The sequence below is a fragment of the Salminus brasiliensis genome, chromosome 17 (genome assembly GCF_030463535.1).
Source record: "Salminus brasiliensis chromosome 17, fSalBra1.hap2, whole genome shotgun sequence".
Classification (NCBI taxonomy): Eukaryota; Metazoa; Chordata; class Actinopteri; order Characiformes; family Bryconidae; genus Salminus; species Salminus brasiliensis.
Window position 1 is genome coordinate 7,955,286 of NC_132894.1, and position 143,340 is coordinate 8,098,625.

General features: G+C 41.3%; 7 protein-coding genes across 9 annotated transcripts in view; 5 read left to right on the top strand and 2 right to left on the bottom strand.

Annotated features, from left to right (window-relative positions):
• Positions 1-2,922: 2,922 nt before the first annotated feature.
• Positions 2,923-13,250, top strand: chaf1a (chromatin assembly factor 1, subunit A (p150)). Its single transcript, XM_072660335.1, has 16 exons — positions 2,923-3,206; positions 4,458-4,508; positions 5,471-6,084; positions 6,621-6,671; positions 6,839-7,083; positions 7,179-7,239; positions 7,418-7,486; positions 7,614-7,828; positions 8,023-8,194; positions 8,332-8,412; positions 9,038-9,136; positions 9,986-10,229; positions 10,516-10,654; positions 11,890-12,205; positions 12,360-12,453; positions 12,561-13,250. Exons 1-16 carry the CDS (start codon positions 3,137-3,139, stop codon positions 12,671-12,673), a joined length of 2,634 nt encoding a protein of 877 aa, XP_072516436.1. The 5' UTR covers positions 2,923-3,136; the 3' UTR covers positions 12,674-13,250.
• A 478-nt stretch (positions 13,251-13,728) lies between these two features.
• On the bottom strand, positions 13,729-21,302 carry ubxn6 (UBX domain protein 6). The gene is made up of 11 exons (XM_072660336.1): positions 21,132-21,302; positions 20,009-20,163; positions 19,423-19,487; positions 19,192-19,311; positions 19,017-19,114; positions 18,866-18,941; positions 18,363-18,447; positions 17,936-18,155; positions 17,113-17,243; positions 16,042-16,190; positions 13,729-14,790 (listed from the first exon to the last, which is right to left on the bottom strand). The coding sequence occupies exons 1-11, from the start codon at positions 21,212-21,214 to the stop codon at positions 14,665-14,667; spliced, it is 1,308 nt and encodes a 435-aa protein (XP_072516437.1). The 5' UTR covers positions 21,215-21,302; the 3' UTR covers positions 13,729-14,664.
• Positions 21,303-23,346: 2,044 nt separating this feature from the next.
• Positions 23,347-34,893, top strand: hdgfl2 (HDGF like 2). Its single transcript, XM_072660871.1, has 16 exons — positions 23,347-23,537; positions 24,378-24,454; positions 24,782-24,923; positions 26,097-26,270; positions 26,877-26,999; positions 27,612-27,680; positions 27,809-27,989; positions 28,153-28,234; positions 29,246-29,537; positions 29,632-29,750; positions 29,849-29,919; positions 30,410-30,480; positions 30,694-30,795; positions 31,040-31,190; positions 31,690-31,813; positions 33,928-34,893. The coding sequence occupies exons 1-16, from the start codon at positions 23,466-23,468 to the stop codon at positions 34,019-34,021; spliced, it is 1,944 nt and encodes a 647-aa protein (XP_072516972.1). The 5' UTR covers positions 23,347-23,465; the 3' UTR covers positions 34,022-34,893.
• A 1,412-nt stretch (positions 34,894-36,305) lies between these two features.
• Positions 36,306-62,717, top strand: ap3d1 (adaptor related protein complex 3 subunit delta 1). Of its 3 annotated transcripts, XM_072660070.1 has the most exons (34): positions 36,306-36,612; positions 43,567-43,662; positions 43,857-43,937; positions 44,087-44,167; positions 44,788-44,895; positions 45,147-45,276; positions 45,776-45,915; positions 46,008-46,081; positions 46,186-46,235; positions 46,334-46,383; positions 46,813-46,861; positions 49,120-49,265; positions 49,542-49,690; positions 49,895-50,125; positions 50,383-50,614; positions 50,738-50,883; positions 51,072-51,213; positions 51,815-51,886; positions 52,018-52,093; positions 52,237-52,433; positions 52,555-52,628; positions 53,518-53,680; positions 54,463-54,606; positions 55,829-55,882; positions 56,589-56,696; positions 57,478-57,639; positions 57,839-57,886; positions 58,255-58,275; positions 58,662-58,851; positions 59,007-59,095; positions 59,193-59,278; positions 59,381-59,502; positions 59,720-59,799; positions 59,921-62,717. In XM_072660070.1, the coding sequence occupies exons 1-34, from the start codon at positions 36,517-36,519 to the stop codon at positions 60,014-60,016; spliced, it is 3,783 nt and encodes a 1,260-aa protein (XP_072516171.1). In that variant the 5' UTR covers positions 36,306-36,516; the 3' UTR covers positions 60,017-62,717. The 3 variants fall into 3 exon arrangements, with proteins under 3 accessions (XP_072516171.1, XP_072516172.1, XP_072516173.1); XM_072660071.1 differs by lacking the exon at positions 58,255-58,275; XM_072660072.1 differs by lacking the exon at positions 55,829-55,882.
• Positions 62,718-65,310: 2,593 nt separating this feature from the next.
• cdc34a (cell division cycle 34 homolog (S. cerevisiae) a) lies at positions 65,311-78,587 on the top strand. Its single transcript, XM_072660773.1, has 5 exons — positions 65,311-66,007; positions 74,207-74,293; positions 74,399-74,496; positions 76,198-76,332; positions 76,705-78,587. The coding sequence occupies exons 1-5, from the start codon at positions 65,822-65,824 to the stop codon at positions 76,922-76,924; spliced, it is 726 nt and encodes a 241-aa protein (XP_072516874.1). The 5' UTR covers positions 65,311-65,821; the 3' UTR covers positions 76,925-78,587.
• Positions 78,588-83,975: 5,388 nt separating this feature from the next.
• Positions 83,976-89,378, top strand: LOC140538432 (C2 calcium-dependent domain-containing protein 4C). The gene is made up of 2 exons (XM_072660940.1): positions 83,976-84,140; positions 85,556-89,378. Exon 2 carries the CDS (start codon positions 85,601-85,603, stop codon positions 86,861-86,863), a length of 1,263 nt encoding a protein of 420 aa, XP_072517041.1. The 5' UTR covers positions 83,976-84,140; positions 85,556-85,600; the 3' UTR covers positions 86,864-89,378.
• A 41,279-nt stretch (positions 89,379-130,657) lies between these two features.
• The window catches only part of LOC140538561 (guanine nucleotide-binding protein subunit alpha-14-like), a 15,501-nt gene continuing 2,818 nt past the window's right edge, over positions 130,658-143,340 (bottom strand). The window contains exons 3-8 of the mRNA XM_072661170.1: positions 140,079-140,263; positions 138,935-139,089; positions 136,194-136,322; positions 134,613-134,742; positions 133,657-133,810; positions 130,658-132,590 (exon numbers count right to left, since the gene is read on the bottom strand). Of these exons, the coding sequence (XP_072517271.1) occupies positions 132,391-132,590; positions 133,657-133,810; positions 134,613-134,742; positions 136,194-136,322; positions 138,935-139,089; positions 140,079-140,263 (953 nt within the window). The 3' untranslated portion in view covers positions 130,658-132,390. The remainder of the gene's footprint in view (positions 132,591-133,656; positions 133,811-134,612; positions 134,743-136,193; positions 136,323-138,934; positions 139,090-140,078; positions 140,264-143,340) is intronic.

Consider the following 143,340-nt stretch of genomic DNA (forward strand, 5'->3'; position numbering starts at 1 on the left):
GGTGGGATGTAGAAACACTTCATATATATATATATATATACTTATTTATTATTATTTTTAAATCGATATATACATATTTTATACTTATTCTATACAATTTTAGCTTGTCTGCTATTTTTTTCTATAAACAGACAGTCGTTGAATAATTTTTGTACCATGCACAGAATTGCGTAGGGACGATAGGACCATGTCCCTACCAATAACATGTCCCCTAGAAGTAATTTTGTTCATCAATAAAAGTGCAGTGGTTTATCAGTGCTTAGTCAGTGTATTTGGCACACAAACAGTTAACAGGTCTCTTTCCCTACCACGCGTCCCGCCTCCCTGACCCACAACGCTAACAGGACTGGCTTTGCCAGGTCTTGCTAACGTGTGAGAGGCTGCGGTTGTAAGAAGCGCCAAAGCTCTGTCAACTAGACGTGCACACAGGCTGAGTGAAAGACAGCATCCACCAATTGGACCCCTCGTATTGATCCATTAAGGGACAGATTCTGTAGGCATTACAGCTACAGAACTGGTGGCTAGCCTAAACGTTAGTGTGTGGGTTGGTGGGTGTGTGTGTGTTTGTTTGGTAATTAGCCTAATTTGGTGATAGGCTCAGTCAGGATGGCAGCCACCAGGTCAAAGTCTGCAGTAAGGATGATAATATTCAACAAAGCCATAAATACTTTGCTCACTGTTCATATGGGTGCATCAGTGTGTTATTTGGTCAGGTGACATGTAGACCACTTTTATGTTCCCACTAATGTCCAAATCTTTGATTTAATTTGATTAGATTCAATTAGATATTTGTCACCTGACACAATACCTGTAAAAGGAGAAAGACTGTCAGAGGTTTGAGGTTTATATTGTTAGTGTGGGTTACAACAGCAACAGTTACATTAAGCAGAGTAAATAAATAGAGATAATAAGAGATAAGTCATATTTCACCACTCATTTTTAAACATGGATTAACAAACCTGAGATTAAAACCTTCATTTCTGAATATTATTATATTATTTATTATATATATATATATATATATATATATATATATATATATAATATATTTATATAATATAATATTATATTATTTTAGAATAATTCTACTATGATGGATTTGCCAGAATAATTAAATATTCATTAATAAACATCTTACATCACTTTCTAGAAAATTCTAATAAATGAAAATACCAATTTTCACATAAGGTAAAGGTGCACATATTTGTCACTGTACAGAGAAATGTGTCCTCTGCAGAGAGGGTAAAGGGCCCAACAGTGGCTACTTGCCAAGCCCAGGAATCAAACCCACAACCTTGTTATCGATAGCCCGGCCCTCTAACCGCTGAGCCACCACTGCCCCTACTACACACTACTACCCTACTACCACCACTGCCCCTACTACACACTACTACCCTACACACTACTTTTTAAGTGTGCATCAATACTTGTTTTCTTGATGCACACTACTTTTTAAGTGAGCATCACTGTTTTTTCCTGATGCACACTAGTTTTTAAGTGTGCATCAATAATTGTTTTCTTGGTGCACACTACTTTTTAGGTCTGTGCACACTACTTTTTAAATGTGCATCACCAATTATTTTTTCTTGATGCACAGTACATTTTAAGTGTGCATCAATAATTGTTTTCTTGGTGCACACTACTTTTTAGGTGTGTGCACACTACTTTTTAAGTGTGCATCACTCTTTTTTTCTTGGTGCACACTACTTTTTAAGTGAGCATCAGCTATTTTTTCTTGATGCACTCTACTTTTTAAGTGTGCATCACTTTTTTTTCTTGATGCACACTACTTTTTAAATGTGCATCACTCTTTTTTTGCATCAATAATTGTTTTCTTGGTGCACACTACTTTTTAGGTCTGTGCACACTACTTTTTAAATGTGCATCACCAATTATTTTTTCTTGATGCACAGTACATTTTAAGTGTGCATCAATATTTGTTTTCTTGATGCACACTACTTTTTAGGTGTGTGCACACTACTTGTTAAGTGTGCATCAATAATTGCTTTCTTGGTGCACACTACTTTTTATGTGTGTGCACACTACTTTTTAAGTGTGCATCACTCTTTTTTCCTGGTGCACCCTACTTTTTAAGTGAGCATCAGCTTATTTTTCCTGGTGCACACTACTTTTTAAGTGTGCATCACTCTTTTTTCCTGGTGCACACTACTTTTTAAGGGAGCATCAATAATTGCTTTCTTGGTGCACACTACTTTTTAGGTGTGTGCACACTACTTTTTAAGTGTGCATCAATAATTGCTTTCTTGGTGCACACTATTTAGGTGTGTGCACACTACTTTTTAAGTGTGCATCAATAATTGCTTTCTTGGTGCACACTACTTTTTAGGTGTGTGCTCACTACTTTTTAGGTGTGCATCACTCTTTTTTCCTGGTGCACACTACTTTTTAAGTGTGCATCAGCTCATTTTTCTTGATGCACACTACTTTTTAGGTGTGCATCACTCTTTTTTCCTGGTGCACACTACTTTTTAGGTGTGCATCACTCTTTTTTCCTGGTGCACACTACTTTTTAAGTGTGCATCAGCTCATTTTTCCTGGTGCACACTACTTTTTAGGTGTGCATCACTCTTTTTTCCTGGTGCACACTACTTTTTAAGTGAGCATCACTTTTTTTCCTGGTGCACACTACTTTTTAAGTGAGCATCAGCTAGTTTTTATTTGTGCACACTAACATTAGGAAAGCACATCTAACTAACGTTTCTTTTGTGAACCTGGACACTGATTTTGCCACCTCTGGCCGTTACCATAGAAACGCTGAGGGGGGGGGGCTCCTTGAGAAAGAGCCAATCGCTTGTTTTTGTGTCTGCGGTGACGAATCGCGCCAGTAACCAATCAGCGGCGGCTAGGGAAGCTCACGAAGAGCTCCCGCCAATTCTGAGTGAAGCGCGAGGGGAGCAGCGGGGAAGCGGGCAGAAGGGAAAAGCAAACAGTTGAAACCCCGAGCAGCGAGAAGAGCACCGCGCGCGCTGCAGTCACCTAGTTCACACTGTCGTCCAATTACAGAGTCAATGAGACCGCGGACTTTTTATTTTGGAGTAAGATAGACCTTCCTCGGGACGTTTTTGCTACTTTGCGGGTTTCTGTAAGCTATCAAGGTGCTAAGTTGAGGAGACGGATGGTGGTGGTGATGCTTGCGGCCGAAGACCCTTCCGCGGACGGGCCTTTAGCCTCCACTCCACGCAGAGGTGCGAGTCTAAGATATCGGTTATGATATTTATTGGCTCTTTTCTGTGTCTTATTTTTGATAAGTCTTGTTCAGACTGAAATATTCTTGGCTGCCAACCGTGACATTCATCCGTTTCGCTGAATTGCTAGCCGAGCTGCTAGCTACGTTACTGTTAGCCAGGGGAGCTATAGCTAGCTAGCACTAGCTAAGTTCATTTAAGCTTCAGTTTGTTGTGAAATGTTTTAGCCATGGCGATTGTTTGTCATCTTGGTGCACCATAAAACAACCAAACACAGTAAATGCTCATTATTTGTGTCCATGAGTGCAGTTTTGCTTTATTTCTACCTGGAGGAACTAATGCTAGCTAATGGCATTTAGCCTGTCTGATTTGCGAGCTAAGCTAGCGCTTATTTTTGTTATGTCGACCTGCCATTTTTGAGTCTCACCTGCGCTTTTCACGCTGTAGGCTTTGTGCTTTTAAAGGAAATATCAATGCATTCATGTGCTTAAACATATTAAGACAGACAGGACACTGTGGCCTCTGTTTTGTGAGTTCAGGTGCTAGCCAAGGCAGTGCCTGCTCTCAGTAGTGAAGTGCGGACCAGGGCCTGCTGCATAATGGATGCACTGAATGGCGGGAGAGGGGAAAAAAAGCAAACATTATTCAGACGATAGGGGCTGTTAAGCTCAGTCTGCCTGTAGGTTTTGGGATCACTAAAGACAGTTTAGTGTAGGTAAGGGCTTTGGGAAGGTCAGTAGCTAGCTAAGTAGTTTATTAATTCTGGTCAAAGTAAGTTTCCTCAAAGGATCTCTTACTTACTCTCACTCTTCTGAAAATGCACCGAAATACAAGTGTAGTCAAAACATTAAACAGTCTTTGTATAGTTGAGGTACTTAATTGAGCTTGAAATGTCTAACACCACCCCTTACAACTGTAGCTTGAGACAGAGATGACACTCCACTGTACATCCTGTACATCTGCACCCCTGGACACGATTTGACATAAATACTTATGTACATAAATACCAATATATGCACATGTGTTTATTCAGTATTGTTTCTTTGATCTGCAGAGACCTGCTCCTCCTGCACATTGTGCATTCATATTTTTGTTACTGCCCTGCCTTTAATCGCTGGTTAGGTTGAAATGCATTTGAAAAAAGGTTATTCGATGCATTATTATTGTATTGTGTAACTGCTACTGGCTGCTAAGTTTCCTTTGGGGTCAGTATTTATTAAAATCTGGTAATTTAAAAATGTTTTAATGCAGGTATGGACTGTGCGGACAAAGCAAGCGCTGCCACCAAGAAGCTTGTGCAAGGTAAGAAATCCTCAACTCAAGGACTGAACTATCAGACTGAAAGACTGCATGTGGTCCAGTTTTAGTGCACTCTAAAATGTGTGGATATTATGTATAGTTTATAATTGAGGTGTTAATGTAGAACTAGGCAATAGGGTGATATTGCATCTTATCGTAATGCACAACAGACTTTTTTAAAGCATATTGGATATTGTTAGTGCTTAATAAACACTGAAGCTGCATGTTTCACTATGTTAACGTTATGTTGATTTATTTTTATTTATTTATTTGTTACATACACACATGGAGTGTTTATCTGCATAACATCGCTGTCACACAAAAACAAGCCAACCAAAAAGTGAACCAACAAAACACAATTTGAATCTGGCAGTTGTTCTTCACATGTTGATTTCTTGATGAATGAACCAATAGAAATGATTTGGGGCGGAAATTGTTTTATGTTGACTTTTTTTTTTCTCCCCTCCATGCTCCTGTAGGGTTGTAATTTTGGCGATACATGAGCTGTGTCCAAAACTGTGCCCTGTTCTCTATATAGTGCACTTCTTTGGAGGTTCTGCCATGTTTATAGTTGTACCCCAAAAAATTGCTAAGATTTTAGTGCACTACAAAATTCCCACAATATTCTGCCTTGCGTAGTTTACAAATGATGTACCTAATCAGACATGGGTGAGCCAAAGTTCATTGCATACAGTTTCTCTGAGAACCAACATCTTTATGACGTTGTCTTTGTCCTGAATTTTCATATGTAGGGGATAGTGAAAAGAGGATGGTTCTGAATGTTTTTTTTTTTGTGTGTGTATGACATCACTTATAATTCATCACTTGAACGTTGTGTAACTTGCATAAATAGAAAGTTTAGGTGCTCTTGACTTAGCTGGTTCCAGCTATTACAGAAATGTTAACTTAATTGTGTCAGTGTAAAAGCAGCTATAATGTTTTAATGTGTGGCACTTCTTTTGCAGCCCGTCTTCCCTTCAAACGACTTAACACAGAACCCAAGGAAGGCAGAGAGAACAAAAGAACAAGAACTGTACCTTCTGCTCCACCTACCCAAGAATCCAGTGCTTTGGATAGAGAGAATGAAGTAGATGCCTCCTCCCTCCCACTGCAACGTAGACCTGCTTTGGTTAATGGACGTGGACCTCTTGATAGTTTTATGAGTCGGAGAAAGCGTCCCCCAGTTAGCTGTACTACTTCGGTCACAATTGACCTAACAGAGGACTCTAACTCAATTGATGCAGTCAGAGAGCAGCCTTCTGCGCCTGTGGATGCTTTGTGCCCCCTTACAGGCAGTGCTGCACCAAGCATTCAGAATGCAGTGCAGGAAAAAGAACCAGAAACAGACCCTGCTGTCCCCCAGTCATCAGACGACAATATGGAAACAGATGAAGCAGAGGACAGTGTTACACTCCCTCAGATGGACCTCACTCTGGACTCTGAGACTGAGCATGAGAAGCAGCAGGAGACTGAAGTGAGTCAGAATGAGTCTCTGTTGTCTCCCGTGTCCACCAGCTCTGTATCTCTTGTTGAGAGCTCACCGGAACCCAGCAAAAGCACACCAACCACTCCTGCCTCAGTGAGTAAAAGGATGATCTTTGAGCCAGCCACAATGCTTTATAAAGATTGATTGAAGTTGACAAACAAGAGTATTGTCCTATTTAAAAGAAAAAAAAAAGTCCATTTTCATTTGGATTCAAGGCAATTAGAAATATTAGACTATTTCCAGAGCTATTTATGAAGTGTGTACATAGACCAACATTTGCATTTTAAGATTGCCCTGCCCTATTGGTAAGGCACTGAATGTGTTCCTCCCAAATGATTAAAAAAGCTGAATATAGACCAAACTGAAGGACTTAATGTTTGCTTAGTAATTAAACCAGTGTAATAATTTTCGTAAAACAGTGGATGATGATTAAGCGAGACCTTTTTCAAACTTATAGCATGACAATATTACCTCAAAAGTCAAGTTTTCATTTATTTCATTACAAATGGTTTTAAGGTGACTGGGGATCTTTATGTCCAGTTGTGCAACGTTGTCCTATTTCTGATAATTATACATTTAGTAAATACTCATGATTAGAAATACATTTTATATATTATTCTGTTTCTAAGGTGCCAAGGACAGATGCTGAGCAGAAAAAAGTAAAACGGCGCTCACTCAAGGTTTGTCTGGATAGCTTAAAGTATATTTAATTTAAAGAATTGAACTACTTGCAAACAACTCAAATACTCCTTAGCTGTGGTGCTTTTAGGAAGTTGCATTTTAATGTTTTGATCATCACACAAGCTAATTTATTCAGTAATATTCATATTCTGTCCTCATCCCACAGAGTGCTCAGGAAATGGAAGAAAAGCAACGACAGCGGGAGGAGAAAGAGCGGCAGAAACAGGAGGCTAGAGCTGCCAAAGAGAAGAAGAGGGAGGAAGCGCGCAGACTTAAAGAGGAGAAAGAGAAGGAGAAAAAAGAAAAAAAAGAGAAGGAGGAAAAGGAACGACGAGAGAAAAAGGAAAGGGATGATAAAGAGAAAGCAGAGAAACTGCGTGCGAAAGAGGAGCAGCGTAAAGTGAAGATAGAGTTAGTGGCCCCATTAAGTTTTGTGTTTTTATATTTTGACTTTTCCTGTTTAATGCTTATTGATGTGGTCTTTTTTGTTTTTTCTTCCCTTCAAGGGCGAGACTTGAAGAGAAAAGAAAGAAGGAGGAGGAAAAACGGTTGAAAGAAGAGAAAGAGGTGAACGTTTTGTTTGTGAAACGAGTGTTTAGACTGTAGTGCTTCTAATTCAGTGGTTTCAACCCACTATATAATGGTCTTTTTCTTGATTGGTTTTAATTCATTATTTCTATTTTTTTTTTAAATATACTGAACTTAAAGGTTGCATTTCAGTAACCCTGTCCTGATCTATTTCTAGAGAATCAAAGCTGGTAAAGCTGAGATCACCAGATTCCTACAGAAATCCAAGACACAGTTAGCACCAAAGGTAGGGTACAGACTGCACTTCACAAGCTTATCTTTATTCTTTGTGATGCTTTTATCTACCCAACTTATTTATCTGAAATGTTTTGTCCATGTTCAACCCTAATTTTAAACGACTTACTGTGTTTCAGACACTGGCATCTGTCTGTGGAAAATTTGCGCCATTTGAGATCAAAGAGCACATGATACTGGCACCACTGACCCGAATTCAGTGTGATGATTCGGTACTGGAAGAGCTAGATCAGTACCTGGCTGAACCAGGTGCTACCCTAAACGGCTTGAAGGATTGGTTATCCCACAAACCCCGCAAGTCAGGCCCAACCAAATTCAGGCGCACAAACATGAGGTCAGTCAATAAATGGTTTTAGAAAGAATGAATTACCTATTAGTTAAAGAGAAGCTAGTACTGTAAAGGTAAAGGTGCACGTATTTGTCACTGTACAGTGTACACTGTACAGCGAAATGTGTATCAGTGTTCGTATTGTTTACTCAATGAACTGGTGCCTGTTTCTTCTATTAAAACTACTGTTTCGTCATCAGTGATTGTTTAGTGGTCACAGAGGGCCTGAAACCAGATGATGTTCCTGACCGCAAACGCTATGGACGCATGAAGCTTTTGCAGTTTCATGAAAACTATCGTCCTGCTTACTGGGGAACCTGTAGCAAAAAAAGCACCTACATATCGCCTCGGTGCCCTTTGAGGCAGGATAAGGTAAAAGAAACCTTGAAATTCTCACACGCTTCTGGATTAGACACTTACATTCTTATTACTGTTAGCTTGTACATGTTAGAAGTAAATAAGTTAACATCTAATATAATATTATATAATATAATTTGTGCATATTTTAGGAGTTGTTGGACTATGAGGTGGACAGTGATGAAGAATGGGAGGAAGAAGAGCCAGGAGAATCTTTATCCCACAGTGAGGGGGTAAGTTGTATTTCTTTTTACAAATACATTGAATTGAGCAAGAAATTAAGCGATAGTGCTAAAGTTTATGCTTAAGAGTTTAATCTGTAATGATTTTCAATGATGGCTCAAAGGTGAGAGTCTGGACAAGTTTTTTTTTTTTTTTTTTTTTTTTTTTTTTTTTTTTTTTAAATTCAAAATTTCATTGAGTTTTTGAATAATCAATATTTTCAAGGGTGCTTTGCTTATTGAGGTGCTTGCTATTAAAATACACTTTTAAATGTACTATTTATTGTCGGGTCTGAACAGTTCATTAAACAAATGTTAACTGTTTTATTTTCATTTGGCCATTACATCCAGTGTATGAAATGCTGAAAATGTTAGTATTTTTGCTTATAAACTTAAATTATTTATAATTATTATAAAATTTAAATGCTTTTTTTTTTTTTTTCTTGTTCATAGTCTGATCCTGAAGCCTATAGTTGCGTGTAGCATGACCGGGACTTTAATAATACATTTCAGTGGAAGACATGCAGTTTAAATAATTTATTAGACCAAAAGATTTGTGCTTTCATTAACATGGAAACAGTGATATTTTATTTTTTGATGGGTGTCAATAACACTAACACTTATTGTGTTTTGTCAGGATGATGACGACGAAGCAGGAGAGGATGATGACGACGATGACGGCTTCTTTGTTCCACATGGTTATCTTTCAGATGGGGAGGGAGCACTTGAAGATGAGGTATGTCTGGCTGCAGCCATCATAAATTGTGTATCTGTCGAAGGGTTTTAAAGTTCAAGAAAAATTTTGACATGCGTAACCCACCACTGAATGAATAATAATAATAATAAAAAAATAGGCTTCTATAGTGTCTTGTTCATCCAGTATCAGAATTAAAAGAAACAGTGTATTTTGTAAACCATTTTGAGGACCATTGGACCCCCTACTATTCAGTTTAACAGTCCTAGAGTCACCACTGTCAGATAATAATAATAAAAATATAAACGTATTAGTAAATTACTTTTGCGCGCCGATTTTAAATTTTCACAAATTAGGGGCGTGAATGGAATGTGGTGAAAAACTTACCGTAGACCCTACTCTAGTGCAATGTTTGTCTGAAAAGAAAAAAACGATGGTTTGCTAGCTTGTGGTGCTAATGAGGACAGTATCCTGAACAAAGTGGATTAGCTAATGCCTTAGTAACTCCGAAACATGGATTTACTCCCTGACATTTAAATCTTTATAAACCTGCATCAGTTATGGATTAGTGTTCCAGAATGAACCTGTGGTTGTAACATGTTAAGCTGTAACATGCTACAGTTCTGCTACCTGCTACCAGAACAGCTTAACACATAGTTTATTTGATAGGAACATTAATTTCACCATGTTGTAATTTTAAAATACCACCATTGCTTGCAGTCAGTCATCTTTTTAATGGATAGAAAGCCATCCATGAGCAGTTAACCTTTTACAGGGGTGGAAATAAGTGGTTAAGGTTAGGTAGGTATGGTCTTGTTACTTAAATTACCCTATATAGGACAGTTAATTAAGTGTGTGTGTGTGTGTGTGTGTGTGTGTGTGTGTGTGTAGGAGGGTGGTGACCTTGAGAAGCAGAAGGTCCATCAGAAACTGAAGGCTCGGGAGTGGGACGAGTTGATGTCTAAGAAGAAGCTGAAGGTCCTGGAGGCGGTAGTGAGGGGCTGCGTTTGGGAGGGAGAGGAGCATCCGCTTGAATTGCTAAGGCCTTATGCTGTCTGCATGTTGGAGCCTCTGCTCAGAGAAGAGCCTGGTACACCTGAAGATGATGCATTACGCCAACAGAGAAAAGAACAATGTAAGTTTGGATTGTTCACTTTGTGGTAACTGAGGCGTTTACCAAACAAACTTGTCAGTTGCACTTTTCAGAGAAACAAAAAATCTTAACATTTTTCCTGCTCTGATTGTCTTACGTTTGACCCAATTATTTCAACTAAAACAAAACGAATGGGGTGTGTTCCCTCTGCTATATTTTAGCAGTACACATTTTCTCTGTGAGCTGCAAAATTGTTGTGCTACTGAAGGTGTTTTGCTGATGCTTTGATTTTTAGTGGAACTTTCACACATTATTGCTTGTCTTTCAGTGCTATCTCAGCTGCTGCCTTTACTGCATGGCAATGTTAATAGCAGTAAGGTGATCATCACAGAGTTCCAGGAGTTCTGTCGCCAGCAAACGCCCTCACCATCTCGCAGCCCTCAGAATTCAGACCACATTCCACCCAGGTAAGCCAGTTTGCATTGCTGTTCTGTCTGTCTGTGATAAATTAACAGGTTTCTTGTGTTTCGTTTGAGCAGAACAGAAAGTCAAACTTTTGTACCCTCAAAAGGTAGACTATTTGAGAGTATGGTTTTTACAGTGTGTTCAGGTAATTTCAAACCTTTCTGAGCATCACTCATGGTGCCATCACCCAAAGTAATTGCTTTTAAGCAATGTTTAGTTAATAATGCAGATGGTCTTTCAGTATGATTGGTTGGTCACTGATACTAGTCAAGGACAGGTCAGGATGCAGCGTTAACATTTCCAGGCGAACTTGGATCATACATAATCGTGCAGGGCTTTGGTAAAGTTTGTGCATTTTTCTCTCTGCATGAAAATAACTTTTTACTTTTTGTAGTAAACCACATTTGAAAGCGTTTAAGGTAGAAACGCAGCTGAAAAGAGCTGCTTATTTAGAGCTAAATCCTTAATCACTTTGATCACTTTCCTTTAGCTGTTTAATCCTGCAGTACATTTAGTCGTGGTTAAATGTGGCCTGCACAGTTTGATTAGATTTTTTTTTGTGTGGGTGATTGTTAGTGGTGTTTGTTGGCTCTGCTGTGTTCTGATACTCACTGTACTGGGCTGGGTGAAGTCCTTTTGAAAGAGGTATCCAGTTAGTGGTGTTGTCTTATAGACAAAGCAGAGCAAAGACTTGATAGTTTTACACATTCTTTAGTTCAAATCGTATACCATCCACACAAAAAAAACCTGCCAGACTAAGAGAGCGGAGGCAGCACAGAGTAGAGCACAGCACTGACTTTAATGGGTTGCGACAGTTGTTGAACAACTAACTGCAGTAAACGTACTGTAGTAAGCTTGTCTATAGTTTTTTATTGTAGCTTATTAGGCTAACATGCTAAATATGTGAGGGGAGGCCTTTTCTGTGTGTATTTGGCAACTTTGGCAACCTTGACCACTAAATTTAAGCCCACCTTAAGTCAAGAGGAAAGATGTTCTGTGCATGGAAATCTACAGCATGGATATTACTGATTAGAGACCTTGACCACAAAAAAGTGCTGTCTTCCTCATTTAGGGGCGTTTTTAACATCTTTAAGTAAGTGGAACCTGTTGTGCATCATATAGCTGCAGATAACATCTTTTCAATGCCTGTACCAATAAGCAAAATATCTCTGCTAACTGTTAATTGATGACTTCAAGCACAGTTCTCATCTTCTCGATTGATTTGATTTTTCTTCAGGATTCATGTGAAGCGTCTCATGAAGGAGAATGCAGTATATGAGAAGCGCTCAACTTACAGGCGCTGCTGCTGGTACGTGCATGCTGATGTCCTGGCACGCTTTGGGCAAGATTCTCTGCCAGTGCCTTGCAAATGGACCTACCTCACCTCTGGAGCCCACGCGCCCCGTGACGAGCCCACAGGACAGTTGCCAGGGTCACAGAGCACCTCTCCTAGCGCACCCCAGTCCTCATCCACCACCCCCTCCAACAGGAGGAAGAGTGCCAGCAACCACTCGATCACTAAATACATGAAGAAATGTACTGACCCTGAACAGGTACATCCATATTGTTTGTAGAAGGTTAATGTTGTATAGATTGTGGTAGTGTGGAATCCTGTACAGTTTTCTGATTGCTCTAGAGTAATATCACCATTACAGTGCACAAACGAGGACAGCGGTAAAGTTATAGTTTGTGCTATGTATTTCTTAGACTGAGGCAATGGAAACTGATGGATTTCAAGCGGACACAGAGGATGATGAGGATGATGACTGCATCATTTTGTGTGAACAGTCGCAAAATAATGGTAAGTCTTTAGATTGTGAACTACAGATCCCTAACTCCGAATAGATAGATATCAGCTACACAGAGGAGGCCAAACATTGATCGTCTCTTTTCAACTACTTAATTTAGGATCATCTGAACAAGGAGGCCAAACATCCACAACAGAAGCTAAGACTGCAGAGCCAGTGAACATCAGTGATACTGCACTGTCCCTTCCTTGCCCTACAACAGCCACTGCCTGAAACTCGACACCATGCTCAACATGTCTTGGTCCATGTGTAAAGAATGGCTAAAAGAATCTAGTCCGCAATCAGTGGGAAGACCCAATATTACAAAAGCCTCTCAAATGCGCAGTCACGCCATTTAAACGTTAAATTAAGCATCTGATCATTGTAAAATACTACCAGTGGACTATTTTAAGCTCAAACAAGCTCTTTTGAAGAGGCAGCTGTGGTTTAATTCTCTGCCCCAATGGATAAGTGGTGGCAGGCTTACTCATGAACAGACTCTGTAGGCTCTGCTGGTCCACAGTGGTCCAAACATCACATCACTTTGTACGACCTGGGCCTGTATTCATTAAGCTTTCCAAACACGAGTGCTCATCTTGGATCCGACCCGGTCAATCAGTTCACCATATAAGAAAGTTGATCACTCGAGCTTGAAGCTTAATGAATATAAGCTCAGGAGTAGTAGCTGTCTGCTGGACTTATAGCTCAGTGTCGGCTCAGTGTTTTATCACATAAAGTATATATATAAGTGTTTTTTTTCCAGAATACTTGAACTGGGTTATTTCATTAAAAAAATGATTTGTTAAATGTATCGCACTTTTATATGCCTTTACTTATCTGCATCATGGCTCATGTATGCCTGCCAATGTTTGGTTGGATTCTCTTTTAGTCTCTTGGAGCTTTTGTAAAAAGGAAAAAAGAAGACCCTGTAAGTGCTGTTTGTTCTCCAAGCTGCTAAACACGGTGTAAATGATATTTCAGACCTCTATAATGTAATGTTGGAAAATGGTTTAGAGGTGGAAATGTTACATGACCGTCCATAAAAGGAAAGAAGAATTTAACATTAATCTGTCTGTTGGCATAATGTTTTCTGAAGCTCTAAAACAACTGCAGGACAACTTGCAGTTGTAATAGGTGTCTAATACTTGTTTAAATAAAGCATTATTTAAAAAAAATCTTCGTGAGCCACTAGTTGATGGAAAAGAAAAGAAGCTATGCTCAAGTGAATCAGACTTGACAAGCTGCTGCTGATGCTGCTGGCCAAAATTAGTCAAAACTGACAGATCTAATGCACTGTTAAACTTTATTACATACTGTAAATCAGTCAAAGCAACAAAACGATGCTACTGCAGACAGATAACGGCATTTCTCTTGTGCTATGCGTTGATTATCAATTAAACGTTCAACTAAAACAAACAAACAGTTTAACAAGCAGGTTGCTTCTTTGCTGTTCTCTACTGATGCTGGGAACCACTGACAAGATGCATACTGTACTACTTGGGCAAGAAAACTTCATAACCGCATTCTGGTGTTTAGTGTTCTCATGAAATGTGAGAATATTTACTGGTTTGTGAGGAGGTAGCTTGTTGTCATCCTGGTTTCTGCAGTGTTCAGTATGCAATCCTTTTAAGTGTGTTTGCGTAGTCGTTAAAGCTATTAAATACAAAATAAAATATGAAAATAACTTCACTACACTTGACTACCAGTATCTTGCAAACTGGATTAGCATATTTAATAATTCTCCTCAGTTAAAGAAGCTTCAAAGTGCTTTCATCTGTTCCACATTTAACAGATCTGTCTAAAAATACCAACTCTTCGGTAGGACACTGGTTCGGAGACAGGGACTGGTTTACAGCAGCCTCACAGTGCAGTAGAAATAAATTCATTCTCCAGCTTACAAACAATACACTGAACATTTAATCACAAAAATATCCTTCTCGTCTGAGGCAAACGAGGTGTTACAATGCCTTTGCTTAGTTGTAAAAGTGCTGAAACCCCTATTCAAAGTTGTCACCGCTCAAGCTGCTTGATTACTGACTAAGCAATACCACTGTGTTCTCCCACATTTCTTATCTCATAACACCCTACCAGCACTTGCAGTAATGCTCTGAGCCTGTGAATGTGAACTCGGTTGCGTGGACTCCAGCAGGGAAAGGGGGCTGTTAACAGAAGAGAGGAAACAGGAGGCACAGGCAGGGAGAGCAGAAAGGGATCAGAGCCAGTGTTCAGCTCAGGCTCTTTATGTTCTGTAGCAGTTCTGGCTTCAGAACCGAACTGCTCTGTCCTCCAGCTGCAGCAATGTCTGCCTGGACCACAGCGTCCCAAGAAAAAGTCAAGAGAGCTGCAGGGGCCTGAGGGAAGGAAGAGGAGAAATCATTAAAAGGTGAACACTTATGTGTCACTCTAATGTTCTCTAACATTGGGAGTGGAGGCTTTTCAATAGCATGTTGTATATTTTGGGAATTCTGGCTCATTGTCCTACAATTCTGTCCTTTATTCAGGGGGGGAAAAAAGGGTCCTATTCTTGGGTACCTCTATCTTTATCATTTTGTTAATATATTCACACCATAGATTTTAGTTGTATTCTCAATTCAGTCAGTCAAAAATAATAGCAGGCTAGAAATCTTTTTGAGACTACCAAGTGGAGAGGGTTTAATCCCCAGTGACTCCACAACCGTCCAGGCATCTAAACGATCGCTGGCCCAGCACTCTTGCTTCACTCATGTAATGTAATTGAATTGCTTCAGGTGCTTGCCTTCTTCACCCTCCCCATGCTGATGGTATTATGTGATCGGGAATCAACGGGTTGGGGAAAAAAAAATGACACAGTTGGGCCAAAAATTCAATAAATCGATATCTAAAGCTGCTGCAGGCCTGCCTTCCGACACCCTACTAACAATTTCATTAACATTCTGAAAGTGTATAAGGGTTAAATGGCTGTACCACATTGGGGAGGAACAAAAAAGGAAAAATTGACAAATAAATAAATACATTTTTTTTTAAAAGCTGCTGTGCAATCATCGTCCAAAGGAGGAAATGGAAAGTCGTACTACCCATTAGCCGCGTAACTCAGTCACAAAGTGCATAAGAGATTTGCAAACATGCATGATGGATATGTTTTCCCAGTAATGTTTTTAGTTAATAATGAGGGTCATTTTGAGTTTGTCAATAAACAGGTTTGTTTTTACTGGTTCATTCATTATTTCTCTCAAAATCAACAGCTTAAAAAAAATGGCATTGCTGTAAGGATTAGACTGCATGTAGGATGATCACCACCCCACCTCATTCCAAAAGTTCACACAGCTCCACATTATAACCCTCTAGCCCACGCCTGGCATTAGGCATGATGCCAATGGGTTCATGTTTATCTGCTCCACAGAGTCCTATTCTATTGCCAATACTTCTCCACAGGGATTAGACAAGCTCTGTGTGTGTGTGCATTTGCATACCTGTGTCAGCAATGGGTGCAACATAAAGTAGCTAGATGCATTCATTAGAAGGGGTGTCCACAAACATTATAAAAGTAGTTATAATGACCCCTACCATCCTCTTGACCACAGAATATCCGGTCACCTTATTTCTCACGAAATTGCTGTACTTACAAGGTTACATTCATTCAGTGCCACGTCCTCGTCTTCCTTCAGTTTCTGGCCGCCAGGTGCCAACAGCTCGAAGGGCTGCCAGCCGTTCTCCAGTGAATCTCGCACAAACTGATACAGCGCGGCCACTCTCTCCCAGGCCAGGAAAGTTCCTGTGGGTAAATGTTGATAAGCTTGTGAAATCAGTGTTGACTGTGCTGGGTCAAATACGCTGGCAGTCAAAAGGAATTGCCCAAGTGTACGTAGTGTCACACACGGATGTTCACTACCCGTATACTGTTCTGGATGTGCTTGAAGGCCCAAATATGACTTGATCCACCCACAAGACAATGCAAGATGCAAGACGTTATCAAACGACAGAGTGGGTTGAGGAGTACAGCGGTTCAGGTGATGTCATGGGCAACACAATCACCAGATTTAAATCCCATTGAGAACCCAGGGGACTGTACTGGGAATTGTGTGTAGAAGAGGTGTGGTTCGTGGAAAGAAGTAAGGGAGGTTTTGGAAGTGGTTTATTTAGATCATTTAAAGCAACATTAATGGAGAATCTGTGTGTCTTGCTCCTGGGCTCCCCTGGGTTCTACAGTCGGGAAGTGGAATCTGTGCTTTGAGCCACACCTCAAGGAGGAAATGCTTTACACATGCATTTCTGGACTTTTGAAAGATATAGAACCAGCAATGAACGTAAAAGTAGCATGTGCACTGAAGCCGTCCAGTAATAATACCGGATTTTACATGAATGTGACTTGGGTTAAGCAGCATTACGCAGTTCTTATGAGCATTTTCCTGCACACTTCACCAGTGTTAGCAGTTAGCGCTCAGCCTGGGGTTGCAAAACCAGATCCGCTTGTTAATTAATAAAATTAAAATGTAAATTGCTACAAAAATATTAAATCACAAGAATGCTCATCCCCTTTTAGTTTAGTTACCATTCGTTTGTCTATTCTTGTGACTTAGCTAATAGTCAGACCATTTTATGAGTAAAAAAATGCACAAAAAAAACCCAACCCAAAACACAGTCACTTCCATGTGGTTTACCTGATTTCAGGGCAAGTGTTAAAAAGACTTGCATACCTTGTAGTATATTCCCGTCTGGTAACCGCACTCTTAGGAGAGTGTAGTTGTACTTCCTTCTCTCCCTTTGCTCGTCCTTTTCCCGCATGGCTTTTGTCCGCAGCATGGAATTTCTCTCAACTATATCGCTTCTGAAAGACAGTTTTCAAAAAAAGGCTGTGAATCACAAAGATTATTCTATAATGCAGTCTACACAGCTACAGTCTCTCAACTGAAGCTCATATATAAAACAACATTTAGTGAGTTATTTCAGTTCCTTCTATTTTTTTTTTTTTTCATTTTCATTTCTAATTTTACTCCCTTTATTTTTACCCCCGTTAATGTGAACTCCCCCTGAAACTAGCAATGCCCCAACACTAGGAGCGTTAAGACTACCATACGTCTCCTTTGATACACATGAAGCCTGCCAGAACCTTTTCGAACATCCGCTGATGCAGCATTGCTAGGCAGCCAGTGTGCTTAAAGGAAACCTAACAGAGGACTGTCCTGACCAACATCACAGTAAGAGTAATGTGGGGAGGAAGTGCTATCAACCACCCCGGACAACTGTGCTCTCTTGGATTCCGTCTGCTGATGGCAAGCAGGTTGACCTGGGATTTGAACGAGCGATCCTCTGATCATAGTGGCAGCACCTTAGTCTGCTGGAACACTCGCAGCCCCAGGTCAGTTCCTTTTAAAATGTGCCTTGATAAGAAAGGGTGAGGTCTATCCGTTATTGATTTCCCTTAAGTAGATAACTGGAAACCGATCAAGATTGATATTGGGATGGATACTGAAACGAGTGTCATAGACCCTGAGGAGCTATATTCCTTTGCCGTCATACTTCTGCTGCTGTTCTCTTTTCAGCTCTTCTGCAGTCAGGTTGTAGAAGTCTGGTGGCAGCTCAAAACGAGTAGCATGCTGTGAAGGTCTGAAGGCTTGAGGCTGGCGGTCCAGCTTGGCTCTGACAGGCTCCCCGTTCTGCAGCTGCTCCTTCTTCTCCTTCATCTGCTCCAGGGATGCTGCCTCCTGCTCCGGCAGCAACAGGAACTCCTCTGTGTCCTCTGGAGAATGGCAGGAGGAATGTCCAGACAGTTTAGCCATAGTATTATCAATTCTGCTGTTCTGTTTTCAAGCCAAATAAGTGAACAGGGATGATGTGGTTTGTCATTACAGTTGCTGTATGCAAAAAAATCAGCTACTTATATCATCACACTTATGTCATGTCAAAAAGACTTTAAGTTTATTAATTACACTGTATATTTATTTACCTTGCCCATCAACTGGGAGCATGATGCTCTCAAATCCAAGAGCCTGCAAATACTCTCGACTCCCCTCGATCCCACGGACCTTCTCCTGTAGAATAATGAGGTGAAGGAGAGATTTTGCGTGATACATGATTTTGTGATGTGGTGGAGTTTGAGGTAAGTACGAATATTTAAAGATATAAATATTTAAAGACAGAGAGATCAGTTTATTGTGAATTTGTTGATGTACAAATCATTGAAAATGTCCTGCTGCAGTCCTGGAAAACGTGTTTCTAAAATGGGTGGGAAGCCTAAAGATATTCCAGCACCTAATCGTTACTATGGTCCTGTATGTCTTTTACTCTGAGGTCCAGTTTGTTTAAAAAGAACAGTATAAAATAAGTAAAAAAAAACATGTTTTCAGTTTGGTTCATGTTTATAATACTGTGTAAGGTTCCCTAAGAGAGACAAATCAATCAGATACTGCCTCAGAAAGCGTGGGTTCATTGCACGTGTGTATTACTAACCTGAAAGACTTTGTTGCTGACTTTAATCTTTCTGTATTTCTCTTCCGTTGGATTTTTACAGATGTTGTCAATGTATCTGAAAAGTATTGAAAAAAAAATGTAGCACAATTTGCACTCGTTTTTCTAAACACAAAAGGAAGCTGGTGCTCACTTGCTGATGATATCCACCGCAGCCTTCACTTTCTCTCTGTCCTTGTTGAAAGTATGGATCATCATAACAGAAGCCTCGACTGGATTCTCAGAGAATCTCTGCAAGAAAGAACACCGATAAATAAAGTTTCTCACACAGCAGGTCGGCCCAGTGCTGGAACTGTAAATACACATACCAGGAGAATGGCCTCTTTAATGTGCATCTCTCTCTCGCTCTTCGTTAAGGTTTCCCCCGTCAAGGGGCAGATAAAGTACACTCCGGATACAGAGAAACATGCTGGGTCCTTCACCGGAACCTGGAAAAAGAGAAGCAGCAGAACGGATTGCTATAGACCAACTAAACTGAGAACAAGATGACAAGTAATCACTATATTAATGGACAGTGTTAGGGCAAAACTGCTTCTTGCCTCAGCATCCACGCTTTTAGGTTCTGCTGCTGTGGCGGCAGCCTCCGCCTCAAGCTCCTTCCTCACTGAAACAGAAAAGACTCTGTACCAGTACTACTAACTGACAGAGTAATCATATTGTTTGCTGTGCATTCCTCAGATGCTAAAGCACACCACACCGCATGCACAGGGGCCAATTACAAATGGCTCTTTATTCAGCCATTTGAGATTCAGCCTATGCAGCAGCAACCCCCCCCCCCAAAAAAAAACACTGATAACCAATGATAATTTGATCCAGATATAGCTCAGCTGTTCATAATTTAAAAAGACGATGCATGCACAAGCATGTGAATTATCGTTGTGACTGTCACATGAGCAGGAACTAGATTTGATATCTGATCCAGGACGACATATGAATAAAACTTCAGGTCCAGGTCATCTTAAAGCAGATTCATCAGAAGCTAGAGGAGCATGTGTGCTCATAGTCACTGTGTGTGTGTGTGTGTTCTTTGCAAGGATGGGTTATGGGCAGAATATGTGAATATGGTTGTCTTGTCTGTCTGTCAGTAACACCCTACTCGGATTGAACTCCTGAAGACTAACTCACCCTGGTTCCTGATGGCCTCCTGCGAGGTGTTTATGCGCGGCCGGTGCTGCTGCTCCACTCGGGCCAGTGCTGCGGCTCCAGCTCTCTGAGTGCTTTCGTTGGGTGCATAGCGAGGCTTCGCCTGGTTGCTGCTCTGAGCCACTGAGGGCCTAGCGCTGAAAATACAAACATGAGCACATGTCTTATGAGCACAAGACTGTTATGACTAATAACACGGTTTGCTTTGGAATAAGCTCTGTGATCAAATTCCTGGATAATCAGGGGGAGGCGAGGAAGGCAGGCTTCAACAAAGTCAGTGGATTTTTCCACTTAGGCGTACTGCTTACTTTACTGAATGCAGATATTAGTAATTAGTGTTGAATTAGTGTGAAGGTTTAAAAGCTATGGTATAACAGAAGGGGGTACGAATTCATGCATTAGTGCATTTTAGTATTGTACTTATTAAATAAGTACAATACTAAAATGTAATGTATAGATTTAAATAACATTTAGCCACTAAAAACAGTTGCTAATACAGGTGGGTAGTAGTTGCATGTCCTCTGGCTATAATTTGACTCCTTAGTAATTAGTAAAACCTTTATTATTTATTTGTGATTTATTTGTGAGCAAATTAGTGCACGTCCCTTATTCTCTTATAAGGGTCTTTCATCTGCCTCCTTGCCTTTAGATTGATACCACTGACCACTGACCACTGACCATAGTAGCTACCTACCTTTCCTCAACCAAACCAATGTATGCTTTACACAACATGATCAACACGTCTCGCACAAATAAAACGTCGACATTTGAGATTTAAATCGTATTAAAACCTGTAAAGTGTATCGTTAAAGCCCTCGGCAGGTCTGAATGAACTGGACTGAGGTCAATAGCTAGCCACTAAAACAGTAGCGTTTGCATCCATGAATTCGCTTCAGGCAGTTATTGGGATTAGCTGAAGACAAACATGACAAACAAATAAGTACAATTAAAGCTTTTAGGAATTTTTACGAATGTGTTTTATCAGATATGGTGTAACAGTGTTAGCTAAATGTGTGCAGAGGATCTTACTGCTCCCTAAACCAGCAGAGCTTAACAGTTAGTAGCTGTCAGATCCAGATCAGTCCTGATGCACAGCTGTGTTTACCTGCCCTCCTCAGTAAGTTTCTTCCCTGGTCCCGCTGACTTAAATTTGATGTCCTTCTTGAAATCTTCGAAAAACTTCTTCATTGTTAGTGCAACTGTATTAAAAAGGGACAGATAACTGTCTGGACATACAAACCGAGCCTAGTAATCTGTTTACATCCACGGGGAGAGGGACGGGCAGGAAACGAGGCCTCTGTGAGGCGGAATGGTGTTTTTAGCGACATCTAGTGCAGCGGATGTACAAACCAAATGTTCCCTTTTCTGACACAAAAACACAGTAATTATGAGTTTAATAGCAAGTCTGATTATTAAGGAGAAACAATTATTAAATAAGTACAATACTAAAATGTAATGTATAGATTTAAATAACATTTAGCCACTAAAAACAGTTGCTAATACAGGTGGGTAGTAGTTGCATGTCCTCTGGCTATAATTTGATTCCTTAGTTATTAGTAAAACCTTTATTATTTATTTGTGATTTATTTGTGAGCAAATTAGGGTAGTTTTACCAGTATTTATGGGTATCATGACGGTACCAGTATTTATGGGTATCATTATCGGGCCGATATCAGCAGGAAATGCTGGATCAAGACAGGACGGATGGGCACAGATGGGATTTGGCCTCTGCCTTTAACCCATCCATGCAGTGAACACGCACACATACATACTAGTGATCAAACACACACAGTGACAGTGAGCACACATGCCCGGAGCAGTGGGCAGCCATTGCTGCAGGGCCCGGGGAGCAAAAAGGGTGAGGGGTCTTGCTCAAGGGCTCAACATTGGCAGCTTGCCTGGAGCCTGGATATCGAACCCACAACCCTGTCATCAAAAGCCTGGTGCTTTAGCCGCTGAAAGGTATTTTCCCTGTGAATTAAACCCGGGCCACAGTGGCGAGAGCACAGAATCCTCACCAATAGACCACCAGGGATCACTTCGGGTCATATCACAAACACTGCGGGGGTGGAAGAGCGTTTGACTGGTATGTTCAGATACTCATGCAGTATCAGTAAGTTTTTTTGGAATAAGACTGGATTTTTAAATCGGTACCAGACGATACTCAAGGTTTCTGCATAGTATCATTAGCAGAAAAAGTAATTTCGTGTCATGTGTAAATCTAGCCGGGTAAAACATGGGTAATGCTGACTGAGCATTTCGGGGGCTGGTTTAGTTGGTCAGCATTCCAGCGATCAAACCACATCATACACTGGCTATGCTGGGTTCTTTAACAGAACAAGAAAAGCGATTGGTGTTGTGTAGCTGGGAACAACACTGCTTGTGGCACAATAGGTCAACAACACCAAAAGGGGTCTTTGGCAAGACTCCTAACTCTACATTTTTCTACCTGTGTAACAGAATGCAAGTGTAATTCTCTCTGAGTAAGAGTTTCAGCCAAACGTCATACATGTAAATACAAAACAGCTAACTCAGTTTCTATACTGCCGGATGCTGGATGTTCTCCTGAATTTCTGTATGGAATTCTACTTCTGCTACTTCTGTAGCTGTAGCTTTTTTAAATGTCTTTTAATTGAGCCAGTATTTAGCAAAAGTACAAAATATGGGTCAAGGCTTCTCTATCCACCACAATTACAAGTTGTAATAACAATAACAATAACAAGAGTATGACCACTTAGTAGTTATTGCTGGCCATGAACTGTCCTTTAGATTTGTCAGAGATAATATCAGTGCTCTGTAGTCCTCAGATAGCACTTATTTTGTGTTATTTTTTTTTTTTTTAATATTTGATGAAAGTGTCAATCATACAGTTTTTACAAATACAACCATGTAAAACCACGTAGAACCCAGATACTAGCTAGATGTTAGATTTATCAGTAGTTTATCCTATTTAGGATAAATATTTATTAAATATATATTTATTTATTTATTTTTTTAAGTATATAAATATTTTTTTGAACCAGGGTTAAATACTAATAGCCATTTATTTATATTTTTATAAAATTCCAGAATTGATCTCTTCGTATATTATTAGTCTCAAGCAGTCGTTGTTATAATATTTTAATTAATTAAATATTTGCTATAATGCAGTTTTGGTCGGTTGGAATTATTTCCACTTGATTGTAATAATAAACCTAAGCGCGATACACATTGTAAGTTTCTATTGGCTGAGAGCACTGAATGGCAGGCCGGTTCTCCAATGAAACGCCTGGATGGAGGCGGGACTTCCGCGCTGGGCTCGGTTGTGTGAGCGGAAACTGGTGCTGGAGCTGTGAGCGCGTTTTGTGGAGCTCCGGTCCGGAGAGGAAAAACGGGCCGCAGCCGAAGAGCAAAAAATACAGACACCACAGACCACTTCTGCACAAGCCAAACAGAGGAGATGCCGCACAACTTTCGGCCGGGCGACCTCGTCTTCGCCAAGATGAAGGGGTACCCCCACTGGCCAGCCAGGGTAAGCAAGAGGCCGGCGGCGTTGTGGCCGGAGCTCCGCATCCCGAGAGAGGGGGCAGAGCAAGGCTCTCCGGAACACATACACACCCCCAGCTAGCCGAGACATGCTACATACACACACACACCACGGTGTGCACAGGCCCTGCTGTTTCAGCTGCGTTGTTAAACATTGTCTTGCATAGCCTAGTCTAGCATGGAGCTGAAGTTGGCTGTTTATTAGCCAGTTTCTGATGTTAATGATCCATTCCACCTTAAATGGTGCAGCAGATACATTGCAGAAGGTACACAACAGACTGCAAAGTGCTTCACTGTTTAAGGTGGAACGGAGAATTGAAGTTCAGCCTTGTCTGACCGAGAATGTTGTGTGTTCAGTAGGTCTCTGTGTTATTTATATCTCTTTATATCATATCAGACACCTGCATAATTATATGGGTAAGTTAAGCCAGCTGGAGAGAGCACTTGAATGAGAAAAAAAAGCCAGGGTTAGGCTCAGGCTTAAAATGACATTTTTACTTAAGCTTGCTTAAGACACTCACTTGTACGATTACAGCTTTGGACCCAGGATCCCATCTGATGGCATGTTGTGCTTTCAGTTTGTGTGTTTTTCCTGGCTTATTTCTGATTTTCTGGCTTATTTCTGACCTAAACCCCAATTAAAAGTATAAAATATCTTACTTTTCATGTGGAAACAACCCCAGCTCATTTTATTACAGTGCTCATATTTTGCATATTGAACTGTACTGCTGAGTTGGCCTGCTGCCTGTCTGTCTACCTGTCTTTCTGCCTTTCCTTATACCAGTTCTAATACCCTGTATTGTTTGTCTTCTGCTTTCACTTTTAGATTGAAGATGTTGCCGAAGGGGCCGTGAAACCACCTCCTAATAAAATCCCCATTTTTTTCTTTGGGACTCATGAAACGTAAGTGTGAAAAACGTAATCACTTGGACATGCACAATGCTCAGAGATGTTCTCTTCGTAGCAGCTGCAAATGTCAGTGAGAAATTATTTTCATGTAAAATGGGGATGAGCAGAACTTTTCTGTTGGTTCACAGCTTATTTTTTCTTGTTGTTTTTGTTGTTTACCGTTGTGTGAACATTTAGCAAAAGCTTTGATTAGTTGCTAAATTGAAGCTGAAAACATCTGCGACTGTATGCAAAATGGTAGACAGGCCTGTCGTTTTTTTGCTTTTAAGAGCCAATAGATGGCAGTACAAGAACTTTTGTTTTTGCCTTCCTTCAATGTAGAGCATTCCTTGCACCAAAGGACCTCTTTGCCTATGAGAAGTACCAGGACCGTTATGGGAAACCCAACAAAAGGAAAGGATTTAATGAGGGATTGTGGGAGATCCAGAACAACCCCCATGCTTCTTACAGTGCTCCTCCTGCTGTAAGTGTGACACGTGTTTTAAAGCATTTCTGCAGATTTCTGATGCGAGGTGGCACGCTGTAGAGAAACTCCTTGACTTTGTTCTTTTCAGTGGTGGTGGAAGGAACCAGCTCATAATGTCTAAAATCCAAACATTACTATTTTATTTGCTATTCAAAATGACTAGTAAAGCCTCAGAGTTCTCATATTAGAATTTATTTTGAAGAAGTAGTAGTTGTTACCCTTATTGCCATTAAACGTACCCCCTTGTACAGTACAGTAAAAGTCTTCTTGTACATCCCACCTTGGAAAGCTGAGGTCAGTGCACAGGGTCAGTCGTCTTTCAGCACCCCTGGAGCAGATAGGGTTAAGGACCTTGCTCAAGGGCCCAACAGTGGCAGCTTAGCAGACCCAGATATCGAACCCATAATCCTGTAATCAGTAACCCAGTGCTCTGACCACTGCCTAAAGGCACCTCACATGCCTGCATGCACCCCAATTTTTTTAAATAGTTGTTTTGGGATAAAAAAAATCCATCTCCGTATCAGGCAGCATGTTTGTTACCACTTAGTAACAACACTGAGATGTGACTTTTAGAGGCATTACATTATTCAGATTATCCAGTTTAGTTTCATTCACCACCACTGTAAACAACTTTGACTCTAAGTCTCTCTGTAATTACATATTTCCTATTAGATCACACTAAAAGACTATAAGGACTATATTTACAACATTGGTATGTAAACAATCAGTGCAGTCTCACGTTTGCATTCTTTTTCTTTTAACGTAGAAATAGTTTAATAGATATTGAGCTGGTGAAAATGTAGCCTAATAGCTCTGCCTTTGCTTGAGTGTTCGTGATGGTGCCATTTTTGCATGTTTGTATGGTCGGGTGATTACCTATTCAAGTGGATTCACTGTGGGAAAGATGTACTTCAAGCAATTTATCATTTTTAACTAATTTACCAGGTCTGGTTCCAAAGAAATCCCCTGTTAGTCAAGTTCTGATTTTGGTATCATTTATAACATCTACATAGTTCAAAGCCCATGTTTCTCTGTCAAGATTAAACAAAGAACCTGAAGAACCTCTTATACTTTGCTCATGACGTGATTCCATCACAGAGAACACCATGTATAGTTTAGTATGTAAAAATGTTCTTCTTATAAAAATTAACCGGAGTGCCACATGCTTAGCCCGCAAGCTCGTCAGAGAGTGAGGAGAATGAAGCTGCTGCAGGAAGTGATGCGCCAGATGAGGAGGAAGCAGTGGTACCGAGAAAAGCAGACACAGGAAGTGACGATTCTGAGTCCGGGAGTGAAGAGCAGGGCAGAGGAGCAGTGAAACGGAAAGCTCCAGCACCACCAAAGGTAGATACGTAGTAACATTTGCTTCTGCAAAATCAATAATGCAGGTTCTGTTATGGTGGCTATAGTGTCAAATAAGAAGTCACGTTGCCTCTCCTGATTGTGGGCAAGTAGATAATTCGTAACGTCTGACATGCCTCAGATTTTTGCATGCTCTATTACGCTTCATCTTTGTCAGGTTCTTTGTCAGTTAACCATGTGAATGGTGATGAAGGATACGTTTAACAGAGCAGGAGTGTGTAACTTGTTAAACAACATGTTTTATATGATTTTCTATGTAAAGTTAAGTACACATCCTCCATTGAGAACATTTACTGACTGTAAACTTTATTTTAACATATCGAGGTAATGAGGAAATGCCGGATTTCGTTTTATTCATTTTTCCAATATGTTAAATTCATCAGCTAAACAGAAAAAGAGCCCTAAAAGGTGCAAGAAAATGCCTTGTTTACATGTGCTTCTGGTTGAGGATTTATTCACTTATCTCCACATAGAAAATAAACTATTGGTGGTGTTTAAATGTCTGACTGCAAATGGCTAAAAATTCTTAAAAATCCTTCTGGCAAGTGACATTGTAATGTGAGCAAGATTCTTGTTTCTTCTCTCTAGCGGCCCCCAGCAAAAAGAGGCAGAGGGTCATCCAGTGAGCGAGAGCAAGAGGAGAGCGGATCTCCCTCTGAGCCAGAACCTTCACCCAGCTCTGACTCTGACTCTGGCAAAAACAGTGACCAGGTATCTGTCTGTCTGCATGCACTAAGATCGTTCTGTTCTGGGCTGGTATTGTAATGTACAGTCCCCCACAGAGCTGTCCGGTATATTATTCTCCCAGCCCTGGACCACCTGGTTCAACATACCAACTCTCAAATATCAGTGGTGTACATTTCTGAAGTTACAAAGACTGATGGCTACAAAGATTTCATGCATTGTTATTATTTATAATTATTAATATCAGCAGTAAGACTATTAATTTACATTAACAATACATGGAATACACAGTGTGAATATTTACATGGTGGAATATATACCATTTAAAAACAAAAACAATCTTTGTCAATTATAGCTGTATATATCATATTATATTAATCAGTTTGGTTAAAATGTTTACATTCATAATAGCCAGGCTATTTCTGGAGGTGTTTAAAGTTACATTGATCATTTTTTCCCTTTTTGTTGAAAAATAAATGGAATTATCTGCTTCTCTGCAGTGTTTAGTGGCTCTGAAAGCACTGTTTTGCCATATCAAAGCTAGTGTAAACCAGTGGACAGCTACCGCAACTTGGTTGCTGTTGTTTTTGAGAAGTGTTTATCACAGCTTATACGATATTCCTTATGTGTGCTCCTCAGGACTTCACTCCACAGAAAGAGTCAGGTGGCCGAGGTGGCAGGAAGCCTCCAGGCCGAGGCAGAAAAAAGGTGAGTGTGTGACAGTCCAACAGTCATCACAGTTGATCACAACAGTCCAACAGTCATCACAGTCAAAACCAATCATAGTCATCAAACCAGTAGAATATTCTTGTTCTATAATTTGTGGTCCATTTCAGAAAGCATCCTCAGACTCCGATTCCGAGTCAGGCTCCCAGTCAGATCACAAGCGGGACAGGAGTGACTCTGAGGACGTGAAGCCACGACCGGCCATCTCTGGGTCCGAATCTCAGTCTGGATCAAAGTCTGAGTCTGACTCTGAGCCTCCTCCCAGGAAGGGTCCACAGGCGCGTAAGAAAGGTGAGGCCAGCAGCTGCTGCTGGTTGATTTTGCATTACTTAATGGCTCAGTGACAGTTGATGGCAAACAAAGAAGCAGAAGTCCTTCCCTTATAAGACTCTCAGTTGAGTTTCAGATGAACATAACAGAATACTAACACATACTTGCCTTTATTTGTATTCAGAGAAACCTCCACCGAAGCCACGTGCAAGGAAACCCAAACCGGCACCAGAAAGAGCTGCTTCCTCTTCTTCAGACAGTGACAGGTGCGTCTGACTAAACTCTTTCATTTGCTGCTACGCTTCACAGTCCGCTCACAACAGGCATAAAAATATGGTATTGACAGAATTTGTTAGGAAATGTCAAAAAGAGATGCATTTAATGCTTTTGGTTAAATCAACTACTATTTAAGGAGGGCTTGACTACCTGCATAATATGCAAACATTGTTAAAGGACATCCCTTTTTATGTGTGCATCTTCTTTAAGTGTGCAAATGTGTAATAAAGTGTTTAAGTTGACAGTTTGCATGAAGCACATGACTATGTCTATTAGCAGGTTTTGTTGTTCTATTTGTCATTACAATTTCAAAAAGAAATTTAACCCAGAATAATTACTTCTCACATTTGTAATACTATGAACTACGCTACCAAATGTTTGTGGACACCCCTTCTAATGAGAGCGTTCAGCTACTTTAAGATGCACCTATTGCTCACACAGCTTGTCTTGACCCTGTATAGAAATCTTGTAAACAGAATAGGACTCACTGGAGCAGAAAAACATAAATCTATTGGCATCATGCCTAAGGCCAGGCAGATTTTATTTATTTATTTATTTTTAAATACCCTTGATTTTGGACTGCAAATGAGCAGATGTCCCAATACATTGTCATTATAGTGTACATGGAAACAAAGCTGCAGAAAAAAGTTGCTGTTGAATTATCATAGTTGTGATGTCACAACCTTAAACACATTTACATATGACCACCCATTTATCCTACAGCAGTCTTGTCAGTCTGTCCACACTGTAGTGATGAAGTGTGTCATTGCTGCAGACAATCGGTAGCTAAGCTGGGACTAAATGCAGTGCTGGCTGATGGAAAGCAAGTGTATCATTACAGCTGCACAAGTCCAGATATTAAAGCTCAAAATACTTTCTAATGAAACAAGAATCAATCAGATTCATCAAAATAAACTATTTACACATATAAGTTGTATATAAAAGTAAGTTTAGAAAATGGTCATATAAGAAAATAATTGTATCTGCTGGTGGTTGTGCAGTGACAGTGATGCGGACCGCATCAGCGATTGGAAGAAAAGAGATGAACAACGGCGGCGGGAGCTCGAGGAGCGCAGGAAGAAGGAGGAGGCCGAGGAACTTCGACGGCTGAGGGAGAGGGAAAAAGAGGAGGAGGAGAATAGAAAGAAGGAGAAGGAGAACAAAGGACGGCAAGGCAGCAGTAGCAGCAGCTCAGACGAAGGTGTGGATGACCATCCTCTCAAAAAGTCCAAGAAACCACCACCGCCTCCCATTCCTGCACCTTCAGATTCAGACTCTCCACCACCTGCTGAGGCAAGGCTGGTTTAAGATGGATTCCTAATTTTTCATTCTTTTTTTTTTAAGATTTAAAAGTGTTAAAAATATTTAACATTATTTTTCTCAACAGATGAAAAAGTCAGCCAAACGTCAAGACAGCCAGAAAAGCAGACAAAAGAAAGAGAAGGATGTAAAGAAGGAGAAGAAGGAGAGAAAGGTGCAGCGGTCTGAGGAGAAACGCAATGCAAGGTACTTTGTCACGATCTTGCATCTCTCTCTCTAACTTGGCTTGACTGTTTTGAGGTGGTTTCAGTTTAATTGAAACTGTTTAATCTGCTTTAACCAAGGTCTAAGCCTGAGAAGCCAAGACGAAGACCTGAACGTCCACCTGAGAAGAAAATGGAAAAGAAGATAAAAGGTGTGCTCTGTGCTTCTATATCCGAATATTACGACCACCTTCCTAATAGTGACAGTAGCTCAGATGACACTAGTGAGATGTTGTCATGAACTGTATTAGATGATGGAAGGTGATAATTATAGAGGTTAACTGCTCTATGGTGGTATATAGGGTGCCGGGCAAAGCTTGGTAGCATCTCTGAAACTGCTAACTTGGTGAGATATCTGGAGCTGCCACAGTGAAGGTGTACAGGGAAGACTTGAAGAGTCTCCCAATCCCAATCCGTCTCAGTTTGTCCAGTTAATGGAAGTCCATAGTCACACCTGTTCAATAGGAGAAGAACTAATGGACATTCAGATCTTCTTTCTATACCTGTAGACAAACTCATTCTGAATGTTTTTTAAACAACCCCTGATGATCACCAAACTACATTGGTCTGTCTCTATTTGTCTGTCTATCTGTCTTATCTTGCTCACACTCTGAATACGCTGCTTGCTTTGCATCTCCTTAGAGCCTTCTCCAGAAGAGAAACTCCAGAAGCTCCACACAGACATTAAGTTTGCACTGAAGGTGGACAACCCAGTAAGTGACTTATCTTAATGCTGAAAACACCTGTAACAGTTTAAAGAGCATGTTGTTAAAGGTCAAGTAGTGTTATACTGTTTACCCTCAAACACAAGAGATTTGTCGTTGGCTCAGCTTCTTAAGCTTCAGCTCACCAAATCTGTGTCTTCTGTTTTCTAAGTGTAAGTCTGAGACTTGACTGTGACTTATTTTCTTCTTTTTGCATCTCAGGACATTGAGAAATGTTTACAGGCATTGGAAGAGCTGGGCTCTGTACAGGTCACCAGTCAGATCCTACAAAAGAACACTGATGTCATTACCACACTCAAAAAGGTCTGCATTCTGTGCTTAATAACTAAAATCTATTTTTAAAAAACTAGTAATCCGCCACGTTAAAGGATGGTGTCTAGTAAATACAGTGGATGCAATTAGGAAAAAGATTCTCAGTGCTGCTTTGTAGGCTTCTGTGAACAGATATATTGCATTTTCAGTCCATTTTAAGTAACCATGGCATGCTTTTCTGGGAATGCTGGTAATGCTCCCGAAGTAATCTCCTCTGCCTCTGTTTGTCTAACAGATCCGCCGATACAAGGCCAGCGGTGCAGTCATGGAGAAGGCTACTGAGATCTACAACAAATTAAAACTCCAGTTTGTGGGCAAGGTGGAGGGAAATAAACCAAAACCAGAAGAGAAGGAGAAGGATGACAATACAGAAACACTGAATACAGGTGACCTCTTTAGCCTCATGTAACCACTTGAATGATTTGGTTGCATTTGCCAGGTCGGCTTGCTTCAGTTTGGTCATTTCTTGCTTAAAGACACCTTCCAAAGCTGGTATTCAAACATATACAGGGGAGTTACCATAGTTATGTATTAGTGTGATTATCTGTGACTATAATATACAATAGACACTATAACCTTTTGGATAGTGTAGTTCATAGTTTTAGAAATTTGAGAAGTAATTATTTGTTGGTTAAATGTATTTTTGAAATTCCAATGTAATAAATATAACAACCAAACCTGCATGTGGTGTTCACAAGCTGTCCGGTCAAATTCCTTACAAATTACATTTCAGTAACCTCCCTGTTAAGACTAATCTAACTCTAATGATACTACAGTTTCACAGTGTGGTGAGACTGGCATTCCTTCCAGTTCCTCTTATCACAGTGTCCTCACCAATTTAACATTCAGACCTGTTCTAATCGCAGTTCAAATCTGTCCCAGCAGATTCTACACCAGTTAACGGAGAGTCTGAAGATGTGAAAAAGGAAGACGTTTCTGAATCTGAATGTAACACAAAGTCCACAGAGCAGGAAGAGCCAACTGAGCACAAATCCCCGAACAGCGACAGGTAAATAACAACCTCCCTCCCCCATTTATTATTCTCTAATCGTAACTTGGAGAAGCTATATTGATCCTTGAGATAGATAGATGTATATAGAGCTGAGCGTCTTTAACTTGATCTGCTTCATATTTCTGCCAAGTAAGAGCACTGTGAAAATGTGCATGTGATCTCTAAATTAAAGTATCCCACATTCCACAAACGATATGGTAATACCAGAGTTTTGTAGTAGTAACACTTGCATAACACATTTAATTGATTAAATGGTGATCTTTGTGATCGCTGTGGCAAAAAAGGCCTAGAAAGGTGTGACTTTGTTTCTTTATGTAAGACAGATCAGCACAGAAATTAAAATCTCAATTTGAGCGTTTCTGCAAGCATCAGTAATTTGAAGTTAATGCTTTTAAAGTTTAAGGAATTGGGAGAAATGTTTAAATGCTGCTTGTCAGTTTTTCTACAGCACAGTTACCACAGAAAAATTAAGTCTACTTGAGTTGGTTCCTTGTTTAACAGTGACTAACACAGTTTGAGTGCACACAGCTCCTCGTGCAGATGGTTCAGACTGCTGAACACAGCTGTATAATGACCTGTTGATGTTTAGATTAAATATGACTTGTGATCATTTTGCAGTTTGAATATTTTTTTTTTTATTCTTTAGTAATTGTTAAAAACAACAAATTGAAGTCTGCACCTGCAGAGAAATCACTAGGTATCTTTTAATTAGCATGTTGTTGGTGCGGTAAAAAGTGTGTGTAAGAAAAAATGGGGAAAATTGAATTGCAATTTTCATTATTTGTACACCATTGAGCCAAAAATTTAACACTACCTGCCTAATAGGTTGTTCTGTGTGCCACCCAAACGGCTCACTCTATAAGACCTATAAAGGTCTTACATATTGTGAGGTGGCTCCTCCATGTCAGCTAACTTGTTGATCCAGCACATCTCACAGGTCAATGGAGCACATTCATCAAGACATCCATGTGATGTATAAGACAATAGGACTCATCGGACCAGACAACATTCTTTCATCGCTCCAAGATCCAATTCCAACCCTTGTGTGGCCATGAAAGGCAATTTCGAGGGTGGACCGGGGTTAGCATGGGCGCCCTGACGTGCTCTGGCAGTGTGAGGCAGTGTGTGTTGACACACTCCACCTGTAACAAATGTTAATTATTATTTTCTGAGACTAGTGCTGCAGTAGCCCTTCTGTTGATTTGGACCAAATGGATGGCCATTGTTGTCCTTGTGCCATTGGCATGCAACTCCTATCCTTTCTTTCCTCGGACCATGGTGACAGGTACTCGCCACTGAAGACCAGGAGTTACCCCCAAGCCTTGCTGTTTAGGAGATGCTCTGACTTTTTTTTGGCCATAATGATGTGGCTCTAGTGCTGGGTTATATGACTTCAAATTAATATCACAATTAATGGAACATTCTGCCTCGAATACGATTAATGAATGATTATATAATATGCTCAGGTTGCTCAGTAGGCTCTGTGGCTCAGAGTTCTCCATGTTGCTTTCATGTCGCAGACACACGCTAGTATGTTTTTAGGGGGACAGTACATGAACACACACGGTGGGGCAGGTACTAACAAATGTTTACAAAAAAAAGAAATTATGGGGGCTCAGAGGATCGCTGCCACTATGATCTGAGGATTGCTGGAATTCCATGTTATGCTGCTTGCCATCAGCAGCTGAAGTCTGAGAGCCTTGCTCTCCCAGGGGTGGGTTGATGGCTCTTCCTCCTACATCACTCCCAGTGTAAGATTGCTCAGCACAGGCGCCTGTTAGCTGTTGTATCGGAGCTGGGAAGCTGCACTTTCCACCAAGCGAGCTAGGCTACCTAGCTATGTTACACAGCCGCCATCACATGTGTTGGAGGTGACGTTGTAGTCTTCACCCTCTTAGTGTTGGGTGCATTGCTAGTGATTAGGGAAAGGGGGAGTTTACATAAACATGGATTGGGTAGTTACCCTTACAAATTTGGTAGAAAAATTGGGTTAAATAAATAAATAATTAATGGACATGAGCAAGATTTCGTTGATGATTAATGTTGGTTCTGTTTTTTTGGTTTCCTTTATTACTTGAATGAGCTTAATTGTACAATGTTCATTGTTTCAGGCCTGGACCAGATAGTCCTGCAGAGGAACGATCACACACACCTGAACCTACAGATCACTCTTCAACAGCAGAGACAGAACCGGTAGAGAGCTGAAGATCGGAACTGCAGTTGTCTTTTCTCAGCTAAACAGAGACGTTTGTCATTAATACATGTATTCTGTGCAGACGTTATCCTTCCTGTAGACTGTGTCCCTCTTTTACAAACATTTACCCCCTCTGACCCTCTTGTTTGTGTTGGTTTTGTCCACCATTTATGAGCACCATTTTTTTTTCATATTGTATATAAAATGAGAAGGAACTTGTCCACGATTGGAACAGGAATTGAGACATGATGTGGTCAGCAATAGCCTTGTACATGTTTCAGTGGGGCAGAGATCCTGCACTAAACGTAATTTGGTCAGTGCGAGGGAGGGGTCAGAATTAACATAAAACTTTGTCTGATATTTAAAGGAAACGCCAATGCCTTGCTGTAAATGAAAACGGAATGGTTGGTACTAAATTGGTCACCTTTTGTTAGCGAGACTTGCATCTTTTTTCTGTTGTCAGCCCCCACACTTTTTTGTATAAAAAAGAAAAACTAGAAAAAACATGTTTTTCATTATTCAAAGCCCTGTGTAAATGGAGCCATACAGCAGGATTTAATTAAATATTTTCATACAGTAGTACATGTGGATTTTAACCTACGTCAAGTATCATTTCTGAAAATAGTGTTCCAATGGGCTTATACTGCTAGATTCTGTTGTCAGGTTTACCCATTACTAATTCTTTGTAGTTTCTGCACACTGAGTAGGACAGATTACATTGTGTACAGGCTTAACAGCATATAGACAATATTTTGTTGGAAGCATTTCTACATTTGCTTGTCTTGCGTATTATAAACATGTTTTTAGTGCTCTGTAAATTGGTCAAATCATTTTTAATCATTAATGGAAACAAATTCAATAAAAGTCAGCATGGTGGCCCTAACTTTGAATATGTCTTTACAGCACAGCTGATAACTCTGATATCTCTAGCCTTTCTACCCTCCCTAACCTGCTCTTTGGAGTGGGATTGGGTGGGATATAACAAGATAATCTAAAACTGATTTATTTATTTTTTTTTAAGTGCAGCATGATTGTTGGTCAGAATCTGGAAGGTTTGAGTATTCCTAAAACTGCAGATCTGCCATTTTCAGCAGAACAGTCTCTAGAGTTTACTCAAATTGGTCTAAGAAAGAAATACACCTCCAGTCAGCGGTTCTGCAGCCAGAAACCCCTTGTTGATGAAAGAGGTCAAGAGAGAATGGTCAGTTTGGTTGGAGCTGACAAAGTCTACAGTAACTCAGAAAACCACTCTACAATTGTGGTGAGCTTCTCTGTAATTTACACAACACATCTAACCATCAGGTGGGCTACAACAGCAGAAGACCACGGCGAGTTCCACTTCAATCAGCCAACAACAGCAAGCTGAGGCTGCAGTGAACACAGGCTCATCAGAACTGGATATGAGAAATGTAGCCTGGTCTGATGAATCTTGAGGTCATCTGAGGCACACAGGTGCTAGTGTCAGAATTTGGTGCCAACAGCATGACTCCATGGACCCAACCTGCCCTGTGCCAACATGATGTAAAGGTGCGGGGAATGTTTTCTTGGCAGACTTTGAGTCTACAACCTATTTGAGCATTCCTGACCATCTGCATCCCTTCATGTCCACAATTTACCCATCCCTAACAGCTCCTTTCAGCGTGATAATGCGCCATGTCACCTCATCTCAATCTACTTTCATACTACAGTAAGTTCAGTGTCTTCAGTGGCCTGCTCAGTCCCTAGATCTGAATCCAGTAGATTCAGTAGCTTCATGGTGTGGTAGAAAGGGAAATTCACAGCATGCATGTGGAAAATCTCCTGGAAAATCTGCGAAAATGTCAACACCACAATCTTAAAGAAATGTTTCCAAAATGCCATGAAAATTGGAAGGTGTTTTAAGAGGAAAAGGAGGCCATGCTTAGTATTAGTGTTATTAAGTTCCTAATAAAATACTCATTAACTGTAAGGATTTAGCACATGCTCTATGGCTCTATTTGTGTACTTGGCAAATCCCACATTTACAAAGCCAGATATTTTAAAGCCAAAGTTGAGATTTAAGTGTTTTGCTTCCCCCCATCATACAAATGGCCTTACAACACTACAGATCATCATTTTTGTGTTATTAATTAATAATAATAATAATAATAATTAAAAATAAATGTCTTTATGTACCTCTCGTTCTCTCTAAGTATCTGATTCATATATTGTCAGAGCTGTGGTGCTGTTTCACGTTTTGTTAAAGTAAAAAAGGGTAAAAAAATAAATAAATAAATAAATAAATAAAATCATGTAGCCAGTCAGCTGACCGGGGCGCCATTTTGTCAGCCATTTCCTAGACGGGCTCCACCGACAGTCGACTGTTTTGCAGCGAGAAGGAGGACGCGACCTGGCCGGCATCACCTGTCATCTCCCCGGGTTGGATCAGGAGAACTCCGCGGTGCTCTGCTTGGGCTTCACGGGTGGATGAGAGCCAGTCCAGCGGCCTGAGAGCTCAGAGAACAGCCGCTTGGTCTCCCCGGCAGCCATGGCTCTAAAGATCGTTAAAGGCAGCATCGATCGGATGTTCGACAAAAACCTGCAGGACTTAGTACGTGGCATCAGGAATCACAAGGAAGATGAGGTGAGGCGATTCATATTTGCTGGGCTAAATTATTCCTCATTTTCCATTCATAAACGTGTCCTTTTAACAGCCGTTAATGTGAAATGGGAGGCCGTGTCACCTGCCTCAGCTACGCTGGGAGTAGGTCTGGCCAGCGTTAGCGCTAGCTAGCTAACCACCAGTACGCTAGCTAGCTAAGCTAAGCTAAGCTAGCTAACGTTAACCGACCTGTTAGCAAACAAGCGCTTGCCTCAGCCTTAAACTTTCAATTATCTAGGTGGCTAGCTAGCTGGCAAGCTGGAAGAAAAAAATATATAGGTGGTTATCTTTTAAAACCCACCAACCTTTTCCCTGGTACCACCTAATTCCAGGTGGCTCAGGTTCGAGATTAGGCTTAGGCTAAAATGTCAGGTAACAGCTGACTCCAGCTCGCAATCTCCTCTCTAACAGCTGTTTTCCTGCTATTGTAGGATACGTGGGCCACGTTTCTAGTGGCTGTTAATCATCGCTAAAGCTGCACACTATTCCCACAGCCCCGCGTTAGATTTGTAGCTAAATGCCACGTTGAAATTGGACACGGCGAGGATGTCGTGTCGGTGATGTCTCAGTTAGCTATAGCGCTAGCTAGCTAACTCTAACTAGTAATAGGACACATTGCTGCAGAGGCTAGCTAGCTAGCTGACTAGGTTAGCTAGCTGTCAGTATTCATTCACATGTAAACAAAAAGCACTGCTTATATGGTTATATGTGATGTATTAAAGGTCATGGTCGCGGTTTGTGGTTGAAAACGAGCTCCTGGGTTGTCCTCGGTCTAAATGGAAACCCAGCTGGGACCAACGCCTGCCTGCAGACGAGGCCCTCTGTCTTAAACAAACAGGATTAAAAATGATAAAGCCGGTATAAACAGCACGAAACAACGTGCAAGACTGTGTGTTCATTGTCTGAGCTGTCCGTCTGCTGCAGATGAGGCAGTGGAGAGAGTGGTTAGATGCTGGAGATGATGCTGGAGATGCTGCTGGAGATGATGCTGAAGCTGCTGAACCTGGGTGGGAAGGTAACATCTGGCAGTTCAGCATCAGCCAGGGGTATGAAGCCTGTGCTGGTGGATTGTATGAGAGGTTAGGCTATGAATGTCAGTAACTATGAAGTGTGTTTCCCCATCTCTGTGCAAAAGTTGACCACAAAATATCAGGAAGTGTGTTTTTCACTGTCCTGTTCACTTGTGTGTGTGTGTGTTTGGGAAAGGCCATCAAATAAAGCACTGATTACATTGTTGTTTGAGCAAACAGGATTTTTAAGCTAAGGCTGAACTGAACAATAACCGGCTTTGCATTTCCTTTCAGAGAATCCAGGATGGTTGCATTAGATGAGGATCAACAAGAAAGCCTTATATAAAATGTGGGTGTGTCCGTCAGGTTATGCTTCTCACCATAAGAGCGAACACAGGGAGAAATTTAGACTGCATGATCATTGTGCAAACTGCCAACTGTTGCTGATTCGTCAAGATAGAAAAGTTGCTATGATGAAACTGAGTTGAAGGGTGGATATGCAGTATTGGGCAGCAAGTGAGCAGTCCGTTCTTAAAGGCGATTTAAGGAGGTGTAAAAAGCAGGAAAGCATAAGCGTCTGAGCCAATTTGACAAGGGCCAAATTGCGATGGCTAGACGACTGGGTCAGAACATCTCCGAAACATCAGGCAGGTCTTGTGGGGTTGTTCTGGTATGCAGTGGTCAGTACCTACCGAAAGTATTTAGTGACCAACCTTTTTCAGTTGCTACAAATTAAAGTGCAGATGCATTTCAGTGGTTTACTGTTGAGAGGTGCTGTCAATGATGCAGCAGTCATCTTCCATGTTGGATCACCGATCCTGCATCTGTGTGTGTGTGTGTGTGTGTGTGTGTGTGTGTGTGTGGCAGTAAATGTGGGCCAGGTTGCTCTATAATTTGATCAGCCATCTTCGCTGCATGTGTATTAGCAGTGCTCCATTTGTCCACAGTGCGTGTTCAGCTGTATGCCCAGAGGGGACCCACACGAACTGACATGGTCATGCGCTGAAACGCACTCGTTCTTTAGCCCTGCAGACGACCACGGTGTCCTACAGGGTTCTTTAAACTGGGGGAACACTTTATTAGATTGAAATGCACCATTGACATTGTGACTAGTGTTAATTTATGCACCTGATCTGTAAGTTGAAATGAACCAAACATTTAAGGGCTGGTTCCCCAGACCCAGATTAAGTGTAATCCTGGACTTAAAAAGATTTGCGTTCACAAATCACCATTGGCATTGCAGTTTAGTCCAGGCTTTAGCTTAATCCAAGTCTAGGAAACTGTGTGTCCGTAGCCCTGTTGTCTCTAGTATAAGTATAGGCTGTTTAATTGGGCTTGTATCGTACTGCAACCTGAGCAACTCCTTCATTGCATCCACAGCTCAGATGGTGAACAGCAGTGCATCTCCTCAACTTCTTCACCTTTTTGAACTGCACTATATCACACTTTATGCGTCTGGGCTATTTTCTAAAGCTCATTTTCTAATTTCAGCTGCTCCTGCAGCAGCATCTTTACTCAACCCTGCTCCGGCGTGTAATCCCAGGAGACCACGCAAGCCGTAAAGTTCTAATCAGACCTACTTTAACATTCAGTTCATTAAAACAGATCATTTAACCACATTGAATAAGTAAAGTGAGCTTTAGTGTCCCTCAGGATTGTGTGCAGATGGCCAGTGCACAGGCATCGGTCTCATATTTAGTGCGTATCTGAAACTGCACAACACATTTATAAATAATTGCAAGGTCAGACCACTCTGATATGTAGTCCTCAGCAATCTTGTGCTGTAAGCCAAAATGGGAAAAATCTGTTCATAGTATATATATGTAAATAACATGGAATTAGCTTAGCTGTGTGAATTAGCCGTGTGAAATGGGTGTTTGAGAATGTACATATGTGCGGTTGGCATTTCTGTACAGATCTAGGCTGTTAAATATTTGCCTTTTGTTAGGCTTGGGTTTTGAGTTGCCCAAAGCCTCTTCAGCCAGGCATACGCTGTGCGATTTTGAACATTTTGTTCTTTGGCGATAACTCGCTCTGCACGTTAGAAATCGCAGGTTTTGTCCGTACACAACGAACAATTCTACGCTCACACTGGACGAAAGTAGTCAGCCCGACTGTCATGCTGCCACATGGTTGCTCACACTTCACATGAAACTCGGCCCATAGGCAAAGTTCTGTCTACATACAAATACTCAGTTCAGCAGCATGTGGCGCCCTGTATAACAAAAATGTTGAGAAATGGCATAGCTTTGCTTACTTGTTCCATTGTGTGGTTCAAGTCCATGAAGAATGGCTCTATGTGCTCTGTGGCTGTCGGTCAGATTTTGTCTGCTGGCAAATACATTTTTCAGTATTCGTATGTAACTGTCTATAACCAGTGCAGTCTACAACATGCAGTTTTTGGGAAAACAGGTCGTGAAGTTGATGAAATTGGCTCGCTAGACTGCTCAAATCTACAAGACAAGTGACCAAAGACCCAAATTTTTGGCATCAAAAATCAGTCCAGAAGTCTGGTCATCCGACTGCTCACTCGGAGCGCGTTTGGGCAGTTAATCAGGCAACGCTTTCCCTCTCGCACTGCAGATCGAGCTAAAATTCGTAAAATTCAGTCAGTTGTGGTCAAATCACGCTTAAGATGGGCTAAAATTGTAGTGCATGCCTGTCTTTACAGGGGTGTGGACTCCTCGGTCGTTACCAGAACCTTTGTTCACATCCATCTTCTGCTTTCCTACCACTGGTTATGCATTAAACCACATAACAGTTAGATGAGCCACCGTGTCAGTGATTTTAATTGAACTGTGGCCAGGGTCCTTTTCTTTTTTTTGTCCCAAGGATTACGGATTTCTCTTCACCTGTATGTACTTTTCTAACTGTGTTTGTTTCAGAGAGACATTTGGAGTCAGGTGTCACACAAGGCTCCCTTAGCGTAACCTGTACCTGCTCACCTAGATACAGTGTCTGTTACCTGGCCGACGGAGGACAGAGCTCTGAAATATTCATGCTTTCCAAAATGAACCAGCAGGCTGTGTGCATGTGTGGCAGCGGATCCATGTGTGTGCTTTTTGTTGTAGTTCTACTCACGAAAAAATAGGGGCAAAGGGGGTCACGCCTCATGTTTAACAGTTTTGTCCCTTACAAAGAGGTCTCCTATCCACCTATTTTTTTTTTTCCCCTCACCATTTTAAGTAAAATAGAAAGCACATAAAATACTGTATGCTATACACTGCTTAATTTGTTGGGAGTAAATTTCTGGTTAATGATTTAAATGAATGTTGTCTAGAATATTTCACTAGGTGCCACCAGTTTGTGTATTAAAAAGCCCCTGAATCTCAGACAGTAAGGGCCAAAATGGTATGTTCTACCCCGACCCTGGACTCGTCTCTGTTTGTTTTCTGCAAGGCTGAGCTTTGCTGTGTGTGTGTGTGTGGCTCCATGTGTGATGTGTTCTCAAAATCTCACCAGCTTAGAATATTTGCACAGTGAGTAAGAGTGTGTGTGTGTGTGAGAGATGGAGAGAAAGAGAGAGGCTAAGCTTGTCAACTCGAGTGCCTCTTACTGTGCTCACTTGTGTGTCTGAAAAGGATATTGAGTGTTTCTCTGTAGTTCAGTGAGAGCTTGCCTGTTAGCCAGAATTCCAACTGGCAAATATTCCGGGTATTCTGACGGGATGCCTGAAGCCTGTTTGTATGAGAACACTCTCATAAGGATGCAGTAGGAATCCTACAGAGAAGCTGCTGTGGACTGTCTGCCCTCCTGCTCGTTCTTTTGCAGCTGAGGTCTCATGTGCAAATGCAATTGCTCTCGTCCTCCCTCTTTCCCTCTCTCTCTCCCTCCTTCTGCATCTGTGCTGTCTTATGACTGAAGACACATGACCAGCACCCTCACCCCATACTGCTGCTCTGTATGAGTGTGTGATAGCAGGGATGGAGGACGGGGGGCTGTAGAGAGAAAGCGCCGTGTCCAAGGTTTTCTTATGGAAAGCTTCAGTTTCACTGTGGTGTTTTGTACCGGCTTTTCAGACCCTGTCCTTTAGATAACGTCGATGTCTGTCGTGCTGTAACTCCCCCTCAATAGTTCAACGTTTAGCAAGAACTCAAGGGCATCTGATTTCAGTCCAGGAGGGCTTTTATAGTCAAGGACCGCTTGGCGGTTAAATAAATTATATTATTAAATAAATTATTTTCTGCTTAAACACACCTGATTCCACTCAGCTGTTAGTTCCTACAGCTACTGTAGGTGTACATGAGCAGAGTAATTTCTCACCAAGCCGTGCTCGTTTAAGGTCCTCCTGGAAGTGAAATTGGACACCTGACTGAATAGGGTTTCACTAAAGAATTGCTTAGCTGGTACAAATTGATTGATTAGCTTTGCATCAGTTCCCGATCCAGGCTGGGTGGTTAGGTGTGGGTGTTCTCAAAAAACAAATATCGAGTTTAATGAATATTTTATATGTAAAGGTTGGTGGCAGACAGTGGTTCTTTTTGTGTTGTGTTTTAACCCAGACTGTATCTTAGCACTAGATTCTTGCCAACACACAGCCGTATAGGCTACATACCGTATAGGCTACATGCATGCATACAAAAACTCCCAAACTGCAAGTTTATAACGGAAGGAAATGCTTAGCATTTGCATTGGTCCACATTTTGGTGATTAAGGAAGTTTGCAGTACAGACAAGTATTCAGATTGTATCCTGATAAGATTTTAGCCACATTCATTTACGCTTGGTAGTGAAGTATATCTCACTGCACAGCAATTGGATATTCATATTATGAATTATGTTGAATGTGTCTTGGGGAGATGGATGCATTTACACTTCTATTACATGGGTCTCAGCCCCCGCTTACACCTGGTCACTTAATGTGTCTTCAGTATCAGGATTATACCTGAAAAAGGCCAAGTGCAAACACACCCAATACACATTTAAACCAGATACAAATCCAATCACTCAAATCACTTCAGGAGGTGGTCTGAGACTCATTTGAGCCACGTTATGACCGTGTAAACTCATTCGTATTTGTGACAGATTTCACTTTGCGATCAGCGTTCAGATTTCAAGCCCAACAAACTGGAGACTCATTTGACTACTTGATGCATGTGGTTAAAATCTTATCAGGAGACAATCTAGATACTGTTTTTTTTTTTTTTTACATAGGTACAAGGTCTCGGACCACCCCCCGAAGTGGTTTGAACGTTCAGATTTGGATCCTTTTTAATGTTTAGATGAGTTTACCCTTGCATATTTATGTTGCTTGTCCTTCTCCAGATTTAATCCTCATACGCAAGCTGCATGAAATGACTGGGTGTAAGTGTGGTCTGTATTGCTGCTGTCCAATAAAAAATGATCTCAATTTTTGTCTGTTTTTACTTTTCAACACCATTTCAATCGTGTAGCTGTTCTGTTCACTGTGTAAATAATGTTGGGTGAAGAGACTAATAGAAATGCTCTACACGACTTGGAATGAACTCTTATTTTACATTGACTTCCATTCAGAGTTAAGAATGTTTTTGCCTTCTCCTGTAAATGTGCCATTTTAGAGATACATGAATTTCATTGGACAGTACCTTATGTTCCCATTAGACTGGAAGACAAGTAAAATGAACTCTGGAAGCATTATCTTGGCTGATTTAAAAAAAAAAAAAAAAAAAAAAAAGGTAAACAATGTCCAATTTTGTCCAATACATATCATAAAGGAGTAAAGCCAGCAGTAGTGAAACAGTGTCCTGTTCATGCACATATATCTGGTGTGCCTGGCAAAAAAGTGCAGTGTGCTTACTCTTGTGTATCTGATAAATGATTTCCACACTTCTGAAGCAGCAAAGAGGAAATGAAACCTTGTCTCTCAGTATCGCACACATCAGTGTTGGTCTGTTTCCCTTCTGTCTACCTATTACGTCATCCAGCGTCTTTCTACCATCTCTCCACAGGCTAAATACATCTCCACGTGCATCGACGAGATCAAGCAGGAACTCAAGCAGGACAACATTGCTGTCAAAGCCAATGCAGTCTGCAAGCTCACCTACGTAAGGCCACCAATCTGTCCTGCATCTGTCTGCATGAATATTGGATTTCTGATACAGATCTTGGTGTATCAGCCAGTTTTTTTTTTTTTTTACTGCAGTTGCTTTAGTGGCCTTTATTCTGTTATTATTCTTTCCCTATATGAACGCATTTGTTGTTTGACTCCATCCTTTGGCTTGTGTGTGTACACGTGCAGTTGCAGATGCTGGGCTATGATGTCAGCTGGGCTGCATTCAACATTGTGGAGGTGATGAGCTCTTCCAAATTTACATACAAGGTGAGAAGCCAGGAGAAAACCTTACACTGAGATCTGCAGGTATCGGTGCTGTATCGAATGAATAATGCAGTTATTGAGTCTTGATATGTTGCAGTAGTCTATGGGGTGATATGATGTTTATTCTTGGTATATATATATTTTTCTCCCAGCGAATTGGCTACCTGGCTGCCTCCCAGTGCTTCCATGAAGGCACTGATGTCATCATGCTGACAACCAATCAAATCCGCAAGGTAAGCTGTACCTTGTTTTTACTCATTGTTTGTCCTCTCCCATAAAACAGCATTATGTAGCAAATGTGCAAGAAAATAACACCCTACAAAATTGTGTTAACGCTCAACTGAATGGCTGAATGGCGTCTCTGTCATTGCCACTTTTGGCTAGAGCGCTGCTACTGCACAATAGATCTTTGGTGGAGCCGCACAAAATCTCTAGATAAAACCGCAGTAATCCTGTCATTACTCTGCCGCCTCGGTCCACATGCTTTTGTATTTATGGCAGTACTGTAAAAGTGGATAACAGTCCTTAACTGTAGGGGGAGCCCAGGAGCTAAATAATACAGAATCCTGAGTAATACTGTATCAAGTATTAAACCTTAAAGGTATAAATGCAGGGAACTGAAGGTTCTCTGTTCGATCCTCTGCTCTGGCTGGAAGATAGGAGTAATGGGAGTGACGATGCCTTGAGCAAGGCACCTAAGCTTCAGTTACTTCCTGGCCGCTAAGGTGGCTGCCCACTGCCCTAGTTTGCTAGTGTTTGAGTGTGTTCAGTACAATGGATGGGTAAATTGCGGAGGTTAAAATCTATAAAATCTCATGCTCTGCCTTGCCTTTTACTCCTCCTCTCTCACCAGGATCTCAGTAGTCCTAATCAGTATGATACTGGTGTGGCCCTGACTGGCCTTTCCTGCTTTGTGACACCCGACCTGGCCCGTGATCTGGCCAACGACATTATGACTTTGGTGAGGTTTGATCTAAATATAATAATAGTAAATGATTGGCATGAATGGTTGTGGAATAAAGAGGAGGGTCTCGAATGTAGGATATCTTGGAAGTATGTTTTCTGCACCCCCTTTCTCCACTACTCATTTATGGAGGTCTAAACTTCCTGTTTCTCTCAGTCACTTTCTATTGTGCCCTTCCGTTCCCTACCACACACACGCGCACACGCGCACTCATTCGTGGTCTCAGTTTCTCTCTTCTTTCATCTCAGATGTCCCACACTAAGCCGTACATCAGGAAGAAGGCTGTGCTGATCATGTATAAAGTGTTCCTGAAGTACCCAGAGTCCCTGCGCCCTGCCTTCCCCCGCCTCAAAGAGAAACTGGAGGATCCTGACCCAGGTGAGGGACCACTTTCTTTTAACCGTTCAGAAAAAACATGTGGGTTTCTGTAGTAATGCAAGAAGTGTGACTGCATTTACGATTCTTAGGGATCTTTAGGAGAGGACTAAATGCATGATTCTATTCTGTTAATTTGCCATGATTTATTATTTTAAGTGTAACCATTTCTTCAGTGGTCAGAAACCTACAGGACCACCACCCGGAGCAGACATTATTTGGGTAGTGGGTCATTCAAAGCATTGCAGTGCCATTGTGTGTTGTGCTGGCACAAGTGGTTTGGACACAGCAGTGCTGCTGGCCTCCACCATGTCAGTGTCCATGCAGTGCTGAGAATGACCCACCACCCAAATAATACATTGTAGAACATGGAAATGGTCCAAATATATTGAGTATATTGGTCTTTTTGCGATCTATCAATTTATCTAGCCAAGTAGTGGAATACCATGTGACTGCACATGCACAGTGTCGTCTTAAATCTAACCCCCCTCTCTCTGTACAGGAGTGCAATCAGCAGCAGTTAACGTCATCTGTGAGCTGGCCAGAAGGAACCCCAAAAACTACCTGTCACTGGCCCCCCTCTTCTTCAAGCTCATGACCTCGTCCACCAACAACTGGGTCCTCATCAAGATCATCAAGCTGGTAAGAGGATGAAAACCTGCTGTGTTTACACACATCTTTTTGCTGTCCATCTTCAGAGATATGTTATACTTGTGTGTGCTTGTGTTTTTCAGTTCGGTGCCCTCACCCCTCTAGAACCTCGTCTAGGAAAAAAGCTGATTGAGCCCTTAACAAACCTCATCCACAGGTAAGATTATCAGTACTGCTTGGAAGTGGAAGTGCAGACTGTTTTTGGTCAGACTTCAGAAGATCACAACAGTCTTTGTTTGTCTTCCTTTTCCCCTCCCTCAGTACCTCAGCTATGTCGCTCCTGTACGAATGTGTCAACACAGTGATAGCAGGTCAGTAACTAATAACTCATGTAGTTGTTGGATTTAATTTAAATAGAATGCGTAACTGGGGTCAGTGTTTTAATTCATCTGTCTTTGTTTTGATGCAGTGTTGATTTCTCTGTCCTCTGGGATGCCCAACCACAGTGCTAGTATTCAGGTGGGTCTCCGTGCTTTGCATTCCTGACCACAATATGTTTCTTTTTTTCCTCATGAGGTCAACCCTTTCCACTCCAGTCAAATAAGAATGGGTTCTGTCATTGACTGCACTATTATTCAGTCTATCTACATTTACATTCCTCAGTAACATAATTATCCTAAAGACATTGCTAAGTATCTCAGACGGTTTGCTGCTGTTAATGCAGTTGTTCATTAGGAAATTGTAGATCAGTACTGTTATTTTAAAAAGACTAAGTGTGGAACCATCAGCTTCAAATACTGGAGCTGGTGTGGAAAGGTCTTTAATATGGTGGTAATGACTCTCTCTCTTTTCTCTCTCCCCATCTCTTCTTGTGCTGTCTCCATCTCCCTGTCACTCTATTTGTTTTTTCTTCGGTTCTTTCTTTCTGTGTCTCCCTGCCGTCCACAGCTCTGTGTGCAGAAGCTGCGAATCCTGATTGAAGACTCGGACCAGAACTGTGAGCCTTCTGTCAATGCCTGCAGTGTGTCATTCTCTCATTGTCTGCGTGTTTTTGTGTTAGACCACAGCCCCCCCCCCAAGCCCTTGAATATGGAGGACCTGCTGACCTCCATCCTGGATAACTCGAAGTTGCCTCTTTGCTGTAGTTCCGACTACATTTTTTTTTTTTTTTAATTACACACACATGTAATGTGTAACGCAGCACATCTACAACAATACTTCTATTAGACCTTTGTCCCTGGAATAGGAGGGTTCGAGTTATCGGGCTCCCAGTGAGTGCAGTGTGTGGAGTAGCTTTGCAGTACACAGACTGGTATGTTTTGTTTAGTGGTGATTGCTTCCCACAAAGGTAATTGATCCCTGCCTTTGGAGGCAATAAATTCTGTTTACCTGAAGGTATAACCACTAAACAAAATAACACTAAAAATAACACCAATCATCCATAACATTAGTACCAGCGGGAAAATGTCAATGAAAACATTGGTGGAAAACATAGATTATCTTCATCCCCAGTGGCATCTGTCAAGGGGTGGGATATATTGGGCAGTGATCAGGCAGTTCTTGAATATAATGTATTAAAATCAGGACAAATGGACAGGTATAAGCATCTGATCCACTTTGCCGAGGGCCAAATTGTGATGGCTAGTTGCCTGGGTCAGAATGTCTCCAAAACATTAAGCAAGTCTTGTGGGGTTTTTATAATGTGCAGTGGTCAGTAGCTGCCAAAAGTCGTCAGAGGAAGGATAACCCGTTAACCAGTGACAGGCTCATTGGCACCTAAGGATCATTGATAAGATACAGGACTTAAAGAATCCGCTGCTAACACCTTAGTGCCAGATATCACAGGATGCCTTCAGCCGTCTTGTCCATACCTCGATGGGTCAGTTCTGTTGTGACGGCACATAGAGGCGCCTGCTCAGTATTAGGTGCTGATGTTATGGTTGATTGGCATATAATGCAATATTGCAGATGTTCTACGACTGTTTCCACTCTCCTGGGAGAATCCAAGATTATGAAGTGTGTGTTTGGATTTCGGAGTGTGTGGGGAGTTGCAGCCCTTGATGACGTACGAGAAGGAGACTCCAGTGTTTAGTGAGGTTGAGGTCAGGGATCTGAGCAGACCATTGGAAGTTTCTTCACGCCACACCACCCTGGGACAGGAAAGGCCCCATCACAAACTGTTGCCACAAACTGTTGCCACAAACTATAGCATTCTCCTGGGGTCAGCCAAATCCAGATTCATCCATCAAGATTGGTCACCTTCTTAACACCACTCCAGCCAACGCTTCGCATTGCGCTCATTGACCTTAAGCTTGTGTGCAGCTGCTTCGGCATACCCAGTTTAAGAAGTTCTCAATGCACAGTTCCTTTGCTCTGTTGCTCCGAGATGCAGCTTGAAACTCCTGGTTAGGATTAGGAGTTCAGAACTTGAAAGAGGCTTGTTTTTTATGCCTGCTGCGCTTTAGCGCTTGGTGCCCCCCCCCCTCTGTGAGTTCACATGGTCTGTCTCTTTGTGACTGAGCTATTGATCCATAGGATAATCATGGCACTGTATTGACTAAAGTGGAGGTCACTGTAAAGCATTGATTACTCTTTGTAACCTGCTGTTAGCTGGACAAAATCTATAGATATGCTTCAAGTTTAGCTTATGTGGAAGGGTTTAGAAGCTGTGGCTAGCACAAGGATTGCCATTGAAAGGATTGCCATTGAAAGGATTGCCAATTTAAACGGTATTACGGGATGAGATTGATTGGCCAACTTTAAAAAGGTCTGCATAATGACTCAGCATTCCTGGCAAGCTGGTCAGTAGTCAGTATCATGCCAGCGTGATCAGAAAGTTCAATGAGACCATAAGTATTTGTTTGTCTTGTGTTTGTGTTGTCCTGTGTGTGTTTGTGTGTGTTTTCCCCATTGTCATGTCGTGTTGTTATTGTGTTTCTAATGTGATCTTCAAATATTCATATTAAGCAGAAAGTGGCTCTTAGTTTTGGTTATTTGTCAAGTTTCATCCTAGATGGTGTAAAGATGGTGGTAGATCACAAAACTCACCTTTAATGATGATGCTAAAAATAGATGAATATCATGCTGTTTCCAGTAGACAGAAAGCTCTTAAAGCCACAGCATAACCTTCTGAATAGGTCAGGAAGTGGCCAGATATATTGAGTATTCTAGTTCTAGAGTTAGTCTGCAGCAGTGGAAAAGCTAAAGTCTACCGCAAGCTTTTACCTCACTGTCTAAATGTGTCCTTGGTTGCAGTGAAGTATTTGGGTCTACTGGCCATGTCCAAGATCCTGAAGACGCATCCGAAGTCTGTGCAGTCTCACAAGGACCTAATCTTGCAGTGTCTGGACGACAAGGACGAGTCCATCCGGCTTAGGGCGCTGGACCTGCTCTATGGCATGGTATGGTTTTTATTTTAAGTTGTTTTTCTTTGAGCTACAGGCTTAAATCTGTTCACAGATACTTTCCTAAATAAATAGTATACATGACCTCAATGTTTTGTAGATTTGTTTGACTTGAGAGCCTTGAGAGATCCATGCCAAATCAATTTGTGTTGCAAAAGCGTTGCCCTTTAAGAGAGCATGACCTTTAAGTCTAAATGGCCTGTCCTTAGACCCAGAGGGTAGAACAGAACAGTATGTAGCGTATTTTACAGTGATATCCTGCTCTGTTTGTAGGTCTCTAAAAAGAATCTGATGGAGATTGTGAAGAAGTTGATGTTGCACGTGGACAAGGCTGAAGGCACCACATACAGGGATGAGCTGCTCACCAAAATCATTGACATCTGCAGCCAGAGCAACTATCAGTACATTACCAACTTTGAATGGTAAAGACACACTGAAAACACATTCAGTGCTTTTCACAAAATGCTTCAGAAAGTACTTTATTGTCCACATTGTGCGGTCATTTCCACATTTATTTAATTATTAAATCCAACCTTTGTTTCATTTTTGGCTGTAAATAGTTCAGAACTACTGGTTCTGTGTTCTGAAGGATTTCTTTTTGTGCATTTGCTTGTTCCTGTTTTTAGGTACATCAGCATCCTGGTGGAGTTAACCCGACTGGAAGGCACAAGGCACGGTCACCTAATTGCGTCTCAGATGCTGGACGTGGCCATTCGCGTCAAGGCCATTCGGGTCTTTGCTGTGGCTCAGATGGCCATGCTGCTGGACAACGCTCACCTGCTTACAGGCAATATGCAGCGCAATGGCATCTGTGAGGTTCTCTATGCTGCCGCCTGGATCTGCGGAGAGTTCTCAGAGTATGTCTGACTGTGAAAAGGTTTTCTAGGAGTGCTTGAGATCTAGGGGTTTTAGAATCTACAGAACAACCTTCTCAGCTGCAAATTGCACTGAGCAGTGTGTTTGGCATAATAGTATATGATAAAAAAGCAAGAGACAGCACAGTTATGAACTGTAGAGCTATAGGACATTGCCAAATCCGGTATTTTTATACCGTCTTTTAGCTGTAGGAGTCAGGTTGAGTTTTATTGGTATTAATGTGGTGTTTCTTTCTCAGACACCTTGATGATCCAATGCAGACACTGGAGGCCATGTTGAGGCCCAAAGTTGCCACCCTTCCGGGCCACATCCAGGCTGTCTATGTGCAGAACGCTGCAAAGCTCTTTGCTACAGTTCTGAGAAAGCATGAGGGGTTGACAGACAGCCAGGCTGCACAGGAGACCAGCCAGCTCCTCATAGAGAGACTGCCACTTTTTGTCCAGAGTGCTAACCTGGAAGTACAGGAGAGGGTGAGGACCCTCTATATGCCTTTTGTCTTGATGTTGGAATGTCATCATAATTACCTCCGCCTGTCTATTGTGTTTAGACTTCTCAAAGAACATCATTTAATGCCACATTCCTGCCCCCTGCAGGCATCCTGTATCCTGCAGCTGGTGAAATACATCCAGAAGCTGCAGCAGAAGGATGTGGAGGTGGCTGAAGAGGTGTCTGCACTGTTTGCAGGAGAGCTCAACCCTGTGGCCCCTAAAGCCCAGAAGAAAGTGCCTGTGCCCGAGGGGTGAGATTTGACTAACTGGATTTAACTTGTCCTTTAAGTTGACGACTTGAAGGAGCGGTGAACTGCACAGGCAAAACAGAATGTGAACATTGTTTGTGGTCATATGAGTACAAAGAAGCTCACATCTTTATGAACTCATTCAAAGGCCAGAAATGAGTGCTAATTTGCGGTTTTGCATATTGTTGCAGCCTGGATCTGGATGCCTGGATCAATGAGCCTCCCTCCGAGAGCGAGTCTGAGGATGAGAAGCCTAAAGCTGTGTTTGCTAAAGAGGAGCCTAAACACTCTCGACCACGCCACACTGAAGTGGATGAGAAGGAGCTGGCGCGGGTGTGTATACACACACATACATCAGCATACATACATTAGCGGAGTGCTTCACCATTATTACAGACTTGTAGTCCTGTGTTAGGAAACAGATTTGCCTGGTAAATGCAGATTAGTTGCATGTTTAGCTTGCATTGTGTTAAATCTGCCCCTTTTCTTCACTACACATGGCTAGGGCCCTCTGTTGCATCACTTTTCCTGTCCATCTCTGTAAATACTTTTCTGGCCACCTTATTTATTTTCTAATGACTTGATTTGTTTGTCCAAGTCAGAAGGTTGTTTGCTTTACTATGCATCAGGTAACAGTATTTGACCACTGTTTAAATGTATTCAAAAGCATTAACTATTGAAATAAATTAAATGAATTTAATAATATATTTAATATTTGTTGTAGAAGTAAGCCTATTTTGTTTTTAATCCACTGGCCTGCCATTGTGAGTTTATTAGAGAGCAAAAGAAACCTCTAAACCAGTGTCATCAAACCAAAGCTCATCATTTTATTATTCATATGTTTCATGCTGGGCCATTTCTGACCTTTTTACTTACTGGTCACTAGTGGTACTGACTCTTGTGCTAATAATCTTTGGGCTTTGATTCCAAACAGAGGAGGGAAGCAAGGAAGCAGGAACAGGCGAACAACCCCTTCTACATCAAATCCTCACCATCATCTCAGAAGGTAAAAAAATAAAAACCCAAACAATCAAACAAAAAAAAAACATACTGTGTAAATGAAACCCTGATCAAATGTATTGCTTTAATATCCTACATTTATTTACATTTTTTTTTTTTTTTTTTACGTTTATGTAGGTGTATCAGGACGCACCAGGTGTAGAGCACATTCCAGTGGTGCAGATAGACCTCAGTGTGCCTCTCAAAGTCCCAGGTGAGACAGTTTTTGTGTCTTTCTCCAATAGAATTGCAAACATGAAGCATATTGGTTTTAAAGGGATGTTTTGGTGGCTATGTCCTTTGTTAGTTTACATCTATGTTGATTGTCATCATACATTTCCCCTTAATTGCACTTAGGGATGCCCATGTCTGACCAGTACCTGAAGCTGGAGGAGGAGCGTCGGCAGAAGGAAAAGGCAGAAAAGAAGAAGAAGGAGAAGAAGAAGAAGCGAGAGAAGCACGGGAAAGGAAGGAAGGCTGACTCTGGCCCGGAGAGTGAGGAAGACATCACACCTGCTCACCATGTGGACATAGTCACAGAGGAAATGCCGGAGGTTAGTACAATAAATAGAAAGCTGCATTCAAATGTTTCTGAGGTGATATATTGCATACAAAAGCAGGGACAAGTCCTTGCTTTTAATGTTTGTACTAATGAGCTGTGTCATCTTTTCTTAGAATGCCTTACCAAGCGATGATGATGATAAGGACCCCAATGATCCTCACAAAGCCCTGGACATAGACTTGGACAAGTATGTCAGCTCAATATATAGTACATGTATGTGTATGGAAATGGGGGGGGGGATACAGTGACTACCATGGAAAGTAATGAAAGTTTTTCCTTTTTCATTAAAGTTTTCAGTTTCTTTTGCCCTATAAATGACCATTTTTGCAAGATTTTGTTATGACCGCAATAATCCTTTTATCTCTTAATGGACGTATTAATACTTAAATGTCTCATGCATGGTGTTGGAGGCCCCACTCAAGGCAGTCTTCAACCAGTCCACTCTCAAACACTCGTTGATCCACCTCTTTCTTTCTGTCTCGTGTGCACACACCTCTGCCTTCATGTCAGTCTGCTTTCTGGCACTAACTGCAGGTAAGTGAGTGAGTCCTATGGGCCAGTGTTGATGGGCAACCCAATACCAAGCCCTCAGTACTCTCCAATCCTTAACTATGTCTGTAGGTGTGTAGGTAATAGCTGTCGTTGTTTACCTGAGAGGTGTTTTGTGGCTAATATTGAAGCCCTCATTCAGCATGTTTTATTAACCTGTGCTTGGAAACCAGTGTGCAGTTATCAAATATTATTAGCCTAAAAGAATCTAGACTACACCTGCGCGCACACAATTATCAGAATTATTATAATCTGTGCTGAATGATTGCTTTGTTTTTGACCCGTTCAGATACCTAGTTCCAGTTGCTCCAGCATTTAACAGCCTTTCCTCCTTTGCCTCATTTTAGTCAAGGCTGAGGCTTTCATTTATTTGGCTGCTTTTTAATACTGCAGTCTGGAATATCTGCCCCTGATGCGCTTGGACCCCAAAAAATCCAGTCCTCTGCATTGAGCTCTTATTTAAAAAAAAAAAAAAAAAAAAAAAAAAAAACCCAAAAAAACAAAACATAAAATCTGTGTCTCTCCAGGCCACTGGCAGACAGTGAGAAGCTACCAGTGAGGACACACCGCCCTGACGCTCTGAAGAGCCCTGGGGAGGAAGGCGATGGAGAGCGTGTCCCACAGGAGCCCAAGAAGAGGAGCAGCAAGGACAAGAAAGAGAAGAAGAAGGACAAGGATAAGGAACGAAAGGTATACCAGCTTCTACTGGGAGAACCAGTATATTGGTTAATACTTCATGAGTGTATCCTGTCGTTCTAGTTTTTATCTATGCTCTGCCCACAAAGCTGTTTGTTTGTAGTGACTGTTTCCAGATTGGCTCCTGACTAAATATTTTGCATGGTTTAGTTTTTTAATAAAAAAAAAAAAAAAAAGATTTATTTTCTGTGAAAGTTATACTGTTGTAGTTTTAAACATGCACTATATGGACAAAAGTATTGGGACACTTCACTGAATTTGAGCGTTATATTCAGTCACCCTTGTATTAAATCAAGCACCTATCCATGCAGTCTGCATTTACCAACATTAGTGAAAAAACGGGTGGTTCTCTGAATTCCAGTGTGGTCCTCTAATGGAATGCCACCTTTGCAACAAATTGCGCACAGTGCATAAAAGTTGCCAAGGCTCTGCTGACTCAATTTCTTGAGCTGCAAAGGAGGGACCAAATCCATATTGCCTATAGATTTGAAATAGGAGGTCATAAAAGCTTCTGTAGGTGTTCCTATACTGCCGTCCATATGTATTAGTTAGATGACCTTCATTGATCTTGTTTCCATTCAGCCTAGGTTTTATTAGGTACAATAGCCTAAACCAGCTGGGTCATAAAGCATCTGTGTTATAAACTTAATCAACCTCTAAATGATTGCCACAACCAAACACATTTGTGAAGCTGGGGCAGCATGAACAGGTCAATGCTGCCCAATAAGAATATCTGTAAGCATTCTTTTGATGATTGATTGTAATTGATGCTGCAGAAGAGCAAAGAGGAGAAGAAGAAAAAGAAGAAACATAAGCATGATGTAGAGGAGGAAGAGCCAGTGGAGCTCCCGACAGAAGAACCAGTACAATTGGAAGAGACCAATGAGTTGGTAGCACCACCCACCTCCACATCTGCTGAGGTATGACCTTGTGACAATGTCTCGGTGATGTGATTGTGTAACTCTGTCAACAGCACAGGGGAGTCTGCATGAACTATTACGATTAACTTTATATGTGGAGTCACAATCATGGTTTGAGTACTGCAAGGTTTAGTGGGGTGTCCTGCTTTAAGATGCCCATATCTGCTCATTAAGTATTATTATTATTATTATTATTATGTGTTAAAGCAGTTCCGTGTAGAATAACACTTCTGTCTGCCATACCTGGTTTATGCTCTATGCCCCCCCCACCCCTTCAAACAGTTTTTGCAAGGTTTACTTTGTATGCAAGGAAGAGTAAAGAGTTTGCAGTAGTTTTGCATAATCTTGACCCAAAGTGTACTTACAAAAATTGCATTTTTCAGCTTCTGACCATTTGAGATTGTTTGCAGTCTCTCATTACTGTTTACTATATTTATGGTGATGCTCCTCCATCATGCTCCTTGGTGACTGTTTCCTATATTCATACAGCAGGTAAAGTGGCCCAGTTCTAAACTATTTTCTTTATATGTGACAGAAAATTGTTACTTGTATATCAGTGTGAACAGCAAGAAACATATTGAACGTGACGTTTTCAATTCAGTTCTTACGTTGTACCGAAATCTATTACGCAGCACTGCGACCTTTGCACGCATAGAAATCCCTTTTCGTAAATGTAAGCAGAGATGTAATCAGAATGGCTATAACTGTGGTTGTGAGAGTGTGTGGGTAATGGTTCAATCAAACAAATGTTATTTTAAAATCAGGGTTTTGAAAGGGGGGGGGGTAATCAAAGGACAGTTGTGAGGGGGACAGTTCAGTACTGTGATCTGTTCAGACTAATCTGAATGTGAACAATTGACAAAACTAAACCGTCTGATTTGGGTCCCTTTCACCTGCTGTGTGAATGTAGCCTTTGTTGGCTATGTTTCAGTATTCCATTGTTCTGTTGAATTTGCTACTGCTATGGCATTGCTTCAATTAGCAATGTGATAATGGTGTGGCCGTGCACTGCAGTACTTTTAATGTGGGGCCAGAGGTGCTTAAAAACAGTAATTTAACAGCCATTTGAATAGTAATTTGACAAACTTTGGGACATTGACATTGATCTCTCCAGCTTTAAATTTCCTTAAGTGCTGCAGTGTGAACTCCACATGTGTTGGTTTAAATATCATGGAGCTGTGTGCTTGGACTCATCTTCCCCACCTTGCACTCTCTGTTCCAGGCCTCCGATCTGGATTTCTGGCTCTCTAGCGCTCCTGTAGCCCCACCCGCCAAGGTCCGGTTCCTCTCTCCCTCCTTCCTCTCACGATGTGGTGTCCATTTTTCTCCTAACAAACTCTTTCTATTCCTCTACCCCTTTTTTCTCCCATGTGCCAATGTTGCACTCTCACTCATGTCCCATCAAGCTTTTCACAGGTTCATGTCCTTTTTTTTCTTTTGTTTTTTTTTTGTGTGTGTGTGTATGCTGACTGTCTAAATGTGGATTGTTAGTTTGTGTTTATGTCTGACCAGCTTGGATAACCACTCTTGTCTGTATTGATCTTGTTGCAAGCAGTGTTTTTGCACTCACAGAATCATGCTGACCGTTCCTGTTGATCCTGTCTCACATACTCAGTCAGCAGTTGATGCTTCTCACAACAGAACCAAGTCACACTAGTAACAATTGTGCTTTATCAGCTTTAAATTAGACAGTATTATGCATTGGTAGGAAGTTGCACCTTCTTATTCGTTACTTTAAGATTTTAATCACCAGTCTCTCTCACTTCAGGTTGATTTTGCCTTTCCCCTTACTTTTTTCTCAGTGTCCTCTTCCAGAACATGGCCAAATCAGTCGTCTAGACAGGAATATTGCTGCCACAACTTGTTTGTGTGTTGTCTTGTTTTTTTGTTGTTCTGCATGACGTGTAGCTTAATCAGGTGTGTGTATATAAATGTATTTGTGTGGTCAGATGTGTGTTTGCTAATCTGATGGGTCTTTCCAGGAGGCAACAACTCCAGATCCAGCTCCAAGCCCGGCCCCTGAGACGATCTCAGCAGCAGCTCCAGACTCTGATGCAGATGAGTCCAAAGATGCAGAACCGGAAGAGGCGGTGGGTCATAGCAAAGGTTTCATGTGGGGAAAAGTGCTCTGAGAGGGAATAATGAACCATGTTGTGAAATTTAGATCTTTCACAACTAGTTTGAGGCATGCTTTTGAATATATTTTTTATAGAGAAAGACACTAACTGGTGGTGTAACGGATCTTGGATAATCTGTAATCCGTACAGGTAGCCCCCCCCACAGTCCGGGACGCGTAAACCATAGATTAATCAACGCTGTTTAACCTAAACAGTATGGAATACAGTTTTACTGCTGCTGTTACTTTTTACAGTAATCATTGCCTCAATTGCCTAATCAGCAGTGTCCGTGTCCGTGTACAGTTAGCCTTGCTCTCTCAGGGATGGGTTGATAGCACTTCATCTCCACATCACTCATAGTGCAATGTTTGTCATCACAAGCATCTGTTGTTCTTCATTGATTGTAATTAGTGGTGTAACAGATCATTGATCTGTGATCTGTTCAGATGGCCCCATAGATACAGCGTCTGTTAGCTGTATCTGAGCTGGGGAGCCGCTCTGTTCTCCAAGCTTAGCGATACTGCAGAAAGAAAGCTAAAATGACTGCCTCATGTTTATCTCCTTTTTTTTTTGTTGTTGTTTCAAACGATGATTCTATGCATGACTCAAAAACTTTGATATGAGCTGAACCTTGACTTTTATGATCCGTTACACCGTTGTAACCTGTAAAACGTTCTACAGTGGTGATGGTTTCATCTTCTGGTGTCACTGGTGACATTTTAGTTTACTTCAACTGGGCATGCTCCTTTTCCAGAAATCCTCAAAACACAAGAAGAAGAAGCAGAAGAAAGAGAAGGAAAAGGAGGAGAAGAAAGAGAAGAAGAAGAAGCGGCACCACCACCACCACCACCACAGTGATGGAGGAGGCGAGGATTCTGTGCAGAACGGAACCATGGAAGAGGAGGAACCTCTACCGGTAAGTTGCTGTCAAGTTGTTTTTTTTTTTTTTTTTTTTTTTTTTTTTTTTAACAAATACTTTTAGATTTGATTTAGAATTATGATTTTTTTTGAAGAAAACAATTATAAAAGCTCTAGAAATTGCTAATGTTTGCCTGTATCCTTCTGTCCTATTTAGTTTTATTCATACCCTGTATATTCCACATTTCTCTTTACAGCCAATGTCAAACTACTGCCTGCTGGCTGAAAACTCCTACATCAAGATGGTGAGTTAGATGCTTGAATTCTGTTTGATGGGGTCCAATGGAGTTTATTATTGGTTGAAGGTATAAAGTTTATACTATGGTTAATTTTGACCACACAAACTGATTGGTTGAGAGACGCACAACTGCCTTTGGCTCACGTTTGCTTCATCACAACCCTGCTGTTCTTTCATGATATTGAGCTCCCTCTCATGTTCTGTTGCTTTAATTAACTATTCATCATCACTCCTGTTTGGACCAGGCACTGAACTTCTTGCAAGTTACAAAGACCACTTGGCCTTAATACAAAACTACTTGTTAGTTGACCCGTTCTTTTAGAGCTGTGAGGTGTCTTAACATTGCCTTTTTACCTGTTTTCCTGTTTGTTAAAGATGATGGAGGATGCCAATCAGGTAACAGTTGAAATACAGCTGCTGTGAACTTTTCTCCTGTTTGCTGTGGAATGTGTCAGAGTAGAGTTTGCGGTATCTGTTTACGCTTGACCTTGAAGTGCATTTTATGTAAGTAATTATGCTGTTTAAAAGCCATATTATCTCATCAAGGTTCTAAACCAAATTGGCTTTGCGTTCTTTTGATGCTCGCTGTAACTACTGGTCGTAAATACTGACCTTGCTATAGTAAACATACATTTTGGACACTGGTCAATGGTCCCAGGTCTGGGAGTCAGGGAGTCCCAGAGTATTTCTTTGTTGTGAGTGTTTTGCATGCTGAGCTTTACTCATTACAGTTCATTACTCATTACAACATATGGTAAAAGGAAATGTCTCTCTCGCTCCAGGTCTATGACATTCAGGGCAACCTCCAGGATGGCAGTCAGGTGGTCGTGTCGGTCATATTTGAGAACAAAAGTGACAGCTTCCTCAAGTCAATGGAGTTCAATGTGCTGGACTCCCTCAACTCCAAACTGCAGCGACCGGATGGTGCTGGTCCCCATGATGGGCTTGTCGTGCCCTTCCAGCTGCCGCCAGGTGCCCACCAAAGACTAGAAATGCTTTCTGTTTGCTCAGTGTTCTCTTACTCTTGCACAAATTGGAATGGGCAACTGATTTGTCAGACATGCTAATTTTATGCGGAGCATGACCTTTGTTTAATGGTTCCTGCATTTTACTCTGATGTTCTGCAGGGGTGTCAAATGAGGCACGCTTCGTTTTCTCAGTGCAGAGCATTGTCATGCCTCAGAAACTGAAGGGAACCCTCACCTTCATAGTCAAGGTGCTTAAGAATTATTCAAAAACTACAATGAAGCTTTTGAATGTTATTTATGGATGCTAGGTTCTGATCAACAAACTCTCTCTGTTTTTTGCTGCAGTCGGAAGATTCCTCAACTCACGAAAAACTGGACTTCAAACTGCACTTTACCTGCACATCATACCTAATCACCACTCCCTGCTACAGGTCAGCAACCAGGAATTTTATTGCAATTTAAGAGTCTTGTGATCTTTGGTTTTAGTGCGTGTGTTTGTTAATAGAGATTTGACAATGTAATTGTGTAAACAGTGATGCATATGCCAAGCTACTGGAGTCCGGGGACCTGAAGAGCAGTTCTCTAAGGCTGGAGGGAGTCAACATGCCCTTCCACCACCTGTTGGCTAGGATCTGCTTCCATCACCATTTCTCTGGTAGGTGTTGGAAAAACCAAGGAAACCCAGTTAGAGTTGGATAGTATCAGATTTATTTTCATTATTGATTTCCAATCCACAATGTCATGATGCCCATCAGAGAAACCAGATCTCCTTATTTTCTCCAGTTAATAATTTATTGGATGAACCAGTAAGGCAGAGCCGTTGTCTTAATAGTCATAGAACATGTAACTTAATGTTCCTCTCTTTCTGATAGTTGTGGAGAGGATCGACTCCTGTGCCTCCATGTACAGCAGGTCAATCCAGGGTCATCATGTCTGTTTGCTGGTCAAAACGGTGAGTTCTTTATTTCTTTTCCTGCATATGCTTATTTACAGTTTAACACTAGTGTGAAGTGCCTTGATCACTGCAGTTTGGATTTATCTTCTCACCTGTTGCTTCTGTGTTTTCCCCTCAGGCTGATCAGACAGTCTCAATTGACGCTAAATGTGACGAGCCGTCACTGCTGGGGAATGTGCTGGATGAGATCAAGCAGACCTTCTCACAGTGCTGATTGTGTCGGAAAGACCAACAGTGCCCTTGCCTCACCGCCACCCACCCCCTTCCAACACTCAGAATCATATCACAAACACTGAGACTGGCTTCCCCTCTACTTCCACCTTCTTCCTCCCTCTATTTATTGGATCTCTTCTCGTTCTATTAGTCTTTTTCCTCTTTCTTGAAATTGCGCACAGCTGACGTCTAAGTTGTGTGGATCCACACTCGCTCCTGTTTCACAGCAAATGCACATTCCTTTTGATTTTTTTTTTGTTTTGTTTTTGTTTTTTTTGTTCCCTCTCCCCGTTCCTAAACCGCTCTTCTCCGGCGTCACGGTCAGCTCCATGCTCAGTCTCACTAACCCCCTCAGTCCTATTCTGTTCTCCCTGTGTCTTAATGGGCTGACATTCATTTTAGTAACTGGATTTATTTCTTGTCAATGATGTTGGATGAGACCCTTTTTTTTGCATATTTGTTGTTGCTTTCTTTCGATTCTGAATTCTCTCTGCGCCTTTCTCCCTCTGCATTAAACATGAGCTTAGTTCCTCGTGTGTGTGTGTGTGTGTGTGTGTGTGTGTGTGTGGGTGCGCCTGTGTATGTCTACTGTCTCTCTATCTCTCTGAAAACCTTTGTGGAGAGCTTACCTAATTTCTCAGCTTCATGCCAGAAACCCTGCCCACAACTTTTCCCAACCTCCAAAAGGCCTGAATTTTAGTTTGAATTCTGCCTCCATTACCCCCCCCCCACCCCTCCCCAACCTACTGCTGTCGCTGTACTGCATGAGTCCTGCCACATGGTTCCAAATATGTAATCTATTGCACTTTTGGACACTTTTTTTGGACGGGTGAGTTCTGGGACCATGTTCTGAATAGCTTGGACTTTGTTACCCGTGAAACATGGGACAATAAGTCCTCACACTGACATAATGAAGCAGACACGACTCTGTTACTCTACTGTGTCTGTTCCACATTAGTGTAAAGCCTACAGCTTTACAGGTTTACTGCACACTAAAAGACGTTCGTAATAACGAAGCGTAACTAACCAGTGAGTGAAATACTTACTTGCTCTACTGTCTGAGTTATCAAGGTCATTACTTCAGGTCTCTCTTGTCTCTGCTGGTTGATTAGGAGGACTAATCAGGAATCCAGACCAGCGTGTCCTCTTAAAGGCTCCATGTTACGTTATGAAGAATTTCTGATTCTGACAAAGCAGCGACCAAATCAAAAGGTTTTCTTCAGTCAGTATTGTTGTAAAGTGGTTCATTGTCTCTCCCTGGAGGTTCCTGTTTATGGCAATCTTAATATCCATCTGAAATGTGCCCTCCACTGTCTATATACCACCTCTGTCTGTCACTTTTTCATCTACTAAACATGCTGTTCCCTGGACGTAGGCCTCGCTCATGCCTGTGTTTTTTTTTTTTTTTCTGCCTTGGTGATCTACATGTTTTGTTGTGGTTCTTTTTTTTTCTTTTTTTTTTTTTTTTCTCTCTCCTCTGGTTTTTATTTTTTGATTTTCCCCAAATGCCTTTTTTGTGTCCACTCTTCTGTTTTTGTGTTGACTTATGAGGAACCTGATTTTCTTTGCCTGGTCCAGCACGCTGTAGCACTCGGTTGTAACATCCAACTGACGTAGTAGTAGTAGTCGTCGTAGTACTCTCTTCTAAATAAATAAATAAATAAACAAAAAAAAAACCAAAAACCTATTGGTAAGGTTGCAGAAGTGCTCCAACAAACAGCATTAGTCTGTAATCAAGTGACGTGTGTGTGTGTGTGTGTGTGTGTGTGTGTGTGTGTGTGTGTGTGTGTGTGTGTGTGTGTGTGTGTGGAATCAAGATGTCTCTCATAAAGTGGCAGATGTTGACCATGCTTGTCGTTCATACAGATGACCCACCACAACAAAGTGTAGTGATTTTTTTTTTTAAGGTCATTTTTCTGGGACGTCCACCTGAAGTCCATATCATATGTTTCGGTTGTCAGTGATCACGTGCGCACCACTTTCGGTGGATATCTCGGTCACCTAATGGCATCAGGTCATCTATATGAGCACAGGGTAAACCACTGGGAGAACCAACTGTAACTATTAACAATACTGAAGATTGCTATTTTCTGTGCAGTTGATTTGAAATTTATCTTGCATGAGTAGGAATGTATACTACTTTTTTCTTTTTCTTTTTTTTTTCTTTTTTTTTCTTTTTGTTACTTTGTCCAATCCATGGACACATGCATACAAAATCTCCCTACCATTCCTTTTATTGTTGTATTTTCTAGTTTTCTTTTATATATAAATATATACAGTATATTAAGTAAAAGTTGGCTTCTTCATGCTACACTTTTGATGGTATAATGTATTTTTATCTGTTAAGAGTACATGCAATTTAAAAGAGAAAAAGTCTTGGAATGTTTTTAAAATTTAAGTTTTGCATTAAATTATATCATTTAGAAGGGCGGGTTTCATTGGTGTTGAAGACTCTGAGATTGGGATGTGTTCCACATGGACGTGTGGAAGCAGCTGTTAACAGCAGCTTATGTGAAGCGGCCCACCATCTCCCAAAGGATTTCACCCTGGCAAACTGTAGTGCAGATCTTGCTGGATTTTGCTTGTATCATTCAATGTACTCTCAATGCTCTTCATTTGAAGGTACTGTCTGACTCCTTCACTATGTATTTTCTGACCGTATGATGTAAAATAATGTTTCAAGAATAAATGACTGAAGAGAATGACCAATGATTTGCTATCTAAGTTCCCTTTAATTAAGAGGTCCACCCAGGAGAATTATGAGAAACGTAGGCTGCTGTAGTCTTCTTTTGTGTGTGAAGATGGTGTACCAATAAATTCCCACTTCTGAGTAATGCACCCCCTTTTAATTTGTGTTTTGTCCATGTTGTAGACGTGTCATTTTTAGAATAAGTGAATAACTTCATTACATTACAGTAAAGAGCCCCTCCTTGTTTAAACAGGACTTCTTGAATGTTAGCTATTTGTGTATGACCCAGTTTGAGAGTGGAGATGGTGATTGTTGATTTATGACAATAATTCATGGTTTTCTTAGCGGCTCGCCAGCTTTCAAAACACTCCAGACGTTAAAATTCCTCAGTGGTTGACCTCGACTTGCTATTGCCATGGATAGAGTTAAAGGTGGTGAATGTATGGTGCAGTTATTGTTAAAAAATAAAAAAATATATATCTATTTACATTTACATTTATGGCATTTAGCTGACGCTGTTATCCAGGGCGACTTGCAAGGTGACTCGTATTACAGACGTGGGCCAATGTAGTGTTAGGAGTCTTGCCCAAGGACTTTTATTGGTGTAGCACAGCATAGTCACCCAGACCGGGTACAAACCCCAGTTTCCCATGTGGTGTAGTAGCTCACTGGCAGGTAGTGGTTTTATCTGTTGCGCCACACCAACCACCATATCTATCTATCTATCTATCTATCTATCTGACTGGCTGGCTATCTATCTATCTATCTATCTATCTGACTGGCTATCTATCTATCTATCTATCTGACTGGCTGTCTATCTATCTATCTATCTATCTATCTATCTATCTGACTGGCTATCTATCTATCTATCTATCTGACTGGCTGTCTATCTATCTGACTGGCTGTCTATCTATCTATCTATCTATCTATCTGACTGGCTGCCTATCTATCTGACTAGCTGTCTATCTATCTATCTATCTGACTGGCTGTCTATCTATCTATCTATCTGACTGCTGCCTATCTATCTGGCTATCTATCTATCTATCTGGCTGGCTATCTCTATCTATCTATCTATCTGGCTATCTATCTATCTATCTGGCTGGCTGTCTGTCTGTCTCTGTGTATCTGTATCTATCTGGCTGGCTGGCTATCTATCTATCTATCTATCTGGCTGGCTGTCTCTGTCTATCTATCTATCTATCTATCTATCTGACTGGCTGTCTATCTATCTATCTATCTATCTATCTGACTGACTGACTGACTGTCTATCTATCTATCTATCTATCTATCTGACTGGCTATCTATCTATCTATCTGACTGGCTGTCTATCTATCTATCTATCTATCTATCTATCTGACTGGCTATCTATCTATCTATCTATCTGACTGGCTATCTATCTATCTATCTGACTGGCTGCCTATCTATCTATCTATCTATCTGACTGGCTGTCTATCTATCTATCTATCTGGCTATCTATCTATCTATCTGGCTGGCTGTCTCTATCTATCTATCTATCTATCTGACTGCTGCCTATCTATCTGGCTATCTATCTATCTATCTGACTGGCTATCTATCTATCTATCTATCTGACTGGCTGTCTATCTATCTATCTATCTATCTATCTGACTGGCTGTCTATCTATCTATCTGACTGGCTATCTATCTATCTATCTATCTATCTGACTGGCTGTCTCTATCTATCTGACTGGCTGTCTATCTATCTGACTGGCTGTCTATCTGACTGGCTGTCTATCTATCTATCTATCTATCTATCTGACTGGCTGCCTGTCTATCTGGCTATCTATCTATCTATCTATCTGGCTGGCTGTCTCTATCTATCTATCTATCTATCTAGCTATCTATCTATCTATCTGGCAGGCTGTCTCTGTCTGTCTCTGTCTATCTGTCTATCTATCTATCTATCTGGCAGGCTGTCTCTGTCTGTCTCTGTCTATCTGTCTATCTATCTGGCTGGCTGTCTATCTATCTATCTATCTATCTATCTATCTGGCTGGCTGTCTCTGTCTATCTATCTATCATTTCAAACTGATTCTTTTAAATCTAACCTATTTTAAGCACTGTTTTAATCCAATGAACCATTAATTGGCAAATTTAGTTACTTCAGTGGGTGATTCTTTTCTACAACACAAACTCCACTTTTTTTCAGTGCAGGGCCCAGAATTCAGAAGACACCAACATAAGAAATGAACCAGTTTACTGGTGCACATTCACATTAGTTAATATTAAAATGTATCTAAAGGTATACTGAAAACTAGCTAGTGCTAAATGTTAATCCATATGTACAAAAACAATTTTTTGTTTTTTGAGTTTTTAGACCGTAATAAATTTCCTTCTACTAAATGTAGTATTTGTTGGGTGAGTAGGTTTAAGCTTCAGTGCTGAATTTACCTTTATAAGGTTTAATTGTAAAATATTACTTATTATTACTTACTTATGGTATATAACATTACTTTTAAAAAATAAATCAAAGGTCGAAAGCCAACAAACATCAAAAACGTCAATAACGTTGGGGCTAATGAATCGGTTTGCCCGATTATTGAAAAGAACCGGTTCAATAGAACGATTCTTTCACGAATCGAACATCGCTTGTGGAGAAGTGAGAGAGCCGTTAGAGCGGATTTAACGTTACTGGGTGGCTTCTCTGCTAGCTGCTTCGTGGGGCACTGCTGTGTTTATCGGCTCTGCTGACTGTAAAAGTTAGAGTAACACATCTGAAGGTAGTGGAGGTTTAAGGTAATTGCCTAAACCGGGCTCGGTGGTACAAAAATCGCTCAAACGCCCCACAAGCCTCCTAGAAAATCCTCAGGAGGCGCTGCTAGCTGCTGCTAGCCCCGGGACTGTGAGTTGTTTTTTAGAGCTAGCTGTTCGGCCCTAGTTCGGTTTTGTTGTGGATATCTGTGGAAAGACTTGTCTAAGTATTAAACTACGCAGTAACAGGCACAGTAACAGCGGAGCTCTGGTCGAATAGGAGTGGGTAGGTGGTAAACACTGTATGCTAACGCTGCTAGCCCGCATTTGTTTTACAGAAGTTGGGGCAAAGCTTAGCTAGTTGTTTATTTCGGAAGGAGACTCCGACGCTCCGGGGTTTGGCCGGAATATGGCTCAGCATGGACAACATCATGTAGCGAGTTCACAAAAGGCTTTAATGCTGGAGCTGAAAAGTCTTCAAGACGAGCCCGTCGAAGGGTTCAGAATAACTTTGGTGGACGAGTCGGACTTGTACAACTGGGAAGTGGCGATTTTTGGACCCCCTAATACCCATTACGAAGGCGGTTATTTTAAGGTGAGTTCACGCTTGAATCTGCTCGAAAACATGCCTATCTATTCTTCAGCCCGTCCACCAGCTTTAGTTTCATGTCTTTCTCAGTGGCCTTTCACCAGCTCTAACTATGTGGTTGTCTTGAACCGAAGAGCCTCCTGATTCACCGTTGCTTGTTTCAGGTGTTTATCACTGGAACAAAGCCACCCTGAAATGACCGAGCTCATCTCCCACTCCAGATGGCCTGCAAAGCACCAGCATTGATGCTCAGTTTCATCCTTTACATATTCTGCTTTTGCCCCACACCGTGTCCCCCCTGTCCTTCATTGTTCACTGCATCTGCTGTTGGTGCTCTCGTGGATCTTCCTTTCTTTGTTGGGTTGGTAGCACTAGGTGTATTATCTAAGGTTTAAGCCTTAAAAACTACAGCTGTGATAAAGGCACCCCATGACCTGATACCTGGGCCTGGTACCCACAACACAGCCCCATGACCATCTCTTAAGCACTGTGTATTCACCTACTGTCAAGGCATTGGTCAAGGTTGGTGTGGCGCAACAGATAACACCACTATTGGCCAGTGAGCTACCACAGCATGAGGGAGACTGGGGTTCAATTCCCGGTGTGGGTGACTATGCTGCACTACACCAATAAGAGTCCTTGGGCAAGACTTCTAACACTACACTGACCCACCGCTGTAATACCAGTAACCTTGTAAGTGGCTCTGGATAAGAGCGTCTGCTAAATGCCATAAATGTAAATGTAAATGTAAGGCATTGATCATATTAATCACTCCTCGGTCATCTAAGGCACTAATTGTTCTGTTAATGAAGGTAGGTGCTTTGACTTTTTCCTATTAGGCTTCCCAGTGCCTTCTCTCTTCTAGCACACACGATTTAACTCGTTTAGTAATAAACCAGCTCCATATGTGCTGAGTCAGGTGTGTTAAAGCAGGGGGATGGCAAAAAATTGTGTACAGCATGGGGTCCACAGGAATGGGAGTGAAAAGCCCTGAGCCAGTGGCTTAATTCTTGTATATTATCTGTACTGCTCACAAATAATTTGTCTTTCTTAATATCTAATTGTGATTATTGTGATGATCTGCACTAGAACGTGGGTGGGGTTAAATGTTACTTATTATTTTTATTATAGTCCAGCATAACTAACTGGGAGAATGGAGAAAAAGGGCACCCTAAATGTATATCTAGGTCCTCAGGTCTTAGTTATGCAGATATGGGGCACAGTATGATGTATGATATGTAAAGCATGAATATAAAGCTGAATATATATACAGTACCATGGGAACACACCGGTATCTACCCTAGTTAGGGTGTCATGGATTGAGGGTTTTGAGTAGACCTAAGCTGTAGGACTGTGGCAGTGTGTATGTGTGAGGGTAGAAATACCTCTCAAACCATGCAACTACAGTATGCTAATGTACATTAATACATAAGCATTTACTCATTTAGCGGGATCAAAACATGGCCTTAATGGCCTAGATGACCAAATCATCTCCTTTCAGTTCAACGTACCACTTAGGCCTACTTGAACCCAGCCATGACCTCTTAACCAGTGTAACGTTTGGATCAGAAGTTAAGAAGTTAAGATGATTATATTTAGCACATAATCAAACAGGTGTGTCCAAACTTTTGACTGGTATTGTCAGAAATCGAAACAGAAATTATGACCTTGATATTCTGACATAACGGAGCCTTAAGCTTCTGCAAGGGAGTCAGTGTTCGACACAAAACCATTTGTCTACAATGGCTGTCAAGTCATACATTTCTCCTAAACCACATTTACAACATCTGTGGGTCTCTGTGATCTTATTGGAAAGCAAGTATTTACAGGAAAGATTTTGGTGACTATTGACTTCTATTGTTTTGTTTTTTTGCCAACATTTAGTTTTATAGCTGCAGTGCTGAACTAAAAAGGCAAAAATGTAGCACCAACCATGTTACAGGAACCATTCCTTTAAGGAGGATTCATCATATCGTTTAAAAGACAAAATCCTATTTTTCCACCTGTTTAAGCCAATATAGAAGGCATGTATTGCAATCTTTAAAGACTTTTTTAGAGAATGTGGACATAGCTGCTGCAGTGTCCAAAAAAAAAAGCTTAAAAAAAAAGCTTAAAAATGAAGTTTAAAGAAACCAAGGACAAAAAACAAGAAAGTGGCCGTGGTCGAATATCATTTCCTTTTTACAGTGAGCTTGAATGCGTTTTCTGTGAGAAGCCCAGTTGTCAGTCGTTGGCTCCTTGGTGGCTCCTGTGATGCTGATGAAGATAAAATCAAAAGTTCATGTGAAGCATCGCTCTGCGTGTGTGTGTGTCAGTTTAGGAGTGTGAGCAGTTTGAACATCGGATCATTTTAAAAGGTCACACTTAAAAATAACGTGAAAGTGTGAACAGCCATTTGTGAGAGAATTACCACAAATATTGCAGCTGTTGCAGCTTATCCTCTACTCCATTGTTGTTTTGCCACTCTGCTTTGTGGTGGACCAAAATATACATGAAATCCAATCTGACTGTTTACATTTATGGTGCATGCCCTTGAATCTGATACATATCTGGTGTAGGACCACATATGAAAGTGACTCAAATCTGATTAGAAAGGATCTGCCCTGAAAAGCCCTGAAAACAGATCTGCTTTACATTAAGGCAGAAAATCAGATTCAAGTCACTTCAGCCTGGTAATGTGAACGTAGCCCCCCCACTGATTACCCCCCCCCCCCCATACCATGCTTCACTCATAACCGCATTGATGCTGATAAACCAGCTCTAACTACAAACTGCTCCTTGTTAGCGTGATTTTAAGTTAGCGTTAGCTAGATTACCACCCCTTCAAACAGTCATTTTAACCTTAATCATTTCATTGTGCTGAAAGAGTAGAAATGGTTTTCGTATTTGTGTTTTGCAGCTTTCCGTTTTTGGTGTGTGCTGTTTTAGTGTTTGATGTTTTATTTGACAGTATTTTCCCTTTAGCATGAGTAGATAACAACTGCTAAGGCCTCATTTGGCCTCTTGCAGGTCCTCACATTTGCTGGCAAAGAGCAGAGAAAAAAACAAACCACTTTTAGGCCCTCAGTCTGTTCGTGAGGCTGCAGGACTGACTGTAGTGTATTGTATTGGCGGTCCCTAATGCCTTGTGGCTTTGTAAAACCTTGTGATGAGATTTTATAACGCTGGGCACAGTGTCATCTTGATGAACTGGCGTCTTTTTGACTTTGCAAAAGTGAAAGAGGAAACCTCAAACTAACGTGCAGTTGTGTGCCTGTTCTTGCACTTCCATCTAGTACGGTAATCTAGTTTCATAACCATCAGTGGGGAAAAGACAATGAAGGGAGGCTGGGATGTCCTATTAGACTTTTATCTAATGGAGAGAGTTGCGTAATGTGTAGCTTGTATTGTTGAATTTTAAACTGGCCACATAAACTAATGACATGGGCAGTGTTTACTATGCACTTTAACCCACTGACTTAATTATTGGCATACATTTAAGGTCATTTTATAAAAAATTCAAGTTTAGCCAAAAAAAAAAAAAAAAAAAAGACATTCGCAATGCTAATCAAATGTCAGATGTATCAGCCAGTGCATGGTTTTCTTTGTGTTTGATTTGCTGAACTATCACATTAATTCCCCTGAGACCGTTCCAGCCACGATAATGGGCTAAGCTTTGTGTCGATGCATATGTCAGTCAGCTGACTGGCAGCGAGCACCTGCTGGAGCGTGCATGCACTCAGTCCCCTCTGGCAGGTGATGTGAGCCGAGCTTCAGATAGCTGGGCAGATCGAGTCATGTTTCTTCCTCTGGGGCTGATGGAGTGTCACGGAGAAATGCGAGCAGAGGGTGGGAACGGGAGAGGCTCTCGCTGTCCGCGTTCAGCTCTCAGGGAGTTACTTTGAGTAGCAAATAAGCTCTCAACAGCCAGAGTTAATGACCTTTAACCTCTACTGAGGCACTGCTCATTTGGCTATGATTGAAGACAATAAAACAGTGAGACCAACAGTGCGACTAACAGTGTAGTTACTGTGTACATCTTACTCTTAAGTTAGTATTAGCTAATTTACAGCTTTTTAAAGAGAACAGAAAACTTTTACTGATTCTTTACTGATTAATGTGTGAGATTTGACCCCCATGCTGGAACATGGTCTGTGCTGTGGTGTTTAACCTGCTAGCTAACGTATCCAAGCCTAAATGGCCAGCTACAAATCTAAACACAGCAGAACCGGTCTCTCATTTCACCTTTGTTATCCCCAACACAAATTTTTATCCTTAACGCTTGTGGCGGTAGTGCATCGCTTAATGCGTATCAACTTGGTGGATCTATAGCTGAGCAGGCTAAGCAAAGGCTCCCTTAGCAAGTGTGCTACAGAAACAAAACCATTTTTTCTGTTCACTAAGCCAAGATTAACCAACTTCTCTCTCCTGATTCATTGCAGTTTAACATTAATTGAATGATTTGAACACAAAATGATAGTACAGAAACCACGTAACAGAAATATCTGTGCTACTTGCGCAATTTAGCTACTCCTAACCCTTGGTAATACCAAATATTGCATTGATACTTTGAGATGGGATGGAAAAAAAGTGGAGATTGCCCAACCCTTGTCCTCACCTGTCTGTTATACATTTCTTCAGCTGTTTCTGATTTTCTGTTCCCTGTCATTCAGAGAGCCAGCAGTCTGTAATGCAGATATTACACTCATAGACCTGACCATCATGGAAATATTGGGCTTTCAGTTATTTCTTTAAACTGATCTGAGACATGTTGACACGAGCTAAACTCGCATAACGTCACAGTACAAAACCTGACAACACAGTAGAGTACAGCTGTACCGCCATCATTTTCTCTCCTGTTCCAGAAGGAGCTCTTGTTCTATGGTTTTGCTGTGACCAAAGCTCAGTACTGGTTTTCTGTTTGTGTAAGCAGATCTGCATGTAAATCTGTTTTGTCAGAACAGTTCTGGACAGTGTCCTGCTCATCTGGCTTGCTCGCTGCCTGTTTAATGCAGGCCTCGTCTACCTATGTCTTTTCTGGCTTCTTTTGTACACCAGGACATTTCGTGAACTCCCATCTGAACTCAGATCTAGAGATGGTTTTTCAGTGCTTTTTTTTTCCTAATCTCCAATCCTGCAGTTTTTGCTGATATTGGCCTGATGCTGGGTATAGGAGCTTTGTCATCTCTTGTTGCTTAGCCCTAAACATCTCAAAGCATGCTGCTCTTCTGCAGGAAAGTAGATAGTGGGTTTAAATATTTTTAGGGATGTCCCGATTAGGTATTTTGCTGTTGTATTAAAAACGTATTTGAGATACTTTTCCTCAAATTTCTGCCAAGAATAAGCAGGGTTAAGTGCTTTTCCTCCATGACCCACATTTAGAAATGTCATTGCACACCCCATTACAGGCTTTAACGGATCTATGCAGTAGTGTATTTCTCTCTACAGTTGTAGTTTGGCCTAAGGCAAAGCCTTGCTCTCTTTTTTTTTTTTTTTTTTGGCAAGGAGAATCTGCTGATCTTGGTGAAGCACAGAGCAGGAGGACATTAGTATAATCACCTGATTGTAGAGGTTCCCTGTTCAATACTGAAGACCAAAAGTGTGCCAAAAGGCATTTGTCTCCTCTGTTTAAGGATCCTCTGTTTCTCTACTGCACCTCCCTTGTGAACTCTTAGCTGTGAATGAGCAAGTGAGCCCTTAAACAAGCCCACTTCTTCTCATGTCTGTCATTTCTCTTCTCATTCTCTTCATTTCCACATAAGTGACTGAGCAAGGATGCAGAGATGGTGAGGGAGTGAGAGGTTGAGGGTCTGCGTGGAGGGTGAAGTTGATTGAGGAGAGTGGCACGGTTTGTTCCAGGAGATGCTGGCGATGGCCTGGTTTACTGCACTTGTGCTATTTTCACCCAATGCACTCATACATCAAGGAAAAGCATCCAAGCAGTCGATGGGTTTCTTTTAGCCAGTGAGGGTCAGACATCAACAGAAATGTTCTAAAAGCAACGACAGAATGTGGAGAATTGTAAACACAGGGTGTGCTTCACAGCGCTGTGGTTGCACAATGTGAAGGCTGCTGCTGTTCAAGAAGAAAAGAACCCAGCTTTTTGTTTAGTGTTCATATGGCCTGTAATAAAGATGATGAAGTTAAATATACTACTTACGGCGTTGAAGTAATCCCAAAATTTAAAGCCCATAAAGAGGGGTTATCTTGCCAAGAAAAAGACTGAGACAAAAAGCTGCCTTAGAGTTCCAGAAGGCAACTGCAGTGTTTGTCAATTGCACAATGCCTCCCAATGCAACACATAAGCAGTGATGTCAATTATGAAACCTAGCCTTTTTTCTTTTAAGTTTTAAGACCTGCCTGTTATTCAGTTGCTATCAGAGCGGTAACATGACATGTATTTGTACCGGACCATCACAGATAGGTGCATGCAGCTGTATGGAAAATGCACAGCATGTGGTAAGTAGTGTTGCACAATAGAGAGCACAGATACCCTTATCCTACACATACTGAGCTTCCTATTTATGTATTTATTTATTTATTAAACAGAACATGCACCCGGTCACGCAGCACAAAGCAACAAAGCCCCAAAGTAACCATGCCAATCAACATTCGGGCTTCTGTTCGAGCTCAAGTTCAAGATGATTTGTGGTTGTTTTTTAAACATCTGTGACTGATGGCATGTAGTTTTGGGTATTTCCCCACTCCTCCTCATCAGTTACCTGCACATGGGTTTCTTGTAAACAAAGACATCACCTCATGAAGTCAAGCAAGTTAACTGAAGTTTCTTTTTAAATGTATGTCCATGCATCTTTCTTGGCTGCTTGATTGTTATCTTATTGCTGTTTCAGTGTCTGTGGTTTTGTCTCTGATTAGTCTGTCTCGGCTCTCCCTCATAGATCATTGTATTTCGCTGCTTGTGTCATGGAAAACAGGTGTTCTTTTCTGCGACCCTTATCCCTGTAACCAGTTCACAGGGTCACTTGCAAGTAATGGTGTAGGGTTCACTTTGTGTGGTTAGCTTAATTTGGTTAAATATTTTTCTATATTTCTAATAATGTTTCTATATGTAATCTGTTTATTACAGTTGTTATGGGGTGTGTTTGTGAGTCTAACCAGAAGTCTCAGTGATTTATGAGGTGAAAAGGTAGTCCATGCCATAACCTGCTTAAATGGATCGGTGCCTTGGTTTCCATAGAATTGCTTTAACTGAATGTTGTGCTTCCCTGGTCACCTTTCAGGAGTCAGATAGCTGGTGTCAGTTGGTGTGGGTCTGCTGTGTCCAGTGTGACCTGTTGTCCTCTCTCACACAGTTGGACCACTGTCAAATGAGGACCAGCTGACCATGTGAAATTGACAAATATGTGTAGGGCAATTAGTGTGCAGTGTACTGTGGGTAAAAAGGATTTGTGGGTATATGTGTTTCATTGTACACTTGGGGCCGATATGTCATAGAAGACTGATGTCATCACCACTCTCTGAATTAAAGCTACATTATGTTTGTTGGGGGTAGGGTGGGGGGTGTGTGATGTTTTGTGAGGATGACCAACAGTTTTGAAAACTAATTTAAAACTGAATATAGGGATTTTTAATGTTTAATTTGTAATATTAAATTCATTATAGCAATGGTGTCCTGGATATGGTCAGATAATTGTCTTGATGTGATCAATTGCAATAATAAAAAAATTCACATTGCCCACCCCTACTGAGCTTTTTTTTTTTTTTCTTATTTATTTTCCTTAAGGTCCACTGGCAACATTTGTGTGGCATAATTGATTTCTACATGACTATTTTTCTTTTTTAAGGCTGCTATAAACTAAATGAGCTCCGTCCTGTAGGGCTGCACAATAAATTCAATTTTCAGGTTCCCCTGAAGAAGGATGTGGAGTGAAATGATGATTTATCAGGGTGAACGGGACCTCTTAATAGACTACTTGACTTGTTAAAGTTTCTGAAGCCTTTCTGGAGTAATTTTGGAAAACGAGCACAAAAGCTATATCAACAAATGAGATGGTTGTATATCAGTCTTGTTTGGTTTAATTGTTATGAATACTTTGAATACATAAATTAGTAGTGAAGTATAAGCCACAAAATAATGCAGTATAAAACTTTTACCACCCCACCTATCATTGAGTCAAAATGTGCAGCTAGTGTCAACTCTCCATGATGTCTCTGTGCTGAAGCTGATTTCTGATTAATTCAGAATTTGTTCTGTTCTGTTTTCAGGCTCGTATCAAATTCCCTGTTGATTACCCTTACTCGCCTCCATCCTTTAGATTCCTCACTAAGATGTGGCACCCCAACATCTATGAAGTAAGTATGTTTACTCTGTTAGGACACAAACATACTACCTACTTGATTTTGTAGGTTGTATTCCTTTAACTGTGGTAAGTTATATGTAATTGTGTGTGCTTTCAGAATGGAGACGTGTGCATTTCCATTCTGCACCCTCCCGTAGATGATCCCCAAAGTGGAGAACTGCCTTCAGAGAGGTGGAACCCCACACAAAACGTCAGGTAAAGCACACACACTGCAAATACACCTGCTTTGAATGTGTTTTTACATTACTGTGGCGGTTAAACCAGTATGTGCAGGGACAAAAGAGAACTAACTGGAGAGAATGTAAACCTGTACACAACAGAAGACTGTGCTTCTTTACTGAGTAAAGAATGAAGAGGTGATTCATGTGTCAGAAAAATGTTTGAGACTCTTCTAATTGCTGCTTTGCCATCACGGATGATTAGACTTCACTCACACTGTAACACAGATTTTGCATAGGTTAAAACATTGGTTGGTGTGGCGCAACAGATAACACCACTACCTGCCACTGAGTTACGCTATGCTGCGCTACACCAATAAGAGTCCTTGGGCAAGACTCCTAACACTACACTGGCCCTTCTCTGTAATATGAATAACCTTGTATGTCACTCTGGATAAGAGCGTCTGCTAAATGCCGTAAATGTAAATCTGCATTTGCATGTATGTTTCTAGCCTATATGCTACTCCAGGCTCCACGTGTTGCACTGTGTAACTTTTGAGAAGCATGGAGGAAAACGTTTGAGAGAACTATGTAACATTTGTGTGAAATATGGTAATATCACTGACGTTGCTTTGACAGTCCAAATGCTTCTCTCACTTTCATTGACTGATCTGTATCGCTTAAAAGTACAGAAATGCCTGTGACCATTTCTGTAACCTTGAGTAGGGGCTCAAGGCACAAATTTCAGCCCATGAGCAAGATGTACCAATTCTCGCAGAATGCTGCCTTAACAATTACTGTTGCATGCACATTGGTTACTGATAATGCTGGGTAGTATGACTGGTGAGTTGGTATACCGTCTTAATATATGTCTTAAAAGGGTAGATCAATGAACAAATGCCCCAAGCGCTTAGGATTTTGTTGCTAGCAACAGTAGGCTAACACATGCATGCTCCTGAAGGACCCCAGGCTATTTTCAAGTCTGCCTGATTTAAAGTAAACCTCCTTGTTTCTGCTGGCGAAGTTGTTTTTTCATTAGAAGTCCTATAAGATCTTTGGGAGAGGTCGTAATCCAGCAGAGTCTGAGAGACACCTCAGCTATAGTCACGTACATAAATGGATACTTGCACACACCTGCACACACCAGAATGCAAGGCGCCAAGCACTTTCTGAACACACTACAGTAGCATTGAGAAAGTAAATGATTTCTAAGGAAAAACTAAACTTTAACCACATTTAGACAAACAGGTTCAGTTATTAAACGTACAATGTTTTAATGAATGCAGTAATGACCAGATAATCAGATAATAAATATTATTTAGCTCTGTTTTGCAAAATAAAACACATTATACAGTGTTAAATATGTGTAGTAGTGAAGTCAGGCACTGTTAACCTGTAATGATGGGCCTACTGTTTTCAATTGGATTCAGATTTAAAAGTCTTCCCCTTCCCCAAATTTTGAATTCAATTGACTTGAATTGCAGGGTTTTTCCCTTTTTTTTAATTATTTAAAAAAAAAAACATCATTATGTAAATGTATGTAAATATGTTTAAATGGACATCCATAGTTTGTATTAATAATTCTACACTTTTAATATCACTCTAGCAATCTCAGGCTCTGCTGCTGACCTATTTTAACAGACATGTTTCATGTTTTTTAGTCATAAACAAATCACTGTAATATTCATGCTCCGCTATTAAAAGCTGATGTAAGAAAAATGCTGACTGTCTTTGGCAGGACCATCTTGCTGAGTGTGATTTCTCTGCTCAACGAGCCCAACACCTTCTCCCCAGCCAACGTGGACGCTTCCGTTATGTACCGAAAGTGGAGGGACAGCAAAGGCCGAGACCGGGAGTATGCCGACATTATCAGGTTAGTTCAAAGCACTTGCACCTGTTTGCTGCCTGAACCTTGTAAATAAATGAGTTTACCTTGTTCTACACAGGCTGATTCTTTTTGAGAGTTCAGCACCCATTCTTTTTTTTTTTTTTATAATGAAAACCTTATTTTCAGCTGATGTATTTTGATGACAGTTAAGTTGCAGCTGTACAGGCAGTCCACTGTCCATTTATTTTGTTCTTGCTTCTGCCTTAAGCTGCTTTTTTAAAATGTAGAATGGTCCTTGCTGTTTTGTGTCAAGTAAAGTATATTCACACACACACACACACACACACACACACACACACACACACACACACACACACACTCTGGTCCTTATACTTTGTTTTGCACTCTGTCTCTCAGGAAGCAGGTTTTAGCCACTAAAGCAGATGCTGAACGTGATGGAGTTAAAGTTCCCACCACTCTGGCAGAGTACTGCGTCCGCACTCGCACCGCACCACCAGACGAGGGCTCCACGCTCTTCTACGATGAATACTATGATGACGAGGAACTGGATGAGGAGAACGATGAGGAGGAGGACTGTTGTTATGATGACGACGACTCTGGCACCGAGGACTCATGACATTATCTGTCAAAACTGAACTCTTCATTCCCTCTCATTTGCTTTTAAAGCCACTTGAGAAAAGAGAAAAAGAGAAGGCTCCAAGTTGGTTTGTTTGGATATATATATTACTTGTAGTTTTACTTTAATTATCTCTTCTTTTGGTTTTGAGGGCTTTTTTGCATATGAACCATGAATCAGCAGTCACCATAGAGGAGTAGTTTCTGTTTTTGTTGACTTATGATTCTGTGATGAGGAGCACAAAAGTCACTGATCCAGCTGAGCCATTCATCTTTGTATATCTGGTGGAACCCAACCCAGTCCTCCTTTCCCAGTTTGTAGTCAAGTTTTTTTTTTTTTTTTTTTTTTGTTTTTTTTTTTTTCCTTCCTCCCTCCCTTTTCTCCAAGGTATAGCATTCTGCTGAAAACTTGGCCTTCAGTTTGTGCGTGTGTGCATGCATGCAAGACTGAGGACTCATCAAGTCTCTGTGATGCTGCTACATACATATAATATACAGTACCACAGACTCAGGGCTATTATTTCTCTTTTTAATTACATAAATTTATTTCTACCAGCTGTGTGTGTGTGTGGCTGTGTGTGTGTGGCTGTGTGTGTGTGGCTGTGTGTGTGTGGCTGTGTGTGTGTGGCTGTGTGTGTGTGGCTGTGTGTGTGTGGCTGTGTGTGTGTGGCTGTGTGTGTGTGTGTTATTGTTGTTATGCAAAAACCATACAGGGCAAGATTTATTTTAAAAAGTCATTTTGTAGCTTTTCTATTGGTCCACTCATCATGAAATGTGGATACAATATAAAGGACAACTTCCTGAAAAGTGAGAAATGGCAAAAATATAGGAGGTTCGAGGTTACAAGAGTCAAGGTTTTTGTGCAACAGCGACAATGTGCTCTAAATCCCACAAGTGAGCTTTATATTTGCTTAATTATTACAGATTATACAGAGATTATAGAGCGTCTTGCAGTACATTTTGAAGACTGCCATTTTCTTGTCTGTACTTGAATAATTGGTTTAGATTAATTTGACTCCACTTTAATATGCTTTACTTCAGTCATTTGGGGACACTCAGGGTTGGGTTTTACTGTGTTCAAATAGTCCCACTGCTGTCATTTTACCACCGTTGTACCTTTTATTTACAGGGAAATGCATATTTTGAACTCCTGTTATAAGGTTGTGCTTGACTGATGTGCTTATGTAAAGCTTTAAAGATCATTGTGAAGGTATTGGAGATATTCTGTTGTTTAATGTCCTTAAAACGTCATTTTCCCATTGATTCAGCAGGAGACAGGCATGTCGAAGCAAAAACCCTCCTCAGGGAAACTGACAAATCTGAAAAGATTATACATCAGGCCTCTGTGCGGTTTACAAGCCCCCCCCCCCCCCCAGTATTACTTCCCCTCTTCAGCTACAGCTGATCCCACGGTCACTAGCGGCCTGGCAAGATGAGGGCTAACATGATGAGCTTCCTCAAGACCTTGACACCGTGGCTAGACCAGAATATTGTGCAAAAATAAAAAAACACTGCCCTCTTATGAGGAGTTTGTTCTTGAGATTGGAGGGTGACTTCATTCATATGTGTAATGTGCATTATTGTTCTCATTCGCTCCTTTTGTATTTCCTTTCATTTTTTTCTATCTATTTAAGACCTGAATAAAAGTCTTTATCACAGTTGAATTAAGGTTTCCTTTTTTTTTTTTTTTTTAGTTGGGGGGGGGGGAGGAGGAGAAGTACCAAAATTGTAATTTATCATGTGGTGGTAATGCATGACTTGTGTCCTGTTGCTTGAGCTGCATGTTTGGCATTAGTGCTTTTTCACTAATTACAATTTTATTTTATTTTTTTTACCAGAATGAGCTTTTTCGGTTTCTTGTCAAATTTAGCAGGTGCACACTTGCATATTTATGCTTTTCCCAGCACAAGTAATTAAACTATTTTCAACTGACCTTGTGCCAGGTCACTCTAGCCTGGTGTGCTACTTTCCCACTAGAGGGTAGTATTTAGTGTATTTACTTGTGGCAATGTGAGTCTTTACTGCTTTTCTGTTGTGAGAACTGCAGTCATTTACAGGGCTCTAAAGCTGTTGGATAGGCGTCATAAATTGAGTGTTTGTAAAGCATATAAGCACAGGAGAAAGTTTTACTATAGGCAAACAGTCATTAATGTTGGGCAGATGTTTTCGTAATATGACTCAACCATAGCTAATTGGGCTTTTGTGTTAACTGGCATATGTTTGTTTGTATTTATTTATTTATTTATTTTAAGCATTGATTGACATGCTTGTGTGCTTTGAATCATTGTCTTGGTGCGTGATCCAACTGCATGTTAGCTATAAATACATTGATGTCTAGTGACGTTAATTTGGGCCTTTTTTGTAACCTTTTCCAGATTGAGGGGCCTCTACAAACCTTTTTCTCAAGCTTTCAGGCATCTGTCCCCTCTGAAACATGCCAAACTGTGTGCTGATAAGTTTACTCTGACCACAGTTAGTTGTGAACTGGACAGTGATGACCCTATTTGATGCTTAACACTTACACTGGTTACTGATCACTGTCTCATAATTGATACCTTGGACACCAAAGACAGGTAAGAAGTAACAAGCTTTGGTGACTGTTTTTGCCCAACTATCACTACAATCCAGTTCCGTGAACATGAAAAACTGCCAGCCACCAGATCTAAATCCAATAGACCACCTTTGAGATGTGGTGGAACTGAAGATTTGCAGCATAACATTAGTATTTAGGGTTGGTAACGATTGACAAAACAAAAGTGAAAAACATCATCTACAGTGACCTCTGTCAAGGGGTGGGATACATCAGGCAGCAAGTGAACAGTCCGTTCTTGAAGGTGATGTGTTGAAAGCATGCAAATGGGCAAGAAGAAGGATCTGAGACACTCAGACAAGGTTTCTAACTGGTGGCTAGACAACTGGGTCAGAACATCTCAAACATCAGACAGGTGTTTTTTATTTTTTAAGTATGCAGTGGTCCAAGACAGGACGACTGATCAACTGGCAACAGGGGTCATGGGCACCTAAGGTTCACTGATATGATCCATTGATGTCCCCACCTCACAATTTCCAGGATTTAAAGGATCTGCTGCTAACGTAGTCACAGTCAGACGAGTCCATGCCTTAAATGTTCAAGTGTGTGTGTGTGTGTGTATGTATGTATATATATATATATATATATTATTATTCTTAACACACACATTATATATATATATATATATATATATATATATATATATATATATATATATGTGTGTGTGTTAAGAATAATAATTACAATATTCATTGTAGTTCCTCGATCAAACACCAGGGGGTGACACAGCCTCAGTTTCATAAACAGGGTCAGGGTTGGTAAGCTGAGCAACAAGGGTTCTATAGAAGATGAGACTATAGAAACCCTCTACTTTGCTATAGAAGGTTTACCTGTTCAAATGATCGAGGCCAAATCTCGTCATATGTCCAGAACGACTGGGATCTAATTCAGCCTAAATAGTTTTATCTGGACTATTGCATTCCAGGGATTTATTGATTACCCTGGAAATGTCAGGGGTCAACTGGTATATTTTATTCAGGTTAAGTTGTGCTTGCTTTTCGGTACTGCAGTGTTCCTTCATCGGTAGGGGGTAGAAACTTCACCTTGTATGTAAGGCAGTGGTGTTGCCCACTATGCTATCCCAACATTACAACTAATGACCAACTCACTGGATCCAGTATATTTACCTCACACTGCACTAATAACGTCATCGGTTAGAATGAAGAACTGAAGTATGAAGGACTGTTGTTGAGTAAACAAGAACTTCTACAAGGACTTTCATGATTTTAGTGCAATAATTTTCTACATTCTTATTCTGAGAAAACAAGAACTTTCTAAATTCTGTTTCTGTGAAAAAACAAGCTCTCTCCATGCTTCATCTCAGAGTCTTAAGAAGCCTTCTGACGTAGTCTTGTGGACAAACCTCCTGGTTCTGGCCCTTCAGATAAAAAGGAAACACGTGGACCTGGGGGGCTGAGCAGTTCAATTGGGGGGGGGTGACTTCAAGCTACATGACAAGGTAAATGTGAGCCAGTTTCCTAGGAAACCAATGGGGGGAAATAAAGTGCAACACTAAACTCAACTGTGAAATGAAGGTTTGACTTTTTATTCAGGCTCCTAAATCTAGTCAATTTAGGCATGCTTTAATGCAGCATACATGTGCATTCACTGGAACCCCCCTGAGTCCGTACAGTTTTTTGTCAGTTTCGTGCATTTAGCTGATGGACACGCTGTGTCTCGGCATAATTTCGTCAGGTCAGGCTTATTCTCCTGTTATTCTTGCTTGAAATAGATGTGCTGTGCATGACTGTGAAAGGTCTCTTGACATTTTGCTATGAGAACATCCTTCTGATGAGCCATTCCTCCTCAGAATAGGTGGTTAATTCTCCTCCGTCGTGACAATGTGTGTGTAATAGGCTTCTCACTGTAGCTCTCTGGGTATTCTACACTCAAAGTAGCCACTATTAAATCATTTAGTGTGACTCACTGATCGAACAAAAAGCCTCAAGGACCAGATGCCATACAGGCTGTTTTGAGAATCAGGCCAGTAATTTGTTTCTATGGACTTTTGACTTCTCCACAGGCTTTGACTCCTGTTGATCTGTAGATTCTCCATGGCTGACTCTGAATACACTTAAATCACCATCTCTGCTAATTCAGACCTTAAGGCGCGGCCATAGATTATCCATAATTACATGTTCCTACGTACAATGACTATAGAGGGAAACTGTGAGCTCTGAGTTCAATAAAATCAGCTTTAGGGCCTGTATTCATGACGCTGCTCGGAGTAGGAGTGCTGATCTATATTCAGTTTCTTTTTGTTCACTGTTTCATAGTAAATATCACAGTTACTTTTATATATTATAGTTATTTTAATCCTGTGTGAAGTTTAATAAACCTCAGAAATAAGTACTTAGTAATTAGTGAGGTACATGTCCACCATTGTCCACATGTCCACCAAGGCTTCATAATAATAGTGTTAATAATAGATGGGCGAACATGAATTATCTTCATCTACAGTAGCATCTGTCAAGGGGTAGATATATTAGGCAGCAAGTTAACAGTGATCAGTTCAGGCATAGAAACCTGAGCCACTTTGACCAGAGACTTACTGTGATTGTGAATCTTAAAAAAATAAAAGAACTCTTAAAATAAAGGTTCCTGAAATGGTTCCTTAAGCGATTCCATTCAATGAGAATGAGAGAGAGAGAGAGAGAGAGAGAGAGAGAGAGAGAGAGAGAGAGAGAGGAACCTTTACATTAGTGAGGAAAGTTAAAAAGTCTGCAGAATCCTCTCTGTGTTTTTATTTACTTCACGGTTGGTCTGAAGTCGTGTTATTTCTAATGTTTTAGCGCAGTCTGTAAGGATTTGGTGGATGGAAAGTCATTTGACAGGTTTTCGGAGTGTGCACTTGACACTGCTGAGATCTCCTTTATTTGATCTTAACTCTTCTGAGCCTTTTTTCTTTTCCCCCACCTGTAAAAGTACATTTGTTACCATAGATATGGCCTGGTATCCAGGGCAACCAATGGCCAGAGAAGAGCAGATTGACAAGCGATTGAAAGTTCAACCCCAAGTACATTTTAATTCACTGTACTGTGTTTTTCAGCACTGCCCCCCACCCCCCCTCTGTATTTCAGTGTAAAAATAGCCCATGTGAAAAGAACAGTTCTGTCAACAAATACATGGACAGACTGGAGGAGACCCCTCACACCAAGCAAACAGATAGTAAATCAGTGTAAATGTTTCGGGTACACACAGCCGTCCTCAGTACACAAACACCCAACACAACATGGTGGATATGCTATATAGCCACCTACATATCATGAGACAGTTCACATGACCAATATGCATTGAGACCACCCAGCTGTCCCCCAAATTAAGTCATTTAGTTAATTAACACCCACTAGCTAGGACTCCTCCTGTTACACAATCCAATCAGTACAATTGTACATTTCTTTCTCTTTTTTGAGATTATTGTTTGCTTTGGATGGATGGATGGATGGATAGATAGACAAACAGACAGACAGATAGATAGATAGATAGATAGATAGACAGACAGATAGATAGATAAATAGATAGATAGATAGACAGACAGACAGATAGATAGATAAATAGATAGATAGATAGACAGACAGACAGACAGATAGATAGATAGATAGATAGATAAATAGATAGATAGATAGACAGACAGATAGATAGATAAATAGATAGATAGACAGACAGACAGATAGATAAATAGATAGATAGATAGATAGATAGATAGATAGACAGACAGACAGACAGACAGATAGATAGATAAATAGATAGATAGACAGACAGACAGACAGACAGATAGATAAACAGATAGATAGATAGACAACCGGCTTGATCAAATTAGTTAACCATCCATCCAAAAGCTGGTCTTCAGCAAGGCACACACACAGCTTGTAGATAAGTCTTGCTAACAGAACAGGACTCTGGAGCAGAAAACCATGAGCCAATTGATACCATGCCCAGTTCCAGGCGTATAGAGCCAGAGACGTATAAAGCCCCCCAGCATTGAGCTGTGGAACGATGGGGCTTCATCCAATACTTCTGGGATGAGTTGAGGAGTTGGGGATGAGGTGGGGTGTTGATCATCCATCAACATCTTGACCTCACTAATGCTCTTGTCATTAAATGCAATGCTACAGAATCTAGCAGAAAGCTTCCATACTGTAACTATCTTTCCCTAGAGACAGTTACAATGACCAAGCAGGTGTCCCAATACTTTTGTCCGTGTGTATCTCCTTGTCTCCATGTATCTCAGTATTTAGCGACAAGCTACTGTTCCAATCCATCCGGCTCGAACGATGCAGACGGGCTGTGATTGGTGAGTGCAGCAGCTACTCTGATTGGTGAGTGCAGCAGCTACTCTGATTGGTGAGTGCAGCAGCTACTCTGATTGGTGAGTGCAGCAGCTACATTGATTGGTCAGTGCAGCAGGTGGGAGACTATTAAAGGACAGTAGGCTGGTTTACCGTGAGCTCCTCTGTGGAGGCTGAGAGACGGAGTTTCACACACACACACACACATACACATACACACACACACGCACACACACACACATACACACACACACACACAGTCACAAGACGAAATGATCCGTTAAGAAAAGCTAATCTACTTGAGGAGTCAAAGCAGAAGAACCGGTTCAGACATCACTGTAAGTAACCCACTCTAACGCAGCAGGAGGAACAGGTGGGAATACAGGGCATTACTGCTGTTTCTGGATGCCAGTGGCTGTAGTTTACTTTCCATGTGTTAACTAGACTGTTCTGTCTTAAATTAACCCTCTTTATCAAGTCAAATATCACGAAATGTCACTAGAATTGACATCCTATTGTCTTTTTGGCATTAATAATTACGTGTAAATACATATATTAGGGTACCTAATTTCTAATAAACATTATTTAGAAATGACTACAGTTTAGCGTGAGTTTACACTGAGACTGTGATGTTAAAGTTAATACTACTACTACTTAATTTAGTCAATATCCTGGCTGTACCTCTCTATCTGCTCTGCCTCTTCTCGAGCTGGACTGTAAATGTGTGTTGGAAAAGGCTAAATCAGCCCCTGCAGGGGTTCTGTTAAGTTCGTCAGGGAAAGGGGGGACGAGGCTGTTTGCGATGCTCTGCCTCCCTCCAAACTGCCTGTTGCTCCAAAACTGGACCCATATACAGTGTTCATAAAGTCAGCTGTGCTTTAGAGAACAGGCACAGAGCAACAAGTTTAAACTTATTATTATGAAATATTATTAATATTAAAACTTTTTTTATTTTTTATTTATTATATATGCTAAGACATGCCTTTAAAAACCCCTCTGAAATTCTTTGGTTTTTGGTCTGAAACTGCTGGTTGCAAATCATCACTGAAAACAGCTCGGATACAAACCTGAGCTAATGTGAAGCCAGGTGTGTGGAAGTAATGCTGTTATGCCACATGTAACCCATCGTTTATTCAGCTGTAGGAACAAAGAGACGGCTTGTTATAGACCTACATATTATTCCTGAGGGAAAACAGTCTTTATGACGACTGTTGTAAACAAACTACCTACTTTCATGGCATAATTCATTACTACAGGATAAATGGAGGTGATTTATTCTATGAGAAAAAAAGCCAAAAAAGTGATTTCATGCAAAGCAGTGGTGATGGTAACCAGACATCCATCGGCTTTAATGCCTTCAAGAGCTCCCTAACAGAAAGCTATTACCTGAAATGGCTGTGGATGCGCTGTCTGATACCTGAGACATTGTTTTACGATGCTTTTGAGAACTTTCCAATCAGGTTAATGGGAAACAGGGGAATACAGGGCATTGCATGGCGATATAGTCCCCAAAGAAATCTTTTATATTTATATTTTATGTTTATATCTGAAGACACAAATAAGTTCACTGGTGGTTTTGGGTAGTAAATAACAGTTATATTTGTGCTGTAGAGAAATATGGCAGTGTATAACATTTGCTTTGATTATGCCGCAATGTTAGATACCCCTTGTCAATGTCATGGAAATAAAAAAATGCTTACGTTATTCTCTGCCATGTGTGTATGCTAAGCATCTGTCCCACCTGATGTTGCAGACAGAAGCCCCTCCTCCCCATCATTCCATCACGCCTGGAAAAAACATGTGGGTTCTGGACAAAATCCGGAGTTCAGTGGAGAACAACGCGCCCCGCCAGGGGGAGGCAGGCGACAAACAGGAAAAAGCCCCCATCTACAGTAACGTCCTCACCCCTGACAAGATCCCTGACTTTTTCATCCCACCGAAACTGGTCAGCTGCCCACCAGAGGCTGAAACACCGGATGTCAAACCCAAAGAAGGTCTGCGGCCGTCCACCTCAGAGCAGACCATCGGCAACAAAATCATCAGCAGCCCTCGGAGTCCCCGTCTGGTCAGCAAGCTGGCTGGAGACACCAAGAACCTTCTGAGGGCCGCCAACCGTCACATCATTCAGATTGAAAGTGCTGATGAAGTCGTCGCTGGTGATACCAATGCCGATCCGCAGTCCCAGACGGCTATGTCTCTACCCTATATTCCAAAGACTCAGACCTCCTATGGGTTTGCCACACTAATGGAGAGTCCCCACACTCGCCGGAAAGAATCCCTGTTCCACTGTGACCACACGAGTCCGGTCACCTCCCCGAACACCCAACGCAAGTCCCAGGGCAAGAGCAGCACCGAAGGCAGCCACCTGAACCCGGTGGATTTCAACGCGTCTCACATCAGCCCGTACCGTTACTTCAGCGGGGGCGAGAGCGATACCTGCTCCTCTGCGGAATCATCCCCATTCAGCTCCCCTTTGCTGTCCCGCTCCGCCTCTCTGCTCAAGATCTTCACTCACGAGACCCAGGCCAAGGTGGTCAAGGCCAAGAGAACGTTCGCCCGGCACAGTTCGCTCTCCACAGACGAGTGCAGCTCAGCAGAGCCCAGCCCCAACGTGCCCAGACGGGTTCACACCTCTATGGGAGGTGGTCCCCTGGACCATCTGCATGGAAGAGACAGGCAGCAAAGAGAGCACACGGTCAACTTGCACAAAGGTGGCACCATCCGTCTCTGCGCCGACTACGACGCGGGGACAGCACGCCTGAGGATTCGGATCGTAGCGGCCGAGGACCTGTACGACCAGATGTTCGACATGAAGAGCATCAACTGCTGTGTTTCGCTCTACCTCAATCCGGGTAAGCTGCAGAAACAGCGGAGCAATATCATCAAGAACAGCCGCAATCCCGTCTTCAATGAGGACTTCTTCTTTGACTCGGTCAGCTCGGCGCAGGTGAAAACCCTGGCTCTGAAGATCAAAGTGGTGAACAAGGGCACTAGTCTGAAAAGGGACAGCCTGCTGGGAGAGAGAGAGGTTCCTCTGGGGAAGCTCCTGCCTGGCCTTTAAAGCTCGAAGCAAGGACTTACATGGACTAACTGTCTTCAAAAGGCAACTAATGTACTCTGAAGTAAATAGCTAAGCCTGTCTCCATGTAGCACTATGTAGTACTTTTGTTGGGCACGTTTACTCATAACACTCTAGAGCTTGGTACTCATAGCAAGTAACTGTGTATATTGGAATATGGTTATGTGGTTATGCATATAAAGATAGTATTCTATTGGATATATGTTTGTTATATATATTTAATATATATATTTTCTATGTTTGACATATGTTCTATGCTTGTTGTGTAAACTGGTGCAGACAGAACATTTGCTTTTTGATTGTACAACCTTTTTTTGTCCAGCCCTGATCCTTTGAACTCGCACAATGACCCAGTGTGCAAATGTTAGCTTTGATCCTGGATGCATCTGCTGACTAATTTGGAGGATGTTGCATCACTGTGTCTTACCAGACATTGGCGTAAATATGGAAATGTGATGATGTGTGTGTGTGTGTGTGTGTGTGTGTGTGTCTGCACTCACCCTTGTGAATAGTTTTTTATCGTGAGACCCAGAAGCCTTACTGAAGACGGAGGAGGTTGGCATGTGATGGTCAGCTCTGACTGGACTGCATTAAGCTGATGAGCATGACTTTGTTAACCTATTCTGACTGGACGTCATCTTCGCTGGACGTGTTTGTCGTACGTCGGTACACTGACGGTGTTACATCACAGACTCTTGATCTTGATCTTTTATGGACTCCTTATCCTACAAGTACCGACAGGTTAATGTGTCTTGGGCAGTAATTAATAGGAAATACTGGGGAACTCAATCTGATGGTTATAGTATTTAAAACTATAAAAAAAATGATTTACATTTTGGTCTCAAACAACCAAATTCTCAGGAAATATAGGCCTAAATATGAAGACCAGTTGTGTCATAAGTTCCCTGTTTTGATATAACATTGCTGTCCTGCAAAAACCTTGTATCTCCAGCATGGCAACCTTCTTAATTTTCAATGAAAGTCAATGTAAAAAGATTGTATTCTAAACGCTACGAAGGATTTCTTTTAACAATACCATAAAAGAACCATTTTAGGTTTGATAAAGAATAATTTTTGTTTAAGAGATATACACATATGCCCAAACGTTTTTGGACACCTCTTCTAATGAATGCATATTGCTACTTTAACTTGCACAGATATGCAAATGCACACAAACAGCTTATAGAATGGGACTCATGAACCGACTGGCACCATCCCATGCTAATGCCAGGCCTGGACTAGAGACATAAAAAGCCATCCAGCATTGAGCTATGGGGCAGTGGAGCTGTGTTCTCTGGAATGATGGTGGTGCTCCATCCAATACTTTTGGGTTGAGGCGTGGTGGTGATCATCCAACATCCTGACCTCCCTAACACTCTTGTGTCTAAATGTCATCATATCCTCACAACATTGCCCCAGAATCTAGTAGAACTCTGAGTGAGATTTAAACTAGTGAATGTTAAGGTTCTTTACACTCATGGGTGTATTGGTTCTTTCTACATACATGTTTTACACATTGTAAAAAAAAAAATCTGGCAGATTCAGATTATATTAGAAAAAGTGAAAATTGAGATACAAGGTTTTTGCATGACAGAGCCCATAAGTATGATTCCAATTCTAAAGTAGATTAAAGTAAATCATCAAAGCAATATTAGAGCACCATCATTTCTTTGCTAATGCAAGTTTCAAATGCAGTACTTCAGTCTGAATCTCACGCTTTTCCTTGATGCTTTCTTAATGTTGAAGTATTATGATAATAGTAGGAAAAAAAGTCCCATGGTTCTAGCTCTCCGTTTGATGTAGTAAATGTAGAGATATCAGTGGTAAGAGTTGTAGACCTCATTAAAATCTCCCCGCAGGAAAAGGCCGGATGACCTTGCTTATGATCAGGCCAGCAGAGAGTGCAAATGATCCCTTGTTATTAAGTCCTGAAATGCTGCTTAATCAAACAAGAGGTAAAAGGTTTTTAGCTGCCCGGGCTTTTTCCTTTTATTTCTTCCTTTTTTTCTTTTCAAAAGCTGTGTGTTCCAGAGCTATTAAGGCATTTAAAGAAAAGTGTTCTGATGTGATGACGTTTTCTTTAATGCATTACTCAGAAAGGGTTTTCTGTTACGGAGCCGCTCTGACGCTCAAGTCTTCCTGTTTATTAACAGGTCTTTCAAAGTGCCAATCCAACATACTTGATGTAGAAAGGGTTTTATTCACATGATGTTTGTCCCAGTTTGTAAACGCTGGACTCTGATCTTCTCTGGTGTTTGTACTTCATGTGAATGGATACTGTTTTTATCGTGGTGACCCTGTGTTTGAAGCTGTGAACTGTTGAAATGTTGGAGATGTAGATGTGCTTTATATGTGGCATGCTCTCCACACTTCTGCATGAATTCTGGAACATGTGTTTGCTGATATTAATGGAAAACTGCAGGTTGTGGTGAGAGTTTTAGAGTTTTATCCTAAGTGCTTTTGTTAATGTAAGAAAAATAAAGATATATGGAGCTTATTAACGGTATCTGAGCACCCTGCCGGGTTTACATAATAAATATCCCGTATTGAGGAGGTTCATTCTCGCATTTCTGGGCAAAAGTCAGCGAAGAAGAAACAGATATGAAGTCAGTAACGACGCTCTTCTTCACTGAAAAATAAAGGTTCCTACAGGCCTAGGATAATCCCTTAGTAGGGTTATATAGGCTTTAGGTAGTAAAGTAAAGTAGTTGGTCATGTATTAACAATGTAACTATAGATGAATTTACAGGTACAGTTGCAGATGATGAGTAAATGTTAACTTTTAGTGTGAATTTTGGCCCCACTTTACATTAACCATGTAGTTACACATTAACAGTCATGTAATATCAATGTAATTACTAGTGATGAATTATGAGAACAGGTGCAGATTATATGAGATTACACATGAAGTTTGTTTAACATTAAAAAAACTGGAAAATAATATAAATATTGGTTCCATGTTATGATAGGTATCAGCATATAGTAATAACCATGTAGTTACACTTTAACAATCATGTAATAACAAACGTAACTACTGGTGGTGACGTTACAGTTACAGATGCATTACAGTAGTACAGAGTGTTTAAAAACACACGCGTATCAACTTAAGTTTTTACTACAAAACAGCTGTAACAGGAAAAGCAGCAGTTCATGTGCATAGAATTTATCACGTTATTGCACATGTATAACCACAGAAGACAGAGGATGTAAAGGCTATTGAGATGCACATATTTACACTGATTTACACAAGCTGTACAAACTACAGCACCAAGTGTTGTGCTGTTATTTCATTGGTTATTATTGTATAGCTACATGGTTGTTATACACATTAACAGCAAGTAGGACCATCCTTTATATTGTGATGGTTCTTTAAACTTTAAGAATTTTCACACTGACCCAATCATCTGCATATTTAACCTTAAATTATCACCAGTAGTTACACTGTTATTACATTATTAATAATGAGTATCTACACAGTTATTACTGATACGTTATGTACAGTGTACGTTACAGTATACCTTTATACTTCATTGTTGCCTTTGAGTGATGTTTATTTCAGTGGTTTTTACGGCGCTGTATGAAAGGCAGGGTGTGGGTGATTGCGTGTGTAGTCACACCAGGGGAAAATTTGAGGGAGTTTCTGGTAGGTGTCTGTGAGCGGAGGCAATCAAAAGTGGCAGAGGAAGTCTGAGTGTTGCTAGCCGGTAAACTGATTAAACTACAGGATCATCTGTCACTGTAGCCTGCTGCCTGGTTCCTATAGCTCATTAGACAAGACAGAGAGAGAGAGAGAGAGAGAGAGAGAGAGACAGAGGTGGCACACCTGTTGTTCCAAATGAGCTGTTCACACTTTCACTTGCCTTGACTGACCTTTCGTCAACCCTTTGGAGCCAGATGACCCCCATTCTTTTTGTTCTTTCTCTCTCTCTCTCTCTCTCTCTCTCTCTCTCTCTCTTTCTTGCCCCTCGTTTATTTTATTTGACAGCATTTTGCACCCCTTTACTTTGTCAGCTCACTACACAAAATTACCTAGCACTTGTTAGTGTGAGTCAGAAGCCTTTACACATACAAATAAGGGGAACATTATGGCCCTGTTTCTTAAACCGGAGGTCCCAGCTGCCCATTGTGTATAGCTAACATGACAACTGACAATAAATATTATTTTTAAAATATTGCAATTATAATTGTAATTGGAATTTGATTAATGAATATTGTGGGATGGGGTGGCTTTACTCCCTTGGTGCCACAATGGTGTGCTGTTATTAATTAATATACAGTAATGGATCATTTTCCTCAATAAATGAATACATGTCAATTTATATTGTTGTGGTTCTCTTTATCTAGTTTAAGCACATACAGGTTAAGATATACAGGACTTTATAAAGGGTTCACATACTTTCCAGTGTTACTGTAGTTTTGGGCCTGTTGGTGAGTTCTCTACGAAATGATTGCAGTACAGCTGGTGTTTTTAAATGGTGTAAAAAGGTGTGAAACTGCATAGCAGCAATTTACCCCTTAATTGAAAATGGTAACTACTGCAGTGCACTTGTTTCATCACTGCTTTCAGATTCAGGCTTTTTATACTTGATCAATTTGTTCAGTTGTGTTCAGCAAAACGTCAGCCCTTAAAACCACCAGTGTGATTGGAAGAGGAAAACCACTGGGAAAAGGACTTGAAGGCTAGACTTTATTGTTTAGTATGTTGGTCTGTCCGATAGAGACTTCAGCTTACATTCATGAATTATATTTCGCTTTGAGTCAATATTTATTCCTGTACTGGTAGAAATGCAGACTTTTCCGCTGGTGGTGACATGCTCCATGCAACATGCTCCTCTGATTCCTCTGACGGTCCTCTGTTTCGTGTTGATTTTCAGCAGGGAAAGAGGCTTTGACGTGAGCTGGACTTGCTGTCTGGTGTGTGTTCAGCCTCGACAGGCAGCAGGGAGGCTGTACTGTTCTCCTGCTCTTGTCATATCACATTTCTCTCCACACACTGTCTCTCTCTCTCTCTCTCTCTCTCTCTCTCTCTCTCTCTCTCTCTCTCTTGCTCTCTCTGTTTGGGATTGATTTATTGTAGTGTGCTCAGCATGCAGGAAGCAAGAGGGAGAAATATGTTTAGGCACGGACAGCCTGACATCTGTGCCTACAGTGAAGAACACTTCCTCATGTATGCATCTGTGGTATGTGTGTGTGTATGTGTGTGTGTGTGTGTGTGTGTGTATGTGTGTGTTTGTACATGCAAAGCCAGAGAAAAACAGAGCTAAGGACCAACAAAACGATTTTGATTAAAGTGTTTAAAGTGTAAAGTGTTTTTATTGAAATGCTGATTAAAATGAAGGGATATAAATATATATATATTCTTTAAGTTGCACCAACTGCTGACACAGATGTGCAACAGACGACAGAATAGGATTCTCTGGACCAGATAAACACACACCTATTGGCATCATGTCTAATGCCAGGCGTGGGCTAGAGGGGTATAAATGTCCCTGCATTAAGCTGTGGAACAGTGCAACTGTGTCCTCTGGAATAATGGGTGGATGGTGCTCCATTTAATACTTTTGGGATGGGTTGAGGAGTTGGGGTAATGGTAATGGGGTGGGGTGGTGATCATCCGACATCCTGACCTCAATAACACTTTCACTGCTGAATGCAATCAAATCCTTATAGCAGTGCTTCAAAATCTAGTAGAAAGCCTTTCTTCTGGATCGTAGACAGTTTTTTAATGCCCTTGATTTCAGAAGAAACAATGAATGAGCAGGTGTCCCAATACTTTTGTCCATATATATAATTGATTAAAACATACAGAGAAAATGGGACCACTAAACCTCCCCCATGAGATAAACAACACTTTCATCAAGCTCCACTCTCGTCCTACATTTGAAAACATCCACAGGTGTTGGTGTTCATCCACAGTGAGAAGATGACTCAATGCTGTGGGTCTTAAAGCATGTGGAGCTGCTCATGAAGCCCTTATCAACAACATGAGATGTTCTTATTACAAACAGTTATATATATATATATATATTTAATATACTTATTAAATGTCTCTGCGCAGTAGAGACCAGAGGTGGAGTCAGACTTGCCAACTCATTTGGTAGGTTCTCCCAGACCAAGCATATCTCAGACCGCCTTCACTGAGTTTACAGCGCAGAAGCAAAGCGGATCTTTCCCCTGGATTCCCTGTTTGTCCGGTGAGTGAAATGCTTCAACAGTAAAATAGCAGCTCATGGAAGTTCCACTACAGCTCGTACAGCTACTCCATGTAATGAACAGAAAGGGTATGATGCAGGTCCTGGAGATGACCGCTCTCTTCCAAGGCTGTCAATCACTTAATTCCTAAGTGTAACCCCGCCTTCTTACGATACAGCAGTATCATCAATCAGTAACATGTTCGAATCTGATTTGTGGTGGAAGACAAATGTGCAAGTATTAGCACAGTGGAAATGTAACTGTCAGAATTAGACACTGGAGATGGAAAGACTGGAGTTTAGACCTGTGGTGGCTTCTTTTTGAGAGATGTTTCGCTGTCCATGCTTTCTACAGCCATTGGATCAACCCGATATTCTAACATGCCAGAAAAAAACAAGCTAATAGGCCCTAGTTAGCACAGTTTGCATGATGTCATTTGCATAATGCTAATTGGGGGGTGATTTGTCTTCATTTACTTTTAGGAACATTAGCTTTATTGACTGTCTAACACAGTCTGTGTATTTCATCACTCTGTTGGGTCTCTCTTCAGAGACTGCCGAAGATTGATGGACCTAATTCCTTTTTCTCGGATAGATTTCCTATTCTAAAATCCCACGACCGGACACAGATCTAAGTCTGGCGAACAGACCCTGCATAACATTATCTATCCAGGTAATACATTTATATTCCGGAGTCCATTCTGGGCGGGTGAGGGACATTAGAATGTAAGCTCTATGTCAGAATGAGGCATGCCGGGGGGAAGGAGTGGGGGAGCGCATTTTCATCTGCTTCTCTTGGCTTCAGGGTGCAAATGTAGGGGCTATTATTGGCCAGGGGATTGCTATGGCAACTGCTGAATTGGGGAGTAGGGAGAAGGGGTTCGGGCTGTCCATGGTGTGGAGGAATGGAGGGAGAATGAACTTGGGAGAGAAGTGAGGACCAAACATGGCAAATAAGCTGTGGTGGGTCCAGGAGGCTTTATGCCGTAAAGTCCAGTATGGCATGGTATTATAGACTTGTTTTTTTTACTATGTGTAGTCAAACATGACATTACGACAACACCCCACTTGATCCACTACACTATATAATATCCTGTAATAATATGCAAATATAACACCACCCCTGTCAAAATACCAAAGCCAAGTGACCATGCCAGGAATGGACCAATAGAAATGAACTTTTTAAATGAACTTACCCTCAGTGGTAACCTTAACATTTTAGGCTAAAACTATCATTAGGCTAAAACTGTCATTCTAAAATCTTGTATCCCCAATATGGCAACTTTACAGAAGAAGGAAAAAACTTTCAATGGAAGTCAATGGGACAATATTTGAATCCAGGTAATTTTGCAGCATTTCTATTGATCCATTTATTGTGAAATTGTGACACAATGTAAAGAAAAACTGCCAGATTTACATAATGACAAATGGCAAAATGCTAGTTTTTGCTGGACAGCAGCGATATATACTCTTATACACTCTCGATGGCCAAAAGTATTTGGACACCTGCTCATTCATTGTTTCTTCTGAAATCAAGAATATTAAAAAGAGTTTATCCTGCTTTTGAGTAACTTTCCCAACTGTGCAGGAAAGAATGCTTTCTACTAGATTTTGGATGAGCATTGCTGCATTTGACTGCATTCAGCGACAAGAGCTCAAGATGTAAGATAATCACCACCCACCTCATCCCCAACTCATCCCCATCAAAAGTATTGGATGAAGCCTTGTCAGTCCAGAGAACATGCAGGGGGGGCTTCATACCTCAGGGGTACTGCCAGAGATTTTGGGCCCTGTGAAAATATATTAAACTGAGTCTCATAACCCTAACAGTTCAGCCAAAATACTCCTAACTCGTCCTAACTTTTCCTCGACATACAGTTCTGTGTTATACCCCTCTAGCCCATGCCTGGCATTAGGTATGGTGCAAATAGGTCCATGTCATCTGCTCCGGAGAGTCCAATTCTATTGGCAGTACTTCTCTACAGGGACTAGGCAAGCTGTGTGTGTGTATGTGTACATTTGCACATCTGTTTCAGTAATGGGTGCAACTTAAAGTAGCTGAATGCATTCATTAGAAGGGGTGTCCACAAACATTTGGCCATATAGTGTTAAATTATATTTTCATCCTTGATCCCATTCCTAGGGTTTAAGGGGTTAAATGTCCAAGGGCCAGGGCCAGGCTTTTGTTTTGCACTCCTACGACTTTGCATTGCCTTCAGTTAATTTACTAAATAACAAGCCGTTGCAGGTAATTAACCTGGGAAGTAGGGGGTTATTAAAGCATGTCTTCAACAATTATCATTGATATCTGTTCCATTTTTCAAATGTTAGGATTCCCAATGTCCCTCGTGACCAAAACAAAATAGCCTCTAACAGCCGACTGATACTGGAGCTGTAAACAAAGACACACTTGTTAGTCTCCAGTGCTGCACAGGCTTGAAACCTTGTCACTTAATTGGAGATTTAGCATAATCTTCTGTGATTATGTCACTCATCAGTGTCTTTCAACAGCGATCCAGCCCTGGCCTCCCCAGACTGCCGGCAACATCTAATTCCCCCAGACTCCAGTGCTGTAGTCCGCTCCACTGATCACAGGTCCACTCCCTGGCTCCAAGTATTGAACCTGGAGGCACTGACTGTGCAATCAGAATCAGAGCGACACACGTTCCCATGGTAACCAGAGGATGTCTGTCTCTGATGATAACAGGAAAAAGAAGAAAACACATGGCGAAGATCATGAAGTTCAGCACTTTTCTAAACGTCGGGTTTCTGGAATTTGAATCTGGAATTATTAAACATGCTTCTCCACCATGAGAAGACAACATGGCTGAACTGGGAGGAAAGTCATTTCACAGCAAGATGATGACCCCAAACATGCACTATATGTCCAAATGTTTGTGGACACCGCTTTGAATGAATGCATTCCGCTGCTTTAAAGCAACACTATAAAAAATTATAGTGGCTTTTCCTGCTCCTGGGCTCCCCCTACAGTCAGAAAGTGTTATTTGGGCTTTTGATGATGAGCTGAGAGATACAGAAGATACAGTCAGCGAAAGTGAAAGAAGCATGTGGACTGACGCTATGATATTACAGGATCATTCTCTCTAGTGATGGAGCACCGTTATTCCAGGGAACACAGTCCCACTGCTCCCCAGCTCAACACTGGGGGGCTTTATACCCCTTTAGCCAATGCCTGGCAGTAGGTTCATTGCTGAATGCATTTATTAGACGGCGAATACAAAATGTGTCCAGTTTTCTTAGCAGCATAATAGGATAAATGTTAGTAAATGTTTAGTATGTATTTATCAGATTGTCCTGATTTTTGTGCTCAGGTGAAAATAGAGATTGGCAATGCAATATTTAATGCATTACCATCAAATCAACCAATTCACGTAATGTGAATTACGAACGTCTGTCTATAATATTTTTCTGCATTATATATCTCACATAGCAACTGGTGTTGTCACAGTTTCAGCAGTGGTTGTTCACAGACTGTTGAGCTTGAGAGAAAACCCCAGGGGAAATAGCTCCTGGGCTGGTGCATGCTGGAATTGGACTGACCTCCTGTTTCTTTGGGGATGTTCTCATGATTCTTAGCATTGGTCATAGACAGTGGGTCGAACACCACCATTTGTCAATTTTCTACTTTCCCCACTTTCTCAACTCTCCCTGTGACCTTATTCATGATGTCTCACAGGTACGAACAATTACTTGGTCAGAAAGCCATAAGCTGGTAGGACATAAGGAGGACCATGCAGGTGTTATAGTTTTGCTTGCTGAGGCCAACGGAAAAAGTCTACATTGATGAGCCAAAACATTAGAACCATAATATGCTGATAGTCATCTGCGTGCCACCAATGCAGCTCTCTCTACAAGACCTCTAAAGATGTTTTGTGACATTACAGCAGATCCTCTAACTCCCAACAGCTGTACAGTAGATCTAATTTATGTTTGGACATATAGCATTTATACTGTATGTTTTTGATATATAAACCTGTACAAATGTGTGGTCCTCAGGTAAAACAGTAACATACTGGAAACATGTAGGACATGGCTTTTTAAAGTATCAGTTATACTGGCCTTCATACACTAATTGCACAGATATGAGGCTGCCTGTATAGAGGACAAATGGTGACATCTCTACAAACTGTTTTATTCAGTTTGGGGTCACTTATGCGCCATCATTAGGCATCACTCCAGTGTCCATGCTGTAAGCAGTGCAACTAATGTGATGGAGGAAAGCTAATGAAGAGTTTAAGACTGGGGTTTTGCCATTTAAAATGTCACCTCATGTGCTTATCCTGAAATAGTCAAGTATGACATTTCAGCAGGGCAAAGAGGGCAAGACTCTGTGGTGGTTGCAGGGACTCGGGTGGAAGTTGAAAATGCAGAAATGCCACTTTTTAAATTTACATTATTTTACACAGTGGGCTCATTTAATAAGAGAAGCGCACCCCTTACTGCTTTTGACAGGTTTCAACATTGCCGTTCCATGCTGTGTGTCTCATTGTCTCACGGTTATGTTTCTCCTCCGCAATCTGCCGGAATTCTGCACTTGACAAGACTTTTGGCAGGTTTGTCTGCAATTGCAACCTGTTCCAGAATCGGAGAAGAAGAATACAGTATTCAAATACGAGAAGCTTTCCAAATGAATGCACTCAAATTGCAGTCATATCCCCCCCCACCACCACCACCTCTCCACACCCCTCTACTCACCAAAAACCGAGACATTGTTTGTGGTCCAGATTAATCAGCATCGATAAAAATGTTGAGGATTAATGGGATACCTCGCTGTCACTATGGAGACGCAGCCGATGCGGACACCTGCGAATTAACATCAGGCTGCGACGGGAGAAGCTTTAATTAGAGTCAGAGAGGAGAGGGAGCGAGAAAGACGCGCATAATGCACAGTGTAATCCAGTTCAGCATCCTTCTAATGCACTGCTTCCATAAAATCAAAGAGAATTAGCGCACAATTGAACAGGTGTCTGAGGGGCGAGAGCAAGACCTCTGAAAAGCAAAGGCCATTTCTGCTCAGCCTTTTCAACAAAACTCACCCTGTCTAGACTACACCCACCTCACACCAAATGTAGGTGGCTTTTTTGGTCTTTGGTGTTTGCTCTGTGGTGAGATTAAGGGACTGGGAAAGCAATCCGCAGGAACAAAGTCTGGCCTTTTTGTCTTCGTCCTCCTACTCCCTGATTCTCACAATGAGGGTCCATTTCCATCAGGGCTGCTGTGTATTCATTAACTTTCTTCCAAAAAGCTAAATTATTAAAAACTTCCTGAACTATCACCTTTTAATCTGTACATTATTACCCCATCATGCTTCTGCAGCTTTAGGCTGTTTAGTAGTTTTGACAACTATGGCCTGAGATGAATACAGCTCAACTTTTATTTACGGTATGATCTGGACCCTAGTTGGGATCTCAAATCCTAGCTAGGTAGCAGGCTGTGCATAAACACTGTGTGTGTCAGCAACAGGTGCTTAAGCAATCAATCTACTTTGAATGGAACCAACAAGCAGACAGCCATTCATTATAGCAAGACAGAAGAGAATAGGCTAAAAGCTACTTTTCTCTTTGATTGATGTCCAGCGCCACTGGGACTTACCCCCTCTGTTCTGTCCTCTCAATTTAATTTGACCTTCTGTGCAGTCAGTCAAACCAAACTGACAGTGGTGGATCAAGTACTGTGAATGTTACAGCAGAAAGAACTGGAACACGAGCACTTAAATCTGAGAGAGAGTGGCTATAATCAACTGGACTTAGGGTAGGTTACGCCCTAGAGGCCTAGCTGTCGGTGCTATAGTCCTACACTTTACAATTTCCTTTGTCACTTTCATGTGGGCTTCAATTTGTACTCATCTAAATGTTCACTATATTGGCCTACATAGTATTTTGATGTTGTCCCAATAAGCAGAGGCTAGCAAAAAGGGCTGGGGATCCAGAGTACAGTGTTTCTCCAGCTTTAACATACATATTAATCCAGGCAATTAGCTGTTGTAGAGTTGAATGAGGTGGGATTGAGGAAGAAAATCACCAAACTGTGTAGGAACCAGGCCCACCTGGCTAAGACCAGGGGTCCCCACATTCCTCTTTTAAGTGAAATAAGAGCATTAACTGTAGATTTACTAGGACACTCTTCCACATGTGCACTTACACGTTCTGTTTTTTCCCTCCATCCTTTCTTACTCCACCAGGTCCTGTCCAGTTGCCCATGAGGGGGTTGGCTCTGCCCCTGTCTTCCATGTAGGAATTGCAGGATCTGTGAGGGTCCAGATGTTACAAGAATTGGGCCGGCGACAGGACCTATGCTGAAGACTTGTTTTCTATTATATTGTTTACATTTTGTCACGATTACAGTTTTCCTTAAAGCAAGCTTGACTGTGGTGTCTTCTGGTAGAAATGACTTCACCAAAGTGAATGCTACAAAAGTGTACCTCATCAATTTACAAAACAGGCTAAATGTCAATAGAATAAAACAATCAAAGATCAAATATGTCACTTAACCAAAACTGACAATCCAGCCTGACTGCTAAACGACATAAGAATGATAGTAATAAGAGCGAGAAAATGACATCAGCCTCTATTACTGGCCTTAAGGCTTTTCTTTATTACATCTAAAAGAAAGGAAAATTCATTATGCCTCAGGCAATTCATGGAAAGTGCCACAATAACTGATTAAAAACAGCGTAAGTGACAAGGTGCAGCTCTATATCAGCGAGAGAAAGGATTAGCGCAGAAAGCCTCAGTGGAGGGCTGCTGTTTGTTTTCTTGTGTAATTATTCCTCCATCATTCAGCCTCTAAATTTCTGCTCTGCTTGCGTATGATACGGCTGGGGGGAGCGCGTGTTTGTTTGTGGGTGTTTGTTTTTGTACCATTACGGGAGAACGGGGAATATATGCAGGGAAATGAGAGAAAACAGGAATAACCTACAGGAGGAGAAACAACATGCTCTTGACTGTATTTACAAAAGCTACATTTTTCCATTTTTAAAATTGAGGTTATGATTAGGGTGTAATACTGCTGGGCGAAATACTGAAATACTGCCATGCAACAAAAAAACGCTCCGTAATTTAGATGCAACACAAACAGCTCAAACGCTTAGCGTTGTGTTACTAGTGTCACTACCTGATGCACTTCCCTCACATGCTAACACAACAAGAGTAGATGGACAGGATGTGTGTGACTTTGGCAAGCCAGTGTTGATTTGTTGATCTGCCTCAAATCAAAAGCTAACTTATAATATATACCGCATATTATACATAGCTATAACAGTTAGCGCAGCGGGTGTCTGGCTGGCTAACTCATTTGCATGCATGTTCAGCACAAATCATGCAGGGAACAGCAAACAACAGTAGGCTAGCACATAAACGCTCCTGGAGGATCCGCAGATTTAAAGTAAACCCGCTCGCTTTTGCTGGCGACGTTGCGATTAGGGAGGAGAGGCCTATAAGATCTTTGGGAGAGTTCGTCAACAAGCGTAGTCTGTGAGACACCTCAGCTACAGTCACTCAGTTACTTACACTCTTCTTAACGCCTTTCTCTCTCCCTATGCACACACACACACACACTTATTTGCAGGGTGCTTAACACTTTCTGAACACCCCACAATAACCCCTCAAAAACTAAAGGCTTTTTGGGATAAAACTAAACTTTTTTTTCAGTTCAGTTCATAAACTTGCAGTAATGACAGGTTTATCTATCTATGCATTATCTGTTTGTGGATTTTGAGGTGTGCTGCACAGTAGAACACTGGACTTTGGTCTTTGCAGAGATTTGCAACCCTACAAGCAGTTCACTCAGTGGGTTTTCTTCAGTGTGTCTGAAACTGTGCCCTATTCACTGTCCCCTACATGCAAAAATCCAGATCACTTGTATAGAGCACTATCATAGGGAGCAGAATTCCTCAGGGTATTCATTATGTGTGTGAGTGCTTTGCATAAACAAGCTGAACCTCTGCCTTCCTCAGAGAGGGTTAGCACAAATCTTCAAACCAAACAATGAAGGATTGTGGGTATTCCATGTCCGTTTAGTGTGCATTGGGGGATTGTTGCAATGCACTGAAAATTCGGCACTACGTGTTCGGACACCACTACCACATGGCTGCACCCCAAAGTAGTGCACTACATACTGAATAGGGCGCAGTTTCAGACCCAGCTTTGGTCTTCCAGACCTCAATTTGAGCTCAACTTGCTTGCGAACGGGTAAAAATGTTGAAAAGAGAGTTTCATCCTTAACTTCACAGCTTTTGGAGATCAGTTCATCGTCTACCTGCTAACTATTCACAGTAACAAATGTTTGACCGGGGTGCCCAGGGGTGCCTAGGGGTGTCCAGGGGTGCCCACTCTTTAGTATACCACCATATCTATGATCCCACGTCTTGTCAAGGTATAAAAACAAACCTGTGTGTGTGTGTGCATGTAGATGCTAAAGAGTGTGGTTGTTGTCTATGCTGAGAGAATGATTAACACAACAAAGGAAGCGCTGATTGAGAGAGACATTTGCTGTGTCGTCTAGGTGAGCATTCGTGGCACCTCTTTGGACACATAAATCATTTGTTACCCCCGACTCATGACCCACATACGAGACTGAGCGGTATTTATAGCAGATGAAAGGGACAAACACATGGAAAGAGAATAATGAATGCTGTCCACCACCCAATTCCAACTAGTTAGACTGAGCTGCAGCCTCAAATGGAGAGCGTATCTTTCTTCCTGAAGCCACAGGTGTGTTTCCCATCGCTATATCAGATCCTTTCTGCATCTTGGCCTCAGATTATAATATTAATGCTCGGTTGAGGGCCACTGTTTTATTGAAAGTGTACACTGTATAATAATACAAAACAGAACAGGACTGTTTATAGAAAACCTGAAATCCAGGCTGCTTTGTATTAAGGATATTTGAACTCAAAAATGAAATAATCATCTTCAGGTTTTAAACAGTAACCAGGTTCCTCAGCTCTTGGATCTGCCTTGGCTTTCTTTGAATCATAGATATGCCCTCGACAAGCCCTTTTATTTCAGCAACTCTTCACATTTATGATCCGCCCGATGCTTTGTAGATGATAACCTTGGAGCAGAACTCTGAGGGCCTTCAGAAAAGGCCTAATGATTTCCCTGAAGTTATTTATATTTAAGTGGTTATACTGACTGCACTTGTACTGTAGTAACACTGTTATTTAACTATAAGATTTTGATTGTGAATTAAAGGGTCAAAATCTTGGACCACCCAGTGGAAAAATGACCAATCTGAATCTTTTCAATCTGTGGTTTCCAGGAAGATGAAGCCATTTAGTTAAGCTGAAGGCCTTTCTGGTCAGATTGTCCACCAACATAATTAGGAAATGACAGCTGAATTCTGGGCACTGCAGGTAGTGCCTGGGGTTGTGGGTTTGGTCCTCACGCTGGTCACTGTCTGTGTGGGTTTCCTTTGATTTCCTCACGCCTCTCAAAAGCACACATGGTAGGTAAATTGGCTATGCTAAATTGTCTCTAGGTGTGTGAGTGACTAATTGTGTGTGATACCTTACAGGGGATATTCCTGCCCTGCACCCAATGATTCCGGGGTAGCTCTGGACCCACTGCGACCCTGACCAGGAAGAAGCTGGATAGGATGAATGGATGGATGGTTGTTTTGAATTGTATTTAATGCTACCTAATTAGTGCTAGCTTTAGCACGCTGAATCTTAACCCTAAACCTATCCCTATGACATTAAATGAGTGATAATAAATAAAAGAGCTTCTTTACTTTTAAACTGAAGCTTCATTACGTTTTTACTGGTGCTACAGGATTAATTATGTAGGGGAAACTTATAGGGCAAGGGGATACACTGTACATTTGTGCAAATAAAATTTTCACCAAACTACTCCCAAATACAGCCGAATAATCGGTTTACAGCATGCTCTTCTATCCTTACTGTACTCTATATCACAAATCTCTGTATTACAGAGCATATCAAGAGCAGCTTTTTGGAACACGTCCTGGTGTTTGTCTCAGTTTCTCTGTCTCGTTCTGTTAGCCGGAGGCCATTGCTCTGTCGATTTCCCCCCACTGCTCAGACAGATGATGTGTTTGGGGCTCTGAATAATCTGCCAACTGGATCAAACACAGGCAAGCCAGCAGCTTTGCTGTGTAAATCGCTGTGGGACTGACGCGTGGCCCGAGCTGTCACCGCTGCCACCGCACACCTCTCTCTCTCTGCCATTTCAGCTGAAGATAAATTAGTGATACAAGCCTGGCTGATCCTTTAGCTTACCCCAGGAGTCTTGCATGGCTAAAGTTCCTTTGTAACTCCTGTCGTAATTTATAAAGGTGCTTTATAGCTCAGAAAAGCAGGATTTTACTTGTATCTCTTGTATCACTCTGATTCTTGCATTTCACAACCTATGATTTGCTGTGGGTCTGAAAAGAATCTCAGGAAAACAATGAGTTATGCACGTAGACCTCTGTGTACATGCCATCCTTAGCATGTAAATGAGTGCTGAGACTAAGCTGTTTTTTTTTTTTTTTAAAGACGGTACAATCATCCTACATGCTGGATCTCACCCTGCTGTTAATCCTAGCCCTAACAGCAGCCTGAATCTTAACCCTAAACCTGCTTGTGATTTGGACATAGACCTTTATGGATATGTCATCGTTAGCATGGTTAGTTTTTGTCTATGGGAAAATGAATGGGATGTTCACCTCTTGTCAGATTTGGATGTCACTGCTGTTTGTTGAGGTTGTGAAATAGTCAAATATAAGAATATATCCAGAGACCGCTTTTTCTTTTCCGATGCTGAAATTATATACTAAGCTTTACATTCCTGAGCTTCTCAATAAGTCCTTTTGCATTTATAGAACATTTATTTCCATTGGGATATTCTACAAGTGAGCTAACTCTCCGGCTCACATAACTGGTAATCTTACTGGAACAAGCTAGCAAACCAGCTAACTGTATAATTAGGCCAGAATTAGTGTGTGGCAACACCAGCTACTCAAATTTGCCTAGCCCTCTATGCAGCAGACTGAGGTTCGATTTCACCAGTAAGAGTCCGTAGGCAAGGGGAAAATAGACAGAGGACAAATAAACTGACTTAGGAACATTTTCCTATAGAGGGAAAACTGGCTTAGACCTGCAGAGTTCTTATTTGGGCATCTTATAGCCCACGAAATGATGCACATCAGAGGTCTATTGTATTATGAGACAGTTCTGAATCTATAAATTGCCTCTTCATCACCACTTCCCTTCACTATATTGCTCTTTTATGGCTTTTATATCTTCTAAAATAATTCTTCCAATCAGACTGTCCTTGCTTGTTTGTTTTCCTCCTCTTTAATCTTCTTCCCTTATCATTGCTCTCTCCTTGTGTTGACTGTAATCTTACTCCCAAATCTCCTGGCCAGCATTAGCAACTTTGGGGCGGATATGAGAGGATTAGCTTTATTTGGTCTCTCTTCCTGTGGCAGCCTGCGATCCCCACTGACACTCGTATTGATTTCCATTTCATCAGGGCCAGACTTTCTGTGATGTCCTAACATCCAATAATGGTTTTAGATTGTCATTATGCCTAATAGAAAAAGGCTCTTGTCTTGTTGAAGTTCGGGAGGGGGAGGTTTGGAGGTAAATTCGAGGGCTACTTATTTCTCACAGTTGCTGTACAGCTGCAGCTCAGATGTGGTGGAGTGTCTTTTTCCTGTTCCCTTAAGCTGAGCTTCCTTTAGCTCACTAAAACACTATTACCCAATATCTCTGAGGTTCTGACAGCTTTAAGTCACAGTTTGGGCAGCTTCCTGTGACACTGATCTTTGATGGATGTTTATATTAAAAAAACAAACATACAATAAACTCAAGAGCATGAGAACTTTGCACGGGAACAAGAGAAAAGTCTCTTGGCCTTTGAGACTTGTACTTTTGAAGGCCTAAATTAAAAAAGGGATAGTAAAAAGTATGTTTTCCCCTGGGGAAAATAGGGGGAGGGGGTGATAAATCTTTCAAAATGATATTTTAGTAAAGTTACAAAGTACAGTTCATAATTTTACATTGTCAGAGTCAACTTTACTGTCATTGTCTTGAGGGAGGAGCAAAATATTGTCCTCCAGGACATGGTGCATCACTTAAAGTTTCCCCCCACTGTGTTAACAAACATCTTTTTAGATCTTTGTGGCCATAAAACCCTTCGCAAGTGTTGTACAATCAAATACCATATATTAAATAACATTAAAGAGAACAACATCATAGCAACTAATTAGCTTTACCAAGGTTAGCATTAGCCAATTAAGCAACAATAAGACAATTTCCACAATATCCACCGATCGAGCAGGAATAGAGCAACGCCCTCATCCCTTTTCATGCTTTTCAATGTTCTGAGCTCTCTCCACCTTCCAAACTCTACACTAGTACTTGTGTAGTGTACTGGTACAATACATGTCTTCACCCTCACCTGATCTAAGAACTTTGTGTTCAGGTTTTTTTTCCATCAGATCTTTTCCTTTTTGGCTGTTACTCAGCCATCACTCCTCGACAATGCATGTAGCTCTGCAGGTAACTAGCTGTTTCCCCTGACCCTCCCCTTCCCTGCCCTGTGTACGGGCATGAACGTTCCCTGTTGCTGATTGGTTGGAATAGTGTTGTGTGGCTCGACCCAAGCCACTTTGTTTGTTTTCCATTTACAGAGCCGGGGCTGAGGACAAACACTGGACCCTTTTCCAGAGTACAAACAGACCGGAGAGCTGTGTGGGACTGAAATCATATACAGAACCTTTAACATGGAACAGCTGCAATCAGACCTTCAGTAAAATAAATATAAAGAAATTACTAAGTGGGATTTGGAAATTAATAAATTGCAGAGAAAATTGGAGGGAAAACATTTATAACGATTACTTGGCAGTATGGAAATGCCACCTTTTCAGTCTTTACTGTTCATCATGTTACAGATGCTAAGTAATGATAATTAAGCTTTAGATAAAATAAGATAAAAAAAAAACTTGTTCATCCGTCGTCTGAAAGACTGTTTTATCTCTGCTTCTCCCTAACCTCTTACTCTCTCTCTCTCTCTCTCTCTCTCTCTCTCTTTCCTCAGTCCCTGCTCTCGGCATGTCGCTCCTCTTCTCTCCTCAGGGACTAACTTTAATTTCATTCCTGATTTGCCTCCCCCATCTCTTCATCTGTCGCTCGCTAACTGAGAGCCATTCCACTGCGCCTTCATCAAATAAAAAGTTCGGCTGCATTGAAAGAAGAGAGTCAATTGTCAGTGAAGTGTGAAATCTCGCTCTCACTCTCTCACTCTCTCCCTGTTTCTCTCTCTCTCTTATCTCCCGACTGGATTGCTGCTAACTAGCGCATTTGTGAAATGAAAGGAGCCGTTAGGGGGTGGTCTGCGGAGAGAGCCTGGCCTGTTTGTGTTGGACAGAGGTCAGTGCAGGTCAATATATCTATCTAACAGAGCTACTGAAGAGCTGGCTTACTGAGTCCTACATCAGCAACATCCTTTACATCTAATGGTCAGACGTGCAGAGATGAGGTTAGGAGATGACTTAACCAGCCCTGTGGAAAAGAAACACCATGTTTTAGCCCAAAATGCTGCAGAATGAGCAAGAGCTGAAGTTCAGCTGTGCCTTTTCAGCCTGGGATTAGGCGTAGAGATGGTATCGATCTGATAGCCAGCGTCATCACTGGACCAATGCCAGCAGAAAAGCCTGGATTGGATATTGGAAAAAGTAATTACACATTTTGCTGATTTTTGAAGTGTGCCACGGTTTGGACACCCTACTTAGTCATTGTGTTTAGTAACACCCCCTTAGGCAAATATCACAGCTTGCAAAAAGTCTTTTGTAGCCAGCTAGTAATTTTTAGATTCTGATTTAAGGAATTGTAAGTCACTCTTCCTTGCAGAATGCTTCTAGTTCTGCAATATTTTTGCAGGGGTGTAAGAAAATAAGTATTATGATATTTGATATTGTAGTACTGAAATACAGTATAGAGGGTATGCACAAGACATCACAGGTGGTGGGAGTTGCGGTCACACTCAATGAGTGGCAAAAAAAACAGCCTAAAGGGGCAGTATTAGAGTTCAGTGTTAATGCCCAAAACACAAAAACGAGTTGTTGTGCAACTGACCGTACAAACAGATTCAGCAGGAATTCTGAGCGCTCCCTTTCCAGACTGCTGAAAGCTAAAGAGATATGGATTGCAGCAAGTCACAGAAACAAATGGTTGTCAGGAGAACGGTACTTGTCTGACTGCATTGTGTCAAGTGTAAAGTTTGGTGGAGGGGGGATTGTTGATGTGTGGGGTTGTTTTTTCAGGAGTTGGGTTCGGCCCCTTAGTTCCAGTGAAAGGAATTCTTAATGCTTCAGCATATGAAGAGATTTTGGTCAATTTCATGCTCCCCTCTTTGTGGAAACAGTTTGGGTTCTGCCCCTTCTTGTTCCAACATGACCAGTGCACAAAGCAAGGTCCATAAAGACATGGATGAGCGAGTTTGGGGTGGAAGAACTTGACTGGCCTGCACAGTGTCCTGACCTCAACCCGATAGAACACCTCAACCCCATCCCTTTGGGATAAATTAGAGTGGAGACTGCGAGCCAGGCCTTCTCGTCCAACATCAGTGTCTGACCTCACCAATGCGCTTCTGGAAGAATGGTCAGAAATTCCCATAAACACACTCTTAAACTTAGTGGAAAGCCTCCGCAGAAGAGATGAAGCTGTTACAGCTGCAAAGGGTGGCCCGACATCATATTAAACCCTATGGATTAAGAATAGGATGTTACTCAAGGTTATATGTGTGTGAAAGCAGGCGAGCAAATACTTTTGGCAATATAGTGTATCTAGATGTTAATTTCTTCCGTCATGTCCTGATGACATTTCCAGCATCATCAGTAGTGAGGAAAAAAAATAGTAGCAGTTGTTTTAAAAAGGTGCTATATAAATACATACTTACTACCCTATATGGACAAAAGTATTGAGACACCTGTTCATTAATTGTGTCTTCTGAAATCAAGGCTATTAAATACAGTTCATCTTGCTTTTGTCCAGAAAAAAAGGGCTTTCTACTAGATTTTAAATCACTGCTGTGAGAATTTGATTGCATTCTGTGACAAGAGCATTAGTGAGATCAAAATGTCAAAATCACCACCGCAGCTCATCCCTAAGTCCTTAGAGGTACTATTACTTTATATACAGAAATATGAAAAGGAATCTCTCTCTCTCTCTCTCTCTCTCTCTCTCTCTTTCGCTCTCTCTCTCTCTCTCGCTCTTGCTCTCTCCCTCTCTCTCTCTCTCTCTCTCTCTCTCACTCTCACTCATGTCATAATCTATAGAGGTGCTTTATAGCTCAGCAAAGAGGGATTTTGACCGTATCTCTTTTGTTACATGTATGTATAAGTCAGTCCTCTGGAAGCCTTGGTGTGCCTTGGGGCTCAAAAAAAGCTTCTCAGGAAAGGACCTTGTTATGAAGCAGATATGAACTTGTGAACCTCCTATTCATTACCAACCCACTTTATTGCACTACATAGCTTTTATATCAATTTCCCCAATTAAGCAGTCCCTGCTTGTTTGTCGTAACATAATTACTGTACATCAAAGCAATCATGTTTTGATCCCCTCAGAGGAGCTTATTTGGAATGGAAGGAGTTACTCGTCTGGATTGAAATGCAGAAAAGAATTTCCGTCAATAAGAATACTGAAGGAGCTCTATTTGCATTCATTATGCATGTTCTTTAACTGAGCGCTTCAGCTCAGCTTATTTACCAGTGAAGGATGTCAAAACTGCAGACAGCTCTGTCTGCTTCAATACCGCTATCTCGCTATCTGCAGAGAGAGAGAGAGAGAGAGAGAGAGAGAGAGAGAGAGAGAGGACGAGAAGAAAAAAGCGAGTGAGAGAGAAAGAGAGAGAGAGAGAGAGAGAGAGTGAGGGAAGATAAGTCAAGATAACAGTAAACATTGCAGTAGTTGATGTTAATGAACCGGCGAATATCAGCTCGAAATACCAATTTCAAGACCAATGTCATGTGATTATTATCTCTGGTCCATAGTGGCATTCCATGGGCCATAGTGGCAGCGCATTAGATCGCCGAGCCACTTGGAACCCCCGGTTAACAGACATTTTTCACATTTCTTTAACAACAGTTGCTACAAAGGAATACATTTGTGGGCTGAGTGTGTGGAAATCAGCTGGTACCATTTTCCAGAGCTAATTCTGAGCCTGAAGATGTAAATGTGAGTCTTCAGTATTTACATATTGAACATTTCTTTGTAAGGGAAGGGTGGCTTTGTCACTGTAATTGGCCTCTCAAATGGCTAATTAGATTGGTGGTTAGAATGTGTGTGTGTGTGTGTGTGTGTATTTGTGTGTCAGCACACTCATTATATCACTGTTGTGTCCCCACCTTCATTTTGGTCCAGAAAGAAGAAGGAAGAAGCCTAACAGGAGAAGCTTGATAGATAAAGAATGACATGGCTGCCAGTGGAAACTCTAAATATACACTATTGCCAATATATGCAATTCTGCTCATCAAAAGAAAGGGCGTGGGTGTAATTGGATTCATAATTTAATAGAACTTGGTCATCATGGTCGTCTTGTAGTGAGTGATGAGGGGCTAAAGACCTGAAGATTTGGGTTTTTCAAGCCCTAAACCTCATTAGAACACGGTCATGGGCGAACAGGGAGACAGGGTACTTTGTTATTATTTGTGAGCACAGCTTTGATTTGTTATTCGTGTCCTTCTCAGCTCAATAATCCCCTCTGCTGTCCAGACCCCTGAGAAATGCTAATACAATACACAGTGGCGGCTCCCAGTGTGTTATGGAAGGCTTTGAAGAGCAGTGTTTTAATGTCACGTAAACCTTTTTCATTCGGGTGACATATACCTCTTGCCTTGCCTGAATGAATTCTCACAGCTTTAAATCCTGTTGGGGTCCAGAACCAGAACCAGAAGAAAAGTTCTGCGAAAGTGGTGTCTTTGTTTCAGCAATGACCTGAATATGACACGCCTGAGGAACCTTGCAAAACGGCACTGCTCATTCCCTCCTCCTGCTCATTCAATATTTAACATTAAAACCTAGTGGAGCAGTGCAGGCAGGCCGAGCACTCTGCACTCCAAAAAGCAGCTGCTTTACCTTAAAAAAGGTGATTAACTTTAAACTGAATTCATATTAAAATGAACAAGAACGTTTAAGTCCAGATTTATTATTGTTATTATTATTATTATGATTGCCGTTGGGAACCAGTGATCCAACATCAACATTCCTTAAGGTATCCGTCAGCTAGAGAGCCATTAGAGGCCCCAGCATTGAGCTGGGAAGCACTGGAACTGCATTTTCTGTAGCGATGGGGCTCCATCCTATACTGTTACCCTTGTAGCTGCATTTAGTCAACTCCATGCACCAGCGTTGCAACATCTAGTATAAATAGTTTGTCTAAAACCTTAAGGTTAGAACACCTTACACTATATGGACAAAAGTTTTGGGACACCTGCTTATTCAAAATTGTTTCTGAAAATCAAGGGAATTAAAAGTTTCTCCTGCTTTTGTTGGAGTCACTGTCTCTACTATTCAGGGAAGAAAGCTTTCTACTAGATTTACACATAGACACACTGCGTCCTCCCTTTACTTCGGTTTAAACCTAAACTAGCTTGAATCCACTCCTTCTGTTGCTTTTTGTTGCTTGGGAACGCATAAACTCGGAATAATGGGAGATTTTACTCTAGTTGTCTGGATTGGGAATGAGTTAACTCTACAGAATCTCTGAGAAAGGTTTCTAGGGGATTCTTAATGTCTGAGTTATTCCACTGTTATGTTATGAGTTCACCCTGTTTGGGCGCCTTGGCTTGACTAAATTGCACTTTTGAGACGAGGAAGGCACATTCCGGCTCACTTTATTACATTCCCCACAGCGATATGCCACTTAAACTTCCAGCATTCCCCAGAAAAGGAGACAAGAGCGCTCCTATCTTCCCCCCGAATGACCCGAACATGCTTTGGATGCTCCATCTAAATCCTGTGCTGTTTGTCAGTTCCCTGAGGCTAAGAGAGATATCTTCGCTTGCTGCCTTTGAAGTGCCACAATATTGTGGTATATCAGTGTAAGTGATGGCTAATGTCTCATAGGAAAGGTCAGGAATGCTCTACCAAACCCTGGATACAAGAAGCCTGAAGTTTACTCAGTTTACAGACCGCATTAATGCAAGATTCACCTCAGCCCCCAGCTCCATCAAGGAGAAAATTACCTGCTGATGTGCAGATAAGCCTGGCACACAGCTATCTGCAGTGTGTGTGTGTGTGTGTGTGTGGTCATACTGTTTCCCTCTCTTTTTGTCAGCCAGTGTCTCTCTTCAAAATGTGTATAGTTTACTTGAATATCAAAATTGGTCAAAATGCACATGACTAGACATAACACTTGCTGGCTGCCCCCCAAACAACCTGTAATCAGGTCCCTGTGAATTGTGCACTGCATTGACAAAAGTATTGGGACATCTTCTCATTCATTAATTGTTTATTCTGAATTTAATAGGATTTAAAAAAGAGTTTATCCTGCTTTTGTTGAAGGGACTCTAGATCTCTTGTCTCTAGATCCACTGGAACACTGCTGTGAAATTTGATTGCATTCAGCAACCGTTCCACTGCTCCACAGCTCAATGCCTTTGGGCTTTGTTCCCCTCTACTTTTCTACAGGGAGTAGATAAATTGTTTGTGTGTACAGCTTTGTGGGTGTCCACAAATATTTGGACATGTAAAATGTATATGCATTTGTAAAACTAGGTGCACATGCTATCTGTGTGTGTGTGTGTGTGTGTGTGTTTGTCATTTATGTCTCAGGTTCATCATGGTGGGCATCTCCCCATCAGCATGTGAATGCCCTCAGTGTTGACCTTGCGGCTGCTTTAGCATGGCGGGAAAGGTCAGGCTCATTCACCCCAGCAAATCAGCGGCTCATTAATATGCGATGTGGAAATGAAGGGGATGCTCTTTCAAACTGCTGACGTCACAACCTCTCATCTGCATCCACTTGATCATACGCCTAGAGCCGCCTTCCAGTAGAGCAGAGGGGCTTCATATGCACTGAACAAAATGCAGCAAACAGAGGGTTTCAAGAGTTCTTTAGTAAAGGCAGTGGTTCTATAGATAATAACTGAAAGAACCATTTGGATGCTTAAACGGTTCTTTGCGTGTTTAAATGGCTCCTCATATAAAAATAGGGATTGTCCCACGATCCGACCCGAGGACCACAATGCTGACTGTCGGCTGATACAGATCTGATCTGATCTTATATTAAATATTACAGCCCCCAACTTGGACAAGACCTGCTGTTAATTAGCCCTAGTACACATTAGTAAAGTCATCTAGTAAAAATATCTTAGTGAACAGTTTATATAATCAGACTAATCAGATTTATTTTGTTCAGAGGATTGCTGGTTCAAATCCCAGTCATACTATTAGCCATAGGCAGCGGAGGCCTCAACAGAGCTCTCTCCCCACATTGCTGTGGTGCGATGATCAGAATCAGAATCAGAATCAGAATCTCTTTATTTCACCAAGTATGTTACACATACAAGGAATTTGTCTTGGTGAGAGCAACATGTATGACAAGTAACAAAAAAAACACAGAACACAGTCTTAAACTAAAGGAAAATGACACTAAACAATAAATAGGGTAGGGGATAAATTAAAAAAGTAAAAAGTACTAAAGGTAATAAAGAGCTGAAAATATATTTACGGAAAAGAACATCTGTACAGGTGTGCAAATAGTCATAGTGCAAAATAGGCAGAGTGCAAAATAGCTGTTCAGTCCGGTTTGGTACAGTTCAGTTGTAAGTTTTGAGGTTTACAGTGGGAGGTGTCCACTGTGATTGAGGAGCGCTACAGCTCTGGGGAAGAAGCTGTTAGCATGACGTGTTGTGCTGGTTTTGATGGACCGCAGTCTTCTACCCGAGGGGAGTGTCTGGAAGAGGAGGTGTCCAGGATGTGAGGGGTCAGATGTAATCTTGCCAGCCCGCTTCCTTGATCACCGCCTCCGCCACCATCATGATCATCGCCACCACCGATGATCTGCGGGCTGGTGTGTCAAAGCCGGGTATGCAGCGCTTCCCTCCAGGCCAACTGTTGCCCAGTGATGTTGCATCGGCAGCAGTTCGAAAAATGAGAACCTCGACTGCCCAAGCGTGTGTTGGTCCGCCCTAGCGGGGCATTGCATGTGATGGGGGGGGGTTGGGGTCACGTTCGGGTTGTGTAATTGGGGAGAAAAAGGGTAAAAATCAGATTTTAATTTGTTTTGTTTTTTTAATAAATGAGCTGTGAGAACAGCAGAGGAACAGCAGAAAATAGACAAAATCATCCTTTTCTGACATATTATTATATGTAATATAATATAACAAATGCTGTTTAACTGCTGTTCTACGTAGGGATGTCCTAATCTGATCCAGTGGATCTGGACTGATCCAGGAATATTTTAATAGATCAGGTATTGACTGCTTTATGCACTGCACAATGCCGTTTAGCATCACGTACCATAACATAACAGATATAGAACAAAGCAGGCCTGTTCTACACAGAATGAGTTGTGATGGGAGTGGTGATAAACACCAGATTTAGTATTTGCTTAAATATATGTTCAATTTCAGGCACATATCCTCTACCATGGCTTTCTTTGGTCTCGTTAAGTCGTTAATTTAACATAGTAATGGCAGAGCGCTGACTGCAGCACTGTGATGCGCTGAAAATAAGGCAGGGATTGAGTTGTTGAGTGCTGGCACACATCCAGAATCAAATTGTTCATTTTAATGATGGCTAAACTGAGTAGTTTTGTGTTTGAGGGCAGATTGAAATGTTATGTTTTTACAGAAACGAGTCGACCTTACTCCGAGATCGAGACAAGACCAAGTGGAGCATGTCAGACTACACCTCCATTCGCAGATGAGTGTCTGTTCCCTGCCCCGGCGTACTGGACAGCGCTCGTTTTGTGGGTTGGTGGGAGTGTATTAATGTGCTCGTTCTGATGAATGTGAAAATTAATTCTGTCAGCCGAAAGGTTATGAACTTTAAATGAAGTGGCACCTACACATCTCAAGAGCATTTGTTTATTGTGTTGTCCACCCCTTCTCCACTGTCCACAACAGAAGAGCAGTAGGACTAATGTTTGGACTAATGCTGCAGTACCAGACACTTTCCCTCAGGGCAGCCGTGCAGCAGATAAAAACCTCGGTCTCTCTGTATGGCTCTGCATTGCTGTTGTTATGCTGAGTCGAGTGTATGTGGGTTGATCTGCTAGCACATTTTCTGTCTGGATGTCTTCTGGATTTCATTAGTGTGGGGATCAACAGGTAGACACAGCACCAGGCACGCTGTGTGTATTAGTGCTGGGCGGTATTCACTTTTTCCATACCGCAAAACAGTAAAACTGTTTTAAAACAAACAATCAGTACTTTCACAGGGTGACAAAGGGATGGTCAGTCTGACAATCACGAACGTTAAACTGCTCTGAAGCAGAAGAGAGAAGCTGGTTTGCATTAGCTTAGTTAAAAGCACCACACCACAGAACAAACTCAGGCCTGTCTGACTAAAAGCCTGATGATAACTAGAGCGACTGGTAAGTAAGCGACTGCTGTTGAATGAAACATTTTTCCCTATGGTTCTGGATCTGTAGCCCACTCGCAAAGCTAGTCTTTGCTTAACTAGTTCAGCTCCAGCTCAGAGTATTGAGTATCAGACAGCCCAGTGCAGCTGCTGAGCTCCTGACAATGCAAATTCAACAGACTGAAAGGTGAAATAAGAGACCAGTTCTGCTGTGTTCATCTAGGCTTAGATAAGCCAGCTATCAGTCCAAACACCACAGCAGGAATCGTGTTCAGGGGTTTGAGGATAAAGTCTCATATCTGAGACCTCAAAGTCGGACGGCCTTAGAAGTGTTTTCCACTGTGTTCAGGCACATTTAGTCGACTCATCCAGGGGGTCTTAGCTCTATTTTTCAGTTGAACTATTTTTCAGTGACATCACTCAGCACCTGCAGCGGCCCCAACCTGTGGCTCTCTTAAATGCACATGGGGGAATGAGCTTATTTGGCCATATGCTAGATAGACACAGAACGGAAATTTGACACATAAGACACTTCGTAATTTTGAAATACTGTCCTCATTTTACCAGTATTACCGTTATATAGCCCAAATCAAGCATGAACTTCTCCAGCAAGCTTTGAGACAAAAATCTCTGTATATATATATATATATATATATATATATATATATAGATGAGCAGAAATTGGGGGTGAATATATTAATATTATTAATCATTTCATTTTGATTTGCTTACATTTTATAATTACATTGCATTCATTTTAGGGACCACATAATTAAATTAAGTTCTGTAGTGATGAGCCGCCCACTCTCAAGAAACTCAAGTTAAACCTTTTAGTGGCCAGCGAGCCGTGCAGCTTTACTCTTATAAAGAGCACCGTTTTCAATTTGCCATTGTCCCTATAAATGTCCCTTAAAAGGTGGCAAAGAATGCATTAATTAAGCATCTGAACTTATTTTATGATGTATGAATAGTATGAGAGTATGCTTAGATTAGTTTTACAAGCCTATTTATTTACAACCCTGTTATTTCACCTTAGAATAAAACACCTGTTTCAAGATCTGTTTGTATTGGCTGGTTTATGTCACCATGACAACCCACAGCCTAGCGATGTCTATCATAACATAAGATCATTGACCAGAGTCTTACCGGATTATTGCCGTTCTCTCTTACTCCTATCAGCACAGTGTGTAGATTGTACCTGGTCAGCCTATTGTTAGCCCCTTATTGTTAGCAAGCCAGGAAGCGGTCCCTTGGTGATGCAGCACCTCGGCTTACATGCGGTGCGATGTGGCCCCTCAGTGACGCTGTACTTCGCTTGCATGTGCCTTGACATGATCTTTTTGACAATGCAGTAATTTGCCTTCCGTTTACCACAACACGATCCCCCTGACGTTTCCCCCTGGTTTTCCCATGTGCCCCATGCTGCGGCATGCTTGGCAGGCCTCCACCTTGACGTTTAGGCCACGACTTTGATTTAGATACAGACAACCTTCTAAAAGTTACATTTCTTACTGGATTTGGAGCTTGTAACAAGCTTTAACATGTAGTTTACAGTGTAGGTAGTTTAACAGTGTAACAATCAATGGTTCATTTTCTATGGGCATTTTCACGTCTATGGTTGGTTTGCTCTGCTCCGAATGAACTAACGAGTTGGTTTGATGTCACATAGGGAAAAAAACCCAAGAGCACCACATGAGAACGTTCTCTCTGCTTATTGGTGAGACCTATCTGGGGCAGGAGCAAGAAAGTAAATACAGGAAGAAGGTCCTGTGTTCTGAACTAGTGCAGATTTCTGTACAGTTTTACATGGAGCAACGGCAGAAACGGCATTTGTTCATAGCTGTAGTAATTATCTGGGCAGTGTATCAGTTTAACTCCTGGTTATGGGAGCCGTTTAGTTTGAACTTGCAGAGTACACCTGATAGTTGGGTCAGATCCAGTTCCCTCCCATTGGACGAAACAGATGGCTGCAGAGTTTATTTGGGGCTGGACCGAGACCACAGCTTCTCAAGTGTCTCACTGCAGTTGTTTCGGTCCAGGTGCTCTCTCAGACTCCATCCACTGATGGCATACAAACTTGTGACCCCAAGCATTAGTGGTAGCCTTTGGAGGTCACCAGGGTCCGATTTAACCTAACCTGACTAAAAAGTGCAGGTATGAAAAAAGTCCTGGCACTAGTTTCTAAAACAGTCATCAAAAAGCCTTCAATTTTACCAGTTAAGTCCTAAACAATGGGACAGCTTGTTTAACTGTATCTACTCTTGATCCTGATTGGACAATTTTCCATGTAGGGTTTCCCCAGTTCAGCTCTTGTTGTCCATCAAAACAATAATCAAGGAATAGAACTAGTACTGCAATACTAAAACTGAGCAACAGTTACGTTACTGTGTTTTTAAGTCCTTAAAATCCTCCTCTGATGGTCTAGAAGACCCTGACGGGAAGAGGTTGCTGAGCACCATTTGGTAGGATGTGTACTGGGAAATCGCCTTGTTTAGATTGCTGTCTCTTGCTTTATGTTTCCTTGCCTGCCATCCATGCTGATAAATAGAGGAGATAGAGTAGTGGTGGAGGGGAGCTGGGGGTGTGGGCTAGCAACCAAGCAAGCAAGAGAGAGAGAGAGAGATGGTGCTTAATAGTGTGTCTGCATGGCAATAATTCAGGCAGAGAGGTTCGGCAGAGGGCTGAACTCTGCCATTCATCTTCATTTTAATTGCGAACATTTTGTGTTTGGTGTTTCTCAGCATTAATAAAGCAAACGCCCTGAGGAGTATGGGCTAAATCTAATTAAATGATCCAGAACCAGGTGTTTCAGACAGAGCGAGAGAGAGAGAGAGCGAGAGAGAGAGAGAGAGATAAATAGGGACACAGAGGGGGAGAGACATCCATTAGGATAAATATATAAGGTTATAAACAAATGCAGTTTCTTGGAAACATGATTTGTTGACAAATAGTATGATTTTATGCATGTACAGATCAAGTTATGTCGTCCCCCGGTCTCTTAATGCTCTCTGAATGCTAAGTATCAGCTAATATTGATCCGATACGATCTTTAAAATAATACAGTTTAGATAAGATCAGCTGCATCCACACTCTGGCTTGATACCTGTGGTTGTTTGTCGACTGCTGGTGTGTATAAACTGGTTTGAATGGGTGAATGTGCTGTGATTTGGGTTTCTATAGTGTGTGTGTGTATTAGCATTTCATTCAGCTCTTCAGTGCTGGTTTAAAAACAGAGAAAGGTGAGCGGTTCTCCCGCTGGTAAAACAGAGCGTTTTGGCGATAGTTTTATAAAGGTTCAGGTATTATGGGCTGTTTCTGCACTGCTGCAGCTGGCTGGTGCAGTAATGTCCACATTAATTGTGCCTTGAGGCCACCAGATGGCGCTCTGAACACTGTGGTAAAAACAAAGACTCTGAACTGGATTTCGATGCCTGGGTCGGCCGTGATTCCGATCCACTGGATCAGACTTGGACGTCCCTAATTTTGATGTTTTTGTAAGCTGTCCAGATCCCTGCTTACATAAACATTGCCTCTTACTGCTCCCTCATTAGAGCCATCAGTCGAATTATTGATATCTCATATTCGGTCGGGTGTTCTGAACGGCCTCTTCTTCCCTGGGACTCTGCAGGACAGCTGCTTTCTGCATGTGTCCCAGCTGGAGTCCGTGCTCAACCTGCTCAATAAGAACATCAGCCTACTGTTGCAAGTCAGCTGAGGCCAACTGCAGCCAACTGCCCATAGATTTTCAGTAGTCGAAATCTTCAGTCTGAACATAGATACAGCAAAAGGTAAAAAAGAAATGTCTTATTTTGAAAGAAGCAGTTGATATCTTGAGCTAGTTTGGTGAGCAAAGCTTGGTCTCATGTTTCTCCCGGTCACCTCCAGCCAATGCATGGAAATCCCATCACCAGCTCACCTGATTTCCCCTGATCCTCCTGATCCGCTGGTCCACAGGCCCATGGCTAGATGCTTGATTTGATGCACCTGTAGCAATGTCTCATGAACTCAATAAAACACTTGAATTCAATGATTAAGGAGTGCGTCCCAATACTTTTGTCCATGTAGTGTAGTTTGGAGAAGCCATAGAGCCTCTGAAATAGCTTTGTAACCATATCCAGATATAGATACAGGAAATATGATAAACAGAGGCCAGCAGCAATGCAAACTTAACTAAAAGGAGTACAGTAAACCGCAGTGAGACACCAGAGACATAAAAACAAATGAACGAAATGAGTTTTGAGTTTGGTGTTTGTGTCTGATCATCGCTATCTTTTTGACTCATTTCTACAACGTGAAACTCCCCAACCGCAGTGCAGTCGCATGTGCCTCACTCGCATCAGCGGATTCTGGTTGCCTTTTAGTGCTCAGCTTTAGGAGAGAAGGCAGTAATGAGAATGGATGACGCCTCTTTGGCAGTCCCTTATCAGCAAATGCAGTCCTGCTGCAGGCAGACCCCGGCCACCCTCAAAGCACACACCGCTAGCATCGCCACTAGCATCCCAACACCAAAGCTGTACCCGTCCGTTCAAGCAGCCTGCTCTCCCACTGGGGATAACATGTCATGTCTTTTAGAAGTCTCTGAGCGTGGGAATGACGGCCGGTAAGACGTCTGGCTGAGAGAAGTTGATAAATTTGGACGAACATATCAGGAAGAATTCTGCATGAAAGCCGCTGAGAGCTTGGATAGCTACGGGGTTTTCCGCAACAATAAGCTGTACATCAAGTCATCATTCATACGTAGAAAAAGGCAGCAAATCTGTCTTTCTAAATGTCAAACAATAAACTGTCTGGCACGGATCTGCCTTATTGTAATTCAGGGTCTTAAACTGATGCAAGTTGGATGTTCAAATTGAACACAATCCAGCTTCCCTGTTAAAAGCACTGTCTACATGCGGCACCTGGTTAGAAACTTAACACATCGCTTCCTGCAAATCCCTTCACTGCGAGACTATAATGCTGCGTTCCATTTGAACTCAGATGTCTGATTTTCCGAATTCCAAATAGGAAATTTCAACTTTCCTACTCGGAAAGTCCGGAGAGCCTCACCAACCCCTGAGTTCAAAATCCAAGATGGCTGCACCGCTTATCAACAGTAGTAATAGCAGTAATGTTCTACAGTTTATTAGCACTTCTGTGCATTTGTGTCTCATTAAATCAGCTGCATACTCAGTACTGTCCGACTTCTATCTGTGGACGTGTTTCCATGATGCACAAAATATCGTAGAATACATTGTTCAATACATCACCTGTGAACAGTGCTAACCTAGGACAGTGCTAACAGTGCTAACCTGGGACAATGCTAACAGTGCTAACCTGGGACAGTGCTAACAGTGCTAACCTTGGACAGTGCTAACAGTGCTAACCTGGGACAATGCTAACAGTGCTAACCTGGGACAGAGCTAACAGTGCTAACCTGGGACAATGCTAACAGTGCTAACCTGGGACAGTGCTAACAGTGCTAACCTGGGACAATGCTAACAGTGCTAACCTGGGACAGTGCTAACAGTGCTAACCTGGGACAGTGCTAACAGTGCTAACCTGGGACAAAAAGTGGGATACATTTTGGTTAGATTTGACATCAAACATTGGTAAAGGATTGTTAAATCAGATGCGCTAAACTCTGAAGTGTTTAACCAACTGTTAATGAAAATGTTTCCAGCTCTGATATCTAACTACCAGGTAAATGAAACATTTACAAAAGTTTTATTAGTGTTCTCCACTATTACTCCAGAGCTTTCTTTGCTATTATTCAAAATTGCATGATATTGTTTATCAAGGATTTTTTTTATGATAGGACACACGACCCTATGCAATCAGAAAAGTTAATAAATGAGATTAAACTTGCAACCAATGAAAGAAGTATAACTAATAAATTATTACTATATATATATATATATATATATATATATATATATATATATATATATATATATAAATTGTCTACCTTTTTAGAAGTAATACAGCATCACTGGTCATTCCCTTTTCCAAAAGCAGAACTATGTGCAGGAATACTGCAGAACTGTGTACTCTCTGCCAGGTTAACCAGTACATGGAGGAGTCGAATCTGCCCAGCAACTTTAGGCTCTGAAAAGTCCAAAAGTCTTAATACTTAAGTAGTGAGACCTGTGTTTGCTCGTTGCACAATGATCATTCAAGTCCTGGTAAAGGTCACTGATGTCAGCAAAATGATGTTGCAAAAACCAATCTGGCAACACTGGTCTATAAAACAGTCCTTAGAGAAGCTGCATGTGAATATTCAAACCAAACACCCAATGGATTATGGGTGCTCTGTGTCTGTTTAGTGTGCATTGTGTGTACAATATATACAGCGGATTAAAAATTCGGCACTGTGTTTTTGGACACCACTACAACATGGCGGACCCCTGAAGTAATGCACCATATAGTGAATAGGGTACAGTTTCAGACACAGCTCCTGTGTCCCTGATCATGAAATCCTTATCTAGAACCTGTTAGCTGGTCCTTCTATGACTTTTAAGACCGTGCAGAACTTCTGTTCTAATGGGTTCTATTTCCATGAAGATAAGGGAGATGTTGTTCTGCCATGTACACCTTCTTCAGAGCTGCCTGATGAGCTGTTCAGATCTTTCAGGTGCATTTTGTATGGTGTAACAGCTGCTCGGGTGATATCCACAGCTGGTTCTGCCTGTAGTGGCTCTACTGTAATGTAGGCTATAATAAAGAATGTGTATGGAGTTGTAGGAAAGCTGGATATTTACGCTGATGAACACATGGCTGAAAGTGTTCCAGTCTCTCTGCCTTGGCATACACACTTCTATACAGCTCCTAAATGGCTGCGTGAAGCCGCTGCGTGTCTCTTTGAACACCAGCAGATGGACTGGCAGCCTAATTAACTCGATTCAGCAGCTGAAGCCCAGCTCAGGCATGTGATTGTTATCTTCACTGCTTCAGACATACTCCCTAAGAAAGCAAAGGAAACCGAGCTGAAATGGTTTAAAACCATTCTAGGCTCATGGAGAACCATAGACACACACTAAAAAGCCCCCAGAAACCCCCAAATGCCCCTTTATAATTAGTAGGTTTGACTATTTGAGCTAAGCCTGTTGCTAACAGCTGAATAACATCCAGATATGTAATGCACATAAATGAAAATGAATAACCGAGTGGAGATTAAGCTGTTAACATCCCACCATGTTCTGTGGCATGAATAACCCCCTCATCCACACAAGGGGTCATGGAATGGTTTGGTGAGTGTGAAAATGATGTAAATAATTTTATGGACAGACATGTTCGACAGTGCTCTCCACCATCGCCATCACAACACCAAATGATGGAAAATCTTCTGGAATGGACTGGTGTCCTATCCCTCCAGTACATTTCCAGAGACATGTAGGATCTATGTGAAGGTGTGCAAAAGCTCTTCTGGTGGCTTGTGGTGGCCCGACATCTTATGAGGACACGTTGGGCCAGAGTAAGCTAATTTTCCCATAAAATCCAACAAAGCATCAAGGCAGACGATGTCCAAACGCTATGAAAGGTGAATGGTCCAGTACATAAATGACAACAACAGGGCCACTCTTGAAAAAATAAAGGTGCTACAAAGGGTTCTTTGAGCGATTCCATAGAAGAACTACCTGCTGTTTTCATGAACAATTGCGAGTGTGAAGAACTAATAAACTGGCAAAGAACCTTTACAGTAAGTGAAGAGTCATTAAGACTTTAAAGGCTCTTTACACTTATATATCTCTATTCCTAACATGGTTCTTACAAAGGATGATAAACAGCAAAATTCTGCTGCACACGTTACATCAGCCTGGGTCAGAAATAGACATTAATTAACTTCAGGATCGTGAGCTGTTGGGACATGGGGAATTAATATAATAATTTCTGGACGTATGGGAGTAGAAGAGTCTCCTGAAGATTAAAAACTTGTTAAGAAGTTTGCACCACTCTGAGGTAAGTTTGTCACTGTCCATCATTACATTGTACATCTATGCTAGAATACAGCTGTAGTTGGATTGGTGCAAACCGTACAGTTATGGCTTAGTGGTGGTACATGACCTTCTGACTTATGAAGAACAGCAGGCATTATTGGTCATTTAAAACTGTTCCCAGTATGCACCTTGTTCCCCAGTCTATGCCCACGCTTTCATTCCTACCCACCTATCCACATCTCTAATTGGGCCCAGGGAAAGCGCTTTCTGCAGCCACAGGTGTGAACTACTTGCTCTTAGTGCTTCTCGGCAGGCACTGGAATTCATATCTGAGGGTAATTAATGCTGTTTTTATCGGGCTGGATAATCAGTGCACTTCAAAAATGCCACCCTGTGCAGTACGATTACACGAGCTGAGAGTGTAAGAGTCTAGCTGTGCACCCTGGAGTGCTCTAGTAAGTACAAGCTTTTTCAAAGGGCTCATACTCATTTTTTTTTCCATTTATTTATTCATCTAATTTTATTATCCGCTTCTTCCTGGTCAGGGTTGCAGCGGGTCTAGACCCTACCCACAATAACTGGGCGTGAAGCAAGAACCAGAGTCAAGTCTTTGCTCTGTGGTGCGAATCTGAATCAAGTCTCGAGTCTCCATGATGAAAGTTCAAGTAAATGAAGTACCAAATCTCTGAATTGCAAGTCAGAGTCAAGTCTCAGATCTTTGAGATGCTAGTCATCCACACAGGGGGTCACTGAATAGTTGTGCTCTCGCTGGGCCTTGGCTGCCGATGGCTATCAGCATGACCGGGATTAGAACCATCTGATCATAGTGACAGCGCCTAAGTCCGCTGGACCACTCTGGGCCCCCATTAAGCTTTTTTTTTAACGCTAATTAATCATCTTACCAAATTTGGCTCCCGTAGGTCTCTCTCTCTTTCCAGAACCTAGTGACGTATTAGTGCTTTTATTTAGCGATGTAAAAACAGCTAAATCGCTACTGTTGAGCTCAGAGGGTAGATTACACATTATTTATGCTGAAATATGGATTCAGTCACTAACCCCCATTCTCTTACCTCTCCCACTTTCGAGCTGCAAATCTCGCGTTCAACTACATCCCAAAGGCTCAGGTGTTCTATTGGATTTAGATCCTAGGCCAATGAAGAACGTATCACCACATTCATGAATCAGTTTGAGTCGACTCTTGCTTTGTAACGTGGTGCATTATCATTATTTAAATGGTCAGCGACGGGCATGCTCAAATAGGTTGTGTCCTTGAAGTGATGATTGATTGGTGTTAACAGGCTCAGAGTGTGCCAGGAAAGCATTCCCCACACCATTATACCACCTCCACCAGCCTGGACTGTTGACACAAAGCAGGTTGGGTCAATAGATTCATGCTGTTGCTGCCAAATTCTGCTTGACACTAATGTATCCTTGCACTTTCAGATTCAGCACTTGAACATTGTGGGTGTGGTGTATGAGCTGGTGCTGCTGGGAGGTTAGGGAGGAGTAAGACCTCAGATCAGCTGTTGTTTTCTGCAGTGCAGTCTGAGGGCACTGATACATTACAACACACTGTAGAGCCGCTACATGGCATTTCTCATGTTTCCTCTTTCTTTCATGGGTTTCTGGACCATTTGTTGCACATGCTTGACTCCGTTTCTGCCACCACCTCCCAGAGAGTGCCCAAGGCCAGGGAGCACCTTGTCCTAGTCCAGGTAACAATCAGTGTCCATCACAGCACAAGGGAACTTCATTAGAACCCTCTTCTAGCAGGTGGCTAACACATTCCCTGTCTGTCTCTCAGACACTACTCCACAACCGGGACTGAGGGATAACTAGCCACATCCTTCCCTGTTTTTTAAGCTCAGTCCCTTCATCCCTTTTAATGTTACTGAATGTAGATTAGATTAGATAGTATATGATCATTGAAGACAAAACTGGATAAGGTAGCTCAAGATAACAGAGGATGAGCTATTATAGTATAGTATATGGTAAGATAAGGTTAGATAGATATCACATTGGATAGGACTAATTAAGACATTAAAGTATAGGCAAAGAAGGTGGTATATAAGATCAGACTGAATAAGATGAGGTCATATATAATAAAAGGTGAGCATAATATAGTGTAGGTATATAGGTATATAGAGTGAGGCTAGATATTATAGGTTATGGTAAGTCAGAAAATGATATGGTTAGATAGTGTAAGAAGAGATACAGATTAAAGATTAAATTAAGTGAAACTTTAGGTCTAACAAGGAAGTTAACAATACTATAAGCACAGTTCCATTTAATACTAAACAGTTCCATTTAACACTGAGTGTATACTAAAATTAGTATATGATATGCTAGAAAAACCTTAGAGTTAAGAACTTAAGATTCAATAAGAGAAGAAGGAAAAATATGAGGTAAGTATAATCTAGTGCTAAAGGTCATTTCGAATAGGACAAAATAGGATAAGAGAGTTTAGGCAGAGACAGAAAAACATAATATAATAATAAGATAAAGTTAGGTGGAATAAGGAGGTAAAAATAGTTCCATGTAATACTGAAAAATTATGCTATAAAAAGATACTATAGAAAAATATAAAATCATATCATACATAAGAAAGAATATATTTGTTTTGTAAGATAAGATAAAACAGAATTATATCAAATTGTTTATTATATGATAATATATAAGATACAAAATAGGGTAATATTAGAAAGGGAAAGATAGCAAAATATATTAGTGAAAAATTAAGTCAAATCTATGGGATAAAGTAGGACAGTGTAAGACATGATAAGCTATAATATGAAGTAGAATATGTTTAAATAAAATAGGATACGAAAATAAGATGGGATGATATAAAAGAGTATACACTAAGACAAAATAATACATTCTGGGATAATGTGAGGTTTCTTTGGACTGGGAAGTGTAACATAATATAAAATAGGATAATATAAGACAGTTAAAGATCAGATGAGGTAAGGTTGAAGTAATCTAAGAATATTATAAGACAAGGTAAGTAAGGTAGTTTAAAATCAAGTCAAATCAATTGGATAAAGCAGGACAGTGTAAGACACACTATAGGAGAAATATAATATGTTAGAATAGGAATAAATATGATGAAGTTAAAAATAAAATAGTGTAGAATAAGATGGGATAATGAAAAATAATATACACTAAGACAAAATAATACATAATGTGATTATCTTTCAGATAAGAAGGTGTAAGATCATATAAAATAGGACAATATAAGATAGTTTAAGGAGAAATTAGGTTTATATTAGTATAAAAATAATTTAAGAATAATATAAGAGAGCATGCAATATGATATAATGTAGGGTAGTTAAAATCAGATAGAAAAACAGTATTAGAGAGAATAAGATAATTAAAAGTAAAATTAAAGATAGTATAATATAAAATAATAATAAAAAAAGGAAAAAACAAAAAAACAGTATGAGTCTTGCTCTTGTCATACTCATGGAGGAACTGTTGGCAGGAGCAGTCAGACAAGGCTTTGGAATTTCAGTGTACGTAAATCAGTGGAAACAGCCCCTGCGTGTGCACTTTCACTGTGCCTGCAGGCTCTTAGGCTCTTATTATTGCCTAACCATCAGAACAGCAGCTCACCAGACTGCAGAACAGTTAAACACAGGTAACACCCTGAGCTTCTCAGACTGGAGTCAGTTTCCACTACGTAAATAACATAAGCAAACACGTGGCTGAACGCACCAGGCTCACTTGACTTGGTGGGTACACAGTGGTATGCCACGGCTGTAAATGGCACAGCTAAGCTCCTATATGATTATTTGCACAAGAGCAGCTGGATGATCCGTTTGATTAAAAGCGCCTGCGCTGACATTTCTGTTTACTCCAACGTTTGATATAAAAAAGAGGCCAAAAACATAAGATGCTTAAAGACACTAGAAACAAGTCGGGTTTAACATACACTACATGTCCAAATGTTTGTGGACACCTCTTCACGCACACAGCTTCTTTAGTCCCTGAAGAGGAGTACTGCCAATAGAATATAACTGTCCGGAGCAGACAAACATGAACCTGTTGGCACCATGCTGCCTAATGCCAGGTGTGGGCTAGAGGGGTATGAAGCCCCCCAGCATTGAGCTGTGGAGCAGCGGAACTACTGTGTTCTCTGGAATGATGGTTGGTCCTCCATCCAGTTCTTTTGGGATAAGGTGGGGTGGAGATCATCAATCATCCTGACCTCACTAATGCTCTTGTCGCTGAATGCAATCAAATCCTCACAGCAGTGCCCCTCCACAATCCAGTAGAACACCGTCTTCCCTGGACAGTAGAGACAGCTACTCCAACAAAGGGAAGGTTAAACTCTTTTAAAACCCTTGATTTTGGAAGAAGCAATAAATGAGCAGGTGTCCCAATACTTTTGTCCTGTGTACCTGTGTTTGCATAGCTTTGGGGTGGATGAATGGAATAACAGATATAATTGAGAGAGGACCTTTTGAACTGCGATGTGAAGCCCTTGATATTTTATTACACTGATATTATATTACAGACATGTGCTTTTACACCAGAAAGGAAGGGTCCTGGAGGTACAGCATCAACAGGGTTCATCTAAAGGTCATGTATAAAACCAGAAAACGAGGGAAAAACCAAATACACAATACAAACCACCAAGAAGTAACATATCAGAACTGAACAGAATGCACTGCTTTCAATACGCTGGCCAACCAACCACTGAAAAGGCCTTCGGTTGGAAGAACAGGCCGGTCTTGTGACTATACTTCTCCTGTGGTGGCCTACGTGGATGTAGGTGGTGAAGTGTGGGTAGGTGGGCTCGTCTATGTGACAATAGCTGGAGATGAGGGAGGGAAGTATGGCACAGAAAAACAAACAACTTTAAAAAATCAACTACCTTACGTGTGAAAGGAAAATGCAGAAGACAAATAAAGTCTAACAATAAGCTCTATATGGAGGCAGCATGACTCACGCCTCGACGATGGGAAAAAACAACAGTTTCTTTGCAGTGCTAACATCACCTGTTAGATTCACCTCTCCATCAACCTCTCCATTTACACACAACAGCCTGTGCTCATCTGCACTCATCCAACATGATCGGATTTCAGACGCAGAGGCTGTCCAGTGTTGAAATGGTAAACGCTGAGGTGATGTTGCGCCATTAGGAACTGACAACACTCTGCACGAGCAGCTCTGAATACAGCCTCCGTTTTAACTGGAGTGTTGGTCAGTTACAGTAGGCCATTAAAAATGTCAGACTTCAATAATGTAGTAAAGGATTCATTAAAGGAATAATTTGCTATAAAATGAAATTAAACTATTCCTTAAATCCACCTTCACATTCCTCACGGGTTTCATAAGCCTTCATAAGCCCAGTTGTGTATTCTTACAGAGGCGCCACGTTTTAGTGTGCCTAATCACACCTTGGGTTGCTGTCATTTCACGCTAACAATCTACTGCTTTATTAGGGTGAATACAGTAATTTCACCACTGCCACCGGGAACACATAAACTGTCAGCCACTGGATTTGCATGGTATTATGGGAACTGTAGTCGTCTAAGAGTATTGCTATGGTAGTTACCCTCCTCCCCCTTCTCTCTCGGCCTCTCTCTCGATGCCGTGAGGGTAACAAAGTGGCCTACTTTCGGTTTTGTGTTTCTTTATTCTTTAGCACTCAATCAAACAACTGAAAGTAAACAAGTATTTGCGATATTCTGGCCTTTTAGCATCTTATTTTAACTTCTGAAATCAATGCTAGGTCATATGGAGATGGTGTGCCAGTGCATCCAGAATGCAGCGGCACGGGTCGTCTTCAATGTCCCTAAATTCAGCCATGTCACTCCACTGCTGCGTTCTCTCTTCACTGGCTTCCTGTAGCTGCTTCCCGCATCAGATTCAAACCCCTGACGCTGGCCTACAAAGCCAAGACTGGACCAGCCCCTCCGTACTTGATGGCAATGGTCAAAGGCCGGTCTGCACCAAGAGCCCTTCGAGCTTCAAGTACGGCTCGGCTCGACCTGCCATTCCTCAAAATCCATGGAAGACGAGCGTCCAGGCTTTTTTCTGTCCTGCACCAAAGTGGTGGAACGAGCTTCCCCTGGGTGTCCGAACGGCAGAGTCGCTCGCTGTCTTCAAACGCAGACTGAAGACCCTCCTCTTCAGAGAATACTTGGACGAATAGAGTACTATGGTCGCCTTATTGTCTTGTGTTTAGTAATGTCTAAAGCTTAGAGGTATCTTTTGAATTATTAGTCTATTCTAACTAGCTGAGGCTTTTCTTGGGTAAATAGCAAAGCACTTTGTAAGTCGCTCTGGATAAGAGCGTCTGCTAAATGCAGTAAATGTAAATGTTGTTGTTGGACAGCTGATAGGTAGCTGGTTAGTTAACTTTTGCTAAAACACATTCCACATGCTGATGTTAACACTTCACTGCTTAATGAACTAGCTAGCTACCGGTCGTAGGAGCTACCTCAGGCACTAAGGCCCTAGGTGGAACAAACTTGTACGACTTTCTGTTCAAAAGCAGTGAAAAGAAACCTGGGTAAGCCTAATGCCTCATTTTGTGCTTGTTTTTTTCCCCTGTACTGAACTGTGAAGTCCAAACCGTGACCTTTGTGTACCGTTTCACCCCTACACCCCTTTACCATCATAAATCACACAGCATGACAATCAACTGCCTGTTATTAATGAAACACTGTTAGTAGCTGTTTGCGTGAGATGTGTTCAGTCGGTAAATGAGTAGAATTTCAACTAGTCATAATCAGCATCTGATCAGTTATCCAGACGGCACTGTTTATTTACATGGTTTATTTTATGTATTATTATTATTATTAATATTATTATTATTACTGCTGTTGCTTTAGTCCTCAGTACTGGACCATGCAGTAAGGCAGGGCACTTTAATTCCAGTCCTGGAGGGTCAGTGACCAGCACAGTTTGGTCATTCCCCTTTTTCAGCTTTCTTTGGAACCCCTTTCGACCCTTCCTCTCTAGAGATGCCAGCCCAGGTGCTCGTTCAGTCTCTTCAAGTCTACTACTTGACTACTTCAACTCTCTTCTGGCTGGTCTCCCTCTGCGCACCATCAGGCCCTGCTGCCTGCCTGCATCAGATTCAAAACCCTGCCGCTGGCCTACAAAGCCAAGAAAGGACGAGCCGATCTGCAAGTACGGCTCGGCCCGACCCGCCATCCATCAAAATCCATGGAAGACAAGCATCCAGGCTTTTTTCTGTACTGGCACCGAAGTGGTGTAACGAGCTTCCCCTGGGTGTCTGAACGGCCGAGTCGCTCGCTGTCTTCAAACCCAGACTGAAGACCCACCTCTTCCGAGAATACTTGGACGAAGAGTAGAGTACTATGGTCTCCTTATTGACTTGTGTTTAGTAGTGTCTAAGCTTAGAGGTATCTTTAAATTTTAGTCTATTCAAACTAGCTGAGGTTATTATTGAGTAAATAGCGAAGCACTTTTGTAAATCACTCTGAATAAAAGCGTCTGCTAAATGCCGTAAATGTAAATTAGTAAACCTCAGGGTAAGATAAAAGTCATGAACAAGGGTTCAAAAGACATCCATTAAACCTGGCAACTAACAGATGGTTTAAATCAGGTGTGTTTAAGCAAGACAATTCCCAAACTGTTCAGGACACCAGCCCTGCAAGACTGGGCTATTTTTTTTAGCACAAAAAGGTCTGCTAATTTGGCACTAATCACATTACATTTGCTGCAAATGGGAAGAGGGCCTTCTGGCTCACCCAAAACCCCTTCACTCCATTTCCCTTTTCTAATAAAATGCAATTATTTATAGTTCATTTATTGGTCCTAATCACTGATCGGACAACTCTATAACTTAAAGTGAGTGTTAGACAATATGACCAGCAGACTGTGGTGAGACAAAGTGCTGAAAGGAGATCTGGTGACTTTGGTTGCTTCTTTGGAAGAAAAAAAACCCTGTACAGAGTCTCACACTGGGACATGTTAAGCTTTACCAAGCAAAGAAAAAAAAGAACTTAGGCCTTCTTTAATTCCTTTACGCCACATTTTTAACGGACTGAAGACGCTTCAGGTTGTTGTGTAGCTGTTATGTTTAGACTGAGATAAATACATTGTATATAAGACTTTTAAAATAACACTGAACCTAAACTTCTTTTTTAAAGTCTACTTTAATCACATGACTCTGCATATAAACAGCTGATTACAAGCACCTATGTTTATAATGAGGCCTGGACAAAACACTAAGACCACAAGATAAATAAAAATGACATAGAAACCAACTGCAGTGTCATGAACAGCAAGGATGACTAAAAAGAGAGAGCAGGAATGAATATAAAGGTCAGTAATGTGTTGTGCACGGAATGGAAGGAGGGGTCGGTCCAGCAAATAGGACTAGAGTAACGTTTTGGCCTGCAGTCAGATATCTGGCATGATTTAGAGGTGACGTGTTCCCCTCCCTCCTACCTTGCATTGCAAAAGTGAACCAACAGCCTGCATGACTCTGGAAACCTACTGGATCAGATATGCCGCATTCCTTCGAGACAATGCACAGTGACTCAACAGTTTCTGCACAGGGCAGGGTTTCCCCATTATCTATGAATCGTACAGATTAACAAGCCACGACATGAAAAAAAGTGTGTGCTAGGTTTGCAAGTGTTTCCTGTGCTAGGTTTGCAAGTGTTGCCATGTTTAGTAAAAATCCCCTGCCTACCCAAGATATTTTTGGTCATGTTTGAAGGGATATTACAGCCGCTGTAAGAATAAGAATGCTAAACTACTTGATCTTTATACTGTACATATTTAAAAATTCACTAAAACATAAAAAACGGTCAGTTCTAATAAATGCTGGAAATTTCAAGGCTGCACCGTCATGCCAAGCATGCTCCATGTGTGGCGTTAGTAGAACAGGTCAAGCTACTGATCACATATCCATACACATATACACTATAATGTACTGCTGGGCAGTATATCATCCGCACTGGTATACCAGCTCTGGTGACACACAACAATACTGATTTTTCTGTTTTAGCAGTACTGAACTGAGCCCAATTTCCCAAAAGCATCTTAGTATTAAAGGACCCATTCTACATTTTTCCTTAAGGTCAGCTTATAATGTGTGTTATTGAAAAAATGAATGAGCCCTAAAAACCTCTGTTTCTGCCACTTTAAGACATAAATGTATAAAGATATAAGATAAATGAGCTCTGCTCTGATTGGCTTTCGGTATTGGGCCTTAAAAAAAAAGGGACCATGAGGGGCTCAATGGTCTAATGCACTGAAAGGTTTTGATGCTGAATTTTAGCAATATGCCCCCCCACTAATGTACTATGTGGTAGATGAAGAACTTTAAGAAACACTCATGCTTTAATAATAATATAATACTATTAATAGAAAATCCATAATTAATAAGACAGAACTAGCAATCTCCCACTTTTGGGAGCTTACTCCAGTTCTAGCATGGGTTCTAGCCTCTCGGATCTAGATCCAAGTTGTCAGGAAGATTTTGCTTCATTCAAAAGTTCCCTCCATGTAAAGGCAAATTTTCTCCCTCTCTAGCAGCCACATCACATACACTTTCACCATCATCACGCCCTGCGACAACATCTAACACAGAAGCAAAAGAAGAATAAAAGAAACCCACAGATATTTGGAGACGAAGTTGCATGGCTGGAGGAAATGGGACCCCATGTAAGGCTGTCTTCAGGCAAACTCGGCCCATTCCTACCACGGTAGAGTGATGCTTTTGCTAGAAGACGTCGCCTAGCAACTGTTTCGCCCAAAACAAGTAGACAAATGGCCAGTGCCACCAGGAATAAGATGAAGTTAGTTGGTTTCCTCACAGTCTTCAGAGGAATAAAGGAGGCCCTTAGTGTCTAGGGTTGGTCACAGCACTCCATACTCCTGCAGAGACTTGATCAGCACTGTATCTTTAACGTCATTGAAGACGTTGCGGATGTTGGTGGTGTCTGTGGCGCAAGTGAAGTGAGTGTAGACGGTCTTGCTCTTCTTGTCCTGGTTCATGGCTTGATGTGTATACATGTCTTGGATGAAATTCATGGCATCATCTGCGTCCCGCCTCTTGCCTGTATGTGGGGTGTTCAATGAGAGAAAAGAAGAACAGTCAATAGGGAGGAAAGTAAGAGTAAACAAAGCAAAAGGAAAAATGGGGTTATAAAAACAGGTACCATCAAATAAAGAGAATGAAAATGAGGCATGCCCAGTTGTGATCTGAAATCTGAGTTGTGATGCAAAGAATGCATTTAGTAAGTGTATAAGTAAGTCTATAAGTAGTAAAATGTGACTATAGTTTTTGAGTTTTACAAGCCTATTTTACAAGCTTCCTCTATGACACATGAAGCCAGTTGCTGCATATTTTCAAGTTACTGCTAACACTAGCTGTCATGTTTAGCCTCAAAAGGATTTAGCTAGTAGGTGGAGTTTGTGTCAGAGCTGGAGGTGTGAATATAGTGAGTCAAGACTGTTACATCACAGTTTTGGAGTTTTCCAAATGGGCCTGTTCAACAGCTCTGTTTCGGTTATGCTGGATTTTCTTTTTAGTGTTTAACGGTTCACGTTTTGTCACGTCTTAGCATATTTTACCTAAATTGGAATAGTTTAACCCTCTTTAAATTACTTACAGTATGCACTATGGGGCCACACTATAAAAAAAAACATAAATCAGTTGGCATCTAGTATTGACAGATATTTAGTATAGGGTGGCTTGGAAAAAATGTAATAGGGACAACTGGTTGCGTGGCTGATGCTCCTGTGCTACAGTCATCTTCAAAACAAGTTTTTTGTTTTGACTATTATAATTAATACTAAAGGAACATCACCAAGCATCACAGGCATTACCAAGCCCTTCGTACAAGCAGCCATCATAGCCAAGGAAGAAACCTTCAACCCCAGCTCCAGCACCAAAATAGCTTACCGTCTTGCCTGCTCCCTGATGCAAAAAGCTGGGTATTTTATGGTTGCCATGGGTAACAGAGGGGAGTGGAGATTTGGAGATATAGAGATACACAGGTAACCTTCCATAAACATGACTGACCAGGGTACACAGTCTTTGCCATATCCATCCATATTAGCTACAATGGGATGGGCCTTTTTCATTAGGTGTGTGTAATTTAAGTAGCAGATCCACTGTACCTTGGAAACTGGAGAAGTAATCACGCAAGTCTGACGTCTTGATTTTCTCAGCTAGGATGTCCTTTTTGTTGAGGAAGAGGATGATGGAGGCATTGGCGAACCAGGGTGAGTGGATGGTGGTGTAGAACAGCATTAGACTCTCCTCCATTCGATTCTACAACAGTGGGTGTAGAAAAAGGCTACAGTGGGCTACAAAAAGGGTGACCAGGGTGATGTATTCATTATGAGGGAGGATAAGCAGGAAACAAAGATGAGCAATAAATACCTCATATATTTTAGATGAGGTAAAATCCACTGAGAAAAGTGCAAGCATTTCATGTTTGTGATAGAAAATTCCATCTTTTACCATCTTAGTCTTACTGTAGTCCACCAGCGAGGGTGGGCAATGTAATAATATTACAGTTTTGATATTGTGATGAATTATATCACAGTTTAAGCTCCTTTGGACAGCATCAGGACCACCAATGAGAAACCTGCTAATTGCTGGGCTATATGCTTCTATTACTTACTAGGGACATTAGTCTAGTAGCTAATAGCTATTTTAATAGTAATTCTTTTGTTTATTTGTCAAACTTCTCCATTTTCTCCCAATTTGTCACTGCCAATGAAAGCTAACAGACGCCTGTGCCTGCTAACATCGCTTATGAGTAATGAGAGAAGAGAGCACCAACCAGATAGAGCATGGCCAATTGTGCTCTTTAGGACTACGGCCGCTGATGGCAACGCGGCATGGCTCGGGATGTCAATTAAATTTGTTCTCAAACAATCATTTAAGAAAGGGGCAAAGTAAAAGGAAGGAATATGTAAAAAAAAAAAAAGGGAGAAAAAAGGTAAAGCAAGAGTGACAGACACAGTGATAGCCACTTGCCAACTTATTAAGACATTTCCCCTAATAGAGACAGGCGGGGAGGCAATAAGAGCAAAAACGAGAAAGCCGTACAAAATCCTTTACTCACATCCCGGTTGTTCTCCTCCAGGAGCTGATCGTACTCGCTGAGAGAGGCCAGGAAGATGAGCGACGTCACATTCTCAAAGCAGTGGATCCACTTCCGCCTCTCGGACTTCTGTCCCCCCACATCTACAATCCTGCGAGAGCAAACAGAGAAACAGAGAGCATGTACAATCTGTTTACGTTTCTTGATCATTCTCACAATATCCCAGACAATAATGTGAAAACGAGTCTTCTAATTAATTACAATCTTATCAAATTTATTACTGTGTAGTGTGAACATCTCAACCTATCTCAGTTCCAGATGAGTGTTTGAGTGGGTGTTATGATGAATCAGGGTATGCAGCATTACTCATTGCACGGTCTGAGTAGGTGGTTCCCAGGGCAGTTAACAATTACCGGATAACATCAAGGACAGCACACATACTGTACGGCACATCTGTATTTGTTTAACACTTCAGCTGGTGTTTTCAAATGGTAGAAAACTGCGGTATGATGTGGCAGCAAAGACAACAATATGCTTGCAGGCATAATTGGGGATCAAACTGGCATTCTCCCTAACGAAGGGCTAACGCTTAGACAGCTGGGCCACTCAACACTACACCACTGGAGCCACTGGAACCCTACAACAAGCATGATTTTGCAGAGTTAGCCACATAGCCCCTAGCCTTTCAGTTTAGATTATTCAGACTAAAATAATAATACCTCCCAGACTGTGATTTGGAATTGAAACAGCATCTCAAACTACTAAACAATGGGGCTGAAATTCGGGTTGTGTGGTATCCACTTTTTTCATACTGACATACCAGCAAATCGGCATGTCAAAGCAACATGGCTTTGGATTCAAACTCACAACCCCCCGGCCATAGTAGCAGCGAAATAGATCATCCATAAAATTCATCTGTAGATTTGTATTTTTTTTTTTTTACTTCTGACTGCTTGTTATGCCCCCATTGTTATCATTATCCTGTTAGTCTACCAATAGGGTTTGTATACATTCAAATATGAATAATCAGTTTTCCACTGAAACAATTATAATACTATGACGCATTGATTTTTTCACCTACCCTCGCCTGACTGTTTTGTGGTGCAAGACACAGCCGGTGTCTCAGTCAAACAAGCCCATTCTCCCTTGCTGTCAAACAGCAACTGCAACTCCGCAGTCATCTCCAGTTATCTCCACAGCAAAGAAATATGCTGCACACAAATGAGCTGTGCACCACACCAGGCATAAAATGAACAATTGACATATTTGATTTGTCACTCTGTGCAGGGTTGTTTTTTTTCTTCTCCTGAGCTTTTGGGATTGATTTGCTAAGTAATGGACCTGTCTGATCATGTCATTCATTTAACAAGGGGGAAATGGGCTAGACGGAGAACATTAATAGCTTGGGACACAACGCTGCATCCGAGATTTTCTAATGTCGTCACAAAAAATTAGAATAAATCAAGCGTGGCGAGGAAAACAGTCGGACGCAGCGACTCCCCTCGTCAACAATCTCAGCATTGCTGGTCACGCCGCCATTGTCCCCTGTGTGTCTCAGGGTCATTAATAATTTTGTTTTTGTAAATTTGCTTATTACTATACCTGAGCGTGATCTTCTCCACTTCAAACGAGTAGTCGTTGATGCCTGTGGTCGGAAAACGCACCCGCAGCACATCCTGGGCTGAGGGGACATAATCTGGAGCTGCGATGCGGTCCAGGTTCGTCATGAAGCTGTAAAAAGAGTGGTACTATGAAGCTTAATAACAATTATTTTTATTCATGATGCACATTAATGTCATGTCCTCAGGGGCATGCAAAGGTTTGGGCACCCCTGGTCAAAATGTCTTTACTGCGAATGGCTATGATTAGCTAATAGCTAGATTGGGGTTTTTTCACCAATTCTTCCTTTTCAAATGGCTTCTAGTTCTGTGAGATTATTGGGCAGTCCACAAGACATTTTCCAAAATGCATCAGTAAACTTCTGATGCTGAATTTTAGAATGAGGATGGCTGTTCCACAAAGGTCATATTTGTGTAGGTGTCGCTGCACAGTAGAACAGTGCACAATCACTCCAGAATTCTCCTAAAAGCAGTTTTTTGGAATGTTTTTTCACCTTCCAGGTGTCAACATGTCTTGAAAACACCCAATCCTGCTTTGTGAGCTTTAGGCAGCTGCTTAGAGGAGTCCCTGACTGCTAAATGTTGAGACCAGGTTTGAGGAATCAGGGCATTTGTAAAGCTTTAACATTTCCAATACCTGGCCTTTTTATGACTGTAAACAAGCCATAGCCCTAACAAGCTACTTCAGGTGTAAAGGTTCTCTCATGATGCTCTTGTCCTTTATTCTCTCTAAACTGATACAAAACTATACAACACACTACACTAATCTTGCTTAAAATTATGAATTAAAAGAAGAACTTCACAGCGACCAGGGGTGCCCAAACTTTTGCATGCCATTGTAAACCACAGTTAATTAGACAGGGAACACAGAGACATTATCTCTGAAGATAGACCTGGCTTAGCCTCTGCCTTCATTAAATGTAGTCCTAGATTTGTTTGTGTTCCTTATCGTGAACGTGTTCTCAGAATTGAGAGGACAGACACAGAGGACATAGAGAAAGAGACATAGAGAGAGAAAGAGAGAGAGAGAGAGAGAGAGAGAGACAAAGAGAGAGAGAGGAAATCTGTGACAAGGAAAGACCGACCGGTAAAAGGTAACAGGAAAAAGCCTAGCTCTGTCCGTTACGGGAAACTGGAAGATAATGAGTAATGTGGAATTTAATTAATAGTAACTCAAAGTCGCTTATTAGTATAACAGTAAAATCTGTGTGATTTGGGGTCTTGCTGCGAGTAAAGAAAATGATAAAGATAAATGTCTTGAGTTAAGTCCAATCCTACACAATGAAGTATTATTTTAGCATTTATTCTCAGGTTCTACACTACACTACTATTACAGTTATGTGGCACCATCTGGTGGACATATCTGGTTCTGCCTAAAAAGCATCAGAACATCACAATAAAGGCATGCCAGAACATGCCAAACACCAAATCGTGTCCCTTAACCCCTTAAATCTGAGCTGTATTACTCAGTTAATCTTAAATCCTAATAATAATTAAAAGAATGGGCCGTTTATCTGGTGTAAGTGGATGTAATCAATCAACCAAGACATGTTTAGCGTCCAAATTGTGCTTCTTTAGTTCTAAACTGGAGCTGTGAGGCTAGCGTTGCTATCAAACACTAGGAGTCAACAGTCACCAAAATCTTTTTCCATCTTCCATCCTTCTATGCAAGTTCATCATGCAGGCATATGGATGCTACAGAATGTCAGAACCTTCACTACTTCCTCACTAGAGAGTCGCCCAGGTGCTTGTTTAGTCTCTTGTCACTTCAAGACTTGCACTACTGCAACTCTCTTCTGGCTGGTCTCCCTTCAGGCCCTTGCAACTGATCCAGAATGCAGCGGCATGGGTCGTCTTCAGCGTTTCTAAATTCAGCCATGTCACTCCTCTGCTGCGTTTTCTCTTCACTGGCTTCCTGTAGCTGCTGCCTGCATCAGATTCAAAACCCTGACGCTGGCCTACAAAGCCAAGAACGGACCAGCCCCTCCGTACTTGATGGCAGTGGTCAAAAACCGCTCCGCACCAAGAGCCCTTCGAGCTTCAAGTATGGCTCGGCTCGACCCGCCATCCCACAAAATCCACAGAAGACAAGCGTCCAGGCTTTTTTCTGTCCTGCACCGAAGTGGTGTAACGAGCTTCCCCTGGGTGTCCGAACGGCCGAGTCGCTCGCTGTCTTCAAACGCAGACTGAAGACCCTCCTCTTCAGAGAGTACTTGGACGAATAAAGTACTATGGTCTCCTGATTGACTTGTGTTCAGTAGTATCTAAGCTTAAAGGTATCTTTGAATTTTTAGTCTATTCAAACTAGCTGAGGTTATTATTGAGTAAATAGCGAAGCACTTTTGTAAGTCGCTCTGGATAAGAGCGTCTGCTAAATGCCGTAAATGTAAATGTTCTGTCATTTCTGTTTAGTTTCTATTAGCCTTGTAGGGCCTGTTTAAAACTGAAGAAGCAAAATCTGGCCACAAAATACATTTATGACTGATCCACAGCTGGAAAATTGTGTAAATTATTAGTGATTTCTTTAATTACTACATATTACTTGGTAACTACCATGAAACTAAACTGTAAGACCCCAGGACCCCAAAGTGTGGGCCCTCCTAAGAGGCTCACTTGATGACCTACTGAACTGTATGTATTACTACTGCATACAACAGTGCCTCTATTTCCATAGGTGTCCTATCCACACAGAGGTGAACTGAATCAAGCCTTGGGCCAACTTACTATTCCGTGGAGTCCAGCAGCTGGTACTCTCGTCGTCGGCCGTAACAGATTTTAAGGCCGGAGTCTGCCCACAGGCGCTGAATGGCGTCTACGTGTCTACGCTCAAGTTTTGCCACCTGATGAATGTCTACATCTTGAACCAACTGTGCATACATCTGTGGATATTGAGAAAGAAAATGAGTAAAGTATGACCACAATTTACAAATCCTGCACATCTTTGTAGCTGTATAATGTGCAATTTACTGAGGAACACATGAACTAATCACACAACACATACGAGCACCTACAGTTGTCTGAATATGAGGACACATTTCTGTTTATCTATCCATTTTATTTTATTTTATTTTATTTTATGTTTATTCTTGGCCAATGTGTAGCATGTCTTAAGTTTCTGTTTTAGGCTGATTTGATTGGGTAAGAAGATATGAAACTTGTAATACAAGTGTTGCAATCTTAATTGTGTCATCCCTGACAATGCATTTTGGCCCAGACATACAAAATTTCAATGTATTATACTTAAAAATGACAAACAGGAAAGCTGGTAAAAGACACTCAACACTCTTCCAACCAAGTACTAAGATGATTTTGGGAAATTTAGATTTCTCAGGTTTGGATTTCTTTTAATTTCTAGTGTTACACTGTGTACTAAAAACAATTATTCAAAAGTATAGAAGCAAGGTTTTCAATAATCTAAATATAATTTGGTTGCAGATAAACATTTTTACAGCATTTGTGTAATTGCTCAAATTGCTTTAAAATAAAAAATAAGTAAGGTGGAAATGTAGTCAACTTTACAAATACATATTGGTGTCTATTTTTGACTTTTACGGCTAAATATTTAACTCATTGAATTGTATAAATTGTTACTGTAAAAACATTCTATATATATATACTACTATTAAGTACTATTCTACTTTGTGTGTGAAGCATGTGTTTAATTGTATTCTATTTTAGCACATTAACTTGAACTGCATTTATTACCTAATGAGCACACTGTAAAATATTTTCTGTGTCCGACACAACAAAGTCAAACTACATGGATCATTTATTCCTATTTGCATCAACATAAGCTAAAAGGAAGGAAAAATGTACCTTAAAAGTGCAGACTTTGTTTAAAAGACATACAGGGCCCCGAGCTTCTTACCTCGTTCTGCTGGTTGGCATAGGGGATCTTGAGGGTTGACATGGCCATTGTCATGGCCCTCGCAGCAGTGAAGATGTTCTGGAAAACCAGTTTGGCAAACGGGCGTCTGTCCTGCTCTGTGTAGCCCTTTCCATGGATTATCCTCATCTGCTTGATAAAAGTGGTTTTCCCACTTTCTCCGGTGCCTAGCAGAGTAATGAGGGACAGAAAAGGAGTGAAATGGTTACGCAAAGGAAGTAAGAACTTTGCCAATAATATATCAATGCATGTACTTAAAACAGACATAGTTCATTTTACATGATCATTTTCCTTCATTAAACAGGCTACGTTGGTTATTGTACCTTTCAGATGTGTATGTAAATGAGCTCTGTTCTGTGTTGTGCCTCATTCAAAAAACACAGAGTAATTATAACTGCAGTGTGAATGGGTGGGGCTAAATTGCTAGGCTGAATAGGGGGTTATATGTGAAGAATTATCACGACATCATAAGATTAGTGAATTAAAACCATTTAAAACATGTGGAGTCATACAGGTTACTTATTTCATATATGGACTGTATAGAGCGTGGGTTGGGCAATATGGTAAAAATCTTATATCACGATATTTAAAGGCATTTCCACAATATTTTTCGCAGCATTTTGCCATGCAGACAGAATTCAGCACTAGCCTGTTCTACTCCATCCAACTAAACAGGACTGATTAAACTCTCTGTACTGAAATGTGCAGTAGGTCAGTGTTCCTATGTGGCGATATGGTGACTTTTGATCAATAAGTCACTGTGCCCCGCTTGTGAGTCTTGGTTACTCCCAAGCTTTTCTCCAACTCTGAGGGAGTTTTTATGATTAGTCGATCTCTTGTCCTGTTACTGGATTCCTGTAAAGCTGCTCTGTGACAACTCATAATATACTCATAAAGGCATACTGTGAATCACAATAACAAATTTTTCACAATTCCACAAAATATTGTCACATTTTCCACCTGTAATGGTTTGAAGAGTAGCTAAATAGCAAACTATTTAACCCCTTAAACAGCCTATGGACCGTCTGCAGGCCATAATTGTTGCTACAAACTCCCGTTACCAAACAATAGCCCCACCAGTTTGTCCAGAAGTCCCTGTAGAGTAATACACCTTAGTGTGTAGGAAGCCTTTCTGTGTTAAAGGGTTACAAAGCAAGAGGGCGAGCAATCAGGGGAGGAGAAAGTGCTGTTCCTTCACTCCCCCTGCTCCCACTTTCTTTCCTGTCAATCTAGGGGATTGAACCAGCGACCTTCCAAGTCCCAAACATGTCTTTCTAACCTCACTAATCAAACATAAAACATGATAGTTTCAGCAGCTTCGAATGCACAGTTACTCTGCCATTCATAACATTAAAAAAATAAAACAATATAATCACTAATGTGGCTTGTGCAAAAGTTTGGGTAACACTAAGGACTTAGTAACACCTCTTTGACAATTCTTGTAGCAGCTATAGCTAATCTTTCAGCACTTGTGATTATTTTGTTTCACTCTACTTTGCAGGAGGCCTCTAGTTAGATGTTCTTGGTTCAGCTTGCTACACAAAGTGTTCAAAGTCTTTAAAGTTTTTTTATTAAACAAAGTATAGGTCAGGGGTTTGTGAGGGCCATTCCAAAAGCTTGCATTCAGCTTTCTGAACAGAACTAAAACATATGAATTCTTCACAGCTTCCCACAAATGATTTGAAACCTATGAAGTCATAGAGTACTTGCATTATATTATAAACGCTTTATACCTTTGTATCGTCAACAAACTGGTTTGATATTACTGTAAACAGTGATTCTAAACCTTTCAACGGCAGTTAGCAGACCAGTTATTAGTGGCCAGAGGTTATTTACATTCATCAGCCTTAAAAAAAAACACAGCAACAAAAATGTCCTAATTCTAAGGCAGCAGTTCTTGATGCTTCTCCTGGAGTGACAGTGTCTACATGCTGTTGTGCTTTCCCTGCCCACACCCACTATGCCTAAAACAGGGTTCTTCAACTCACAGTATGGTGATTTTCCTGTTCAACACCAACTAAATCTGGCAATATACAGATCCGTTGAACCAGGTTTGTTTGGTTTAACAAGGCAACTGGACACCTGGACTTCCAGGACTGGAATTGAGAACAACTCTTGTAAGAACTAAAGAGAGGTTAGACAGTAGTGTGCTGACACATGCTTCTTAAATTAACTTTAGATTTTAGGCTAATGTTGCTAACAAACACTTGACCTAGACTGTCACCAATCTCATCTTTGTGAATATATGCTAAAACCTTTATTTATTTGCTTAAAAACCTATGAAAGCGATGCCATGTTCATAATTATTTGGTAAACTGGCATGAATAGACCATTTTCACATAATGTTTCACTTCGAGTTCTACTCTGCTTTCAAACTGGGCCACAGAAAGATACATATTATGGTTCTGGTTAATCAAACTGGCTGCCACCATTCAGCTACATGGAGAGCTTATTTGTATTTCTGGACTAAAGTAAGTCAATAAACCAAGTTGGTTAATCTGCGCCAAACAAATGAAGATCTGAATGAGTTTTGAATGGGCTGAGCGATTATTTCAGGCCTGTATTCATCTAGATGAGATCGGTGACAGTATACCTTCAGTGTTTATTAGCAAGCCATGTCTTGGCTAATAATTGCATCTGGGTTAAGCGATAGATCAAGTTAACTGGAATTTTCAACTGTTCCTTTAAACTAAGGTCAAGGCTCCGTGTTTTCCTTTCAGCAGACTTGCCCATTTGAGAAGCACTGCCCATACAGCAGATACACTGGAATGCAAACTATCCTGTTGAGATGTTTTAATCACAGCCAGACAGATTGTTAAAGCTTGTCACAGTGTGTGCATGATGTGGGCAGATCTGACCCAGGAATTTGAGGTGTTAACAAAAATCAAACGGCTTTAACTTGTTTGCTCATGAATACAGAAGATTTATTTCATTCTTTTGATTGGAGTGAACCTACAGTTCAGAAGTATGGCTCCTAGCGATGCTTTCAAACACGCAGTTGCTGTGTGGTATCAGAGAATCACAGCTGCTAAAGCTGTCCTCATTTTAATCACTGTTTTTCAAAGAGCAAATATTTGCTAATGAGACCAGCGAGCAACCACTATCACACCAAATAGGCAGCAGGGTCACAGCTTATGTGAGTAAAACGAACAGCAACATCAGAAGCCTTACAAAAATCAGACGATGTCAGGCGTTCTCCAAGAATTTTACTGACACACTTTGACCAGGAATTTGTGACATATGT

What these genes read in the sequence shown, in the direction of transcription:
- chaf1a (XM_072660335.1), top strand. Translation starts at nt 3,137, where the DNA reads ATGGTGGTGGTGATGCTTGCGGCCGAAGACCCTTCCGCGGACGGGCCT. An exon ending in CACCAAGAAGCTTGTGCAAG is followed by an intron (nt 4,509 to 5,470) that starts GTAAGAAATCCT and finishes CTTCTTTTGCAG; the next exon opens with CCCGTCTTCCCTTCAAACGA. An exon ending in CTTTATCCCACAGTGAGGGG is followed by an intron (nt 8,413 to 9,037) that starts GTAAGTTGTATT and finishes GTGTTTTGTCAG; the next exon opens with GATGATGACGACGAAGCAGG.
- ubxn6 (XM_072660336.1), bottom strand. Translation starts at nt 21,214, where the DNA reads ATGAAGAAGTTTTTCGAAGATTTCAAGAAGGACATCAAATTTAAGTCA. An exon ending in AAAAGAGAACAGCAGCAGAA is followed by an intron (nt 17,244 to 17,935) that starts GTATGACGGCAA and finishes ACTGTCTTTCAG; the next exon opens with AAGCGATATAGTTGAGAGAA. An exon ending in AGACGGGAATATACTACAAG is followed by an intron (nt 16,191 to 17,112) that starts GTATGCAAGTCT and finishes ATTTACCCACAG; the next exon opens with GAACTTTCCTGGCCTGGGAG.
- hdgfl2 (XM_072660871.1), top strand. Translation starts at nt 23,466, where the DNA reads ATGCCGCACAACTTTCGGCCGGGCGACCTCGTCTTCGCCAAGATGAAG. An exon ending in AATGGAAAAGAAGATAAAAG is followed by an intron (nt 29,920 to 30,409) that starts GTGTGCTCTGTG and finishes GCATCTCCTTAG; the next exon opens with AGCCTTCTCCAGAAGAGAAA. An exon ending in TCATTACCACACTCAAAAAG is followed by an intron (nt 30,796 to 31,039) that starts GTCTGCATTCTG and finishes TTTGTCTAACAG; the next exon opens with ATCCGCCGATACAAGGCCAG.
- ap3d1 (XM_072660070.1), top strand. Translation starts at nt 36,517, where the DNA reads ATGGCTCTAAAGATCGTTAAAGGCAGCATCGATCGGATGTTCGACAAA. An exon ending in CTGGACATAGACTTGGACAA is followed by an intron (nt 52,629 to 53,517) that starts GTATGTCAGCTC and finishes GTGTCTCTCCAG; the next exon opens with GCCACTGGCAGACAGTGAGA. An exon ending in CCACCTCCACATCTGCTGAG is followed by an intron (nt 54,607 to 55,828) that starts GTATGACCTTGT and finishes TCTCTGTTCCAG; the next exon opens with GCCTCCGATCTGGATTTCTG.
- cdc34a (XM_072660773.1), top strand. Translation starts at nt 65,822, where the DNA reads ATGGCTCAGCATGGACAACATCATGTAGCGAGTTCACAAAAGGCTTTA. An exon ending in GGCACCCCAACATCTATGAA is followed by an intron (nt 74,294 to 74,398) that starts GTAAGTATGTTT and finishes GTGTGCTTTCAG; the next exon opens with AATGGAGACGTGTGCATTTC. An exon ending in AACCCCACACAAAACGTCAG is followed by an intron (nt 74,497 to 76,197) that starts GTAAAGCACACA and finishes TGTCTTTGGCAG; the next exon opens with GACCATCTTGCTGAGTGTGA.
- LOC140538432 (XM_072660940.1), top strand. Translation starts at nt 85,601, where the DNA reads ATGTGGGTTCTGGACAAAATCCGGAGTTCAGTGGAGAACAACGCGCCC.